Genomic DNA, 130,886 nt, shown 5'->3' on the forward strand with positions numbered 1-130,886 from the left:
GTATTACGTACTTAGCTCAATGCCGTCTTTTGTTGTTAATTTGTAAATGTTTCGTTTCGTTGGTATTGTAAACCAATGTGTGGTTTATAATCGTGAAGAAAAACCATCGGCAACCTTTATTGATAAATGTATTTATTTATAGTAAATCTTTCGTTGCAACATAATATTCAGTTTCCGAATCTTTTTTTGTAAAAAATCCACAAATTTATGGATAACTTCAGATTTTTTTATTAATCGAACATTTGATTAGTTATAAAAAAATACTATAAATTAAATGGTTGCCTCTAGATCTTTTGCAGCATCTGATCTTTTCGATGACTACATTTCGGACGGTATCTCGACTATAACTCGTCGGATGTTGGTTTTTAGCTGCTCCAACGTTTCAGGTTTGTCGGCGTAGACACGATTCTTAGCGTAGCCACACAAAAAAATCTACCAACGTTAAATCGCATGATTTTAGCGGCCAATTGACGTCACCAAAACGTGCAATAATGGGACCTGGGAAATTTTGTGTGGTAAGTTGCGCCGTCTTGTTGGAACCATATGCCTTCCACATTACTATCTTTGATTTCGTGGCAATAATACTTGTTTATCTTGCCTCTATAGCGCTCACGGTTGACTGTTACAGTCTGACCTTCATCGTTTTCAAAAAAATAAGGCCTAATGACGCCACCTGACTACAATGTGCACCAAACATTCACTTTTTGGGCACGTAATGCTCTTTTTTAAGACAATTTTTCTTATTAACATGCCTAGAAATGTGGAAATGTGCTCATCAAAAGCAAAATTCTCGCCTCTTTAATTTTTTTTACTACGTTACGAATTGTCTCCTTAGTAGAACAATTAGTTTGACCATAATCTTCCTGTTAATTTCGTTACAAAGTTCGTACAGAATTTTTATTTCTCTAGAACAATTGAACAACTTTAACGAGTTAAGCGGTGGTTAAGCGATTTATTTTGTAAATGTGTTGTTGAAAATCAACATTTGATACTTTAAACACGCGTGATTATTGACAGCTGTCTGATTTACGGTGGTGCCAACATAGGAAACTCGAATTGGATCTTAAATTATATTATATTATTACAGCTTAAGAGCAATATATGTTACTATGCATTTTTAGTATTCATCCGTAACATAATGAAAATCTAGGAAAACCTAATATGTGATGAGTGATCGGAATTAAAATTAAATAACACAATAATAATTAATTCTGATCTTCCAAGCACGGTAAAAATTTAAAAACACGTCTTTCAGAAATATGGTTATATAAATATAGTGTGAAAAAATAAACTTGAGAGTAAATAAACAATGATCACTACTTGCTTCACCTGTTATATATTGCTAACCATTATTTTGGAATAATTTAATATTAATAAACAAACATATAAATCCAGATTAAGCGTTTAGATTTGTCAAAAATCTAAAAATTAGGGCTGTAAAAGTAGCCAAACTCAAATTTAAAGAAAAATGGTATCCGATTTTTACGCATATTAATATATATTGGAATTTTCCGTGAGGAAAAAATCTTAATAGAATTAAACGCGCAGCGTAAAAATTTACGATATTTTACTTAAAAAACTGCAATTTTCCTGAAATAAAATACATTTAATTAACTGATCGCACATCGCTAAAATTTAGGATGTTTGATTAGTAATATATTTTTTTTTTAAATTTTCTTAATTAATTGCTCTGCGTTGTTAGGTCAATGTCGTTTATTCATCGCGAATATTTTTAAAATTATTTTTATAAATTTCTATTTATTATGAAAATTCAGATGTTTATTTGACCCCGCAACACAATACAGTTGAATATTTTACTCATAAATAGTCATTTTATTTAAATATTTTTAATTTAATCACTATTTCGGGTACTACGTTAATTTTCCAAGGCCATGAATATAAAATTTTATACAAATCTGTCAACTAGGTAAGATTTATTTATTTAATAATTTTAAATTATGACTTTCATAAGAAATTTTGGCGACCTAAATTTTTAAAATTAATAATTAAACGTTATAAAACGCGAGTGACGTATGTCAGAAAGTAATGTGCATCGTTCTATAAGAAATGTACTAGCTCATCATAGCTTTTACTAAATACATATTTGTGTTGTAGCGAGTGTTGGTACGAATCAGTGGAAAATCTGAATTGTGGACCTAACCTGTATAAGCTCAAATAACGGACATGATGGTAATTCGCGTGGAGATTTAATCCCACAAAGCTTCCTCGAACATATCATCGACGGATTGTCAACACTGTTCCTAAACAACTTCACGAAATGGTTCGTGTCATAGACGTTACGGTAATAGGACAAGGAATTATATCGTAAGTTATATATAATATTTTATATAGTACCTAGCTTTGAAGACATCGTATCAAAGTGATGCATGGAACGCGAATCGCCAATACATAATTTAGATCAAGGGTTCCCAACCAGTCGATCCTAATTACGATTGTGAATTTTGAAAATAATAATGATTTATATAATTAAAAAAATAATATTAAGAACCATTTAAACCAAACATAAATAATATAAAAATAAAAGAATATAACTCTTCTTTTATTAATATATTTTATTTAAAAAATAGAAAACAACATATATTTTCCGTTTTTCTATAAAGTTGTGGCGGCGTTCTGACAGTTCTCAGTGTTGCCACACCACCGCTCAACTTGTGAAGCGGGTGGTTTATAACAACTGGTAATATATTCATTCTTCCCCTCTCTCGCTTTGACTACGGTCTAACACCCCGCATCCCCGCCACCTCAACAACTACATGCGCTACAAAGTAAAGCGCTACTGCCGGAATCACATTATCTTCTGCACTTCTGTATTTTGTATACAACTGGTAAAACAGCAATGACACTATTTTGATTGTGTCGTATGTGAACCATTTTTTGACAAATTTAAATGTTTTGTGAAGATTTAAATCCGATTAGAACTATTATCGCTGTCATACATCAAATACAGTTAATCTTGTGCGTCATTTTGTATTCATTTGGAATTAGCATATCTGCAAAATTTGTTAGATTAGAAACGCAAAACGTGTTATGTCAAGTTCTTCTTTTATATTTTTTATATTAGAATTATTTGGCATTTGATCGATGACTGCTGCACTCAATCCTGTACAATCTTCTGCCCATAGCTGATGACTTCCGTGTTGCGTTGTAATCGCTTTATTATATTTTTATTTTATTAATTTATTTAGCAGATATAGCTAAGTATTAATACACTAAACAAATTTAATCAAAACATACATATAAAATATAATATGAACTTTAAAGTTTGAGAATCCTAGTGGATGTGACTTTGTAGCCAGTGAGTTTTATTAAATTATATTGCATTGCGACAGACGATAAATAGCGAAACGATTTTTTTCGAGCGGTGGTGGAGAAGCTGGCGCAGGGATGATGTCATGGGAGGTCCTTAGTAGATGGCGTGGCAGCGAGTTGTTTCCTCTCTGCTACGCTGATGCTCGTATGAAGTCCATCTCGGGATGTGAGCGCCCATGACATGTGTCTGCTTGAGTTTTCGAGTAGCTGCTTGTGACTGCCTTCTCCTCATCGGAGTCCAGGCTTAAATATTCAGGGCTGCAAAGCTTGCTGACTAATCACAATCAGCCAATATATGTACTAGTTTCTTAGAACAGGGAAATAGGTATACGCTTTTAAGAAGTGACATTTGCTTGATGGGCATTGTCCAAAGTCGTATACACCGGATATACAATATATATCCGGTGGTTTATTACGTCCGTGACCGTTTCGCAATTAAAAAATGTTCTTTCAACGATGGAGAATACTTACAGCAAGAAAAAAACTCGTGTTATTTATGTGATTTTCTGGTCGTAACGAGGGCTTTGTGTGTATGATCCCATCCTTTACGCTAATATCTTGTTTCCTTGTTGGATTATCATTTTGGTAACAGTAAATTAACGTAAGTTTTAAGAATAAACCCTTTCAAACGTGGGCATTTGTGTGGTCGCCACATAACTTAAACAGACTAATATATTTTTTTTTAGTATGTACTATACTTCTACAACTATTAAATCTATTTTTATTTAAGACTACTCTCATTGCCTTATTTTGTAATTTTTGCAACATCATAATATCTAATTTATTAAACATACCTAATATTGTTGCACAATAAATAAAATGGGGCAATATATTGCTATTTTTTGTGTTTATACTTATATTTTTCATTCTAGATACTATACCTATTTTTTTAATATGTAATTACAACGTTCCTTTAAATTAATTTTTTTATCTACAATTACTCCTAAATATATTATTGCTAAAATAGAGTAATCAATAGCTATTTTTATATTATTATCTAACATATTTTTTAAACTAATAAACATACATTTCTTTTATCTTTATTTAGTTAAAGTATATTATTTTTTAGCTATATTTATATTATACTTATTTATTGATTATTTAAATTATCTACAACTTATTTAACATTATCACCTATGGAATATATTGAAGTTTCGCAAACACGATGTATTTTACATTTTTAAATTATTAATTATATTATTAATATATAATATAAACAGCAATGGTCCCAATATTTACCCCTGTGGTACACCGTGAGATATTATTTTCTCTTTTGTATACGAACAATTTATTTTCACTTTTTGCTTTCTTTTTTTTTAAATAATTATTAAACCATCTTAAAACTATTTCACTTATACCGATATTCTCTAATTTCTTCAACATTATTATTGTCTATTGTTTTGAAAGCTCTCTTGAAATCCAAGAAAACTGCTCTAATGATTTTGTTTGTATCCTTGGCCAATCCAATCATTTGTATCTATTTGTAATGCAGACTCAGTGAATTTTTTTCTCTGAATCCCGATTGTTGTTCACATAGAATGTTTTGAGAAATAATGAATTCCTGTTTTTGTTTGATTACTATTTCTTCCATCACATTTTCTATACAAATCAACATTGCTCTCATTTCCTTCAACCATTTTACTATTTTTATATTAGGTACATATTATAATCGTCAATATATAATTCATATTCTTCAATATCATATGTGATATATGAAATTAATTTAGTTACTTGCTATATATTGTATTGTAGTTTGTGCATATTTTATGTAATTACAATGTTTCTTAAAATTTAATTTTATATCTACAATTACTCCTAAATATTTTATGTTATCAAATATTTATCTATAACTATTTTTACATTATTATCTAATATAAACATTTGTTAGCTATTCTTAATGCTTTAACTGCCATATTTCTACATTGTTAGTATATTTTACATTTTTCATTGTTTTTATTATTTAAAATGTTGTATATAATTTATCTCTTCTCTTTAAAGTGTTTTTACCATTATCATTAATTTACAATTTTGGGTTGAATCGATACTGGTCTAAAATTACATTGCCTTTTAATTTTACTGTCCACAATATTCTTAAAAAATATTGTTCCATGTTATCTAAATTTCAGTCACATTTTTGTCATTCTATTCTTAATTTATTTTTAATTAACTCATTATTTTTTACCATAACTACATTATGTTTTTATATATAAATATATAAAATAAAATGATCAGTATTTTAGAGTATTTTGAAAAATTTTAGTGGCTCTGATTCTCGCTGAATTTCCGGAATGATTGTGTTTTGTTATGATTTCATTAATCACATAAAATGACATAAAACTACCACATAAAAAAAGTCCCTATGGTAAGAAGGTCGCATAGTAAAATATCCACGCGGTAAAAGGGTCACGGTGAAACGGATACGGTAGAATGACCGTGAATCCACTGTAGATAGGGATAGTAGACTCAGAGATTAGATATATAAAATGGGATACATACGTTTTTACGTACGGATCATACGGATATGTAAATAAAGGTTAAGAAGTTTTTTGCAGAAAAAAATACAAAAAGTACATTTTTTGCATTACGTATGTACAAATGCATATATATATTAGAAGTGTTTACATTTTTAACACTCGCGTTTCTCAGTTTAGGCGTGGGAGCTAAACTCAGCTTTTAAATTTACGCAGTGGCGTAGCTATGGTGGGGCGCAGGGGGCGGGCCGCCCCGGGCGGCACTTGCTCGGGGGCGGCATTTTCGCGATGGGATCGTCTAGTGTGGTTCTTAGCCCTGAATGCACTAAATCATATAAATCCACGAATAACAAGATCCTAATAATAACCAATTTATTATTTTAAGAAATGCTGATTTTATGACCCTGCAAAAAATGTATGGGGGGGCGGCAATTTTAAGGATCGCCATTGGCGGCACATACACTAGCTACGCCACTGAATTTACGTATATATATATTTGTTTTACAGTTATATTTTTAACTGAGATATTTTTGTGATGTAAATAATCTACTGACTTTTAGTGTGAGATATAGAAATGATCAAAATGTCAATAGATTATTTTTATTTTACTTTTAAAAAAATAATAAAATAAAATTTGGTACAAAAAAATGTGTAACAACATTTACAAAATATTTACAACGTTTTTAAATGCTTCATAATATATGAAAAATTACATATACAAAGACTCGTTTACTCATATTTCTTTATATTTTTTCTGGATATTTGATTAGCCAAAAAAATATATTTTCAATGAATTGGAATTTTAATTATTTATCCATCTTTATATGGTATTTTGTCATGCAGAGCAAAATTAGAAAAAAAATTTAAATAAATTCAAAATGTTTTAAAAGTTTAGTATATATTGTTATTAACAATAAAACGCAGATAAGCTCTTGGTCGCTCAGTAGAAAACTTTCGCAAAAAAAATGTTATTTAAGAAAAGTTTGAAGTTAAATAGCGCGAATAACTAAACTATTGATTTTTTTATTTATTAAAAAATATGAAACCCATCCAATTTACAAAAAATCCAAAATGTGGTGCATTTTAGTCCTAGGTCTTCACATTAAGCATAATTAGTTTATTGCTTAATGCTGAACTGAACTTAACATTTTTCTGAATATTCTTAACCACATTCTGTCGCGCAGCGTGAAATCTAGTGATATTTTATTTTAAATTTCAGTTAGGGTGTAGTTAGACTATTCTGGTATATTATTCTATTCGTCCAAGCTTTCTCGAATGACCATTATAAAAAAATGTTACACTCAAGCGCATCATAAAATTACTGGCAATCAATGACGTATACGGTACCTACTCTCAGACACGAATCGCCGGCAAGTACTCGACAGGTCGAATCAATAACGACCACAACTTAGACCACTCAATGTTTCTGATGAATTGTACAATATTCATAGCACCTTTTAGTTTTTATTCTCATTAAAATAAAATGTACAAAAAATTCTAAGAATTCCTAAGAGTAATATACTATAAACAATTAAATATTCTATATAATATAAGAGTGAGAATTACAAAATTACTATTTAGTTTAGGACCCTTTATTTTTTGTCCGGATAATATTTCTCTGGTTGCAATAATTATTTACCATTGTATTAAAAGACAAATCAACGTAGAAAATGCAAATTTGTATATTCTACATAATAGTCAATATTTAAAAAAATATAGTTGACATTGTGAACATTTACCGTAATTTAAGTGTTTTCATATTTACAGTATATATACGTAGTTTATATTTAAAAAAATAAAGTTTTACTAATTATTTAAAGAATCATTTAATATCTATATTTTAGTAGAAGATCTTCTATGGCCATTTTTGATAGTAGCAAATAAAAAAAAATGAGCATGTAAACAAATCCTAATTGGTTATTGTCAATTTAAATAACGTGATATTATCATTAGACACACAAGTGTCGCTAATGAGAAAAATCACAAAGTTAACTACATAAATGATGAGACAATGATGTGAATTAACACCTCTAAACATGTTTAAATATTTGTTACTCTTTCGCACGTGCTTATTCATTCCAAGAAATTATTATATATGAATGAAAATTTGTATACAGGTAACTTATATAAGTGTTTATTTCGGGTATTACATAGCGGATTGTTTGATCATTATTGTATAAGTTTATGATTTAATTGCAATCATCTAATTTTATTGTGCCTCTAATGAGCTACTTGATTAAAATCGTCATTATTTTATAATATAATTTACTATTAAAATCCTTGACATGGTTAATTAAATTAACGACGATGACCATTTGCGCATTTCCATATTTCTGCGTTTTTTCGCGATGATTGACTTAGAGGTCAGTGAGATTTTTTGCGGCTAGCCGCTTGAAAATGACAAATTTCAATGTTCGTGTTTATATTGTAATCGATTTTGATGACACTTTGCCTAAAATACATCCAAAAACAATTTTTGACGTCATGTATGTAGTACGATTGACATCATCATTATTGCGCATTTTCCTCTTTCTTGATTATTTACAATAGGTACTCTAATATTATTCGTTATATTGTATTATAACATATATTGCGATAATAACAATTGTAAACACTTCCTAAAACAAGATACTTAAAGTGATGTCGACAAATATGGTTAAAATAGTTTTTTATTTTTTAATTATTGAAATATTGCGTTAATAGTTCAACCAGTGATTTATGAATAAATTGTAGATAGAAACCATTTTTATATTTGATCTATAACGCAAAATTCACGTAGCAAACAAACCTTGTATCGTTTAACCCAAATTATGTAATAGTACCAGTTCGATTTGTTATTAATATATTCGCACGCTAAACTCTAAATAATTATAATTATAAATAAAAAGATTTCGAAAGATTAGTTCGAATAGAAAAAATACAAAATTATTCTATTGCAATTCAGAATAAACATAACCTTGTATATTAGCTTGTAAATTATATTTTGAACGTTATTAATTTATTTTTATATTCCAATGAAATTTCGTTTGAAATAAAAGTAATCCTAATTTATACCCAATCTAATTTAAGTTCTAATAAATGTATCATATAAACAATCAGTATTGTCAAAGTTCATTGCTCTTATAAGACTCGTTTAATAATTTAAATTATGGTTTCATAATTTTAAAACTTGGCCAATTTGTTTAATTTAAACACTTCTTCATGTAGATGCATTTTTTTATTTTTTCCTCATAAGTTCCAGTGTTTACTTAATTAATGGAACAATCCTGTTTCAAATATAAATAATTTACACACGCTTGCCTAAATAGCATGTATTATAGAGATACTAAAAAACAGTTGTTTTTATAAATTGACAAATATAATTTGTAAAAAAATCGGTGCTGTGTTTTTGTTTTCAAATTGACAATAAAGCACTAGACTTGCTATTGATTAAGACTCAACATAAATAACCCTGTACTAAGTGCAAGTGAATCTTTATTGTTATATATAGACATCTACATACATATATTAGAAAAAAGTAGATAAATATATTATAAAAAGAGTATTCTTACTGATGATGTAGGTACCTAGGGGACCCGACAAATCCGCGCCGGACAATCCCGCGCTGACTAAGCCGCCCCGACATAGCCGCGCAAGCCAATCCCGCGCAATACAACCCCGACATTGCCACGCCGACATTGCCACGCAAATCAAAATTATAAAATTGAATAAAATGAAAGAAAATGATTTTTTTAACTCTAATTATTTTGTTTTGTGGACAGCTCTATCACTAGTGATCCGCTTTTTGAACAATTAGTCATAGATTGGATGATGCTGGACAGTTACAAAATATACCGAAATGAAAATAAATATCATTAAAAAAAGGTTAGGTTGTTTGGTTCTACAGTGAAAGTCGGCGCGAGCGGTAGCGAGACGCCTCCCTTTTCCTATATATATATTTGTAATTAATAATAAAAAAAAACCATGTTATAAAATGAATTTTGTTTTGACTTTGCGCGGCTATGACGGCGCGGCTTAGTCGGTGCGGGATTGTCCTGCACGGCTTTGTCGGGGTGCCAGGTACCTATGTCTAGTATTACTCTCTTTTAAATGTTTGCGATGAAGCAATAATTTATTAAATAATAATTATTATTAGTAGTAGCATATCTCGTTTTTTTAACCTTAATATTAAACACACTTTTAAAGCTCTTATTTGTGACATATTAAATAGATTGCAATCACTATATTTTGAGTTGTGAACCCTAACAAGCTTCGCTTATATTATTTATTGCTTTAACACTTTGTATTTAAATAATTTATGTTGTCAAAATATGTATTTAAATATCTTTAAATTCTAAATATAAAATTGTGTTTCAATACTAATTACTAAACATCAAAATTGATTGCTCTCATTTATAATCACAATTTAACTTTCCTATTTTTATTAAAAACACTATACATATTAACCTATTTAAGAACACTAATAATAAGTTAAATGCTGCATATTTAACCGCAGCTTTATATTTAAAAGAGCGGCATTTCTATCCGATTTTTTTTTTTATTTTAATTTTACGTTTTCGTAATATACTGTGAATGTTGAAAATTGAACGGAATATTTCTGCCTGAATTTTACAACCTTATTTCAGCATGATATAATACAAACAAAGAAAACCGATCTTTAATATTATATTAATTGCATATTATGAGTTAATACATAGAATTTATTTAGAATTAAAACATATATATGCATAACTGTCAGCTTTGCAGATAGTAAGTGACATACTAGGTGTTGGATTAGGACGTAATGTTTTTCTAACCGCCTTTTTTATAATAATTATTAGAAATGTGCGTGGGAAGCACGTATTACAAATACGTATTGACTTTAAGAAAGCACTTGTCGCACATACGCGTTAAAAGCGCAATAAATTAAATTCTATTAGCTGTTACGACTGACCAACAAGTGCTACGTACGGTTAGGTTTGAAGGGATTAGTTTCTTAAAATCCATCAACAGCCGTTTGAATTGTATATTAATTAAGCAGTGCTGCTAAATATCTGTCTGTTCAAATCCACTGGTTACGCCAGGACTAAAATAAAAAAAAATGATTCTGAAGCCAGGGCAAAAGAACCTCCTCCATCTCGGTCAAGCGTATATAAGCGCATATATAGCGCACATCATTTACTTATATTTGAAATATTTTTTTGTCAATAACTTCCATTAAGAATTCACCAGATATACAAGAGTTGATTAAAATATATAAAAAAGAAAAAATTAATGATATATCCTAATATACGGTAAAATATGCTAGCGATCTATTGTTGGCTATAAATTGCTTGGGCGATTAATTATTTATTATTTAGTTTAATAATTTATTTAGCTTTATAGATGTAAAGCAATTTGACGAGGCGGTAAATTGCTTACGATCAATTGTCGTCGGGGAATTGCTGGCGGTAAATTTACCGGATCCCCCGTGGCAATCGAATTAAAAAATGAGAAGCTTTAAGAAATAGAAACATTTTTATGTAAATTATTTTGACTATATATCTTAAATATTATAAATTTATTCTAGATACAAATATAAGATCTTGTGACCTTTTTTAAGGAAAAAATAATTTTCTAATTGTATTTTTTGTGGTTACTGCTTTACTTTAATAATTCCTGCTTTTAAATTTAAACAACAACTACTTTGATATAAAATTAAATATAAAGTTTCGAAATAATAGTTTTGATGCTCTTCCCCTTTTCATTTGATGAGATTTTTCTGCCTGGATTTCATCACTGCATTGCGACTTATTAAATTTCGATTTCATAATGGACATACCAATCTCTGCTATTGTAGGTTGCATTACACCAGACGATCAATCAACGTGTATGTAATGTTGTTTTTCTTTCTCTCGCGATAGAACAAGGTCTTATTCGATGCACAATAATATAATTTGATGCCGCTTTAGAAGAAGAAGAGTCGAAGCCGCGTATCTGTCGCAACGTCCATAATAATTTGGTGGCTATGTCCGAGGTCACACCTGTTGTTTACCCACTGGCTATCTTGTTGGCCAACGTTTTCGATTCGAACCACTCGATTGGCCACTGCGAGTGGCCGAAGCGTCAAGTTCACAAGTCTAGTGGGGCCAAATTCCTGGTCGTGCGTCTGATGATAAACCTGTTGGCTTATCTTTTCTTCTGTCGAACGCGACGATGACTCGATTGTCGTCACGGATCAGATCTTCGTCCTGGAAACTCATTTCTTTATGCTAATCGTGTTCAATGGTGACGTAAGCTGCATCATGACGTGCTTTGCAAAACTCCTTCTGAAAAATGACCCATGTCATTTATATTAGGTACATATATGAAAGTTATACGATGTATAAAACGAAAACAGCATAGAGCTTTTATAATGTCTTAGGAATATACAGGGCTTTTTTTAAACAAAAAAGGTGCCGGAATTCACTTATTGTCACAAATATCATTTCAACTAAATTTAAAGCAGCTTTTCCTATGCCACGAACCGCATAAAAAATTAAACAAAATTTATTTATTTTAAAATCTATTGATATGAATGTATTGGTCAAAGTGTATTCAAACCGAATTTTGGTCAATAGGAGGGCGCAAAACAAATAACCCTTCTCAGAAGTCAAAAATTCACGTCAATAGCATTAAAATCGTGTCGGCGCCGTCGCAGTAGGAATGTTCGAAAACGAGAGTTCCCACTGTGACGCTCTCCCATTGGTCAAAATTCGGTTTAGATGTGCTTCATTTGATTCTCACTCATTGAAAATCGAATTATTGTAAAAAATTCGTAAGTTAAATTGTAGCTTCTCATCTTTCCATATTTTACATCCATGCTTTCCATAGCTTCTTATCATACCAGTATTGTCATCTTTTTTGTCGTCGTTTCTGTTATTGTTCTGGTCTTTAAAGTAACCGAAAATTAAAAATCTTTACGACTTCCAATTAATTAAAAATCAAAATTTCCCTTTGCTTTTTGTTTGAAAGATTACGAAAGTTACGAAACATCTTGATTTTACGAGCTGAATAAAAAATTTTCATGCCATTTTCTTAGAAGAAAATAGCAATTTTTAAGCCTTTTAATATATTTTTTCACTGCGTGTAATATATGAGTGCATTTTTTCAATTTTTTTTGTTGTATCCTGTTTGAGAAGCAATTTAATTTTATGATACTAATAGAGACACTCCCTAAAAAAAAGCTTATGTCATCTTCGGTCGTGTAACAACCCCAAATTAAAAATTATCAGTGGCCAAAAATAAATTAATTTACGATATTAAAAAATTAAGTAACGCATCTACAGCGACTTAAAACATATGCTTAATAAAATTCGAACGTGTCTACTTTTATCCTTGGTAAATGCGCACCTGTTAGACGTTTCATCGAAGTTGATGACGAATATCTAAAAGCTTTGGTGAAAGCAGAACCTCAATTTATCATAACATTAGTTCTCTTTTCTCTCCAAAAGACACACCTTAATACCAAAATTAATTTTAAATTTAAATTAAAACTCAAAAAAAAGCATAAAAAATAATTAAGAGATTATTTTTTAATATATACTGAATTACATTTTTATGCATATATTTTCTCTCTCTTGATTTGTTTTAAGATCCAGACTCGTTTTTAAAGTTCTTTATGCACTTAACCCTTTAAATGTCAGCGACTTTTTAGTGAGTCACTTGTTATTTCTCTTTACGTGTCTGCATCTTATCATTTACTGATAATTGAAGCTAGTACAATAATCTTTAATAAATATTAAAAAATATTTTTTTAATATTTCGTAAGCATGCTTTAAAAAATTTGTTAAAAAAATAATCATCAAAACGCACCGGTGAGTTTCTGGCGTTTTAGTGGTTAAGAGTATTGAAGTGAAAATGTTAAAAAAATGATGTGACAAGACAAAAATTTATAAAAGTAATTAAAATATTTATTTCAGGGATTGTGCATGAAATTTTAATTAATCTGCTTTAAGCATATAGTAAATTATAAAAAGTAATATGTTTATAAAAAATAATATATAATACTCTAATATTATTTTCTCTTCTTATTAACGATATTTATCATGCTTTATAGGCAATGTGATAATATATCTGACAGCTATTTAGTTATCATAATAAGATGTCAGAACTACCCGTAATCATTGCCACGAAATTAATAGGCAGGACACATAAGCCAAAAAACATAAAATTACTCCTTTCAGACACTTTATTTTATCTTAAAAAATATGTAGAAACATATAAATATATTTATGTTTTCCTACATATTTTTATTAATTATTATGCATACATTGAGAATTTATTAACTAGCATAACTTTTATTTTAAACGATTTTAATTAATCAATATACTTAATTGTATAATGTAGATCATAAACAGGACCTTAAAAATCATATATACTAAATAAAAGTCATATTCCTTTCGCCTTCTATTAATCAGAACAAACCAATGACGACATTTGACAATTAAGATGTCGCCAGACTTGGATTATCACCAATTTTGAAATCCAAAAAGGTATTTGGCCCCAAACGGTACTGATTTGCATTTTCATATTAAAAAGTTTCACATTGTAGAATCGTTTGAGTCCAACAAGACTATCTTGTCAAATGTTTCAAATTTAAAGACACGTTGGCCGAGTAAGGTCACCGTCTCTGAATCGAGCTGAAGTTTGCCTTCGATCTGTATTTCACATTACATAACATTGAGCATTGGTATATTTGCGAATAAAGATTAAAAATGGCCTTCGTGAGACGCACGTAGTGCGGGATTATGCGTGTAATTTAATATGATGTAAAAATGAAACTTGCTTTAAAATTATAACAAATCCTTTTAAAAAAAATATTTTTTTTATTAAAAATCAATCTTTAAAAGAAGCGTAAATTTTCTTTACATAATATATTACATTCAGTCATACAAGTAAAATATTATTTTTTCAGAAATGAGGAAAACTAAGGCAAAGAAATACATTTGCAACAAACACTTTTCAATTCACTCCATATTTATGGAAAAATTAGGATAGATCAAATATAATATATTAAATTATCAGTTATATTTATTTAGTTATATATATAAGTTATTATTAACACTTAATATCTTATCAAAATCATATCTGTATTATAAAAGATTTGCATTAAAATGTTGTATATTTTATTCATAATATTACAAATTTTATTCAGTATGTTAATATGTTTTTTAAATTTATATGTATAAAAATTCTTATGCAAGATTATCCAACGAAGGACAATTGTATTTTTGCATATTATTGCTTTCCAGTTAAATAATTCTATTAAATTAAGAACCTTACTTTATATAGTATTTTAGTAAACATATATTTTATTTAGGATTTTTATTTTTTGCTAGACTCATATATGTCTTCAATTTATAATTAATTTAAATAATCTAAGTAATAGAGTATCATAAATTATTTCCCATATATATGATGTTGTGTTTTAGTATTAAATTCTTTTATCATATGTGATCAAAAAATATCAACTTATAAACAGTAGTAGGATTTTTTTTCAGATGTATAAAGAGTATATTTTTATATTTTACTTGATGTTATCACACTTATTAAAAGTTAAAAAAAGGATTTAAGTATTACAAGAGGCAATCTCTCAAATATTTATTTTTGTAGAGAAGGTTGGTGCGTTGCATTCATAACTCCTACTGCGTTGAAATAAATTGCAACTTATATGGAAATGCTAGCAAAAAGATGTAAAGGATATTGTCTAACTGATGATCTAAAGATTTTGGAAAAATGGATTGCAAGTCCATATTTTATTAAGTCAGATGATAGAGAGATCAATCCTGGCGTGTGTGCTTGGCTATTAGCTTTAGCAAGAAAATTCCAGGTTATAATAAAATAAAAAGCAAGTACTAAACTATATATGCTTTCTTTATTTATTTTCTTCTACAGTCTGTTTTTTATATATATACAATTAGTTTTATGACATATAAATATGGTTTGTTGTGAAAAGTTCCTTTCTCGTAATCAACTTTCATTGTTAGCTGCTATTAGTTGGCAAATCTCTTTTTAGCTTTTCTTGTGATTTTTTTTCTTTAGCAAGCTGATTAGAATTTTTTATATGACTTGCAAATTCTCAATGGAGCTAAGGTCTTGACGTATGACCTTACTGGGTGCATACCATGGGACATTAGTTACCATTCTAAGGCACTTGGTCTGGAATCTCTCTATTATATTTATGTTAAAGGTGCTTACGGCCTTTCACATTTTTATTCCGTACGTCCAAGTAAGCTTTATTATAAGTAGGGCATCAAAATACCAGTCCAAATTTATTACCCGGTTCTCGGATATTTTTTATTAAATTTTCCGAGTACTCGGTTCTGTTCCGGAAAATTTATTGTTTAAAACAAAACTATTATGGTTGATAAATTTATCAATTTTAAAATATTTGTAAAATAACAAATAAGTGTAATTTTATTAAAGTTGTATTTAAAAAATATTTATTTTAGTCATAGCATATAAATTTTATAGTCCACAGTCAAGATTAAATTGTTCGTGAGCGTGAGACAATTTTAATATATAAATTTGCTTATCGTAAAAACACATAAAAGGACTCACCCGTCCCAATATATTGTTGACAGTAAAAATGCGTTTCTACTATGAATCAAAGGATTAACAGGAACGTTATAAAGTGCCGACCATTGTTAAACTTGAAAGAATCATAAAATTTTGAATGAAAATTTATGAATCACCTAATTGTACGTGCAGAATTTTTTAAAAGAGTAAATATTATTTATTACTTCTTAAGTGATATTAAATAATAATTATATAATAAAATAATTTCTTCTGTGCTGTTGGTATCAAAATTGCATTGGATTAATTTAAAAAAATCTGTTCACATCACATGCTAGTGGTGCTAACCATCAACCGATGGATAACGAGCGAGAAAGACTATAAATTACTGACGGTAAATAATAACAATACACTTAAATGTCGTTTTTTTGTATACGACCGTCTTCTGAGTATGTCGTATGTTTTTTTGCAAAAAAATCGCATTTTAATTTTTTTGTTAAACGGCAAATGCTTGAGGATGTGTAAAATTTACATTGTGAAACAATACTTTCGGACTGTTAAATAAGGATTTTACATCCCTTTTCAATAAATAAATGTTATAATTGAGTTTAGCACCATTAAACGGGTATTTATTACATGCGAGGATCCAGCAATCCCGCACGTGACAAGTGCAGGAGTAACAAATTTATTGTTCTTAACAAAATATTAATCCCGATATTTTAAGGATTATTTTAAATAAGCACGATAAAATTCTTTAATCATTAAAACACACCTAAATACAGTAAATTAAAAAAGATAAATTTAAAATTTGCGCTAACAATAAACATATTGGTACATAAAGATGCAGCAGTCATCAATTAAATATATATATTATAACTATTTTAATTTAATAGTCAAACTTTTAGATCAGATTATTTTTATTAAATATTGTGGATTAACACCAATAAATAAAGCAACATATTAGTTAATTCTTAAATATATTATATGTATTTTCAGAATTTTATTTTTATTTTTATCGAATTATTATTATTAATTTAAGATTTATGTTCAAAACTACGTCTTTTCATTTGCTAAACAATGACTAATATTAAGGTAAAAATAAATAAAAAAAAACAATAAAATGATTTCATGACATTCTGTCGTGCATTAAATAATAAATGATGGTCGTGGAAAACTCAAGCAATTGGCAAATATTTGCACGGACTTTGCATTTTCTTTTTTTCCATTCTTCGGGTTTATCTATGCTTTTGTTTATACTGCAAACAAAGTATGTTTTAATCGTGTATTTTCCTAGTAAGGCTCAAAATTCCAAACTGCATACGCATAAAACAATAATTGTAATTAATAAAAAGTAAAATGGACCAAATTTAACTGCAAAAATTAGAACGAACCATTTTTAAGTTTATAGTTAACACACATTTAGAAAGCATTTTGCGAAAATATTTGACCCTTGTGTGTGATAAATAATTTTAACGAGACACAGCGCGTGTTAACGTTGATAATTACTACTTTTATATCATTTGAAACGTATTTTGAAAACTGATTCTGAAAATATCTAAAATTTGCATTTTTAAGAAATCAAACAACCATACATATAAATTACGTGCTTATTTTTTTTTTACAGCATTAAACATTTATGATTTCTTGTTTTTATCGCAAAACGCTTGAACATTAGTATTTTAATATAACAGAAACGTAGTGAAAATGTCTTAAGGTTAATGGATCACTTTAGTGCATTGACATTGGCAAAACAAGTCACGTAAATCAGAAAAATAACCAGTGACGTCATGTCGATTAAGAAACTTGAAGATTGATTTGGGTTTTTGTTTTTATATTATTTTTGTAGTATAGCAGAAATATAAACATTAAGGCATTTATTTTAGTTTTAAAAATATATTTCAATATTGTCAATAAAAAGTACAGTATTTATATAATATATTACTTGAAAAAATGTAAAAAAAGTAAAAGTCAATATATAATGGTAATAAAAAAAATTCACGATATGGATAAAACGCTTTAAAGTTACTCGTAAGTAAAATATTTAATATTTTATAAATGGTATTATATTTGGTTAAATATTTACAAATTGTTCATTGATATCAACAAACATATAATATAAAAGTGTATTAAGTCAGAAAATAATGAGATAATCTTGTATTGTATATATTAATTAATATTAAATACTCATAACTGCTAAAAAATACTATATAAGGATCAAAAATGTTTCACGTCTAAACAGTATGTTTTTAAGGCAGTAAGTAATCGTTTCTGATGATAAATACCGATTTTGTGGAATCGATATAAAAAATAAAATAATATATTATGTATAAAATACAGTTGATAGTACTCCTAACAAGTGTTCTTTATAAAATATATTAGATGACATCTTTTAGTAAAAATAAATAAAATACACCTGAATCTATTGCCAAAAGAGAAAAGCTAATTATTTTTATTGAAGTAGAATAATTCCCTTTTATTGAAAATAGGAAACCAGTTGCAATTTAAAATTATAACTATTATTTAAGACCGATTCGACCATTTCTCATAATTATTTTTAAATTTTGAAAACATCAGAAGAAAGGAATTATATTTTATTAAAATAAATACTTAGTGATTTCATATGTTTTTTGTCTACAAATTAGAAGAAAATTTTGTATTACGAGTATAAAATAAGTGTTTTAAAAATACGATAAAAATCAGGTAAATACAAAATTGCTATAATATTAAATAATCTAATTATCTTAAACCTAAATGTGTTATAAATTGTGTACATTTAACCGATTTTTTACACTATATATATATATAATAATATATGTATGTTATATTAATATGTTTGCTTTTATCATATCAAATAATATTACTCCCAATAAATAAAATCGATTGTATGTGTTTTAAAGTCTGTATTTATAAAATACAATAATATTTAAGCAATTTGCGTTTTATGTTATTATTATAATATTGTTTGTCACTAGCTTAATTTTTACCATTTTTATATAATCACGATTTATTTTATATAAATGCTTAAAATTAACGCTACTAATACTAGTAAAACAAAATGAACCATAATTTATAAAAGCGAAATTGGATTAATTAACTCAATTTCTGAATTAAGATTTAGATTATTTTAAACATTAAAATTTGCTATTTATTAATACAATTCCTAAAATAATATTAAACTTTTATAAGTATTACTTTTAAATAAATAAAAAATTATAGTTTAATTGAAAATTTTAATTATTTTCTTTGTCATTCATGATAATATATATTAGTTTTTAATTATTGCAAAATTTTCACCTGTATAAAAGTTATATTCACCTACTGTATTTTAAGAATAATGTGTAAATCAGGGTTCTTAAATATTTTAAATTGAATTAAATGATAAGAAGGTTCAGTTATTTATAACTCTTACTATTAGATCTATTGTTAGTAGTATTTAAATACTTCATTTTAATTATTTTCTATGTTATAGATTTAATATATTTAAGATATAGTATATCATTTATAGATTAGCTTTTAATGAATAACTAATAAGACTTACTGAATTTTAAGAATATTATTTTATATCGCCACGATCATAAATGTTTATAATTAAAATAAATGAGAATAGGTTTTAATTAAATTTGGTGAATATATTTATAACACTCACCATTAGATTGATTTTTTAGTATTATTTGAATACTTAATTTTAGTTATATTATTAGTTAAAAATACTCGAGAGATATTAAACCATTTTTATATTAGCTTTTAATAAATAAAAAAATGTTACATATGTTAAAAAATAAATTAAATAACAAACTAATATTATGATCATATTATTAAAACTAAATTAAATTTTATAATTTGATTACATTAGAACACGATGTAATTAAATTTGCTTAAGATATTTATAACATATCATTAAACACATTTTAGTATTATTTTAATACTGCATTTTGATTATATTATTAGTTAAAAATATTCAAGAGATATTAAACCATTAATTGATTAGCTTTTAATGAATAAAACATGTTTCAGATATTAAAAAAATAAATTAAATAACAAACTGAATATTAGCATTATAGTGTTATAACTGAATGTTTTAATTTTTTATAAATAGATTAAATCGGAACAAGATTTAATTAAATTTGTTTAAGATATTTATAACACTTATCATTAGACACATTTTAGTATTATTTAAATACTGCATTTAATTATATTATTAGTTAAAATACTCAAAATATTTAAAACCATTTGTAGATTAGCTTCTAATAAATAAAAAATGTTATATGTGTATTGAAAAAAAATTAAATAACAAATTAAATATTTGGATTATAGTGTTATAACTAAATGATCTTAAAAGTTCATAATTGAAATAAATAAAGATAGATTTTTATTAAATTTGCTAAATATAAAAATAACACTCACCATTAGATTGATTTTTAGTATTATTTAAATACAAAATTTAAATTATAATTATAATTAAACCATTAAACCATTTATAGATTAGCTTTAAATGTATAAAAAAATATGACATGTTAAAAAATACATTATTTTTATTATCAAACTAAATAGTAAGATTAAATAATATAACACTCACCATTAGATAAATTTTTAGTAGTATTTAAATACATATTTTATATTTTTCGTTAAGAATATTCAACATATATTAATCCATTTAAAGATTAGCTTCAAAAAAAATATTAAAAAATCAAACTGAATTTTAATAATATTGTGTTATATTTGTAAATGAATTACATGTGAATACGTTTCAATTAAATTTGCCAAAAATATTTATAATAGTTAACATCATATCGATCGTAATATTAATATAATAGTTCATTTTTAGCTTTAGAATTATTTAAGCAATAAAATTGTGACATATGTATAAAATCCTATATTTTAAAAATATTATGTTATAACCTAAGTATCTTAAATGTTTTTAATTTGATTAAATAAAAATAGGTTTTAATGAAATTTATTATAGATATTTATGCCAATTAGCTTAGTATTATTTAAATGCTTAATTTTGATTGTATTTTTGTAATAAATATTTAAGAGAGATATAAAATTTAAATGCAAAATGTAATAAATCTTAAATATTTATAAAACTACAATAGAATTCTATCTTTAACACACAATAGTATAAATCAACCGAATGTTTTGTACGTGTATACCCATAGAAAATATTATATAAAGTGATTATATGATTTAAATTGTATTAAATACTATTTATTTATAAGCGATAATAATCTAAAATGATATGAAAAATTATAAAATAAAAAAAAATACATAAAATATTTTTTTAATTGCTATTAAATCTATATCAAATAAAAAAGTAGTAACAAATTATACAATAAAATCATATTATTGACTCGTAATAATATTATATTATAAAGTTCTCTAATATTATAATATTCTATCAGAATCGAAGCCATGATTATCAATACTTCGATATGTTCGTAATATAACTACAAAGCGTCTTTACACGGTTGAAAAATATACCAACCCTCATTTCCCAAGTTGCTAAACCAGCAATTTTTGACTGACATCTAAAAGACAAAATCGACATAGTCATCCGTCGTAAAAATCCAGTTTTGTCATCGAATGATAAATACATGTCGAATGTCCGACCTCGGCCAGTCTTTGGTCAGCTCTTGGCAAGTCAGTGCGCGTACGAAACTAATCGTTTCGATTAGTGCACGCGGGTGAACTAACACTAGTACGTTTTTAAACTTACATAACACGTTATTTTATATATTTTACTAATTTTTACAATACAAACAAATAGATTAAAAATGATTAGAAAGCTTTACGATCCATATTTTACACCGTGAAAAAGCTCGTGGAAAGATTTAGTTAACTAATCTTTACTAATCCATATTATTTTTTTTATTTATTACGTATAATTATAAATCTTCACTTGTTTAATTTATTACTTATTGATTTATAAATGACAAAGTATTTATTTACAAATTAGTCGTTAAGTGTTTATAATATAAATATACCAAAAGCTCACTTAAGCCATTGTTTGCTTACAACAAATAAATATATTACCGGAAGACTCGCACTTCCTATTTATTAAGCTTGAGTTATCAAGGAGAAGTTTTTCAATTGTAATATTATACAAATGCAGATTGATTTATGATTATTAACTATTTATTTAACTGAAACTTAAATGTGATGCCAATACAAGATTATTCTGTTAAACATGACGCTGATACAATCAAATAACAATATTGCTGTCAAGTCACGTTTAATAAAATTCTTAGAGACGCGGAAAATCCAGCGGTAGATAGTGTGTAATTAATATTAATGAGCAGGAATAGATATTTTTATCAGGAAAACGATTATTGCAGGTTTGATCAAGAATTTCGAACGATAAATCAAACAACTGCGTCATAATAATTGATCTGGTCTACATCATGGAAAATTAATTACAAAACGATTATTTGTAAGGTCGGTGGTTAGATACGCGCATGTGTTATAAATTATATCGTAGTGTTTCTTAAATATTACAAAAAAAATGGTATATCAATGCACAGACCGAATATTTTAAAAATTGCAGCGTGTTACATGCATTGCTCAATAAAAAATGATTAGTCGTTCTAAATTCTATATATATTCCTGACTTTAACTGCGGCGTGTGCAACAAAATTGATTCAGTGATTCTCAATATTTTTATTCAGAATGTCATGCAACTCAATTATGGTCCTTTGATACATGACACTATTTAATTGCCATATGTAGTTTAGCAAGAAGGTTAGTAGCGTTATAAAAATAGAGTAAATTATGATAAAGTGTTTGCTATATATATATATATATATATAGACCTCGATACTTGGTCTATATTGTATATTTAAGCTATTTGTATAATTTAATACAATATAATTATTATTTTATATAAAATATATATAAATAAGCACATGTGAAAAGTATATTTAACTTTAATATTTTACTATTAATTTTCATCTTAAAACCAGATGATGTAATACTATTTTGTTGCTTTCTATATCTTAAATAATAAGTCAACATTATATAGGGCGTCCACAATTAACAGTATGTAATTATTAATTATTTAAAAAAAACATTCAAACCTCAAAGTGTAACAATAAAAAAAAATTGATTCTAGAAATCATCTCTAAAGACTTATAAAATAATTAATAATTTTCCATTGCGGTTACAGTATGCAAATAAAAATTGTAACGTCAACATAAAATGCGTAATTTTTCATACTTTGACTGTTTTATTTAATTTTATCCTTAATTATTTCATTATTTTTTAAGTTTGCCTTAATATACTTAATGCTTCATTTCAAGTATGTTACACTTTATGCTCAAAATAAATAAGTTTTAGATATTATATAGTCAAAATACATTTAATATATTACGCATCTTATTTTTTATAAGTGTGTATGTTCATATATATGTACTTAAGTACTTCATATATAACTAAGACTGCTTAAATCTATGTAGCAAAAAATATCTTATTTTTTAAAAGAACATAATTTAATAATGTTGTCTGTCTGTATATCAAAATTGTATTATATACTAATTTAATAATGTTACTATATGAAAGAAAAAAATATATTCGTACCTAAATTGATTTTTTGTTCCTTCTGATGTTTTTAAACCTTGACTCAGCTTTTTTGCTAATTAGCACAGTTAAACGCAGAGTTAAAAACGTACACTTAATTACAATATTTTTATAACATCTTAACAATGTTATAAACGCATTTTGAAATTTGATTTATATTGCACTGCAGTACAATATATATATTGATTTAGGCTCTTTTTTAATTTTTATTAAAAATAAATATATTTTTATGGTATATATCTTTATACAGTATATTCTAAACAATAAAATTTTGTAAATTTTTTTCCGAAAGAATATATTTTATAGTAGCATATTTTATCAAAATACTTTGTGTAAAGCAATGACCTTTACACAAAATTTTGCCACACGTAAATTTATATGCTGACTTACATATAATATATAAAATATTTTTTTCCATATATAAAAAACTATATATTATATAAAAAAAAATTGCTTTGAAGTATCGCATAATTTTACTTATTTTTAAGCAAAATTTTAATTCAAAAATAAATTAAATTTCTACTAAAGTTTGATTAAATAAATAGTATTACTAAAAACATTTGATATGAAAATCGAACTAAACTAAGAAAACTAAACCTTTTATTTAAAAAAAATATTGCTATAGTATAACTCATGTATCTTGTGTTTTATTTTAATTTTTATTAGATACATATAAATTTGGATCAAAAAAATAATAAGCACAGAGCGTTCAACATTAAACAAGCATTTATTGTAAAATTGACAGATTTTACCAAATTTAAATAGAGGTTGTTGGTTCGACCTTTAGTGATATTTTCGTTTCCTGAATAAAATTTGAATTATCGTATTCATATGTGAATTTTAATGACAGACCTTGGATAATAATAAAACTGTATATTTCTGATGATCTCACACGTGTGAATCTCTGAGGGATGTGAAATAAAAATATGTTCAATAAATAATTTTTCACACTTGCATCGAGCGGTTGATAGTTAGAAATCGCGATATGGAAGCAAGTCATGATGCCGTTTGCATAATCAATATTGTCAACAGTATTGAGGTCCAATTCGAGTTTCCATAAGGTCTGCGATCAGAGGCGCTCGGAGTGGCCCGCGAGCCGCACGCGTTCGACCGGAATCCGCAGTATCGGCATATCAGTTTTCAGTTTTGCACAGTGAACATAGTGTTTTCATTTAATTGTACTGCTGAATCATTTGTATTGGTAAATATTTATATTTTAATATAATTAAAGGGTATTATCATAAATAAAAGTGAATAAATCTTCAAAAACGCTCATTAGACATCGACGCGTGGTGAAGCGTCAAACCCGCAATGAAAACTTTTATGATGTGTTAATTGTTTTTACTTCCGATCGTTAAGATATGCAAATACCACATCACAAATTACAAAACGCACTGTTGCGATAATGACACACATTATTTCGCCATTGCCTTTTTATATAACGCATTGTATGAATCGTATCATTGACGATGATTAAAATTTCTTTCTGCGTATACATATATTTTTATTGTCTCATTATAAAGTGAGCGATTTTATAATAATTAACGACCTCGATTTGTTCGAACGAGTTATGCATATCGTAAATGCTGCATTCCGTCATTTTTTCTCGATGTCCGCAAGTGTATTTTATATCACAAAGGCTAATTTGCACTATGAAAATTAGATTTTTACGTGAACACAACTTAATGACAGAAAATAATTACAAAGTACGTTAGCTTTTACTTTTATGACCCTCTATAAATGTCATTAAATGTATAAGAGGCGTTTTATTATTATTCTATACATATATTTATAAATATAACATCGTTAAACAGCAGTTTGTGTAAGCTCGTAAAAAACTTTCAATTGCTAATTGATTTGTTTTAAAGCATTTTTTCGAGTTATTATGTTAAATCATTTATAATCTCAAACTGTAGTTAATATATGTATAAAAGAAAAAAATCACGTGAAACGCCAATATATTTAGTATATTTTTTTATGTATTAAACATAAAACACTTTTGCTTTTTTCTATTACTTAATTATATGTATTATTATTATAGTAGTGCGATTTACTTTGTTAGAGAAAAAGTTAGTTAATTAATGAATATAGTACAGCGTAGTGGTTGCTTTACGTTTTTTTTATATTATCTATATATTTTTGTATAACAATATTTTCAAGCAGTTTATATCATATCTATTTGGATGAAAGAACCTTTTATCGAAAATTTAAATGAAAGTTAGCATGTACCAACATTTTGGCCCAATTTTTATTTTAACATATTAAATAAACAAATATTAAATATATTTTAGTAATTATTATAAAAAAAACTAGGATTTTATTATATAAAATTAAAAACTGTATATTATATTGTACGTTAATGTAAAAATAATAATTTAATTTTTCATTGATAGTAAATTTATGTTTAATACAACAATATTATTCTTACGCAGTATAAACGTTTAAGTAAATATTTTAACAAATGTTTTTCAGATACATTAATAAAATTTTAGGATAAGATCAATTCTTTGCAAATTTAATATTATGAATAAATTATTTATCTTATGATAATAAACATAGAAAACTTTAAATTTTAATTAGTTATTAATTGTATTGTCCGTTGATTTTGTAACAGGAATTATTATTATAGTGTTTGTATATCGATTTTTATTTTTTTACATGATATTTAAACTATGCTTTATCATATTAACAACAAAGTTTCTATATGTCTTATGAATATATATTATATATTTTTTTGTGAGTTAATACAATTCTATTTGATCGATTTTAATAAAATGTTGCATAGGTACTCTTTCATACTATTTTAATCACTCATACTCAGTTATTGAATCATAAAAAAATATATCCCACACCTATTTTACTCTAAGATAATTTTGTGTGCATTTCTCTCTTTATAGTCTGCATAACCTAAATCACGTTTTTATTTGCTGTGAATCATTATCTCGGGTATAGAATTCAAGTAGTGTATAAATTATTTTTTACTGTTAGTCCAAACTAATGTTTACTATCTTCTAATAAAATATTTCTTCCCTTCCGCATATTTGTCGACCTTCATTGCTGTGATGATTAACAATGATTTCGTCAATAGATTTTATCTGACAGTTCCTAATCATAATCGACATCTCGTACGATTTTTCAATTTTAAACATGTAAATATTTACAAACAGCAGTTACAGCAAGCTGACGCCAAACTGTATGTTTGTCCAGCATATTTAAGCCGCGAAGGTAAAAGTCCAATGTTTGCCGAAATTTTGACCATCAATACACTTTTGAGGTTATTGCGTATTTGCACCTAGTTATTATTATTAATTTTTTCACAATTGCGAATATATTTTTAAATGCCATTTTATTTTTACAATACGAAAATTCTTCCGATGCTGTTGACATACATATAATACATACATGCACACGCGCGGGTTCCCATGCTTCAACAAACCGCCAATCTTTACTTCGAAAGTTCTTAAACGGTTAAATTTTTATTATACAAGCGTATTGCAAACATAGTAATCGCGAAATTACGTGAGAAAATTATTAAGGAAAAAAATACGGCCAAGCTTAGAAATTGCGGGTGAAGATTCGTGTGTAACGAATTAATACTTGGGCTTAGTACCTAATTGTACTTGACGATAAAACATTCTTGGAATTAAATTTCAAGGTTTCTTTGCGTTGCAGTTTTTTAGCTTTTAGACATTTTATTTATACGGTTTTTATTTTAATTAATTTCTGCTGGGCTTTTCCTCAATTTAGGAAATCATATTTTTCATAGTCACATAGTACATACATTTTATTTTATTAATTATAAATTAATATCAGAGTTTTATTATAAATAAATGTAACTGTGTATGTCAAATATTAAAAATGAAATTATAATGCATTCAAAATGGGTGTCTAATATTATTATTATTTAACAATAGACGTTGTTAACATAAATAGATCTAATACTCTTAAAAATGTCTATGTTTATTTTTGCATTTGTACAATGTATGAATATTATATTATGTATTTACGTTGTGTATTTAGGACAAATCACTTTAACATGCACCGTGCGAATTACTACGTTCTTAATTGTTATTACACATACAAAAGTGCACACAACATTACTTTTTTCAATAATAATAATCCTTTACTGCAACACAATGCAGCAGTGTGAAAAAATGCAAATACTTTTTGTCGATTAATACGATTTTTTCATGAGCTTGTATCATAGTAATTTGCGTCGAGATGGATTATTGCGTCAAACCAGCAATTATGTTTACGCAACTTGGTATAGTATAATTTGCATTTCTCGTTTGATTGATCTATATTGTATTTTTTCCACAGATCTAAATCGACTGCGCGACACGACGGCCGTTGCATACATAAAAACGTGTGAAAATATGATCGTACGACTTGCGTTATAGATTTGGAACATTTAGAAAAAAGACATTATTGTGTCGGTGAAATTATTGTGAAACTGCTGATCGACGCTTAAGGGTGAGTAATTTCAATATTATTTCAATAATAAACAACACCGAGAATAGAATTGCATTGCAAAAATGTTGCGTAAAGCACTGAAGATTGCACTTAACTATTGTGCAATGAACCTAATTTATTTTAAGTCAATATTATTTTAAAATCATATTGAATAATTTAATACTAATTAAAAATTTGTGGAGCAACCATTTTTTTTTCATATTCTATTAAATTATTTATTTAGTTTTTTTTACTGGTCTTTAATTGTATTTAAAGTTTTTAATGTTTAAGTATATTTCTCACGGTCTAATATATTTTTTTCTGATTGATTTATAACGGATATTTACATTAGTAAATATTTTACATTTAAATAAATAATTCTTAACTTTCTCTAATATTATTATTTAGGGGAAATCTTCATACGCATAAAAAAAATTTAGGTTACAGTTTTGAGTGTATATTCTAATAAAAGGGGTTATATATTATATTTTAATAAAAATTAAATCAATGAATTTGTCTCTAATTAAGTTCAGGGGTATCATTTTTTTTTGTAAACATATATTATTTTGTGTTATAAATTAATAAATGAATCTGTTATTATATAGGAGTAAATTATGTCAAAGCGTATATTTTTCATCGTTAAAAGTCTCTGCAATTTTTTATATAATATATTTCACGACCGTTTTATATTCGTCTTACAAATTCTTGCAATGCAGTTTGGCGTAAACAATTGATCAATTATCGTGTTTCATCATTAAGGTCGCCAATATTTTTTCAATACGAAAAAAATAAAGTGGAATTTCAGTAATATAGAATATTATCGAGAGGTATAATTTTAAGTATTTAATGTCATAAAATCGCGCTACTTGTGTCTTGAAATCGTTTTAAGCTTCTTCAAGTTTAACCTTGTGTCTTAAATCCGCGACCTACTCTCACACTATTAACCCATGTGGATTAATATATTATTAATAATTCATGATAAAAATCACACGGTCACAAATATTCTTATGTTACAAAACATTGTGGATATTATCATAAACGAACAGCTTTAGACTAAAAGTAAATCTTGTAGCGATCATCACAGTCATTAACTCTGATGCGAAATGCTAAAATTGACCGCGATTTTTTTATAACACGCTATTCTTTCACTCTCGATGGTCGTTACATAACTGTTACGCTAACCATATTAACGATTTTTGCTCAACGAAACAAGCTCGACCGTCGGTTTTGAACTTGAAATCTTTACAGGTCGCACTTGACCGACTCTCGACGACGGCTGTGCCCCAAATCAGCGCATTTTTGCACAACGATCGCGAAAATCCCACATGATACGATTTTTTATAATCAGATACTGGCCTCGAAATTGATTTTACGATCGGAAAGTGAAAAAGGTTAACCAGATCGACTTTTCACGTTAGTGTGATGCGTGAAAATTAACGAACGAAATGGTTTTCTTTCGACTGGGAACGCATCGAGTAACTAGTTTATTGTAACTGAATTTTATGTCCTGCGGGATAAAAATAAAGCATGATTATGTATAATGCATAATAAATTAAATATAAAGTAATATTTCGATAATTATATACAATTAATGTATGTGTTCAAAAGTCATCTCGATCTACAAAATGGTTACAAATCTTACATAGAAAACTTTATGCCAGTCGCCTTTCTTTAAACACCTGCTAAGTTGCTCGATATAATTATTGACGAGTATGTCTATAATCACTAGGCAGGCTTTAGTGGACCACTTCGTTCCACAATCACCAATCTCTTTTACTTCTTGAAGCGGTGACGAAGTCCCTTGATACTAAAATCCAGTTTGACGTCAACTTTCAAATATCTATCGATAAAGTATGATTTATCAATCTTGTGAACTTATCATTTGGGAGTACCACAGAGGTCCAATCTAAGTCCGTTACTGTTTCTCCAGTTTATCAAAGATGTATATATAGCAATTGATAACGACATAGTATTTGCACAAAATGCGGATGATATCAATAAAAAAAATTGAACAAGGAACATAAATAGAGCAATTAGTTATAGTCTTTGCGACAAATTTCATCGCAATAGTTACGAGAAATTAAAAAATGGAAATAATATGCTGTTATTTATATTAAATAATAACATTAAACTGTGATGCAGTATTTGACAACCCGCATGTCACATTGAACATCTAATCGATATCGTCATTTTCAACTCATGATTCGTATAGATACGACAAAATTGTAACAACAAACGGAATTAAAACTTTATAGCTCGTTTTACAGTAGTTTTTTGTTCTACCATAAATGAGTTAATCATTGGTTAGGTTAAAAATTTATATCATAAAAAAGGCAGATCTTTGGTTTAACTTTCATCCCATTAAGATAGAAACAACTTTTAAATTAGCTCTGTAATGTTTACAAGTGTTCGCAAATTATATTGCAATTTCATCTTGGTCAAGTTTGGCCTTTGTTCTCTTATTCTAAATTCCAGAAAGCTTGTATTATTTTAGTTGCATCCTTATATTTGTCAGCTATGCCAAACATTAACAACAGACATTAAAGTTGCCAACGTTATCAGAAGCAATATTCAGAATCTATGTATTTAAAAAATATTTTCTTAAGAGCTCTTTAAGATCATATTTTTTTATTAAAGCAGTAGATTTAATAACAATAATAACAGGAGTTTTATTCTTACCATTTATAATAATGGCTAAATATAATTATAAAGTTATTATCAGGGAATCAAAAAAGTTTGTTCAATTTTGTAGAAGCAGAATTTTTTTGAGAAAAAAATATTTAATTAAAAAATGATAACGTTCTGTATCTCTTTCCAAATAATTTAAAAGTTCCTGATTATACTTATCATATGATTATTTAATGTAAAAAAATGATAATCGGTTGGAGAAATGTCAGGAGATATGGAGAGTGAGATAATATTTCTTAACCTAAAAGTTTTTACTGCATTTTCTTGCAAGCATTAAAATTTCTTCTGAATAATTATCTAAATTATTTCTAAAGGATGCGTTTCAGTAGCATGTAGTAAATCTTAGCTATGATTGTTTGCCATATGTTAAAAATGTCGTATTGGACAATACCAACTGCAGTCCACTGTTTTTTTAGGGGCACATATTTTTAGTATTTTAATTTAATTCTCAGGACTCATTTTCCCAACTTCCATGAGTTTCCTAATTGATGCAAATGTAAAAATATTGTTTCATTGATTACTTTTGCTTTTTTTGAATAGCGTTAAGTAATTATTGATTAAGGATATTCTTGAAAGCGACGCATCTTTAGAAAAATAAACATTTATATACAGTTTTTATTTTAGCATATCTATAAAATTCTTATGGAAAATCTGGTTTTAATTTAATTTAAACATACTCAAACTACAACTGATTTGAGCGAAGTCGGAAAATCACAACATCTTAATTCAAATGTATCATTAATGAAAAAACTGTATTTTAGAACTTTATATTTGTGTAATATTAACATACTTCTAACGTTTTATTTTAACTGTTTTACTTATATAGAATATTTCAATACATATTCCAAACAAAATATATACCTCCATTTTTATATTTTGCTAATAATAATGCAAGTAAATAGCTGCGCAAAATCTATTTAGGATTAGGATTTTACTTTTATTGATAATAAATTCATACTTTGTACTGGTCTTATAAATTAAATAACAAAAATATTGCACAGTATTACCCCCAATAATACGGTAAATTGCTATTGGGGGTCTACTGTACTTATAAGCAATTATATGTAAAAGTAATAATACACAATTCTGTAAGGCCATATGAAAATTTGCCGCTCGTAAAAAAGATTTTTCTAAAATATGTTTAATATATTGTAGTTAGGTGTAATAAGCTTACAATCACTTCAAAAAATACCTTTTATAATGTGGCGTTAAAGTTTTGTGTACTGATATCTGAATGTTGTTTTACTATAAATCAGTATAAAGACGTCGTAATAAATAATAGAAACTGAACCAAAAATAGCTTCCCTATGATTATCAATTACTTTTCATTGAAGATTTAAATATTTTATCACTAAAAGTAGGTTACCATTGACAATAAAAAACCTTATTTTTTTACATACGCCTTTTTCATAACAAATCAAGTGCTTATTAATTTAAAAACTAGTTATCTATCTAGCAATATAACATGTATATCCTAATATTTAAGCTACAGTCTCTAGTAAAATATGAAGAAGATGAAAAATTAAATCACGACTATATTTATCCGATTCAACTCCAAGTAAATATTTGTTATGTTCAGAAAAAAATCAACGCTACTGTACGAGTATTAAATGCGCATATTTAATAAGGAAAACGCATCATATGATTTATATACATATACATATGTACATAAAAACACAATGCAGCTGATTTGTTTTGATTGACGCCAAAATTAGGCAATCAATGTCGTAAAAAATAGGCAAATTGTGTTTCACTCGCAATTACTCAGATATCAGCGCTAGTTTTTTCTGTAACTTTCGTTCTTTTGCGGTAGATTCGTTGTTCAATATTTTAGCAACACTCAATGATGTTTCCTAATCAACACAATAATTAAGTTTTGTGTGCACAATTCTATTCGAAAGTAGGTTAAGTTTAACCAAAGATCGGATTTAATCATTGTTTATCTTTCATCACGATTTACGATGATATATTTGCATATTTGCATCATAACTAGTTATTTTAATTTGTATACATTTCTTGGTTAAAAGTAGAGAATCTGTGGACCATGTTAATGTCACATGTAAAAGTTCATATATTAGTATTGTAGCTGTACCGATATATAAAAATATATGTTACACGATTACAATTTGGTAATATTAAAGATTTGTTTTAATTGTAAAATTATATATAATTAATTTTATCATGTACTTATTTCCTATAAAAAAATACAGGTATATAATCTTGCATTACAAATAATTTCCAAAGGTTATGAACTCCGATGGTTTTGAGCAATATTTCTGTTCTGTTTTCGAGGAATCTTTTTTGCTTTACGTAAAATCGCTTCCTTCTTGTATATGTTTGATCTTTAGTGCTCAGATCATAAATACAGCTTTGAGAAGGTAAAGTTTTTATGGCCTGATTTGATTCATACATTCTTGCAGTTTCTCTAAAACGTATTTTTGATCTGATCCTCAAAAATTCATCATTTCCAGACCTTTGGAAATGCATAAAAGTCACCCATATTCATTAAAAGATGACATTGCATAAATAACTATAGACTAATTGCAGTGTTGTCAGCTTCTGCTAGTTTGTTTTAAATAATTATCCATAGAAACTTCTTCAATCCCTTTTGGCACAGCTTTGATTTCGTCTCGATGTGTTTAATGTCAGCTAAGAGGAGCTGGTCTGATTCCTACCATTTAATTTTAATATTCAATGTTTTTTTTCGTACCATGTACAATTTTTTATTTTATTTTTTTGTGGATTGTAATATTACTATGTACTGTTTCTAACCATTATGACGCATTGGGATAACCTGTCTTAATTTAATTTAAATAAATAAAAATTATATAAATTTAAATTTATTTATATAATCTGTTTCCTGATTGCACATAATTTAAAACAATTTAAGCGCCGTTGAAATTATGACATTTTTGTTTAACTGCAATCGCTTTTATACGCAACGTTTTCAAGTCACAAAAACAAGATCTAACGGGCCGAATTTAAAGAAAAAATCAATACATAAATTATCACATTAACGTATCGGCTCGATTGAAACGAGATTTCGTTAAGATACAAAAAATACGGTACATTTATAGCGTGAAATTGTTCTGATTATCGACTTGTCGCCAATTTGTCCATTATCAAAAAACAAACGTCGGTAGGATATTATTATTATTTTTTTCCACGTTGATTTTCTTTTGAGATGCATTTCACAACTTCCGTACGTTTTCGTACACCTGCATTCCTCACTGGCACATGTGCAATGTATTAACGGAGTAACTTTGTTACGAAACTTTATACATGAGAAAAATCAATATTCGTAGAGTTCGACGTCGCTACTTCGCGGTTGTATCGTTAAATTAACTTTTATAGACCTCCAGTTGAATCAAGAGATGCTATCTTGTTAGATTCTTTATTCTTTCTGGCACAAATCAAAGATGTTACCCAGTTAATACGTGGTAATTTTCGCAAGTCTATATACAGTGTGAAGTGGTCTAAATTTTATCACGATTTTTGCAAAATAAATCATTGGCGAAACAATATTAATATGATTATCAAAATTCGGTTCTTAGACTTTTAATATACTTTATCCTTTTGCTTGGGAAAATCCTATTTATTGACTTGTTCTACTTGAGTGAGAATCATATTAAAAATAAAAAATCATTAAATGATTTTTTTTAATTTGTAATACATATTTATTTATATTATAGTCGCAAAACTTTGATTTACATATAATATTTAAATTATATTTTTTTAGCCCATAATTAATATTAACACAAACATAGACGAGTGCTACAAGTCGCTGACTATTGAGCTAAAAGTCCTGGGTTTGAATCCCAATATATACCCAATTTTTTTTCAATTTATTTTTTATTTCAATCGATCTTCGCAGATTATGTGTACCTAAATTTTTTAATCTCATGTATTAATAACGTGATGATTAATTAAAATCGTGCTAGGTGTACATTCTCTAATAATGATCTATTTCAGCTAGCATAAAATATCTTATTCTTACATATGCATTCATTTTTTTTATTAATAAGTCGTCTCAATCATTATCCGATGATATCTACAATAAAATTTAAATATATTATAGACGAAAATATAAATATAAAAACTTTTGTATTGAACACCTGAACGGTCTCGGTCAAGTTCGACAACCATTCGCTGCAATTATCGCTAAAAACGTTTTACATACTAGTTTTTCCTCCTGTACGAAATTTCATAGTTATGTACCCATATGTTGTTTATTTATAAAATAAGCTAATATGATCATTTATACCCGGATACAAATGAATTGTGACTTCTCGCATAATTTCAATAGCCGGACACATAATGAACGTATTTTAATTCATAAGCAAACACAAAGTATAAAGCTTTTCAAATAGTCTTATATGTTTACTAATCAACACAAAGCTATTTTTCCATTTATCTCACATCGATAACTGCATATTTTTTTGTATCCTAAACAATGCATATATAATGACTTGTTTGAGGATAATTAGTGATCTAAATGTCATTGATTCTTTTCGTCTTAAGTACGCAATGAATCAATATATCAACGAAGGTCTTGTTAACATATTTAATTGATCTTTAGAAAAAAGTTGCGGCAATTTCTACATGGTGTATTACTTTTATTTTAATAATTCAAAGTATGATAACGATGTCGTAATAAAACGGCAAGAAATCTTTGAAATATATATTTGCCGAATTAAATTTCACATCAGTGTTCGATATAAATATAAGTGTTGAACAAATATTGTTTTTTATGTGTATGAAATAATTGAGACATGTTTATGTTTGGCAACACAAAATGTTTGATTGACAAGTTTTATAAACATCTTTTTGTTTGCTCGTGCGTGTAATAATTAAATGAAATTTATATTCAAGGACTGTTATAAAATTAATAATGTATAACTAAAGAATTTCTTTGACTTATATATAAGTGAAAAAGAATTTATTTTTGTGAGCCTAAAATATTTAATATATTAACAGGATAGATCTGGGTTTAAATTCAATATGAAGCCTAGTAGTTTTTAATTTATATCATGTCTATAAGATCGGAATTAGATTAGGTTTTTCTAGATGTTCTTAATCTCTATATGTTTTTTTGCTTATATACACAAAGTTGAATACTCTTTCTGATTAATCTAAAGTATTTTAATTGTTTGATAGTAATTTTTCATATGTCAAAATATAACAAACTTCACACAAAAATAAATTACCATTTTTTAAAAAAGATCTGATGATATTAAAAATGTTCAAAGCATACATTCATGGTTATTAGCCTTTTTCCTACTATATAAATTACGTTATTCGCACTGCTGACATTGTACAAAGCCAGCGTTCCGGTTTCCGGCGTGGACAATTGCCAAGGGTTATTAAATTTTTCATGGCACGAAAAAAAGGAAACCAAAGAACCAAGAAAAGCGCCGTTACTATGTTTACATACAAACTTACAAATTAAAATTGAATTAACGTTAAAAGGCGACGCTCATCGCATTGTAAGAACCCCTTTTATTGTTTTATTTAATACATGTCAGCATAAAAAATTAGATGCAAATCAAAACACTATTTAAATAAAAAGTATATATCGTAAATTTTATCCTCACGTATCTTTTCAGTGATTTACGTTCATTATCTTTCACAACGAATTTTCAAATAAAATTATAATTGCGTATGTTACATCAGATACGCAATTATTTAATACGCGTATCAATTTTAAAACAATAAAAAAATAGATATAATTTGTATTTTTTTTTGCAATGATTCTTAAAATGTATTCATTACATTTTCTAGTTCAAAGCTAATAAAAGAAAATGAGACATTAATGTCAAGGCAAGTGACTTAGTACTAAGCGGTTCAATAACGCCGCAAATGTGCGAATTATAGAAAAGTCATAATTTTAAAGTAATATTCATTATATGGTCATCTGCGAAATGGACTTTGCTTAATGCGCATATTACGATATATGGTTTTTCTAGTCACTATCGATTTTTATGAACAACGGAAACATTGGTTATTGCTACGTAAATGGCTTTGTAATACATTTTTTTATGCAAAAGTTTAAATTTTTAGAGCATATTTTTAATATTAGTGTATTCAAAAAATGATACTGTAATTCCGACATTAACCCTAACCGAAAAAATCTTATGCCCAATATTTATATTTTACCCATTGTACGGCTGAGTTGTTTATTTGTTCATAGATTTGTCGTATTTGTACATGTGGTTATGAATTCCCATGATTTAAGGACTTATTTATTTTAAATAATTTTTTCCAAATAAAAAAAATCACAGATAGTAATTTTTCTTAAAAATTTCATGGCGATACAAATAAAATACCGGTAGTTATATCCAGTATAAATATAATTTTTTTTTTTTTTTAATATTAACTTTTTTTTATTATAAAACATTTGCTTTAAAATTTTATTTAACTGAGTTATGATTTTTTATTTTTTTTTGAAAAGCCGCTATTTTAAAACAAGATGGTGAATCAAGCTTTTTAGCGGTTTTAAAACTTTTCATAAAAAAAAATATTTTTATGAAAAGTTTTAAAGGCGATATATTTAAAATAATGGCAGTAATCGCATCACAACCAGTTTATCCCGTAGCAATGATGTTTATAAAAAAAATACCATTATGAATTTATGTATACAAAATATTTTTATTTTGTTTTATTTTCGAAAACATTTTTACCCTTTCTAAATTATTTTCTAAGATAATTATTCTTAAAGAGAAAAATATCTAAAATTACTAGCAATTGATATTTATTTACTTAAAAATAACTTATTTTCCGAAAGAAAAAATATCATAGAATATATTTTTTGAACAATATTGTTTATTGTTAACTTTTCGAGCAGAAAAGATGGTGATTTACCAAGTTTGTCTTTCTTCAATTTAAATTTAAAATTTAAAAAATCTTGTTTTTCTTTAAAAATATTGAATTGACATATTACTTTTTAGATTAATAACTAATATTAATTTATAAAAATTTTATACAATAAAATTTTAAATAATTGATAAATTTATACTTTAATTAGCAATTAAAATCTCACTATTTGTTTCTTACTTCCTGTAAACAACACACTCTGTAAAGCATTTATTAAATAAATGCTTTACAGAGTGCCTAGCACACCTTGAATATACGGTATATTCAAGTATATTTACTATCGGACGGTAAAATCTTAATCCTGAAAGGATTTCGCGCCGCTGTCTACTTTTTACAATATGCCGGAAGCCTAGCACACCCTGAATATACGGTATATTCAGGGTGTGCTAGGCTTCCGGCATATTGTAAAAAGTAGACAACGGCGCGAAATCCTTTCAGGATTAAGATTTTACCGTCCGATAGTAAATAAATTTTATTTACAGGATTAAGATTTTACCGCCCGATAGTAAATAAATTTTATTTACTATCGGACGGTAAAATCTTAATCCTGAAAGGATTTCGCGCCGCTGTCTACTTTTTACAATATGCCGGAAAACAAATCAAAATTTCAAAAATATGTGTCTTTTACTAAAGATAGATTTTAATATGTAGTACAAAATCGTTTGGAAACAAAAATCATATAGTGACCAAGCTCTGTAAGAAAAAAATATTTTAGTTAAAATATATTTACCTTATGTGAAATAAACTTACGCTGTTTTCAATAAGACAATAATTATTTATTTCATTTTAAGAAATATTTGCATCTAGCATGTAATTTATAAATAAAGTGTACATATAAAGTATAAATTTAGAGTAAAAAGAAAGTTTTATCAACTAAATAAAATATATTTGTGAAAATTATTATATATAAATATAATATTTAGCGTTCGAGTCTGAAAAAATTATTTTATTAAAATCAAACTGTTGTTTATCTTTTATGTTAAATAAAATCTTAGAAAATATAACTATATAATATAGAAACTAAATTTTTTTTTTCTGTTTTTCCATAAGCTTCTCTAATATTAATAGTAAATTTATTTCATCTGCAGTTATATGCATCTTATAATATTTGTTATTGATTCATTACTAGCTTTAGGATATTATCGATGTATATAAAGTTCGTACAATAAGATACTAGTAATTTAGTTAAACAATTTTGATTTACACTAAAGCATCTATTTTAAAAATTATTATTTTAAGACATTTTCTAAATGATCTTAACATATACTTGAATTAAAAATACTACATTTATATTTTTATGACAGACATACTTGACATATTTTGATAAAATAAGTAAATAAATGCGTGTCTTACTTAATTGTTTTATAGATTCGTAACACAAATGATTTATTATTTTCTTTAATTTATGTTTTAACATATTTTTATGTTCTTTAGTTTAATTTTTATATCTTTAGAAACATCCTGTATTATGGTTTTATGCGATTTATGCTATCGTATTTAATTATTTAATATAATGTGAACGAGGCTAAATTAAATAAGTATATTATTAAACATTTCTCGTTCAATGAAATCAATAATAATTATCTATGCAATTATGTATATGTTTATTATGTAATTATTAGTTTATAAGGTTATGCATTAATTTGTCTAAAGCTTACATTTTAAGTCGCAATAAGTGTTTTGACATAATACTTAACAGTTGGGAGTTACTCAGAGAAAGGTTTATATGTAGCAATTAATTTTAGAAAAATATTATGAATTGACGTTATGTAATATGTACCTTTTTTAAGATGACGCGATAAGAAAATGATAGGCATTGCATCACATTAATGACTGTATTGGTTAACATGAAGTAATTGACTGTATTAATTTGATTTATTGTTGAGTTTTTATGTATTGAAACTGTCTGTTACTATTATATTATATAACTGGACAATCAAGTGCGATTTTGATCAAATGCTTTTGTGCAAAATCGAAAGCTATGCTTGGCCACTGTTCAAAACAAACGATTTATACGAGACGTGTCGTTCAATGATAATTTATAACAGGGTTTGTCAACCATATATATTTATATTTATTACTAAATATTATTCATACAGAATATGAAATAATCATATTAATATATTTTAGTAGAAGTTAGGAAATTGTGCAATACTTTAAATTCACGGTCATAAATGTTGACCATTCCTGATTTATACTGTCACGTCGAAGTAATAACGCTCAGCACGTTCACAACAGTGAAAGTGCACCCTGTGCTTGCATACAAAACGCACATCTCGCTACCTAATCGATGGAAATGGAATAGAGATAGATGTGTTAACGTTTCGTATAGTAATATTACGCAAGGGTAAAATTCGACGCTGTAAATGCACAGAAGTTGACAGCTCTTTATTATCTGCGTTGCGAAAAATAAACTAAGCGCAAAAACGTGTATAGATTAATGAAAAACCATATATTTGTATCACCTGACTGAGAAGTCAACATATATAAATTAATAAGCACATCAGCTTCAAATTCGTGTGTAACGCTTGAAGTCGCTAGTAAAATAATACATAACATAAAATTGATGTTAGATGAAATCTTTAAGTTACTTTATTTAATACTTTATTTTTAAACGAGTACGATATTACTTTTATAATGTATTATAAATACGTTATATGTTATCTGAAAATATTGTTGTATTTTATAAAAACAGATAGATATTTTGCTTACATATTTAAATGTATAATATGCAGATATCTATAAATAAAACTACATATAATCTTAAACCATTAAATATAATATGATTATTTTACTCTTTAAGAAAATTTAATTAATTATTAATTACGCAAATAATTATGCTTAATCATATTAGTAACAACTACCACATAATTACTTTTCAACGTGTTTTTTAAACTTACTATTTTCACAATCATTTAATTAAATGCATATAAAAAGTCAATCATTAGTCATTGAAATAAATAACAAAAACCAATTACTATATTTATTATTATACTCTGGATCGCTTTACGTTAACGTATGTTATATTGCAAGGGTATATTTACAATAATAACATTTACAAATACATAACATACATATTATTTTTGCGTCAGAGTTCAAAGATATTTTCACAGCTTCCTGTAGTTTCAATATTCTCGTAAAAGGGCATCGACCGTCCTAAATATTACGTCATACGTTTGAATTAATGCCTAAACTAAAGCCTGATTCTGCTTAAAGCAATCTTTAATACCGGTTTTCCTAGATTAGGGCTTGCAATGAACCAACGAAGGTCCGAGAAACGAACAGAGACGCTACTACTAGGTAGGGAAAAAGTCGTTTAAATCGATCGTTTATGGGCAGCGCTTTGCATAACTGCGGTTTTAATTTGAGGTCACAAATCACAGTGATGAAGTATAACGATGTTAAGCTGATACCTGTGTCGTTCTTGTAATGTGTGCAACGATTTTTGGAATTGATAAAAAACATGAAGCAATAAATCGACCGAATATAAAATAGTTCCGTAACTTTGGCTTACAATGCTCACAAATAAACATTTAAAAAATATGCTACAGATATAAACCATAATTGTATTTATGTAGAAAAGAGTCGTTTAAATCGAATCGTTTATATGAAGTACATATTATTTTAATTGATATTTTCAAGCTGTTTAACTATTTGCATTTAAAATCGATTTTATTGTAATTAAAGTGGTTATAATTCCATGAATATATATATTGAATCAATACATTCATAATAACAAATTATCATTTGATAATCAAGTAGTATGAGGTAATTACGTAGTTTAATTAAAGAATCGTCATCATTACTGATAACTTTTAAATGCACTCATTCAAATTAAATATACATTAATTTGCGTTAACGAATTTAGGTCGTGTTTTTTACGGTTCATTTTATTATTCTCCAGTGAAGGTCAAAATTAATCACACAATTCTATAGTGAGTTTTTTATAGTTGCTTAAACCATAATTTGTACTCTATGTACGTGTATTTTTTTATTATATATTAATTTAAACACATGTTCAATTCTACAGTTAAAATAACCCATCACGTAGTAGGTACTTTATCACGAATTTGCATTTACGAAATAGATGAGGTCCGTTGTTGCATCTAAACCGGTCTTAAGGCTTCACTGGGTCAACATAATTTTGATATTTTTTCTACATCCAAACGAATGACCGATATGGAGAATTACAAAATAATACCTTGTAAAAGTTTCTATTATTTCCACTTATGTATTATACTAATATATTTAATTAATTTTATATTGTACTATCCACATTTAAGGGTTGAATTTGTACAATATTTAATATACTTATTTGCTATATCAATAAAAAAAATCCCTACACTTCTTAATTATATCAGAGATACAAGAAGCTTTGACAATTTTAATACAGCTAAAGTATTGAACTTATCGGGAAATTGCTCATTCTCAACATTAGCCTTTTTCAATATAAACAAAATTATGATGCCCTAAAGAGAACTGAAAAGTATTGAACCAAAAAAAGGGGGTTTTGGTCACTAATATTTTTTTTAATAATAATATAGCTATTAAGGTATTATTATTACTTATTAAATTACTTATTCTTAACAATAGCTTGTAAATTATATTTGTAACAAAATTATTTTATTTATGAAGAAACATTAAATATAACTAAGAAAGTATAATTTAATGTTTCTTGTTATAACTATTACAACCATTGTCTTTAATAATAATTTCTACTTAGCCCTTTGAGGAGTGAGTTAATTTTACGTATTTTTCCAAAATTATTTCTGTTGTTATTTATCTATTATTATTTTATATTGCATTTATAGAAAATTATAAAAAAATCAGTGATTTACAACGTTTACTTGCTTTGGTTTATCTTACCACTATTTGTATTAGTATGTATTAATAATTTATTATTAAAATATATATTTATTTTTAATATTATTCGTCAATTAAGAGACTTTCTAAATGCCTAAAAATATTTTTAGGCATGTTCATTTATTTCGTCCTCTATAATTTATTGGTATTTTTATTTATAAAAATTATTTACCCACATTATAAATGTAAATACATATATAATCTGGGGTACCGCAAAACAGTAAAAGTTTGATCGCCGTACATGTACGGCGATACCGCTCAAAATAATGTTTTAAAATATTTTTTAATGTATTACGGTTTTAAAGTAATAATTTATGGAATAAGTGCATATAAAAAATAATCTTTTATATTTGTATAAATATATTATATATAAAAAAATAAAAATATTTTATTTTATTAGCTGAAATTTATTTTTTAGAATACCGAAAATTTGTATATAATACAACAATAAAATTATTTTGCTTTTTAATTGAATATCTTAATCATTTAGGTATTAATTAAAAATATTTTATTCAAGAAATCTTGTGGAAAATTGAATAACAATTGTGTAATGAATATATAAATTACGATACGACAGTAGTAATTAAGTTGCAATACATTTTTAATTACACCAAAATTGATTAGAGATTCTTAGATATGATATGATATTAATAAATGTTTTCTTTTTATATTTTATTACAGTAAAAGTTATTAAAAAACTTTTTTGTCATAAAATTAATTACTGTATTAGTTAACTCATAATATATTTTATCTCTTTATCTTTTATATAATAAAATATATGCATAATATATTGCTAGGTAATGTAACTATCAATTTAAAATTTTAGTCAAATCATGTTTCCATGCAAATTAACTTAATCATAAATATTCAACTTTACTTTAAATTTGAGTTTTAGACATGTCTTCATATGATGTTAACATATGCTAGCAAAATAAAATAGAAAACAATCTTTAATCTAGCGCAAAAATAATTTCAATCGAATGAAAGTAATTCTATAATACATACCTAAAGTATATACAAGTTAACAATGACCAATATAAATACTTGCACTGTAACGATCGATCTAAGAACACAATCAAATATTAATTATGGTTTTAATGATTTTTCTTATCTAGCACGTATACAATACATGCAAAATTGAAGACGCGTCCCACTTTTACTATTTTTTCTCATTTTTTTTGCTTAACCGGAAAAGACCTGGACGCGCGGGATAACTGTGAACGATACGTGTTGTATACATCTATGATTATAAACTATTAATTCACACTGTACATACGTGTGTTAAAAAAAAATCAAATAACGGAATTGGCTCTCTTGACAACCGAAAAGTCATCATTGAAATGTCGTTGCGGTCGTTGTTAACGGAACTGTATCACGGTTCTATAGAATGAACCTTTGCTAACGCATTTGCAAAAGTAATGTATACGATTACAATTAAATCTGTAATTTGTAAGCCGATAATGTAGAAGATTTAGCCGACCTTCGTTTTGTTAAGGCATTGTCGGTGATTTTTTTTTATAACATAATGTGATCATTTATAAGCTGGTAATGTTACAAGCGAAAAACCTAAATATTACATATATTAAATAACTTATACAAAGAGAGCAATAGAAAATATAATACCTAATGACCTTGAACCAGTGAGATATTTTAATAATATATAACGTCTGTTCATAAGTTGCTCTGGCAACTTTTCATTAAACTAATATAATGGTAAATTATTAATTAGAAGTAATTCGTATCTCACTCGTAAAAAAATTGCCTAATATTATGTTAACATGAAACGCCTCTTAGAAAATTAGTGGGTTATACTACGACCTAATTTCTTCACTTTTTTTCTTTTGTGGGTGTAGTTCGCCTTCATTTTTATTATAGTATATGTTATAGTTTTAGTTAAAAAGGCGATTTTTTTTAACTAAAAGCAAAAATACACAATAGTTTTTTAATGACGTTTTCGATAATTAAACAACCCAATCTATTCACAACTAGACGTCAATCAATCGTAATATAAACATTCACATTTACAAAGGTGTTGAAATATTACCTTACTTTAAATGAAAGCATTGATAAAATGAAACACTCGCTTTAGTGTTATATTATACATTTTCTTTTATAAGTAGGGCGAATGGATACAGTTTTTATTCTATAATTAATTAAAAATATATATATAAATATAATAAACAACTAATTAAGACTCGTGTATTAATAGAGTACAAGTGTAACATTTTCCCATTGCTTTTTATTAAAACAATAATTTATAGTAGAATTATATTATTCTTGATTAAAGTTTTAGAAATTTTAGTTTTTAGTATCAGTTTATATATATATTTTTTTAAATATTTAATGCTATAATTATTGTTTGTATATTATAATGACCATCATGACGCATTGGGGAAACCTGTTAAGTCATAATGCTCAAATTTGTAATATTTTTGTGCAACCAAAGATAATCTTTTTATCTACTATAATTCTTAATGTTAATGTAATATAAAACTTTCCATTCTTACATAATTATTTTATTTTAACAAACAAACATCACAGTCGATGAAATCATTCTCTTTATTTAAGAGATGATGCTAGATGCAGTGCCTTTATTTTACTCAAAAGTCAAGATAGTAAATAAATAATAACCTATTATTTATTCACTTGTGTTATTAAATTAACATCATAGTTAGTAGCACTATTATGATGCTGACTTACAGATCTATAAAAATATGTAGTGGTTGTAAAAGACACATTTCACAGAATGCCATTCATTCCTACCGATTCGTTTTCCTGCTTCAAGCAGCTTCAATTCTCTATTAGCCTTGCCTTCACCATGACGATACTATTTAAAGCTGGTAGCCCTATTACGCTGCTGAGGATTTTATAAATACTGAAATTGTGTCCTGCAGACTATTATTTGATGGATAATATTTCTCTTTACCTATTACTATTTATTTATTAAATAATTAATAATAGATTTTATTTATTGAAAAAAACACAAATGGAACAATTTAAGTTTATTCATATTTTTTTTGAGCTAAGTTAAGAAAATAATTAGAATTTTTTTATCTCCTAAGCTTAACCTCCTTAAACCCAGTGCATATAAAAATGTACAATGTTTATTTGCTTGTTTTTGAACCCATTTTCGACTTTTTGTACATCACAGCATACATTAAATTATTTTAAAATACACCATATTTTTCAATATACAAAAAAATATTTTTAATGCTCCTTAAATGCAATAAATAAAAAAAATGACAAAAAAATATTGCTCATTTAATATTTATATGTACTAAATAAAAAATATTTTTTCTACGAAAAATAAAAATTCAGGTTTGAAGAGGTCAAGTGGATAGCCACAGCACAAACTATCTCTCAGTGTTTGTAGCCCTATTATGTTGGTAAAAAAATTAATTCAAATGAAAAATTGCATGCTTATCATATTTGTAAGGCATCGAATTTATTGAGTGCCTTTGGCTTCATATTAAAACAGACTTAATGTCATATAAATGCTTTTTTCATTGTCAAATAACACCTATAAATGCTTAGAAATCAAAATAATCTAACAAACAAACATAATTAAATTTGTAACTTAAAATATCATCGTTTTCACATTTAAGGATATTTACAATAATCACACACCCACTCACAAAAATAGTGGTTTAACTTGTATGGAAAAGTTTGACCGGTTGCCTTTACTTCATCGCCTGCTAAAGTGTTTGATATAAGTATTCATAAATATTTATCTATAATCACTGTCACCTGGTTTTAGTGGACCAGCAACGCGGTTTTCGTCCACGTCGTTCCACGGTCACTAACCTCTTACGCGTCTCTAAGGAGAAGTACTTTGATTCTAAGATTCAAATCGACCAGATATATACTATTAGGTTTGTCATGAACTCCTTTACAAATAAAATAACTTTGGTTTTGTTCTGGTCTCCTGCTCTTTATCATTTGTATCAATGACTTACCTGCGGAAATTGCGAACTAAGCATATAATATATATATTACATGCTGATGTCTTAAGAGTAAAAAATATCTGAAATTTAATCTAGCATTCCTGTTAAAAATTCTAGAAAATATATATGTATGTTTTTCCTATTTTTACCATTTCTATCGTCCTTAAACAACATTATGGATAAACATATAGACACTCCCGACAATAAAAGATACACTCATCGATGAAAAATGCAACTAGCAATTATCATGAGGTACTTATTCGCGTAACATCAGTTAACGATGCAGTACCAATTAGTCCCACTTATCGGCGAAGACATAGTCGCACGATTAGCGCGATTAGTCGCTTAACGCTACCATAGTATTTTATATATTATAGTATGTAATAGACTTACGAAAATAATCGCGATCTAAATTTGCGCTAGACGCCGACCTTTGTCGCCGAGGTGTGACGTCACACGCGTGACGTGTGTCGCACGCGATGTGTGACAGAGGTCGACAACCGTTTTTGACCCGGCAGCGAACGAGATTGTCATGTAAAAGAATGTATCTGGTTTTTATAAACATGCTGTGACTGTTATATAATTATATTGTAGCTACAGAATATTTTAAAACCACTATTTTGTAGGCCCCTTCACATTTAAGAATCACCCTTAAGATCGCTCTATCTGTTGAGTTATGATCTCAAATATTTTTTATGTAGTGCACACAAAATTTAGGGGGTTCTGATTTTTGTACAGCATCATCTGATTGACTATATTAATCGGAAACCCACTATCGGTGACTCAAGTGTAATTTAGAACAGTATCATCCAAGGCCTCTGAGCTTTTAAAAAATCTTTGGGTGTGTAAATTATTTTTATTGATGTTTTTAAATCTTATTTGTGAAAGGACACTTTAGAACTTTTTCTTTTTGAAGAAAGATGCATGGACCACGAACGTTCACTGCATGTTCATATACGTAGGTACGTAATCGTCTAGTATTTTATAGCCATTGTGTATTTTATTTTATCATGCACTTTCGTACTATCTTATATAAATTGCCTTGAACGTTTTTGATGGTCTTGGTCATTACTTTCACCGCCGCATCGTTTCCATAATCGCAGTAAACATAACCTCATTTTTTTCTCAAATCAAAATAAAAAAATAATTTATTGAGGCCGTGGTCTACCTTGACCAGCAAACAGCTTTGGCGAAAAGTCGGTTGCGTCATTGGCGAATTTGCTCTGTCAGCCGGCGACGCACCGGCATATTCTCCGACACGATTTCGAAATCAAACTCGATTGTTCCATTATTACAATTATTAGTATGATAACTGTTTTGCAATAAATATTTTCGCGTTGATGAACCGGAAAAAAAACAGTTCAAGACTACTGTCGCTGTGGGCAAACGTCACCGTGGGTGCTCTGTTATATTTTCGTGCGACGAAAAACGCAGGTGAGTGTTAATTTTACACACACGGGTTATTTCGCGTAAAGGTCGGTTAACAGTCACGTGACCAACCATGAATTGATAGCTCATCGAGTTTTAAGTACCTGTATCTAAGGAGTGATTCACAAAGTGGTGTTGCGATATCACTGTTGCTTAGTCTGGCTGGAGATTACCAACTCTAATTTGTTCTGTATCATATTTTATCTTGCTATCTAAACTTCTGTGGATTTATTACTATTTATTAGTATCAAAAATAATTTTCACGGTTTTTCTAACTCGGGCTCAATTTAATCATGAGATATTCTTATAAAACTTTTAACTCTAGCTATCATATTTATTGTTAAACCTTATAAACAAGCCATAAAATGATTTATTATCTTTACAAAATGATGAAGACCGATGCTGTTAACGTCCACTTGGACTGTTTATTACAGAAGCAATAGAACAGATGCTCTCGTAATAATTGATTTTCCACTATATTAATAGAGGTTTTAAAACATATATTAAAATTAAGGAGACATTGCGTCTTTCCGTTTAAAAATAATTAGGTAGCGTCTGTTGTTGCGCAAAGCTATGAGCGAGCGATATTCGAATAAGCTATTATTGTATTAAATTATAAAATTCGACTTTAAATACAGCTTATTTAATCATGACATTATTATTATTTTAATATATATTTACACATTTTTATTTTTATTTTTAGTCAATTTAAAATCATAATTAAAATGTTTTTTTTTATTATACGCATAACTGATTTATGTTTGTTTATTTTATTAATGGTATCTATAAATAATTTTCGTTGTCGCCGTCGCAGTGGGAACGCCCGTTACCGAGCGTTCCGACACAATTTTATTGCTTTTGACGTGAATTTTTGACGTCTGAGAAGTGATAATTGTTTTTGCGCCCTTCTATTGACCAAAATTCGATTTGAATATACTTTGACCAATACTCTAATATTAATTTTTATACGCTTTGTGGCATAGGAAAATCTGCTTTAAATTTATTTTAAAGTAATATCAAATCCTCGTTCTTTTTTGTTAAAAATATTTCAGCCATGGAAAAATTCCTCTAGTTTTATGTAGATGTTGGTTTAATCGACAACAAGGCTTTAAATAGGCACTGTAAATTATTTGCTCTCTTGCCTGTCGATTAAATATTTTAATTCTTTCTCCAATAATCCGTAAGAAGTTGGTTTTCTTACACTAAAATAAATTTCTTCCTCTAATTGTTGAGCCAATGATACATTTTTAATTTCTTTAATGGATTCTATGGATACAATTAAATCGCGAGAGTCCTTATAATTCATTGAACCAATAAATAACCTGCGAATAATTTCTTTCACCATTTTACATATTTCTGCTATTAAAGAATAACTAAAAAGTCATTCTTATTTTGATTGGAGAAAGATACTGTATTTTGCAAATATTTAATTAATGGAATCAATGTCTGGTTTCTTCGATTATTTAATTTCTTTCAAACTATTTTAATGTATTATAATTATTTTTATAACTACAGGATCAGTTATGCTATTAAATTATATTACCTATACAAACATAGTAACATACATAGTAGTAGTCGTTTATTTAAAATGTAATGCAATTAATAAAGCATACAAAATAAAATCTGACTACATATAATTTTAATTAAAATAATAATAAAATTAAATAATTATTTCTGAATATTAATTGTTCAACATATTTTCTACATATATCGATTTATAAAAACCAGGGCTGTGGAGTCGGAGTCGGAGTCGGAGTTGGAGTCGTGGAGTCGTGGTGTTTTGGCCGGAGTCGGAGTCGGAGTCGGAGTCGTGAAAAATGAGCGACTCCGAGAATTTTTTAAATTATGAAATTTATGAATTTTTAATTGCGTAATAATGAATGTGTATAGCGTATGAATATTAAACGTGTAGGAAAACACCAATAATACCTGATAAAATTAAACTTTTTTGAGTCGGAGTCGAAGTCGGAGTCGGAGTCGGAGTGGAGTCGTGTTGTTGGTAAATATCGGAATCGGAGTCGGAGTCGGAGTCGTGTTTTTTTTTAACGACTCCACAGCCCTGATAAAAACTATTTTTACTATATGTATAACCGGTTAATAAATAGTAGAGAGCGAGAAAAAAATCATAAGTTGAATGTCGTTCAACTTGAATTTTGCTATAAATTGATATGCATTATGCATTATTTAAAATACCTACGTGCCAACCTAAACGTTTTAAAATGTGTGGGATTTTAATTATTATTAAAATGCAACCGATAAACTGGATTTCTATTTGAAACACACGGTTAAAAAGGCGTTTAATAGTAACATTGAATCGCGGCGGTGTCATCAATAGGTCGTCTGTATGTTAAAAAAACGGATTACAGTACAAATCATGATTTTATGCAATGCTTTAAAAAGTAATAATGTCAAGGAGACTATGATTGCGTTAGGAATGGTATTTAAAAATATATTATTAAAGCGGCGACAATGTAGATGTATATTATACGAATATTTTACATATTATTATTATATACATTTTATTACAGTAAATATAAGTTTAAAATATTGCGATATTGATCCGTAGAGATTCGTAGTAATTTATACAAAATCCCGGAGCTCGAGTCGTTTTAAAAAATCTCAATATATAATATGACTTTTATACATTATGAATAATAATGTTAATTTTGATGAGATGAAAAATTAAGTAAGAATGCGTAAGAATGTGATCCGCGTAGAATAGCAAGGTTGAATTAAATAAAAATAAATTTCGCAACGATGTAATTGTTAGCTAAAAATCCGGTTTTGTTTTATTCTTTTAACAGTGTCGTTGCTATTTTAAAGTTGTTGAACTCCTTCAAACAAATCATATCGAACATAAGCATCTAAGGGTAAAAGAATCGATTTTTTTCGAAAACAAAGAACACTCACTAACACGCAATGTTGTGTGTTGAATGATATAAAAGTTTCGTTATCCGAGAAGTGTTGGGTAATGACCCTCGGGGGTTGCTGTTCCCGTCATGACCAAAAAAGTATTAACCCTTATATGAATAATAGGCACGAATCGCTTTGCATGAGAACAATGCGTAAATTTATGCTAACAAAATATCAAAGGTCGGTAGAAACTGAGAGCGATTTGTAATCCCTACGTGAGTTGACCTATGCACTCTCGTTCATATAAAAAAATAATCCACTCATGTCTTAATACGAATTTTATTGATTTTACATTGAGATCTTATCTGTCGGAGATCTGATAGCACACAAAATAAAATACAATAACGCTGAGGTCCAACGACATTTAATATGACCCAATAATATCAACATACTGTGAAGCAACGTTATGTAGAGTGCTCGATGAACACTACAATTTAGAAAGTGATTTTAAAAATATTTTTTATTAGACAGCTCTTGACATATTTAAAAGTGAAGATAAAATATAGTCGGGCTACTATTAAAAGCACCACTTAAATATATTATTTCATTATTATATCATACCAATTAAAAAATCAACGAAGAGTACACAAAAATTGCGTTGATTAACTTAAGATTTTTTATATTTATTAACCATTGAAAATATAATTTAGTTTGTGTAGAATAGATATTGTTGTATTTTATATAAATCACACAATAAATAGACATATGAAATAACGAAAATAATATTAATAAATTATATAAAACAATAAAATATAAATTGAGCATATAATAATATTAATATTATTATGTGCTCAATTTATATTTTTAATTAATTAGTTATTTTTGATAAAGGATATGTAAGGTTTATAATCAAAGTTATTTTTACAAGAGTAGGGGGGAGTAAAATATTTGCTATTATTGAATGTCATGTAAATCATTAAAAAAAAGTTTGTCGCTATGCAATTCGGTCCATTACAGTCTCTGAATCAGGCCTTTCGGGTTTCATTCGATTGCTGCAATGGGTTATAATTCTTATACACTTTCCTATGAATACCATAGTAAAGCCATAATTTATTCAAGAGCTACTGTACAACTCGTATGCATACGCTCACAAAACAGTGTGTATACGAATGCACACACCTTACATCCGTCGTACGTGCCAATTTATATCGTCAGATTAATTAGTGGTCATTTCTGTGTACCATGTCATGTCATCTGAAAATAGACGCGTAGGCCGAACAATCTTCTTCCACATCGGCTTATCGAAAATTGTCCACATCCACAACAAAGGTTCAACTACTTCACGAAGTTAATCATCTCAATTACTAAACTTGCGGTTAAAACCCATCGAAGAGGTAATCCCTAATGATGTTATCATGATAATTGTTTATGCAATAAGCGTAATATTATTACATAGTTTGAGTCGTTAGTGATAATGGAGCGATATCAGCTGTGTGTACACTTAGCCTTGTCCTCTCAGAGTGCCTCGTCTTCTTCGGAGACTGTGCAAAGTGTTAGGCTTGTAAATCAAAACGTAACGCTTGTGTCTAGATAGATGTTGTAATATTACGTTTTACATTGTTAAATTATAATTCTTGTGCAATATATACTAAAGTATTTTTATCTCTCAACTATAACTCAAATGTCGATGTTAAAGAATAGTAGTTATAAATATCATCTAAACATGAAATAATTTCGGTAGATTTTATTCTTTCTTTGAGACTAGATCACCAACCAATTTTTATTGTTATTATTTTGTACTATACCTGTTGTTCTTTATTTTTCTCGCGATACCATCAACACAGAAGGGTCAATGCAACGACAGGTGTTTCTCGTCTGTACAATACAATCATGTGTGCACACGCGCGTGCACTCACAATGCGTGAAAGTTAACGGCGACAAGTTGCAAAATGATTGCGAATTATACAATTCTAGAAATCTATATAATAATTATCACAAAGCGATCCCTATGGTAATCGACGCAGCTTTGCGTCACGCCGCTTTTCCGAAGTAAAACTCTCACACTGAGTGGAAAAAGGGCGAAATAATCGTATCATACATCTCGTTACGGATTAGCCACACGTTTGTTATAGATTTGCATACGAGCGTAGTTGTCAAAGCGTGGCGCGCGACGAATACGATCACACGACCGTGATATCTCAAATGTTGCCCGACTATAAAGAGACTCGGTTTTTCCTATTTTATGCCTTTGAATAATTTATTCGTGCCATTCTTAGTGTATCGTTTCAAAAGTGGAATATGCGTAACGTTAATTAGACGTCTAGGAGTATTGCTGAGCATATATGTTTTAACAATAATATGGTTGAATACTCTACCAGGAAGTCAAACTATTGGGATGGAATTAACTGATCATTTATTTTTATTTTTTAATTACGTAAATCCGCATGAGTAAGAATTAACTAGTTTTCAACTATTCATATTTTCTAATTTCTTTGTAATTATTCTTAGTTGATTTTGAAAAATCTTTAAAGGTTTTAAATGCAATATATATTAAAGAATTTGTACCAAACTTATTAGAAAATGAATCGGTAGATCTAGTGTCATACTTTTGTAGCTGTTTTCTGAATTTAATTTTTTTATCACATATAATATATATATAGAAAAATGTAGATGCCACAGTTGTATTATTGTCGGCTGTGATTTTGGTTGAACAGCTGGTATTGTCGTTCTATATTTTCGCGATGTTTATTGGACGATCCGCTTATGCTTGGCTCGTATGTATATACTCGTATCTGTTGCTGTGGCGTTCGTGGCGTCACTCTTCGTCTATCTTCTGCGTCTCTGCTTTTATGACCAAGTGTCACATATTTTATAATGCTGATTCGAGACAGCTGCATGTTTACGAAGCAATTGTATCGCTTCTTGGACACATCCACAAAATGTGTTTACGCCTTAAAATAAAACGCAGTTGATATTGCGAGGTACGGCAAAAATATTTGAATATTTTAAATTAAAAATGAATACTTCCCGAAGCACAAATAAATACTAATAAAGAAAGGCGAATAGAAATTATTACTGATAATATAAAGAAACAAATACTAGCACAAATGTTTAATTATGAAAGCACAGACGTTGCCAACTTGGCGTAGCTAATGGTATTTATTAGATTTTTTATGTAAGCCTCTCAAAAAAAGATGTACAAGTGAAGACATATTCTCAACAGTAAATCATTTCTTTGTTACAAGCAATATTATATGGAAAAACTGTGTAGGTGTTACTAGTGATGGATCAGATAATTGGAACGAAAAAAAGGATTCAAGGCAAAGGTAATTGAAATAGCACTACATGTAAAATACATACACTGTATTATCCATAGTCAAACTATTGCGGCAATAAAATAGGCAGTAGTCACAATAAAATCTATTCCATACAGATGTTCGTTGGTTATCCCGCAGAAAAGTATTTAAATGAGTAGTAGAATTAAAATATGAGTTTTTTTCTTCTGGATGAAAGCAAGAGCTCAAAGTTGGCCAGATTTTTTAGTAACAAAAAGTGTCTGTTCTATTCTACTTTTCTTTGTGAGAAGTAAAGGTAAATACTTTAGGGAACAATTTTATTGTTGTCTTAACTTATCTAGTCGGATCACTGTTCAGAGATATTTAGCGCTTTTGATAAGTATATATATACAAGCGCAGGGTTTGGACTCTTGAAAATGCGTCGGAGTATATACAGTCGACTTTAAACATTCTTAGACATCGCTCAGGTATATATGCAAATATAAAATACGTTGCTCATCTAGAAAATCTGTCCATTTAATGTATAATTTGGCTGCAAGGATGTTTTTCCTGAACAAAATACTATACTAAATTCATTGTCAATGCGTAAACTTTACAGATCAGAATAAAACTATAGCACATCTGTGTTCTGTGTAAAATCTGTAAAATAAAAAATAAAATCCTGACATATTTTTTAATCCACAAAAAAATTGTGGTTAAAAAAATTGTTGACTTATGTTACGCAAATAAAAAAAATGTTACCAAGCGTTCCACTGCGATGGCGCCGACACGATTTTATTGCTTTTGACGTGAATCTTTGACTTCTGAGAAGTGATAATTGTTTTTGCGCTCTCCTATTGACCAAAATTTGATTTGAATATACTTTGACAATATCAGAAGTCCATAATATTATCAGTAAGGATAGCATCATATTTTTAAAACAGTGTAATATCGAAGTGCAGATAAGCTATGAATCAATATGTGAGATGCGACGTTTTTTAATATTTCGATTTTATTAAGATTCATAATATTTCATAAAATTACATGCATTTTTCTGGTTAGCTTTTCTACTATCATTGAGTCTGCTGAAGTAGGGAAGTTTTAATGTTTGTCTTTGATTTACTAATGTTCAGCTTCAATCTGACGAGTTTTATCGCTGCTCGATCCGCAAAACAAATACCTTGTTAACGATTGATAACAAGCTCGGTCCTTTTTTAGATAAATGCGTATTAAATTGAATGCTATCCGTTTTAATATACACTCAGTTGAACTCAAGGACCCTGAGAAAATATTAGTCACTCTTTCAGACATCTCAAACAAAATTTTAAATATATAGGAATAAACAAACGTATGTGTATAACTTATTCTGACTATGTATAGAGTCGTTTATATTAAACATAAGAACCCTAATCTGATCTACTATATACGTAAACTAAAAAAATATTAATTCTCCCAGACGCGTACACAAGTTTATTTATACCATATTTTCCTACATAATCTTAGTATAGATTGTTCACCTGCAGAGTAGCAAATATGTAGTTAGACGATAGTCAACATTGTGACGTATGCATTAGATTATTTTACTTATTATATATTGCTATAATGTTTTACATTTACTATGTCCTAAATGTGAAATTATAATTTATTATATTGCTATTATCTATTTATATATGTATATCACGAGGCACTCTTAATTCCACATCGTCTTTACCAATAGAATTTCGCAATGAGTGAATGCATACATATCTGTTATTTATATGGTTAGAACCGATCCAGTTTTGATTCGCCACTCCATTGTCTACATTCCCGACACAGCAATAGTCACCTTCCTGCCGCAATCCAAGCACATATACCCACACAAAATACAAGTTACAAAATGGCATCAAAAACACGCAAAAATAAAAGCGCAGCGCGTCAGCTTTATCTCCGTCACACCTTGTCAAACCTATAAGATAAGAGATAAGATTTAATCTGACAATATCGCTATAATCGATTTGCTTGTACATAAAAAGAATAATAAAATTTAGCCTAGTATTTATTAGTTATTAGTGTGGTTCTCCGAATTTTTTACTGTATTGTTATTGTAATGGAATGTGCTTTTTTGCATAAAATCGCAGTCGATCGTGCAAATGTCGGCGACTGAGAGTCTGGTAATTATTACGCAATTTATTTCATAACCTGAGGGCAAATATTGAAATTGGGAAATTTGTGTAAAAAATCTAATATATAAAACCAGTATTTTTAAATAATCGTGGACTACATTATACAAATGATTTTTAACAAACAAGTTTGAGAATAATGCATATAGACACACGAAAGAGATGTTATATATTAGATTTATTTATATGTTGTTCTCATCCGGTATAATTATTTATACCTCTTATTCTATCTGTTATAAATATACCGAACAAAATCAAAAGGTTTCAATCGATACGTTCGGCTATTAATCAGGCAAATTTTAATTATAAATATTATATTTAGGTACACTTGGTTGTGTTTCTATTATAACCATGAGTTAAGATAGTTCTTAATATTCTCAAACACTTTGGATTTCATTTCTTTGTTAATTTTTCTTTCACAATTGAAAATATTATAGACCATCTTGAAAAGATGTAAAATCATATCTCACATTATGGTTACACTAAGCTAATGGAAATAGAATATTATTACAAAATTAAAAGGGAGGGGGGAATAGTAAAATCAAAACACCCAAATCGCGATCTCCCATACTTCCACCACCTAGTAACATGTGTTTAATTGGCTCTTAATACAATATTTTGAACGCCTCATATATTTCTTGATATTTTTAGATAAATTATGACTGAAGTGACAGTAAAAATAGCAAAATTCTCCAAATTCGAATAAGCGTTTGACCATAACACCTGCACCATTGACCATAAACCTGTTTTTTATTATCGTATTCTGTTTAAATATTCAAACGAGAAACGGCTAGTATCCGTTTATGTTTTATAAATATTAATTTTTGGCAAAATAATTTAAATCTGTCTCTTGCTAAATCGCCTTTTAATTGAGGCGGTTCATGGTCGCGTTTTGCATTGCTATTTTTTATTACCTATACGACATATTGGACTATGATGATGGTCGTTAAATATTCAAGCATATCATTATGTGATTTTCAGGTTATGATAATATTTTAAGAAAATTACACCACAGAAGACGAATGCGCATATATAATCAACCCCATTTTAAAATAAAATTTTAAAATATATATACTTCCGAAATGGATACCATTTTTTATTTTTTAAATCAAAATGGCGGTACCAATGTTACCGTTCGTAGACTCAGCGACACATTTGCACTAGTATGTGTTGAAAAAGTGGATCTAAACTTTTAATCTAGATAGGAATGATACAGAATAAACCATATATTTAAATATTGTTGCAGAAAAAATAATATTTCTAGATTGGATATTTTGTTCTATTAAACTATTAGTTTAATATATTTTATTACGATTATTCTACAATATTTATATGCATACATATACACTTATAATTATATAGTTAATTTAAAACAAAATAATACGTACTATTATCCTGGTATACACTTTCTTCGTGATTTATTATATATCCTCGATCGACAAAAACGTATCGGACACGATTTCCGTATAGATGCACCTTGCGATTTTCTTAGTGGGTCTCAATTACAATAATTAACCCACCAACGGTGCTGTATTAGAGGTCCCGAACTGGCAATTGAGAAGGTCGTGCTCCAATCACAGCAAAATAAATCGCCATATTGAGCTTACTGTCATCAGTATGAGCAATAAAATTAAGACTATTTATTATTTCCGCTCCATATTTCGTAACATGATAGAAAAAACTTCCTAATATTGATTAATTTTCTAGCCAAAAATTTCATAATATCTTAATGCACCAAATAGACATTTGGCGCCAATTTGTCTGTGTTATTTATTAAGGTCTACGAATTCACTTCGATTTGGTTTATCATTTTACAACTGAAAACTTCGCCTATTAAATAAATAATGAGTTTTTCGAACTGTAAAATTACTGATATATGATCAATACTAAGATTTTAATCTTTAATATCATTCTTTACGCTCATTTGTAAAGATTAAAAACTTTGTTACTCATCAAATTGCTTGTATATAATTAAAGTAATTATGTTATCTTTCAATGTATTTAAGTTATTTATCAGTTTTAATATCTAAGTTATTTTATTATTCTTATCTAAGTTATTTATCAGTTTACAGCCACATTTAAATAGTAATAAATGAATTTTTAGAATATATAATATTCCATCATACTACTAAAACCCAATTGACGTATCTTTATTTATTTATTTTTTTAAGCCATTGACCATTTAGTAGGTATAAAAATGGTATGCTATCTAATAACAACGTCAAAAAAAACGTTTTTCATCATATGTTTACGGAAATGATACAGCAATGTAATTTATATTGATATTCATTATTTTATTGGATTCTGGTAGATACTTCTGGTACTTGCTTATTACTATGTCCATTTGCTATTCAATCGCAAATCTAACCTAAGCGAAAATAAAAACAGTGTGATGGTTAACTTACTTAGGTTAGATTTTGGTTTGACAGCAAATGGACGTTTCGCAACTGTCGTGGCGCCGTGATAATAAACAAGTACCACAATTTATTCGAAATAATATAATTAATAAGTTAATTTTGTGGGTACTTTCTTAATATCAGAGGTCAAATTTATTCTAAAAAATATTCCTTTATTTATACGTTTTAAATATTTATATACAATTATAAATCACATTTTAAGTATATTCGTTGCAGAGAGATATTTATGGAGTGTTCACTGTTCTGACCAGCGCTCATTCGCTGCCACTCGTTCGCACCTAATCTATTTAAATATTAAAATGTATTTATGTAGCAAAACGTTGTTGCAGGAATTGTACGACTTCTGTTTCGGCACGAGGCAGTTCGAACACGTTAATTTTCAATGAAAATAGAATAAGAATACATATTTTTTAAATTTAAATATATGAAATTTAAAGATCTACTTTTTCCCTTCAGAATCCACCGCTCAATGCATCATTCTTCGTGGAAACAAAATCAATACATTTCATCAATTAATACTCGAAACCAGTATATTTTTTATTTTATTATATTGATTTTCAAAATATTAAGTTTCTTTGTAAATATATTTTTAAACTAGATATAAAAGAAATTTTATGACAGATTTAAAACCACTGATAAAATAATTTTAGCATATTAATTCAAAAGTTATCATATTTTCCGCGGTTTATATCGTTTCGCGCGTGCGCATAATTGCTACAGTGTATGTGTGCAAGCGCGGCGATGGCCGGTATAAAATCGACCAGTACCTAAAAATGTCTTATAATGAGTTATTTGATAAAGAATATCAATAAAATGCTGTTGTGTTATGCGATAGATTAGGATTATAAATTTGAATATATAATATATTTAAAAATGTGATGGCAACACTAATAACAAAATGGAATAATAATAGTTGTTTGGAGTGAATTTGGAGCAAAGGAGCGAAAAATCGATCTCAGCGCCCTCTTTATTGGTCGGGCGAGCGATGACGTCACTCGTCGCTCGTCGCTCGTTTTGAATTTGGGCGCGAAGGGTCTGCATGAATGAGCGACGGCCGTAGTTCGCGCTCGATCGTCGCCGACGAGCGGTGGGGGCTGCGAGCACGTGCACGTGTCAGTTCCGGGCGAGCGGTCGGGCTGGGTGCGCGCGCTCGAGACCGAACAGTTTCGGCTCGACGCCGCCGATTCTCCGATTTGCCGATTCGCCGATTCGCCGGTTCTCCCGTGACAAAGTGAGTGCTAGATTTGCGTCGCTAACATCTCATCCCCTCGAGCCTTATCTTCCTGTTCCTCTCCCTCACCCACCCCTTATCTCAACCCCTGTTTGAAATGGTAAAAAATTTGGCATAAACACTACATCGATGCGATTTTGTTGTACTCGAACTAACCGCGCGAGGTCGAGCGGCCGGCAGTTGCATAATATGTTTTGCCGGACGATTACGTTTCGTCTCGAATCGATCTTTAAATAGAGTCCATAACCTGTAAAACAATATCAATATCCATAATGGAGTATTTATTGGCATAGGCCAAATTTAAAATAATAATCAAATTATTCCGACCCACTCGAGCGCGCGAGGTGTCATATTATCGTTCGATTTGCATTTAATTCGACTTTTTTTGTTTCGATTTCGAATTGGGTCAATTATGTATTTAGACCATGTTTTGAATTTGAAACCGCTTAAGTGCCACTGAGAACTCAAATCGGAAGCTTTATCGTTTCCGAAGCCCGATAGGTATGTAGTGTCTTTCAATTTTTGACAAACGTATTCTTCTAATTTCAAATAACTTATTTTTACCATCTATGCATATATTTACATTTACATGATCATTTGTAAATATGCGTCATCTATAAAACTATGTGTTATTCAAAAGAAAAAATAGCTAATCATCAAGATATTCAGTGAGATTAGGAAAAGCTATGAAAATCTAATATGTGCTGTTCAGTCGAAAACTTGTTTGTACATTTATGTAAGGTAAATCTTTTGATTTTTCTTCGGAAAAGATTCGTTGCAGAGTTCACTGTTCTGACCAACGCTCGCTCGCTCGCACCTAATCCACTCAACAGTAAAGCGCAAACAATTCGTTTTATGAAACAATTATTTTACACATCAGGTTGTCCCATTAGTCTTCACGTTTTTTTTTCTTATATATACGCAAAAATGGATAACTTTTAATAAATTAACGATAATTTCACTTTTCTTTCGATGTTTGTTAATAGTAGTATATTTTTGTTGCGATATTTTAAGCCCTAAATCAACAATAGCTGTGGAGATAAAATAATCTCAATTATGCTTTATGAGGTTCAACTCGATCATAATGCGACAATAGCGGTTAAAAACCTCTGTAATGCAATGGGCAGGGATGCCATTAAATTTAGAGTGTATCAAATATAGTTCTAAAAATTTTGTTCTGAGAATTTTGACATTAAATATCTACGTAAGGGCGGGTAGTCCTCAGGGGTCGTTAGTGAATGAATAGGGGATGAATGGAGCAAGGTAATATAAATGTTTTCATAGTCTGGCATTGTTATAGTGTACACAATATCCTTACTATGGCTAATTCTGCTCAATTGTAGGCAGTACTTAGTGGAATCGATAGTTTGGTTTGTTGGCAGTAGATCGTAGTATATATATGATTCACTTTAATGTTGCATTTTTCATCGCCAGTGATGAATTGCCATGCAATGTCTCAAAACAGTATATGTCCAGAACCACTTATTTATGTTGAATCAGCTACATCGTCGATTCTAAATATCATTAAAAATAATTCAAAGTTTGTCATGCATTATTTTTTGTATTAAAAAAAATATAATTAGTTAGTAACTATAGTATTAATTGGCAATGTATTTTTTTTATTATTAGTTAGATAGATGTGGTGTTATTGCAAAAAAAATGATTTATTTTTGTAGAGCAGAGACTTATTTACATGTAATCTTATAGAAAACATCCAAAGGAATTGACAAACATTCGCTAGCAGAATCAGTTGCTAATTATAAGTGGAGTGATTTCTAACTGATTGATTTGGTTTTTAGAATTTTAGTAGGAATCATTTTATGAGCTTAAGATACTAATTTATTTACATTTATGGATGAAGTAATAAAAACATATTTATATAGTAAAATTTTCAATTTGGTTTAATGTAAATGATTTCAATCCAAATTACTACTAGTAAATTAAAGAATACGTAATGAGCATAACGAAAAATATTTTATATTAATTTTATAAAAAAATATTGAGAGCCTCTGAATTACTATGAAAACAATACTAATAAAGCCAAATTATATATAAAAGTACGTAAAATAAATTAACGAAATTTAATAATAGAAAAGTGTTAAAATAAATTTTTAAAACATACCGATACAAAAAGTAGTAAAATAAATCAACGCAATAAAACGTTGAGATTTTTTCTATAATTTATTATAATGCAATATAAAAATTACATATTATTAATAATATATAAATAACAACAGAAATAATTATGAAAAATTACGTAAAATTAATTAGTAATTTTCTAATATTATTTACAACTTCTTCCCATCTTGCTCTTAAATTTTCTCTGGCAATATAGTTGTTTCAGTTTTTAGCTAAAGAATAAATCAAGCTTCTTTTGAACGTCATCCTTTATATTAAACCGTTCATTTTTGTACACCAGGGAACAGATGATACTCTTCATTTGCCATGTTGTAGTTAAAAATAATGTCTTTTCTGTTAGGTTTGGCCGATCCGATTGTTAATAATACATTTTCTCGGAGATTGTATGGTTTATTAGTAGCAGTTTATATAAATAACTCCTTACATATCCCACTAAACGAACAGCATAATCTTTCTAAAATGGAGTCCTTCCTTACAGACTCTGTGGTTAGTTATTATTGTACAGAATTCGATTAAAGCTGTTGTTTTTTCAATCTACAGAGGTGAAAAATGCAAATATCTGATCTTCATTGATTTGATTTTATCAATATAAAAATATATTTAGACGTACAGAGTATAACTACGGTCGCATCCATTGCATGCGCCACTGCCGTTACCAGTACTTGAGCCCTACGAGTCCAACCCAATGGGCGGGCACTCAGCTTTTTGCGGCCGGACGAGCGGGACCCACCCCCCGTAGCACTACATATTTTATGGAGCTTCATTAGTATTTCTCCCAAGCGATTTAGTACAAAAGAAATATATGTTTTTGCTATTTAAAAATTAATAATTAATAAAATCATGTATATGCATTATTTGTACCTTTGTTTCGGGAGGCTTCGCATATGATTCTTTCCTGAGGCCCTGCACATATTTCCAACAAACTGAATCATGATTGGTAAATTATCCGAAATTCTGCTCTAACGGCTTTTATAAAATAAAATTGTGGTTGCAAAATACAGGATAGATAAAAGGGTAAAAGTAATGGTAAAATTAACATGCAATAAATGATCTCCCGTAGGTCCACCATTCAATAACATTTGGTGGACTTTCAATGCCCTCAAACACTAATTAGGATTACTAATTCATAAAATGAAAATTAAAAGCCCGGCTAATTTTCAATGCATTATATGTATTTTAACCATTTGATTGCCGAGCCTTTTGGGATTATTTTCTAAATATCGATTCATTGCATGATAAAAATAATATATGTTCCATACATTATTTTTTTCTTGAAACAAATAACATAAAATGGTTTCTATGCTTTCTTTATTGATATTGTTGAATCTGGCTATTTTATCCAAAGTAGCAAAAGATTAGATTTTGGCAAACAAAAGGTTAAAGTATAATTAAAAGTAATTTAATATTATTATTGTAGATGTGAGAGCAAAGATTATGGTTATAGAAATAGAATAATATATATGCTTCAAACCGAATTAGGGTTAACAGATCATAAAATGAAAAGTCTGACTTCCTGAAAAGTGAAAGACTTGTGTCATCCAAATAGAATCTAATATAAATCAGTTTAAAAAGTGCAGGAAGAATACGAATATGTTTAGTAACCCTAAATCGAATGATGTGTTCACTTATTATAACATATTTTAATTGTTTCAGAATCTTCCAAAATGTCGTTAATACTCCGCTACATCGATGACATCCACACCATCATGAACCAACACGGCGGTGAGTTTCAATCTTATTATATTAATATGACGGTGCTCTAAGGAATGAAAACTAATTTTATGATTAATGCCCTATAAATCAATCATTGACCCCTCAGTAAAGATGTTTACATTTAAACCATTATTCGGCAGTATTGTCGTTTAGCCGGTTTATTGACCTCTTGCGAAACTATTCGCATTGTTTAAAAAAAACGGTAACACTCACACTTTTTCTTTGATTTTCAGATCCACGCACAAATAACTGGCTTTTGATGAGTTCGCCGTTTCCTACTCTATTAATATGCCTTAGCTATGTATATTTAGTCAAGGTAAGCACTTGCAAATGATTGTATTGTTTATTGTCAATTCATATAATGATTCAGAATTGGTCAAAAGTTAAATGTATTCAGTTTAATTTTCCTAATACAACTTTTTAATAAACGGTTTTAATTATGCAAATTTTTGACCAATTTACAATCGGCATCGAATTATTTCAATTGTTGAATTAAACATTGTCCTTTTTCAGGTCCTCGGTCCCCGAATAATGGAGAATAGAAAGCCACTCCAACTAAAAAATACTTTAATAGTTTATAATTTATTTCAAGTATTGTTTAGCAGCTGGTTGTTCTACGAGGTAACTTAATTTTTGATTAATCTCTAACACAACATTCTAATGAAGATTTATTTTCTATAAATACTGATTAAGAAATAGATTCGTCGTAACACCGACAATTCGATTACAGCGCATATCTCATCGCAGATACAAACGCCAACACCACCAACAACATACTATATATTTTTTTATCTTATTCTAACATACCACATTAAGTTACACTTATATGCATATTATCCTAATTTTTATGTGTTTCACAAAATGGTCAAAATTTCTTTTATCCAAATTATAGTGTTTAATGGGAGGATGGTGGGGTGAATACAATTTCACTTGCCAGCCGGTTGATAATTCCCACTCGCCGACAGCCATGCGCGTAAGTCCAACGGCCGGATTTATTATAAATCTACTCGAAAGACGCGTCACTGGCCTCAACTCTCTCACTAATTTAATATATCTCATCTAGCTGAAAAGAACATAATAAAACGATAGTTTTCAACTGGACTAGTGGGTTCTGTGATAATTTTATAATACAACATCATCCGTATTTTTAATGCATATGTAAATACTTACACCACACCATCAGTAGTGAGTAAACAAGAATTGGTTAATTACATCTAAGCGCAGTACAATGTCAATAATCGAGATTCATATTATTTGTGTGTATAATGTCTGTTCACTGAGAAGAGATTTTTGTAGATGCGTACGTAAATATTGTCTTTGCCGTCTCAAACTGTGGAATAAATATCGCTGTTCTTCTGTCAAATTCAATAAGACGCTCAGTATATCATAAATATATTTTTTTACATCTATTTAATGAGCTTTTGTATATGTCTTTGCTCGCCTTTTGTTTCTGGTTTAATTTATGTTTGTGATGTTTTTTGTTGAACACATCTCACATTGAGAGACTGTCTTTGCAACTTAATCATGTCACTGCATTATCTATTTATTCCTATTTAGATATTCATCCATGAGATTAGGAAAATCTAGGAAAACAGTTTATCGATTGGAATTATAATAATATAAAATTTACTAATTCTGATCTTTCAGACTCACGTATTCAATGCCTCAACAAACAACTATTTTTATGGTTAAATATTCCGTAACAGCATAATAGGACTATAGTGTAATAATCCAGATAATTTCAGAAGTAGCTTCTTTGTCGTTCATTATCTTGTCAATTGAGTAAAATAAGCATGCTACAACTGACATCCACTTATTTTAAAAATTTATATTTTTGTGTGTTCGGAAAGTTGGCTATCGAATCTATACTATTTATATGATTCGCATAAGATATTGTCTCACATCTCTGACAAGTTAAATTATTATTATTATTAAAATAATTTTACATAACACTAATCAAAACATATATCTCTTCTCAGTAAATTCAGAATAAGTTTAGTTATAATTCACTTTTTGTTATTAACCGTTCAATGACAAGGTTTATATTAAATCTTTCAAGATACAAATACACATGATTCATACAACAGCATACTGATAACAAAAGTAGTAACAAATACATATATATTTTTTGAATACAAATGAAATATTTTAACTGTTGAACGAATATCGATCTACATCGTTAGAGTTTGATTGTTTCAGTTATGTATGTCAGGTTGGGTAACTGGCCGCTACAGCTTGAGGTGTCAGCCAGTAGACTACTCCAATCATCCGGACACTCTAAGGGTTAATTCATATTTCATTTTACGAAAGCAACGCATCTAATGTCTACTTTAATTTTTTTTCTATAAACAGTTTCAATCGTATTGTATATATATATATATTTATATTATATATACACATGTATTCGACTTTGAAACGTTGCTTTCGCTTATTGTGTATGTAGAATGCATTTTTGTATATATTTCACATATAGTTTTAAATGTTGTGAATAATACGATTAATAATTTAAAAATACTCAACTCTAAAATATCATTAATAAGTATTCGTTTTAAAATAATCTATTCTACTGTAAAATTCTCTATGTAAAGTTTCTGTTTATATTGTTTTATCTCTCTTGTGATTTGTGTTTGTGTCATTTTTTTTTTATAAATTTTGTGTTTATTACTATTTACGGTGAAGCTTTCTATCAATTTGAACTAAATTTTGTATCAAGATTTTATATTGTATATATTAAATTCGGAGTTCAATCGAGCATGTTATGGTTTGTAAAATATATTATATACAGCTTGATTTTTTAATCTGTTTTGCTACACTTTGATTTTAATTTGATACAGATTTTTTAAATAATTATAAAAAGCTTGATATAATTATCCTCAATCATCCGATCATCCTTAGCGCTTATCTTTCATGATCATACTCATTGGTGTCCATTATTTATAATCTAGTTACTTAACTCACTTATTAAATATATTTTTTTTTAACTAACTTATACTTAACTGAAATACTAACATAAAACAATGCAATTAACCCTTTCAAGGCTTGCGGTGCTATGTGCTTTTTAACCGAGAGAGTGATGCCCGCATTATTTATATTTTTTATATATACTTTTTTTTACTCATAAGTTAAGAATTTTGAAGATATTTATTATTATTATTATTTTTAATCTTAATTTGATCAATAAGAATAGACAATCTATTCTCACCATGGCTTTTCATCATTTTTTTATCAGAGAGGTATAAACGTCATATTTTCACAAAATTAAAACATATCAACTATCTTTTTGCAGTTTTGTAAAATCTCTTGTAAGAGAATACAATTAGAAGCATACGTTAATAAAAGCTTGTTAAATATTTCATTATCTTCAATATTATAGCATTTCGAACGAGCATGCCGAAAAATCCTTATATTTTTGTGCATACTTATTTTAAATATTGAGTAATAAAGAAGCAAACGAGATTTTTTTTTAAATATATTTATATAATAAAATATATATTGACGTCTTAAATATGATTTTAGATGGTACACGTATGTTGGTGGTATTACTTTTCGAAGTTCACAGAATTCATGGATACGGTAAATATTATTTTATATATTAAATTTAAATAAATAGAATCTTTTCTGATGAAATTACATTTTGTAGATATTCTTCGTGCTAAGAAAAAAGAACAACCACGTGTCTATGCTCCACGTCATCCATCACGGTTGTATGCCGATGTCGGTGTGGTTCGGTGTCAAGTTCACTCCGGGCGGCCATAGCACCTTCTTCGGACTCCTGAACACTTTTGTACACATCATCATGTACAGCTACTACCTCCTGGCTGCATTCGGACCCCGTTTCCAAAGATTTTTGTGGTGGAAAAAGTACCTCACTGGCCTACAGATGGTATGTTTTCATATTTGAATTAGGTTTTGCGATGTGTTATTAATTTTTTTTATTTATAATTACAGTTGCAATTCGTCGCAATCATGGTGCACGCCTTCCAATTGTTGTTCATCGACTGCAATTATCCAAGGGCGTTCGTTTGGTGGATAGGAATGCACGCCGTTATGTTCTTCTTCCTCTTTAAGGAGTTCTACAGGCAGGCGTATGACAAGTCCCGTAAGGTAAAGATGAACTAATTGAATTGTGACAATAAAATTAATCAGGTAATGCACATTTTAATGGCCATAATTGGATTAAAAATGTTTTGGCTAGAGCAGTATAATGATAGATAGGGACGTGTAAGATAAATGGGGATACACATAAATTACCGTGCATTCTTATTTTTTTAACGGCCACTATTTCTTTAACCTGATCATGAAAAATATTTATAATAAACAAATATAATACTCTTTATTTTGAAGACACATTTAGAAAAATTATGATTTTTATAAATTGTTAAAAAATACTAATACGATAAATGTATATATTTCGTCTGAATCGATATCCTTCCATCTTTTGGACCTTTCATTTCAGTACAGTAGAAATATTGCCGATTTGTCTTAGCAACGATTATAAATAAAATGAATTCATTGTCTGTGCATATTTTATATAAATCGATTTCTCGTGCATTATCTCCAATGTCAATCTTTATTCCAGAATTACTAGAATCGAACGAATAAATGTTAGAGGATAATATATCTTCTCTCCGTCAAAAACTAGAGGATCATCCAATTTGTCATCATAATGTTTGTCACTGCTTTTCAGTAAATACAACTAATTAACTTTCATCTTCGACTAAAAATAAAATAATTTCTTCAAGATATTGTCTTCAAAGCCACTAAACGAAACCAATTGTTCAACAGAAACAAAATCAGATCCTTTCCTTTAAGTATACAAATCTGAGCGAAACAGATTTTTGCTTGCTTGAAAACAATATAGAATATCTGTGTGTACGGTCGATTCTGCTTAATCGGGACACATTTTGTCCCAAATAAACGGCTGGCTCTAATAAGCGAAGCTTATGGTAAAATTATAAAATAATATAATTTTTTCAACTTTATTAAATTATTGAAAAAAATATGTATTAACACTAGATTTACGGGTATAAATATTTGTTTCATTAAAAATAGGTATAGTGACCAAATTTTCAGAAATAAGAAGTTTCCGAAAATAATTATAGTGCTGATATATTAGCATTGTTCAATTATAAAAAGTCGTAAAAAATCCAGAAAATATACTGTCTGATACAAATTAAATCAGAAACCCGTCAATTTGACAAGTTCCGTAAAGTATACATTGAATATGAAAAAATAAAATAACAAATAATCATCTAAAAATAGACATACATTTAAACTATAACAAAAATATTTCTGCAAGAATTCGTCAATAGTACCCTGTGACGTAATTTTACCTTTTTCTAAGGGGGGGGGTAAAAGTTTGCTAATCAGTGGTCGATTTTTATATTATTTTTATTTCATAAAATATATTCAAACCAAATTTTGGTCAATAGGAGGGTGCAAAAATAATTATCACTTCTCAGAAGTCAAAAATTCACATCAAAAGCAATAAAATTGCAACAGTGCCGACCTAATTATATTGCTTTTGATGTGGATTTTTGACTTCTGAGAATGGATAATTGTTTGGTCAAAATTCAGTTTAGATATGCTTCATTCAATTCTCACTTATTGTAAGTCGTAATATTGTTACAAATATTGCTACTGCAATAAAACGATTTTCTTGCTTTTGCCGTGAATTTTAAACAGGAACGTAATTTAGGGGGGAGGGGCAGATGGGAGGGGCGCATTTGCTTCTCTCCTTGAATTTGGCCAGAAAAATGAATGTCATTTAATGCCATATATTGTAAACTAAATTCGTGTGCTAAGAATATTTTGAGATATTCAAAACTTGTTCTGTGATCATTTACCGCTCCTTAGGACTTGCTGCTCCAACTTGCCTATACCCACAGGACGTCCCTGACTCAACATTTCCATTCATTTACTCATTTCTCAGACATTCGCAATTATATGTTGGGTTGAAAATATGTGCAGCATTATGCATATTTTTCTGTAACATTGAATTGTTTTGAAAAATTTATTATTTAACCGCATCATACCTCAAATATTTTTTAAAAGTTGTTAAAAAACTGATATTATTTTCTTCTCTTTTTTTAAATAAATAATAAATATACAACACAATTTTTTTTAAGAACATTTTCTTTCAAAAAACACGTTTTTTTAGGACAATTTTAATGACCGATATATAATATTATACATATGTACATATAAAATAATCGTTCCATAAAACGAATTGTTTGCGCATTACTGTTACTGAAAAACTTGGAGATTTTCGTTAAAAAAATACACAAAGAATTAATTTTATGGAACAAACTATTTATTTAAATGCACATATTTCTTAAAATAGTTATTTTTTTAATAAAAGTTTTCTGTTTTTTATAATATAATAATAATAAAATTGAACAATCGAAATAATGATTCATAATACATTATATTTTTGCGGATTGTTTTAAATTCTGAGAAATAAAACAAAATATGCATTAGAATTAAAATATATTACTAGAATAAATTACTCAACCCAAAGGAAAAACCATGAAATGTTTTTTGTCATATGAAAAATACGCACATATTTTTAACATATGTATAACGCCGGGATCCGTCCTTAAGCGATTAACTCATTGTATTCATTTAACAACGGAGGATGATTATAATCCTTTGTTCCTAAGATCTGATAAATCAGCTTTTGCTACTTTAACGAAAATTGCCAGACCTAACGTCATCATAGAAAAATATTCTAATATATATTTTAATGTGCTGTATGGTATTTGTTTTAGATGCTAATAACATTTTTATTGTTATTCATCGATATTTAGATAGTAATCCTAAAAGGTTCGGCAACCAAAGGGTTAATTCTTGGAAATTCTGCCCGGGCAACTAATTTAGGATTGCATTTCTAATATCTTTTACTTTAACTCTATCGGATTATTATTATCGATTTTAAACCACAAGTTTTTTTTTCTCTTTGAATTTAGATGAAATGAGCTTGTAATATTTATGAATTTTCAACTTCTTTCATAATAGCTTTTCAATAAGTAACATGAAATAAAAATCCTACTATTCAAATGCTATTTTTTTATTCTACTGACTATCTAATAAATTACACTTTTAATTTACCAACTGCCGAAATCCAATATATCGACTTCTGCTACGTTAGCGAGAATTGCCAAATTCAAAAGCATCATTGAAGAAAGAATTAGATATTCTTTAAGGTGCTGTAGCGTTGAAAAAAATACGAACATAGATTTTTTAATGCAATATGGTTATTCTAAAGACCACATAACCGCAGGGTTAAATCAGACATTGATTGGTAAATTCTCGAATATTTGAGATAATTTTATCAATAATGTTTTGATGTGAATGTCTTAAATGAGGAATACATTTTTCAATCAATTCCTCATCTAAAACTATGCACTTTTCCCATCGAAAAATAAACTTTATTAGACCCTCTTGTTTATCCACACATCTATCGCTCTTTTTACAACATTTAAGGAACTGAAAATGGTAACATATCTACTATCCATTACAATCACAATAGCAGCTTCTCAACAAGCTTGCCAAACACAAAGATGTTTTCAGCGATAGTTATGAGGAGCTAGAAAAAATCATGTGGGATTGTGCTCATCTATTTTAGATGGGCACCAGATCTATTTTTTTAACGTTTGTTATTGTTTGTATAATGGCCATCATGACGCATTGGGGAAACCTGTATAATCATAATGATTAGATTTGTAATAAAAAATGTATTTTTTCATTTGTAGGCCAAGGCACTGAAAGCTGCGAAAGCGAATGGAACCGTTCATGAAAACGGCAAACACTACTCAAACGGATACACCAACGGCTCGGCGAACGGTTCATCACTACCAAACGGATCAGCGCAAAGCTCGAAAGCAGCCGATTATTATCTGCCGGCTAACGATCTTCACGTGCGCAAATCTCACACAGTAGTCAACTGATGTACAATGTTCATGCTGCCTTGTATATATAGTTTATGCATTTTTATCTTACTAATTTCAAACACTTCTATTTTTATAGAAAGGGTTGTGAATAATGGTAATATGTGTCGATGATGAACTATTTAAAATATGATGATGAAACAAAAAATATAAATGAAATTTATCAAATATTGTTATATTTTAGTGTTATTATAATAAAAAAAAGAAAAAGGTGTACATATATATGTCTATAGTGCAAAAGACATTATGTTGATTATGATTATTTTATAGCTTTTGTATAGATTGTGAAGAGATTAAAACGGCAATCATTGCTTTCACAAATTTTATATATGATATTTATTGAGTATTCATAAATATGTTCACGTTGAAGAGTCGCTTGCCGCACATCGAATGTTGATCGATAACGCAATAAGAATCTTGACACATTCGAATTTCGATGTTGACTATTCGTTAGGAATCATTAAAACTTATCGGTTGTGCGCGTTATGTATGTTCTTCCGACAGCATGTGTCACGGAGACGTAAACGTATCTCATTTTGCACTACTACGTAACAAAATGTATGTATATATGTAAACTATGTGTTTTTTTATTGACTCGAATACTTTAATTTGTGTTTTCATTATTACAAAATTTATTTAAATTATTTTTATAGTGTCAATATTTTATTTATAGCGGTTTTATATTAAAAATATATACGAACAATTTTTTAACAATGAAAAAAAAATAGATATTGTAATATAATATTGTTTTTTTTGTTGTAAGATTTTTAAAATATTAATTTTGAAGTCAAATTAAGTATATCATCAGAGAGTCGTCTCGTGTGCTCAATTTTTTTTAACTTTAATGTAACATATTCGCATAGTCGGTGTTAGGTTATATAAAATATCGCAACATAAAAACGAACAACGCGCATGGTTACCATTCTTAATGTGTTTTTTTTTTTTTTTTCTCTAAGAGTTAGTCTCGATCATCATTCCGATACAATATGTGTCATTGTTGTGAAATATTTTTATATAGTGGTAAAACGAAAATTGTTACGACGAAGCTCTTTTTAACGTTTTCCAAGTATCGAACATCCACGATGTGATAACACTTAGGAATAGTGTAACTATTATTATATAATTTATATAGCAAAGATATATATTTTTTCAGGACAATATATGCCTTAACCGAATCTTTTTTTATGTAACGTAACATGGCGACAGTTTTTTTAGCATAATGTATTAATTCGACAATAAAACGTCGTTAACGAATTGTTCAATTTCAAAGTATTAAAAATATATATATATATATTGTAAACAAAGAATTTTTATAGAAATAAGTCAAATGATGTTTTTAATTATTTATATGAAATATACACATTTATATGCATATATGTATAATTATATAGAAATTGTGCAATCGTCAATATACAAAATGTTATCAACGTTCCCGCCCCTCGTCCCCATCCTGAATATTCCACGTTTTGTGGTTGTAAATTTTGTGTATGTAGAAATACATTGTAACTATTTATATTTATTGTTAAGGCATGTTTATTATTTTTTACTTCAATAAACGGGTTTGAAAGTATGTTGATTTTTAATATTTTATTACTAATATAGTACATAAAGGGTAATAAACCAAACAATTCTTAAATACTTATGAATCTGTGATATCAATAGCACTTGAGAATAATTTTGTATTTTATAAAATAAGGAAAGAATTGATATTTTTATCGAAGTTGAGTTATAACATTCACTAAACAGGGAGTAAATTACCCCAAATAGGGTAAAAATGAATTTTTGAGGGTAATGAGCATTCCTTCACTTAAAAATGTAAATTTTCTGAAATATTTTTTGAAGACTAAAATCAACAAAAGATCTACCCTTATTTTTTTGTAACTTCTAATAAATAAATTGTTCTGTTGGAACCAACAAGTTAACTATATGTTATTTTTACTAAAAAATAAATTCGCATAGCAACCAAGAATTTATTTTTGTACAAATGTTACAAATTAATTAAATTGTATGTAATTAATTATTTACACGTGTTTCTCATTAATAAATAATTGTCATTAATACATGTGAATCGTATTATAAATATTCAGTATAGATATGGAGCGATTAAAATAAATATAGATCATTAACCAGTTGTGACAACGACACACTGTTGTAATATTACTGAGCATCTACGCCTCACTTCCAACGGCGTATTTTTGGCTGCAGAGTCACAGCCCCTAAGGTTAGAAAACCTTAAAAAAATATATTTGACTGTAGCCTTCATTTATTATTTAACTAAACTAAAACTTAATTGCTACTTATGAACTTTAGACATATTAAAGAAGCAAAATATTTATTAGATAAGAATCAATGCAACATTTTAGAATATTCTTGTTCGAGTGTTTTGTGACTTCGAAAAGGCATTTGACAAAGCCCAATCAAAATAATAACTTAGAGGAGTCAATTAAAAAAATGTCTCCCTCAGTTGAATTAACAAAAAATAATCTGAACTGAGATTCTCACGCCAAAAGCGAAATAAAACTACACTAATCACAGATTATTTTACTATAAAATTTGGGATGTAAAATCTACCAGCTGAAAAGCATACAATATCGTAAAAAAAAATGAGATTGACTATATAAGGATTCGGATTTCTAGTACAAATCACTCATGCTGAGACTTGCTAACTGAGTTAAACTATGTATTGGATTGACTAATACGTAAAACTAGAACTTGTCGTATGAGACCTTTGAGCAGAGGACGTGTTGGTTCAATAATGTCAACAGACAATCCCTGCTACTTTCAACCGGGTTAACTGCTTTTCTTGATGTCGATGCAGACAGTTCGGCATCAGTTCAAAAGTATGTCACAAAACCGTTCGACCTTACCTCTACGACTTCTTCAATTTGACTGCAACTTAGATTTCTACTGAACGAAGCCATCACGAGAAAGAATAACCAGCTATAGTTGATTCCACAATTGGCAATTCATATATTTGACGGTTTATAGCAAGTAAATATAAATACAATCAGATTAAGGATAACAATATGCTCAAGTACACATCTGTAGTTTTTTAAAGGTTTGAAAAGCTGCAGCTGTGGAGTGCAGATTTTAATATAATAAACAGTGAAAAATCTGCACTAATTCTATTACTACAATTTCAAAATTAAATATACAATACTGTTCACAAGTCAAGTACCTATGATGTATTTGATTTGTATTACCTCACAATTATGGAAAATTTGTCATTAGCGTAATTTAATTTACATAAATCATTATCAAGATTACCATGAATGGAAAATGCAATGCTATAACTTTAATTAAGCACTCACTTGACCCATTGACCGCCACCGCTTCAAGGCCAACAATTACAAACGTAGAAAGAAAAAGTACCAATGTATAATTAAAATGATATTATTTTCAGTGCACAATTTGATTTTTTACAGCCACGCATCGAAATTACATAGTAATTCAATTATAATACATGCCCTCCTTACAACGCCGCACCTTCGTTAAATTTTATATCATTTCTAATATAACGCATACAATATAAATCTAAACAAAACCATTATTTACAACAACAGTAACCTTTTACAATATTTTTTTATACATACGTACCTATGTGTTACATAATATGGATTTTATTTACACATTTTTAATACAGGTAATGAAAAAAATTTGGTCTCTAGATTACGTTTTAAGAAATGTCATTGTGTTCGATTTTGCTTCGTTTTTCTTTTTTTCAACTCGGAGGTTTTGTACATAATTATGCAATGCGTACATACGGCCGGGTTGAGTACAACCATGTATATATATATATAATGACATCATAAAAAAAACAATTTGATTATCAAAACAAAAAAAAAACAACCTCAAAGGGGCAAGTGTATAAAAATATGTATATAATATCTAAGTAAAAAATTTAAGATAAAAAATCATACAGCAATAAGTACTCCAATCCAGAGGTATAAATAAAACATCTTAAGAACAATTTATATATCATACGTGTACGTATAAAATCGAATCAATATTTAAAGTCAACATTTAACTAGACATTTTTATTACAATAGTAATTGCACAAGGTGATCCTGAATCACTTATTATATTTAAAAACCAAACTAAATCAATCAACAATGACGCGAAAAAATAATATAAACATTTATGTATATTAATATAATATTATACTTTATCGATCGATACACGAAATTACAATTTAAAAACAATTATGACAGTTCACAGTGAAACTTCTTTGTCGACATACACGAAATCGGTTTGCGCCATCTCTTCTTTTTAGGTTCGGCGCTCTCAGGTTGAGCATGCGATCCGTTTGCATGTCTATATTCGACGACAGGTGACTCGCTCGCCTCTGAATATTCATACGCTCTCTTCTTTTCTGTAAATCAAAAAACATACATCTTATAATACCATTAAATTATTGCAAATATGATACAAATGAATTTTGTTAATATTGGAAATCATGCTAAGCTTTATATAGCAATACGATTTAAATCGAGATTTGATTTGATATTTTTAAGACAATTTAACACATTAGTTGCCGAGCCTTTTGGTATTACTATCTAAATATCGATGTATTATATAATAATAAATGTTATTTCCTTCTGAAACAAATACTATAAATCCCATTAGAGATGTATTTGATTATTTCTTATCAAATTAATGGCAAAGTAACGAAAGCCGATATAACGGATTTCGGCAATTAAAGTGTTAAACTGTAAAAGAGAGCAATAGGATGACTTAGGTAGGATGGTCTTCGTGAACGAAGATCTGAAAAGGTTGAATATATAACAAATGGAAACAGCCCGCGACCAAGGATATTGTGTACAAGTCCAAGTTATAGCATGGAAAATAACAAAAAAAATAAAAAAAGAATCCACTTAATCCACATCTGCAGACTAAACACGTCTTGATATGCTTACAAGACATTGAATATTTTGTTCATTGCAGTCAGTTAATTTACGAAAAGCTATTCCTTGGATTGCTCAGAATAAATATTAAATGGTTAGAATAAAAATAACGTATGGTCGGAACAAAAATTTAGGACGATCAGAATTAAAATAATGAATGGTCATAATTATATTATTCAGGATCAGAATAAATATCAAATGGTTAGAATAAAAATAGATATTGGTTCGTCTATATGGGCTGCAGCCCTCCCAGTATAAAATTAGTGTTTGTTTTAAATATTTTTATGTATGTATGTAACCTAGTCAACTTAACTATGTAAATTATTTTTGTCTACTACAATATCCTATATAGTACATATTTTAATTGTATTAGGGATATATTGTTTAATTTTTCAATTTTTATTGCTGCAGCCCCTTCACTACAAATTCTTACAAGCCGCCACTGATAAAAATATAGAACGATCATGTGAATTAAAAAAATATTATAACATTTATAAATACAAATGGGCAATAAATTATCTATTTTAGAAATTTCATCCTCACTTGCACCTAAACTGTTGGACAGATTAGGTACGAGAGCTTTGCTTGGAACAGTGAACACCCCATGAATAACTTTCAACGAATTTATTTAATTGTATGTAGGACGCGAAGATATTCAGAGCGACAAACCAAGTGGGAATAACGACAGAGCGGCGGCAGAGAGCATGCTTGGCTTGTTGTGTTGATATTTGACAATGTTGTCAGCCCAACTAAAAAAGTTGGCCCTAAAACATCTTGATAATGACCATGTATTATTATGTTGATAATCTGTCAATATAAAACTGACCTTGAGGTTAGATACAGATTATATAATATAAATACTGACTATTCTTTATAATACTGACTGAAAAAATGATTCTGACATCTGTTAAAATAATTCTGACCATCTGACATTTATTCTGACCGCTTATATTCTGACCCATGTAATATAAATTGTGACCACAACCACATTTAAAATTCTGTACTGAAAAATATGAGCTTCTTTTTAATCAGTTGAAAACACTGCTGTTTCCGCTAGGGTTCACATGACGGGGAAGTACTTAACCTCAGTTGCAATAACTAGGTGCTTTTAAGTTATTAAAATGACAATTCCTAATCACGTTAAGTGTGATGTTAATTTAGTGTTTACGAGAAAATGCTGCTGAAATTAGAGACTATTCGTTAAATATCAACGTCCAGAAGTCTCGTAAGAACTGTCATGAAAAAGAGATCAGATACAAGACTTCTATTACTTTGGAATAAAAATACTCGTTCCCTAGTAACTATGTTGAAAAATTAATCAGTGAGCATTTAAAGTCAATCTCAAAAAATGCTTATTATTTAATTTTCAGAACATCCTTTTTCACCTGTTTTGATTATCAATATTTTTTTATACTTCCTTTCATTAAATTATTATTTTATGCATATTCCGACTACTAACTTAAAGACATTAGTAGACAAATCAGCTATTTAACTTTTTTGCAAATCACAAAAAAATAAAACATACTTCAATAATTAAAATAATAGTTAATCAGTTAGTAGCAGAAAAATACATTAAAAAAGCAATATATAAAGTTATTGGGGAACAAAGTTTGTTATGAGCTGTGAGAAATTACATAAACAGCTCTCGAGTCGACCAAAGATCAAGAGTACATTCGTTTTTGTCAAGAAAAAAAAAAGTTCTCTTCAGACAATCTCGACTAGGAGACATTAGTAAAACCCATAAAAACCAAAAACGTTTTATAACAAACCTAATATCTAAAATTGCATAGCTATCATTCCGCTTGTAAATATTTCTGAAAAATCATTCATTAAAAATATCAAATAAAAATAAAATAATTTTCCCAGAAATATTCAGAAATACATACTAAAATATAATTTTAATAGATCCCATATGTTTTAATTCCATCTTCCGAAGTAGGGTATTTTAGCGATATCTTTCATATATGGATATATTACACGTGTAGCTTACAAACAAAATAATTTCTCACCGTTGAGATCATGTTCGGAATAATACTGCGGATCGTCCGTTCTACCGACATCGTAGTGATATTCTACTAAATACGGAAGAACAGTCATGTTATGATAATAGTCTCCTTGGAAGGGTGGAATAGGTACCCAAATTTCCCCTTGGTGAGGCGGCTTTCTTTGCATCCATCTAAAAATAGATCAAACTGTAAACACAGAAGACATACAATATACTTTGCAATGATTTGATTATAATTACGCTTGTCTCCGTATTTGAGGAATAGACAGTCTAACATCGGGATCTTTCTCTAGCATTCCTTTTAGAATATCCTCCAAAGCTTCTCCGAGACCTACTGGCATCGTATATTCCGCTCGACCGATCGCTTCGAATAATCTATAAATATTATCACCTTCGAAAGGATACAATCCTGTAGTAATATTATATCTAAAAAAATACATATAATTAGATCGATATAGATGAAAGATTAAGTAATTTGTATGGATTCCACACTAACAATGTGACTCCGCTGCTCCAAATGTCAACTTTGCAACCGGCGAAATCTTCAGCTCCGTTTGCAATTTCCGGTGGTTGGAATGCTGGCGAACCTTGACCCGTATGGCAAATATCACCGGCAGAAAACATGTCGAGTGCCTATTATATAGAAATAGATTAGAATTAAACGACGAAGTAACGTATACGGGTTAAATGATTGTATATTTATATCTATTTTTACAAACATCTTTCACGTCTTTGATAATAATGCTACGAATTACTTTGAAATCAAAGTTCTGTTTTTCCTAAATGAATACTGATGTGCCGACATATGACAACACAAATCAGGCATGCGACACAAAGGCAATATATAATACATATATAATTAAATATTATTTTATTTTCAACATATTTTTTGAGCTTGGGAATTACTAATTGGATAATACAAAAAAAAACTATTAGTATCACCTTAACTCTTTATCTGCTAGTGTTTTTAAAAATTCTTCTTTTTTTACATATTCATCAGTTCTTCCAATACAATATTATAATTAAATTCATTCAAAAACTGTTTCATGCAACAGCGATATTTGTTAGCATTTATTTTATATAATGACGAACAACGATATATTGTTGTTTCGCATCCAAAGGGTTAAGATCTACAAATTTGAATAGATTTTTTTAGAACTATAACATCTTTCTTAAATACTTAATCGACGCATAAGGGTAAAAATAATAATTAGATTTCAGTTGTATTATTGTAATTCAATGATAGATATGAAATAATCAGCATTTTCAAGGAGCGATAAAGATTAATATATTCTACACCGGAGATACACTCGACGCAATGAAATGGCTCAAGGTCCCTAAGTAATCGTCAATGTCAATTGTTGTGATCTGCAAGAAACGTCGATAATTATATATTATTTGGATCGCTTTTTTCTCACCTCTGCGACGCCAAAATCGGATATTTTAAGCGTGTGATCCAAAGTTAAAAGTAGATTGCCAGGTTTAATGTCCTTGTGAACTACACCTTGACCGTGTAAATATTCTAATCCGTCCATGAGCTGGACGAAATACGAGTGAGCTTGGTGTTGAGGAAACTTTTTCTTGGGCGTCGAATCCAACATGTCCTGCATTAAACAAATAACAATATTATTATACACGCATACGGACAAGTGAAATATAATATTAATTAAAACACGTTATTGTTACGATTGTTTTATTTCGTCGATTTTCAAGGATTTGCAGGTATCGGATAATTAACGAGCATATTTTTTAGAAATAAAAATCAATCGTTTCATATGCATAGTGTTTATTAATCAAAGTCATATTTACAATTGGACGTTCTTGAAACAGATTCGACAACGACGGCTATGTTGAAATTGAGTGGTAAATTATTGGTTATGTTAATATATGTAAATGTGATGTACATGTAAAAGTAAAATATCATACAAATAATTAAAACAATTGATATGAAAAAATCTCAGTATGACCTACTTTAGACAGTTTTGGATGTTGATCCAATCAATTTTGATTTATTGTAGTATTATAAATTATAGACCGTCACAGTGAAAATCATCATAAGTACGTCGGTCACTTTACAATTGGGACCTTTCATTATTCCGATAAAAATATTAATAAAACTGATTTTAATAATACCTTCTTAGCATTAAAATGTCCCATTGTTATGTAAAAATAGGTGTTACAATAATAATTGCTGTGATCATTGACATGACTTATTCTCAAAGTGTTTTGATAGCTGAATTAACAGTTTATAAATTATCTTTTTGTTTTATATTAATTGAATAATATTATTGGAAAAACTTAATTCGATTTTTTAATTTTTTAATTTAGTTAATATAAAAGCTTGCAAGAGATTTATTTCTTTAATTTAAATTTCTATTGTAGCTACATATAAAATTTTAAAGAATTCCATGGATAATTTTTTTTAATTTACAGCAAAATAATAAAGATTCAGTCTGAATAGGCTTTTCAACGAAAAGATGATGAAATAGATTTGTCGATTCTAGAAAAGTTAATATGCCAGCTGTAGCATGTTCATTTTAATAAATTGGTAAGGTACTGGACAAAGAAGAAGCTATTAAATATAATTCGTAATTACAATCATAAGTATAGTGGTAAATTAAAAGTCATATATAAGTATCCAAATACCCATAGGCTCGTATTTTTTGGGTCAGAATATAAGTGGCCAGAAGAAATATTAGATGATCAGAATTTATATTAAATAGTAAGAATTATTAATTCATTAATCAATATTTATAAAGAATAGCCAGTGAGTGTATGAATACCGGGACTCTCAACTTTCGTTTTGATTTATATATTGAAACCATTGTGTAGCTGTGTGCTACACAATGTTTAAATGAAATAAATAAATTCATTACGCTGCACATTTTTATTGTTATTTGGGTTAATTTTAAAACGGTGAAATAAATGGGTTACTTAAGACCAAATTCCAATTTTCATGCACATTTTCGACCGTTTCGGGAAGGAATAATTCAACTACTGAATAATAATAATAATAATAAAATAATAATAATTTAAAATTAGGTTCACAACATTGCTTAATAATAATAAAACACAACATTTTATATTATTTGATTTATTTGCAACTTGCCTAAATAATATTAATAAATAGTAGTTGTACACATCCTGTTAGAAATATAACACTAAAAAATATTTCATCTTATCTGACTGACTGTGTTGTAGTGCATTTTCGACATTTTATTATCCGCTTTCTTAAAATCATTAATATAAAAAATAAATAGTAAATTCAAGTTTTAGTGATGAGAACTTTTTTCACAAAACGTCACACTATATAAGTGTCAATGATTACATAATGTTATTTGAAAATATTATTAATTTAAAGGCCTTTGTCTATTTTTGTTAGAAAATCTTTTCAAGCAAAGTAACATTATATTTTAATAACAAGTTTTGGGAATAAGTAAGTGGAATTTCCATATCCATACATGTAATCACATTTGACGATGTAAACCTATTGCGTAGTCTTTGGTTTAAATTTTGTATATATTAGTTGTTAGGTTAAGTCCAATGTCGGTGGTTTGTTTGATTTTTTTATAATAGGTTAATTGAAATGTGATTAATTAGAAAACTGTTATGGTACTTTTTAATTATTTTATTTTGAAAAAAATGAAAATAGAATATAGAATAGAGAATAAGGAAATGGAAAATGAATACCTGCAAGACGCCGACGCAATACTCCATAATCAGGTACATCTTCTGCTTCTCGTCGTTGATGATGACGTCGACCATCTCAATCACGTTCTTGTGCTTGAGTATCTTCAAGAGGCGTATCTCGCGGTCGACGTTCTGCTCCCCGTTGGGAATCCGCCGGAGCTTCTTCTTCTTGAGGATCTTGACGGCGCGCCGGCAGAGCGTCTCCGAGTCGAGCATCTCCTTCACCTTGCCATAGGAGCCCTCGCCCAGCATGTCGCCCATCACGTACTTGCCTATCATCTTGCAGCGCTTCTTTTCCGCCTGGTAGATCACCTCGGCGCTGTCCACCCGCTGGAAGAAGAGGTTGGTGGTATCCAAGTTCACGTCCAACCGGTCGATCTGCTCGTCGTCCAGCCACCTGACGGAGCTGGCGTCCGCATCGGCGCAGGCGCAATCCGGGCTGCCGCCGTCGGCGCCTCCGCCCTCGCCCCCGCCCTCGCTGTCGTCGCCGCCCTCCGACGGCTCGCGGCTGTCGGCGGGCGGCGAGCTCTCCGCGTCCTCCGCCGCCCGCCACACGCGCGGGTCCATCGCCCCGCGACTTCGCCCCCCGTCCCGCGCCCCCACCCCCGCGCTCACGCCGCACCGCTGACCATAACAACGACTGTTACGACCACCTAAGACGCCATCTTGGATTTGCTCGTAACACAATATTCTTTCTTACTTTATTCATATTCACCTATTTTTATATTATTTACCCGACTTCCATAAAGATCTGTGACAGGAAAGGTTAAAAAATATGACAAAAGTCTAATGTATTTATTTTATTATTTATCCAGCAAAATCTCTCAGTTTATCCTATATGTCATTGCGTTTTTTTAAGGTGCTGGTTAAACGTCAAATACTTTTACTAAATTATATATTCTCCATCGTTTTCTACAATTTTATATTTTCCATATGTTAATCATTATTTTATATCTGATTCGAAAATTTTTTTTTTAAAGCAATAATTTCTTTCATGTTGTTTTTTATATCCGTTCTTATAAACTATTTTTTTCCACCTAAAAATATGATTGCCTAACTTCATACTTAATTACACTAACGAAACGCTAATGCGTTGTTTATATATTTTAATACACTGGCGACGGGATGGTGACGGGTGGCAATTAGACACAGATTGAGCCGCTGCAGTAATGTTTTATTGATGATATGAGTTGTTTACGTAGTTATTTGTAAATATACGGGACCCGAACACGAGACGTGCGCGAACGGGCCGAGGGCTGTCAGGCGAAATTAAAACCGTCACGCCAGTGCTACTTAAGTGCCGCCAGCTTTTGGCCATAGCAAATCTAGGCTCCCACAACACTATAAATAAAATGTTGCTAAATCCATTCATTCGTTTATTATTATTGTAATGCATAAATAATTAGTTTTATGAAACAAGGTATTTATAATTTGATCATTTAAATTATTCTCATTTTTAATCGCCGAACATTAAGAAAACGTAACTTCTTCAAAATGTATTATTCTACTGTAAGCCATTAAAATATAATGGATCAACACTGAAAGACAGCGGCGAAAACAATTGTATGGTAACTACTATAGAAAAAATAATATAACAGCAGCTAATCAAAGTGTGCATAGAAGAGTGACGAGGTGCAGAAACCAGGAATGTCATGTTAGCTTTTTTCAGGAGGTGGCAAAAGTTAGCCAGTCAACGGTCGTTTTTTAATATTTTGATTTCATCCAAATTTATCGTATTTAATTAATTGCCAAGCATATTTGGCCACAGTCAAGAGGGGGAAATGCCCCCACCTGGCCCTTTAAATGACGTCCCTGAAAGAAATGCTACACATTTATTTAAGTTTTTCGATTTGTCCCTCAAGCCTTTTTTTAGATTAAAACATATTAGTAATAAACAAAACAACAAAATTTAAAAGTATCCAAAATTACGATAATACATATTATATCAAAATATCATGAAACCGGCTTTGTATACCATAAATAAAAATGAAAAATCATACTAGATCGTCAAGAAAACAGACATGCATCAAAACTTTAAGTGCAATAGAGAGAGAGAGAGAGAGAGAGAGAGAGAGAGAGTATATTCAAGCTTTCTTCTACGAACAAACTGAGAACTCCCTCTTTTGCAAACTTATTAGTTTTAAATGTAAATTTGTTATTTTTCTTTTTCGGTTTTACGTTTCTATTTTTATTTTTTACAGAGACAGTTTTATAATATTTTACTATATTTCGTCTTACTGTGCTTCTTGATTATGTTTTTAATACTTTAAATCACTATCCTCAAAATACTACTTTTAAAATCAGTTGCACATTTTCATAATTTACAAATATAATCTCTCAGTGACGCTAAAATTATCGAAAAAATTAGCCCCCACCCCTTATACTTTTTTTTTTAAATATTATTTTTAAATTTTATATTATATTTGCATTTAGCATGAGTTTTAGATTTTTTCCCCAGTTGTTTTGTAGAAAATTGAAAAATTACAAATTGTTCAACAATAATAGTAGGTATGCATCTCAGTTAATAATCTATTACCACTAGAAACGATACTATGATAATTGAAACAGTTCTAAAGACCTCTCGAAAGAATGCGACTCTACTGGAAGACAAAGTCGTTCAGACGCTGCTCTTGCAGAGCTGAGTCAGCGGAGTATGAAACTCTTACCCAAAATAAAATTACCTATTGGCAATGAGACACAGAAGATTTATTGTGGTTTAAATGAGCATGTGTGGTATAAAAATTACATATAAGGCGGCTGGTCGGCGAGCATTTTCCGACAGAAAATCTCCTTCTGTTGTATCACAAAACATGTAAGTCCTCTCTCCGCCGTCGCTTCATCACATTTATGGCAGTGTAACTTGAGGGTTTTAACTGAATCGCACACCCCACAATAATAATTTTATTTATTATTTAAGATAACTAAAAATTATCGATTTATAGCCATGTAGCGAGAAATTTCATGATTTTTTCAAAAACATTCAAGGTCAGTTTTAAAAAAATATATTTATTAAACAATATTATATTAATAAATATTTTTTTAACAAAAACATAATATAAACATTAATCTTTAACATTATAGTAGAAAATACATAAATTATAATTATGAAAATCAAAAATACAATAATGCAAAATATACTTCAAACTCAATAAAATACTAAACACAAATTGAAACAACATCTTGAATTGGAATTCTCAAAATTCTGAAATTAATTTCCTTTAAGTTTAGACTTCGATATATATACCTTTGTAGTTTATTGGATAAAATCCATAATTTTCCTTCTCGAATCTGTAAAATAAAATAATAAATATGTAGGTGTGGTTGCACTAATTAATTAAAGTATTCTTATTACATACCTTTATATCTGATGGAAACTGAAGTTTTAACAAATCACTAACAAACAAATTTGCCGTTTCGGGTGTCATGTGTTTCTTTGAATTCCAACATCCCAAGCCGTTGCGTTGAATTTGTGTATAGATCAGAATATTAGAGCTCTCATCGTATACGCTAGCGGTCGCCTGAGATTTTGGTCCTCTTTCACCAAGTAGCTTTATAACAAAATTAAGAATAAATTGTGATGTATTGCAATTGTAAGTTTACGTGAATACCTTGAAGTCATAGAAATTATTGGGATTGGTAGCCCATGTTTCATTTTGAAGCACTTTATTAGACACTTCAAATTCTTTCGTACTCGACGTTGCATGAAAGTATACTGTTCTTGTTCTAGAATTATTTAATTTATTTAATAATATATGTATCTACATATGTAGTATAAAAACTACCAACCCATCTTCATGAATATCCGAAAGGGCTAATCCTACGATTCCATCGGTCCATTGAAAAACTGTTCCAGCAATATTATATTGCCCGGCTAATGGGTCAAAATTGAAGTAATGGTGACTAATATGCCAGTAGTCATCATCTTTCATTGAATATACAATTAATTTGCTTTTTTCTATATCAGTGATATAAGCAAAAGTGTTTTCGCAGTATTTAGGATTTACATCAACAGCCTACAATTGAAAATATGATTATTTATATGTAAGTGAAGATATTTTGATTAATTATAATTACTATATGTCCAAAGAACGATCTTCTGCAATAAGTGCCAATTTTAAACGTAGATCTACGGAGCAAAACATCATTATGAATGTCGTATATCAACAGCGACGGCTTACTGATTTCTTTCTGTGAGCCTATAATGAGACTTATTGCTATTAAATATTGAATTGTGCTTGTAGATGATTGTAATTCAAGATTACTATACCCATAGTGTCAACATTTCCAACGTCTAAAGCCCAAAGTCTATCGCAATTATCAATCCAAATCCTAAACACAGACGCTATGGTATAATTTTCACTCAATGGACTATCAGTTGCTTCGTCTTTGAAATCAAAGTTTTGACCGATATCATTTTCAGACGGTAACGTATTCACTTCCCAAGACGGATACGGTATCAGACTTGGATATTTGCCGTCGTTTAGAGTTATATAATTGAGTGTAGATGGAACGCCTGTCTTGAACCTTGGCACACTTATGAATATTTTATCGTTCCATGGGGCAAATCCCATTGGCAAATTGTTCTCAGGGACGTACGCTCCTGATTTGAGTGCTTCTTCCTTAAGTTCATTGTCTAGCCAATCGTAATCCAAATGTTTCCACGCATACAATTCGTTCGGCTGTGCGCTCAGAGAACATTTTGTCAATGATAATAAACATAAAAGAGTAGTCGTCGATATTGCTGAAATTGATAATAGTATTATGGTGAGAAAATCATTGCATATACCAAGTATAATTAAAATCTGTTCCATGAATTACATATATCAATGAAGATTAAGCAGGATGTTTCCAATTTAGAGCGTTCAAGTGAACAATGAATTTATTAAGGAGCGTGAAGCAGCCATGCGAAATCGTTTGCATAACACTTATATAGTATAGTATATTCAAAACTACACGAGTTATATGTTTAACATTTAGATATTAGACGTATTATAGAAATTATAATTTTAATTAAGTAATACTGTACCGCTACTACTGTTACTGACGTACTGTACCGCTACTACTGTTACTGACGTACTAAATATAATATAGAACTATATGGAAATATAGAATATAGAAATATAAATTGATATAATATTAGCTTGGTATTTCATAAATATACAATATATTCTATGCATAATACATTTTATACATAATACATTTTATATATATTTATATATATATATAGACAATTTGAATGTATGCATACATTGAGAAGATTTCATAGTATTATTTTAAACAGGGAAATATTTTAAGAGAACAAATTGTTTGTTCATTACAATAATATGTTAATGTTTAAAAAAAATAATAAATTGAGCAGCATTGTATTTGTAGTGTACAATAAAACGAATAATTAGTGAATTAAAATATTAAAAAATCAACATTTGTTAGTAAAATTTTCACTGTTCAATAGTCAATAATTTAAATATTTATTGAAAATAGTTTTTAATATTCATCTTAATGCACAAATAATTTGTTTTGTCGTACTACAAATAAAATGTTGATCAATTTAATATTTTTAATTGAATATAGATGTATTCATTTAATGCTCATTTTTTATTATTGTAATGCGCAAACAATTCATTTTATGGAGCGAAGTATTTATTTAAATGCGCACTTAAAATAAGTTAAAAAAGGACTAGTAAGCTATACCACACTTCAAAAATATATAAAGTAATTTATTCTTTCATTTTGTACTTTTGAAAACTTGTTCAAGTCAAAAAGTATCTTGAACGGTACAAGAACTTGAGAAGAAAATGAGTAAGCATACTTAAAATGCAATCCTAAATGAAATATTTAGGTTATTAGCACTGAATTAACAGAATTTTGAAATTCTTCAGTACAAAAATAATCAAAATAGCAGAATGTTTTCAACTTATTAGTAGATTTTTAAACAGCCTGTTTTTATAAAATTTAACAATATTATCACTCTGTTTTTTTAACACCGTATTATTATTTAATCTGAATTATGTGTAAATAAATATATTTATTTTGAATATGTATAGAAAACTTTTAGGTAGTTTACAATGATTTTTCAAGATGTCGGATACTAGTTATAATATATTAGAACCGTTTAATTAGTATAATAATTTATATTGATTAATAAGTGTAGTTTTATATAGAAGTCTTTGATGTAATGTTTAATCGGATATATTTTTGCTATATCTATTATAAATGTGTGCGACAAAGGGAGTGAGGTGATGCGTAATATAATTTGTTTAGTAGCTTAATATATATGCATTGTATAAAATATACCTTTCCATGCCATTGTTGCCCAACGACTGAGGTCCTTTGCGATCAAAGTTCCACTTAATATGATCCTTTAAGTGTCACGTTGGCGAATTATATAATCAAAATTGGTCAGTGGCATCTTTAGTGGCAAATACTGAATAAATCTTTGTAAAAATAAATTATATGATAAAGTAAGACAAACTCTCATACAGGTATTATTTTTTATTGCATTTTATTACAAAATTGTGCATCAACACTTAAATCACAATGGAATATTTTTATTTTTATAAAACATTAAGCACACACTGTACCCTTGATTGCTTCCTTTGTATCAATGCTTAAGATTCTAAAGTTTACGATCTTAGGATCTAATCCTCTGTATACAAATCTTGGCAATTTGTCTGATAGCACCCATAAAACTCCATCGTTCACCTGAAATCATAAATACATAATATATAGAATCCAAAAACATGGCATTTGGTTTAAAGGTTTATTTTCTGTAACTTCTTTCAAAGCTACTGTAAAATAAGTTAAAAAAAGACTAGTAAGTTTCATCACACTTCAAAAATACATAAAGTAACTGATTCTTTCATTTTGTACACTTGAAAACTTATTCAAGTCAATTTTTTTCTTGAATTGCCTTGCTGTACAAGAACTTGAGAAGAAACTGAGTAGATACAATATTTAAAATACAATCCTGAAGTTAATGACAAAATTTATATATTAAACTAATACTGTTGTGTTATAATATTATACCTTTATATCATTTGGAAACTCAAGAGTTTCAGCGTCGTTCAAAACCAATGCTGTAGTTTCCGGCGACATCGGTTTTGCAGAGTTCCAACATCCAATTCCATCTCGGTTAACCTTTAATGTAGCAATATAATTATTCATTATTATTCCTTTACAATAATTTTGTATTTTTTGCCACAAAGATAGATTGTCTCAATTTGGATGTTGAATTATAAGTATTTTTGCAATAACTTCTATTCAACAAAATTAATAGTATTTTGTACAATATGGTCATTTAAATAAATGCTTGTATTGATTTATTGTATTTTTGTGACTCGTAGTAAACTAAACAAGAAAAAATATTGAATTCATTTAAAGATGAGTTTTGAACTCTTTTTTTGTACAGTTCTGAAGTTAATATTAAAAATTTACAACTACAAGTGACGCAGTTTTGCCAAAACGATAAAATAATCTGATTTATATGTAAAAATATGCATTGATTATTAATCGAGCATTACTTTTTTCACAAAATCACACCATAGTATGAATAAATAAAAAATCTAAACAGGCAATAATAAAGCAAATAATAGCCTTGAAATCATCGCATAATTTTATTTTTGTAGATTTACTTCAGAGATATAATTTGTACAACTATCTATAAAGACTTCGCCGTGAAAAAATATAAAGTCTGTGGCGACCATTTATAATGCTAAACAACTTCTAGGAATGAGATAAAAAAGCGCTTTCCAGAAAAAAGATAGGGGTCTTGCTGATTCTATCAAAAAATAATTACAGCATTGTAAAATAGCAAAAAATATATTAAAATCGATAGTTTTACTTTTTCTACCCTAACAAACACTGAAATATATGGAACGCTTATGAAGTTAGTGGCGAGTGAAATACATATTTTATTAATGGTTTTAAAATTTGCTACTTTTTTTTCATATTTTTTTACTATAGAGATCCGAATTAGTGATTATTATATAATTATAATTCCAATCGATCACCACAGATTTTCCTAAAATTTCCTACTCTCAGGAGTGATTAATAATTAAAATAAAATCGTATATAGCGACATCTATTGATTGTAAGCTGTAATCATACTTTATAACTAATAAAATAAATGTCACTGATTTAAAGACTATGATTTCAGCTGGTGCCTCACAATTTACTTAGTAGTTGTTGATTGTGTGTAACCCTTAGTAACGCATTGGGCTAACACCTGACATATTGCAAAGGCTGATTTATAATTAATAAATATATAAATATATTTTGTACAGTGCTATATTATTAGGTCGATATCAAAAAATGATATTTGCTTCAAATTAAAAATAATAAGTGCTTGCAATATATATGTTGTTAACGTCAATGCTGCACAATGTGCAACTATGTGAGTATATTACATTATAACTTTATAAATAGGGGTTCTGAAATTTTAGATTCAGGGCTTAGACCCAAACATATAATAACATATTGTCTGATTTTAAAAATACAGCCATATTATTTTCAAGCAACTTTAAATGGCCTGTTTTTTTATGAAATATAACAATATCTACGATTTATCTTATCTTTGTGGCAAATATCTTGTATTACAATGTATTTATAAAAGTATTAATGTATATAGTATAAAGTAATTACTTGAGTATAGAATAGTACTCCAGTTGATTCATCGTAAAAGTTAGCCGAAGCTTGCGTGTTAGGTCCTCTTTCGCCGACTAACTTGAAGTCGTGGAAGTTGTGCGGACTCGTAGCCCACGTTTCATTTTGCAACAATTTATTAGAGACTTCAAACTCTTTTGTGCTGGAGAATGCGTGGAAGAACACCTTTCTGGAACTGTTTTAAAATATTAATGTTATATTCGTATAATATTATATATTATTAATATTTACTCATCAGCATTCGGTTTAGACAAAGCAATTCCGAATAAACCGTCAGTCCACTGGAAATCGATACCGGCGACTCTGTATTGTCCGGCCAATGGATCAAAGTGGAAGTAATGATGTTTCACTCTCCAAGATTCGTTATCTTTGAAACTGTATACAATCATACCGTAAGCACCCAAATCAGGTACGTAGGCGTAGGCGTTATCACAATTGTTGGGGTTTACATCTACAACCTATTAAAACATATTTTAGCTCATTATTGTTTTAAGTCATTCCATATAATGGTCGGCAACAAAATATCATTTTTCAGACTATTATATGATTACATTATGTTTATACTTACAACGTTAGCCATGAAAGAGCTATCTTTCAAATCTGATCCTTTGAAAAAGTAGCGTCTGATCAATGTATCGGTATTCAAGTCAAATATTACCAATGACGGTGTAGCAATTATTTTAGGTGAGCCTAAAAAATATATATATTGTTATATCAACTAAAAAATAAATGGTAAGTAATATATTCCATGGTTGTTCTACGAATGTATTACTATAACATATTCACTGCTTAATTACATTCTTAGATTATCCGTAGTATAATATCTAATGCCAGTGAATAAGTGTGATGTTTAGATTTTCTTTTTTTTAGTTATTTTTTAACTATATTTGTAGAAATGTTTAACGAATGAATGAAACCATGACTGTAACAAATTATTAAATCTATTAACTTTTACATTTTCTTTAATAAAAATCATTTTGAAGTTGTAAAAAAGTTATATAAAAAACTGAAAAATAATACAACCAATTAAAAGCCAGTGTTTGGTTAGACCATTTCTTGTTTTTATGACACCACTGGTTGTTATCTGATATTTTTTATATTGGTTTTATCAAAATAAGTATATTTAAGCTAGTTTCATTCTCATACATATCCTATGAAGATATGTCCAAAAATTTCAATATTGATGCTAAACATCACAAGTGGTCGTCCAAATCATTTCACTTTATTTATAATAAAATTACCCAAAATATCAGCATAGCCACTATCCATAACCCAAAGCCTATCACACTTATCGACTGATACTCTAAAGACTGAAACAACTGTGGCATTGTCTTTTAATTTGTATTCAGCTTTCGTGGGTTTTGCGTCATGGTTTATTACTCCAGCTTCCGATTTATGCTCAGTGCTTTCCTTTTCTGCCGGGATATAGTTGAGATCCCAAGATGGATACGGAATTAAAGGTGAGGATTTATCGGATCCCAGTTTGACGTAGTTAAGAGACGATGCGACTCCGGCCTTCCATCTCGGCACGGTAACAAAGAGCTTATCTTTCCAAACGGCCAGTCCGAGTGGTAAGTTATTCTCTGGAATGAACGACTCCGTCTTCAAGGCGTTCTCCTTGAATTCGTTGCTGGGCCATGCGAAGTCTAGTTGCTTCCATGAAAACACTTCTTTAGCTGTGCTGCCGTAGGCGTAGTGTATGAGCGACAGAGCGCACAAAAAAACGACGTGTGACATGATCTGCAAAAAAAGAATAAAGTTGGTAGATCTGTTTACATTTTATGTTCAATCACACGTAGAGTAATTCAATGCCAAAACCGGTTATTTTTTTATAATTATATTTCGCGGTACCATGCCATGGTCATTTTTTGTAGCACTTTTTGATGAAGTAAACAGTTTTTTCATTAATGATTTATTGTTTCATTGTTATAATTTCTTTTCATATAGATTGAATCTATTATAGAATTATATTGTTAGATAATAATGTGTAATATGTGAATGGTATGAGAACACAAATACAATAGAATTTTATGTAATCTAGAAAATATGATACCGCATATATTTGATTAGATCACTTCTCAATACAACTAAACAGTGTGCTTATTTTCAATAAAATTATTATATTTGTAAGTAAGGTTGTCGAGTAAATCTTAAAAGCTGGACTTACTATAAGATAAGCCAAAAATAGCAAAGTTCAAGATATAAACTGGTTTGAATTATAATTTTCATGCATTCTTGTGGCATTATAATAATAAAAAAAATGTTTCGTCAATTATTAAATTTATAGAAATAGTGCAGAATATCAGACCAACATTTGAAACCAGCGAAGATAATGTTTGTGAATAATTAATATTTTAACACCAGAAAGGAAGACTACTACCGTGTAAATGTCAACAACCAGCTATTTATTATGCATAATAATAATTAAGGTATTTCTTATAGAGCGTTTGCCAAACACTGTGGTAGATTCAAGGACGTCATTTAAGATTTTTCCAGGGAAGAGGGGGGGGGGTAAAAGTTGGTATTATATTAAATGACATGCATTTTTCTGGTAATATTCAAGAAGGTCCCTGTTTAGAATCCACGGCAAAAGCAATAAAATAGTGCCGCATGCATGTCGTTTAATTAAATACTATTTCATTAAGATTTATAGTATTTAATTAAACGACATGTATTTTTCTGGGGAACGTCAGGGGAGGGGCGAATGTTATTTATAGGTGAAAACTAATCAATTATAAAATCTTCCCAAAAGTAATAAATGTTATATAATAAATGATATTTTATCAAATAGACATATATTTAATAGTTAGATAAGTTAGATTCTAACTCAAACAATCTTTGCTAATGCTATTTTTTTTATAAAATACAATAATGCTTTTAAAATTGAAATATGGTAATGAAAAATATATCACATATAAGTTACTTATACTTTTTTTATTTATCTCTTTACATATTATTTAATGATATAGCTAAGATGATACATAATAATGGTATGGTTTGGAAAAAAAAACATATTTAGTTTTATCAATGGAAATACACTATAAAAATATTTAGTTTAATGCACTATTTGTATACATTACAAGCAAAGTGTGAATTTTGAAAATGCATACATTACCTAGTCAATGCATTGGCAAATCTGCCAGTAAAAAGCATTCGTTCAATACAATTGGATAGAGGACTCCAAAGGGTTAATATTATAAAAATAAATCCAGGGTTTGAAACATTAAATGTTAATGTATTGAAACTATGGACCGTTTAATTAAATTACTCAATAAAATCTGACCATATTAATAAGTTTTCGAATGATCTTTCTTAAGGCTTTAAATTAAAAAAAAATATATTGATTTTGATTGATAAGTTATTTTTAACTTATTTTTTGGTATTGTTCTAAATTTATTTGTGTGATGAGTTCATTGACTGTACTTGATAGTCGCTGGATGCAATTAATCCTACGATCACAAAATGTGAAAGTTCAGAATACAATAGTGTGTTATGTATGCATGCGGCATAAAGTACCATATACACACCTACCATTATGAGTCGTTATACCGACCTAATCATAAAACAGAGGAAATTCTTGCTCAACTTTCGTCAGGAATTATTGGACAAATGCCATTATCCAATACCAGTCTTTAATTTTTTTGATCGTACACGGTATGATTTCGGAATCGATTCATTCATATTTTTTCTTGCGAGTTTCATAAAAATATGCATAAAAGGTAGCACGAGTAAAATCCTTCGAAATTACACGAGTCTTAATTTGTAAATGGAGTATTTTTTTCAGAAACAACTTCTTATGTTCCAAATCCTTGACTTGCGACATTTATATGTGAAGTAAAAAAGATGCATGAATTTATATGAGTTGAAAACATTGTATTTTAAATGTATTATTAATAATGTAGTTAAATTAATAATAAATTTAAAATACAATAATATTTTTTTTAGAGTTTTAGAGCTAATATTTAAAAAATCGAAAGCTTAATGATGTAAAGTTAATACGTCAATACTCAAACTATTTTATAATGATACATTGTAAATTACATTACAAAAAATTTATACTAAAAAAATATAGTATAAGTGGTAATATAAACATTTTTTTTTAGTTCAGATAAAAATAATTACTGACAATATTTTTAATAAATTATTAAAAAACATTGAAATATTATTTTATTTTATATAATAAATATTTTTAACTAATAACAAGAAAAAAATATCAGTTAAAGTTTGTGATGATATAATTCATATGATTTATATTCTATTATTAGAGTTTAAGGAAGTTAGTCAAAAGCATTTATTAAAAAATATTTTTAAATTAATATGCTAACAAAAATAATATTGAATTAATGTTTCAGTTAAAGTTAGACAAATTAATATATAAAGATTATATATAATAATTATATATATTATATATTCATGTACAATTAAAAAATATATATAGTAATTGTGAATTTCAGAATAATTTATTTATTAAAGCAATGTGCTTAGCTAATATTAAATTTAAATATTCAAATATAATATATTATTAACGAATGTAATGCTTGTTACAAATTTCACAATAACAACTATATATAAATGCAAAAAAATAAACTTGTTTCTGTTACCTTTAATCTGTTTTATGGGTAGATGGTTGAAGGTCTGCGGCCAGTTAAACACTGCAACGCTTACCGATCAAACGCCGCGCTTTATATAAACGTTTACTCTTTCTTGTCTTCAGAAGATAACTCAAAGTAGTATGGTAACACGATCCAATCACTAACTGCTTCAGGTCATCGCTTTTGAGGTCTTAAATCGTTAAATTGCGCCACTGAAATATGACAGGAATTACTTTCGACCTTTAACTCATTATTGTTTTAAAGTTTTGATAATTAAAAGTGTTTTATTATTTTTTTTAAATTGTGCAAATGTTAGTACAAATACAGGCATTGTAAAAGTAAAATTGTTTCCTTTTTTTTACGTAAAAAATCCATCTCATAATTATAAATGTAAAATTCTATTTTTTATTTGTGGAAAAAAATAGATGAGTTTATTAACAATCTGGAATACTGAATTCAAAAGCATCGATAGTAAATATGTAAATATAAACAAGAAACATCACGACGTCTAATATAATGTTACCATGCAATCGTGAACACAATCGTTCGTGGGAAAATGTATGTATTATATGTCTCAATTGATTATATAGCAATACAACAGCTTTCGATAAATCTTAATAAAGCACAATAATTTATTGATTTTATTCTTAAATTATTTAAACTGGCTTGATCACTATTTTTTTATAACATCATTCCGTTCGATTCTTGCAGCAGAATCTAATCTTATGTATATTAAATATTTTGTTAATTAAAATTATTTTATAAACAATTTAAAACTATTAATAATAATGGATTACTTCTGTTTAAGTTCTGTACAACACTCTGTTAATTATTTGTTCTGTGAATTGTCAATAATTAAAAAATTAAAATGATATTATTATAAGTGGAAAAAATTGAACCATAATTCAATGTTAGTAAATAATATAAATATATACATATTTATATATCTAATATTTTAAATAATATCCGAGGAAGCTACGAACTACCGTATCGTACGCTGATGAATTATTAAAGTGACACGCGCTCCGCATAACGAAACCGAGCACCATCGGCAATGTGCTTAAAATTGTATTATTTTTGCTTAAAACATTTCCGCCTAAGCTCTAAGCGAATTCCGCCGGTCAGGGGGGTCTGTAAAATGTGAGAACGGGACACTTGGCGATTCTTAAAAGTAGTCAATCATCGATCGTCTACCTCCACAGTGACTCCAAGTCTTTATAAAAAGAGAGTGAACCCGAATTTGTACAAATACTCTTCAACATTTAGGTCATCAGCATATACATAATAAATAATCCGAGTTTTTGGATCTAGACTGAATCTCTGTAGTACTCTAGGATGAGTGAAATACTCATCGGAGTGATGATTGTCATAGCAATATAATGTTTTATGTATGATACACTGTTTTTAAGAAAATTTAACACTCGGACTCTTAAGTGCTAATTACATTATCTATACAGTAGCTAAATGGAAAAAAATCATTATGACATTCTTAAAGTCAATGACCTAAGAACAACTTTTTCTTCAATATGTTGGAAAAACAAATATAACAATATCAATATCATTTTTTTAAGGAGATAAAGTATTGTATATAATACATTTTTTTATATGAAGTATATTATATATAGGAGGGGTAAGCCACATTTATTTATAAATATTTATAATTTGTTAAAAACTCATAAGCGTTATATTTATTAAACTCTACTTAAATATTTTGGACGCAAAATGCGAAAAATTTAGGCTTACATGTTCTGTAAAACTATGTACTACATTACTAATAAGATTATATCAATTTTTATTTAAATCTTTTACTCATGAGTCACCGAAGCAGACGCAGTCCAAGGCATTTTAATTGAAGTCTTAGAAATTAATTTTAATTTACATATAGCACACAAAAAAAGCACTGATAAAAACAGATAAAAACGCCACACGGTTTACGGAACATAGTATTAGGGGGTACAGACCCTTAGCGACTCGCCATTTAAGGACTGTTGGTCAGTGTATATGACGCATAATCCTTGATAATCCTTTAACCATTTGAGTAGTAAGTGTTTTATACACATTTGTTAGTTTGTCAGTATACATCTGGGAGTGAGTTAATTTTATGTGTTTTTCTATAATTATTTCTGTTGTTATTTATTTATTATTATTTTACATTGCATTTATAGTAAATTATAGAAAATATTTAGATGTATTTTACTACTTATTTGTATTAGTATGTTTTAATTGTTTATTTTAAATTAATGTCGCTCGGTACCCCACAGGGTCAATTCAGTTAAAATAAATATAAATGTACAAAAATGCACAATTTTATCGCAATGCCAAATAAAAAAGCTATAGAGCACATTTTATTTAGTGCCAAATTTTTTTTTGAGCAAACTTTTTTTATTTAGTTAGCAACATGCGTGATGTGGTAACAACGCTGTCTTTGTAATATGTGCTTAAAATGCCATATCAAATTTAAATCTTCTAAAAAACTAAAACGACTGCTAAAATGTCGTTATTTGTAATAAAAAATAATGTCGTGAATTAATAGCAGGAAGTAGTGGAGTTTGTAACGTATTAAAAATATAGGGCTATCCATTGTCACTGATGAACCCATTGAAAAAAAAAATTTTTACGATCAATTGAGATGGATGTTAAAAAAGAGGGCAGCGCAAGTATCACAATTTGATGTTGGATTTTAAAATTTCGTTTATTATTAATTATATTGAGGTCGATAGTGATTTACTTTACTTTTTTAGTATAATAAAAATAATAATTTATATTCACAGGAAAATCGTTTTAAAACTTTATAGTAAATTATTTATTTGTATTTAGAGCAATAATTAAATAATATACAGGTAATACATCATAATGATAACAATTATTTTCATCACAAGTTGAACGTTTGACATTTATGCCATGGTCGTAAAAATGCTTGATGATTACTTTATTTTTATTTTTAATCAACAACTCGAATGATGTGAGATAACAGCCATTATATTATACAAAAAACTCAGTTAATTGTAATGTTTCCGCCAGTTTGGAATACATAAAAGAAAAAAATGGCGGAAGAATCAAGATGGAAATTAGTTTGAAAAAATGAAAGTGAATTGTTGTCCTTGCTGAGTGCAACTCGCAGATAAATAATGGCAAAGCACGACAATTTGACTAGTTTCACAACAAACTATCTATACGCCATCTTGGGAGATCGGTTTAATATTGGTAATTAATCTCGTACAAAATCAGTATGTTTGAACATTTATTATTCATTAAAAACCCATTAATAAACAAATTTTATTTATTTACATTTTACAAAAGATCCGTCGAATTAAGTGGAAAATCTATTTTTTCCTTTCGTGTAAATAATAGTTATGTTTTAATAATTTTATAAAAATATCTCTATGATTGTTAATATGATTCATATTGCAAGTCTATTTTTATTGTGTCGCAAATATTTTTTTTAATTTGATTTTTATTGTACAAATGTTTAATAATATACGAATCTATATTGAGAGTAGATGTGGTACTTATGCCATCGGTAGTAGTTACCTAAGTAAGTAATTATACTTCAATAGCAACTATAACCTAGTCGGGCATTCGCTTCACTGTTAGACCTCCTACCTGGGCTGCCCTGAGTTACAGCTGTGCTCGGGGTAACCGTTACAAAAATATGAATTGTTCTATTTACGGAGATGGATGTGGAATATAGAGATGGGGAAGCGGTGGGGGAGTTAGCGGTCAGTCGCGATCCGCGTACCTAAGAATCTTAAACATTGCATCCGCTCTAATGCCTGCACTACACTCTCTGGAAGTTGTCCGAACTGAAGTTACAACTGAAGTTACTACTTCAAGTAAGCGACCACACTGTCGCAAATTTCATATGCCGTCCGGACGGCGGCTTCTGTTACGTACAACCGGCATATTTACGCGCGATCGAAAAATGTGCCAAATATTTGCAATTTTTAAATTGTCATATTATTAAAATTACGCTACTGATAATTATAAAAGTTTGTGTGGGCAATCACCAACACAATATCAGTGAAAACTTTTCGGTCGTTAATATCAATTTACGCAAAATCTTTGTCGGCTTTTGCAAAATGCCATAAGGCATAAAAATTATACTTCAGAATACAAACACCACATCTGTGAATATTCTAGAATTTATCACCATCGATTCTAAATAAGAATTCGTTATGGTGTGACATTTATATAAACCGATCTAGGAAAATACATATTTTTGAACAAAATCAAGTAGCACTAATTATTTTTTAAATATTTAATTTTATATGAAAAAAAATATAATAATGATATCTGCTAGAAGAATATACTATCAAAAATATAATTAATCCCTTTTGGTGCCCTAAAATATTTTAAGGTGTCAGTTACAGTCTGTTGAAGTCCCCGATAAGCATTTGGTATTATAAATTGACCACGTGACCACGATGCAGCGCTCGACATACGTGTTGACCATAGGACGCCTACGCGCATACTGAAATTAAACTGAGTTACTCGTTCTATCTCAGTTTGCGAAACACCATATCATTATCTCTCTCACTCTCGTCACTTAACACGCGGGGAGTATCTCACCGCTCGCGCTCGAAAGAGCAGCTCCGACTTCGGATCCTTTATCTTCGGTCCGTTTGCCGACAATGTTCGGAAACGCTCGAAGCTAGCCAAGTCGACTGAATTACCCCCACTTTACCTCCCGTTCTCGGTAACCTCGGACAACTTCTGAGAGATTTTAGAGCGGGCAGAACCAAACTCGACCGAAGTAATCCACTATATTCTCCGTCCTTGGCCAACCTTAGCCAACTTCCAGAGAATGTAGTGCAGGCATAACAGCTCCATTGCATAAGTTCCACAGATAAACTTCTTTATTCTTTCCATAAATAAAAATCACGTCATCAATTCAACTTGAGAAAAACTAGATGAACCACTATCAAGTTTTACTGATATATTTTAAAAAGCTAATAAACTTAATTAGGATCGCTTTATCTAATATTCTATAATATTATAATATTTTACTTCAAAAGCTGAAAACATTAAAAGTAAAAATTTGCAATCTATAAGACGTGGAAAAAAAACAATAAAAAAAATATTTAACTCAGATAAATGACATAATAAATATGGAGATTGATGGAAGTATATATAAAGATCATCATATGATAGCAGAAAAAATGAATACATACTACATTAAAAGTATAGAAAAAAATTTGTATTCAATACCTCAGTTTAATAAATTATTACAATACAATAATGAAACATTAAATGTAAGATTGGAAGAATTCACAACATAATTTGTGAACTAAAAAAGTAACCAGTACTGATGAATTATACCTAAATATAATTAAAGAAAAATGTGGAATAAATATATGCAATAATGATATTTTGTATCAGACCATTGCCTTTATCTAGATTTAATGAAACTTATTTACACCTATAAATATGAATCCTGACTAGCTTAAGCTAAGGCAGGTGCATTTTATTAATATCTTTTTGCAAACGTGTTATTGAAAGAACATAATTTTCCACACGCATACTGTTTAATGATAATCGTCCTGTAGATATAATATATATTGGATAGAAGTATAGATACAGCAGTTTATAAGTTTAGATACACATTATATATAGATGGAGATGTAATCAATATAAATATATATACTCATGCATGTATTACAATATTTAACAACCACACCATGGCAAACCTGAATATCAATCAAATATATTAATTTAGCTAATCAATCGTAAATTGTGATAATGGTAATTAACTAATAATTATTAATTTAGCTAATCAATCGTAAATTGTGATAATGGTAATTAACTAATAATTATTAATTTAGCTAATCAATCGTAAATTGTGATAATGGTAATTAACCAGCAACCAATGAAATGTAAATATATATGTTTATAAAAATGTATTATTTAATTATGTAATAAACAAAAATAAAAAAATCACTATATTGTACCAACTGTATGTATATAAGTAGATCTTGATCCTTTCAAGGTTAACAAGTTTTAAAAAATGGACGATTCATTTTATGGTTATTTTGAAGGTAATCATCTTACACGTGCTCTACAAAAAAAAACATATGGTTGGATGGATAGCACTTATGCAAAATATTATGAATCTGCATTCTCATATCAGCAATTATTTAAATAAGTAATCTCTAAATAAAATCATGCATTTGCAGTCAAGCAATGACCAGCCATTAAGACGGTAATGTTTACTCAATTGTATACATTGATGATTTTATAATGTCTAGTTTCACAATTATAATTAACTAATGGCATATTTCATCTGAATTTAATTTCATGTGAGTTTTTGTGGTTGTGCATTTGTTTGCACTAACCCACTTTTCAAAGGTTAGTTACGCAATGGTATACTTTTAGTCTCGGTAAGCCAAACATCCTTTTTTGCTGGCACACAATGAAAAAATACATAATAACATGTATTATAATGTTATTTTCGACTGTGCTTTGATAGATTTGGGATATGCTTATAAAAAGTTTTGTTATGCTACTGCAATGAATAGGTCAATTAGATGTGCTAAATCATGTTTTGAATGACGAATATGACTCATATGCACATAGTAACTTGTTTCTAGAATTATTTAGTAATTGAATAAAGTGTGACTATTGAAAAAATGAAAAATCTTATATAATTTTTAATTAGTGATGGCAAATGAACCTGGTCGGTTAAGGTCATAGATTTAGGTCAGTGACTTTCTATCTGATATATATTTTAACCTCTTCCATTATGGTTCAACTCATAAATTGTCTCCTAATACAAAAAATATTATTGGTTTTAGATAAAACAATAAAGGAAAGATTAAGTATATAGTAATCATATTTACTAAACATATATAAAATAATGAGACTTGTTTACAATTAATAAAAATTATAAATAATATCGTAAATTATTCAATGCTGTGTCCAATGTAGGAAAAGACATCTATGAAAATAAATTGATTTTATTTACGCACAACGTTATGGAAAATTATATAAAAGTGGTTCGTTTCTTAGCTCAAAAATTAATATTTATTATTTTATTTATTTTTTATAATACATATATTTTATAAATATGCTAATCATTACTAATAAATAAAATAAAATATTTTTAGAAAAAATAATTTTATTAAAAAATGTAATAAAAAATATTTCCATGAATTTCCATGGTTATTATGACGTACATGACATATGTTATTTATATTAGCGTGCCTTATCTTCCTAAATGGCTAACAATTTTACTAGTTCATATATTCCCTAAATGTTCATTGTTTATGAAAAAAGAAAATACTTGTCAGATGTGGGGTTCGAACCCACGCTCCCTTTCGGGAACCAGAGCTTAAATCTGGCGCCTTAGACCACTCGGCCAATCTGACTATACAGCAGAGAGATAAAATTGACCATGACACTAATGATTTAAAATGTTAGATAGAATTAGAGCATTTATTTTTTTTTATGGTATGTAAATTATATTATATAGAAAAAATATAATATATTTCCCATGAGCAATTAAAAAATTGAAATTTGTTTCAATTATATGAACAAATCAAAGAAACTTTTCATATATTATAGAACAAAACCGATTTAGAATTCAGTTTAATCTATACATTGTGTCGTAGAAAAACTCGTCATAAATAAAATTGAATTAATAATAAAATTAATGCTAATAAGTCTAATATATGTTGCATGTTGATCGGTAGATAGGAACAGGGACGTCATTTTAGCTTTTTTCCTGAAGGGGGGGGGAAGGATAAAATATGGCCAGAGTGTGGTATTTTTTTAATATTTAATTATGATTCATAATATTTCATTAAATGACATTTTTCTGTCAAAATTCAAGGAGGGGGGGGGGCAAATACCCAAAAATCTGTTCCTGTGCACAACGGTTAGTTGTAAATTTCACAAGCATACTGAAGGTATCTTTATGTTTACTAACTATTAACTATCTTTATTTACTAACTATTAATAACAGCAATATTATGGAGAATATAAATGTTCTTTTATCACAAAAGTTTTTAGAGATTCGTTGCATCGCGTTGAGTAAACTGTTGGCGACTATTAGGACATCTCTGACGCGTTCGCAAAGTATTTTTACTCCGTCTATAACGATTCATTTTCGGATCTCAATTGCAACGGAGGCAATCAGTCGTGCGTATTAGACAGATCAATTAGCTAATTTACAGAGAAACGTACTTCATTCTTGCTTTATAATAAAGTGTTATCAATGATAAATCTCCTTGCTCTACTTCAAAAAACCTGTCAGTAGACTTTGGCACGTTTTTTTACTGGTCACTGACATATTAATAATTTATTGAAATTCTGACGTTGCGATTACATTTACACAACATATTTAAAATATTTTATACAAACAAGAATAAAACCGTCAACAATTAGTACTAATTTACCCTGTTGTAACGCATTGGGCTCACGACTGTTAGGTAACAGTGGTGAAGCACGTCTCCGACTTAAATCTAATGCCAGTACCACTTCCTAAAAACAATAACTTGCGTTTAATGCCAATATCTTTAAAGGCACTGATTCATATCCCCCAGAGAAAACATCCTCCTACTAGTAATTAACCCTTTCGCCGCTGATGGCTTCTATAGAAATCATCAAGAAAATCGCAAGTGCCTATTGTGCACCTAAAGGTGCCATAAAGCTTGAGTCTAATAATATGGTTATTTAGTATAATGTAAGGCTATAAATCATTTACATTTATTAAACCATAATATTTTTAAAAATATGGCAAAGGCTAGTGACATTTACAAAGATTTAAAATTGCAAACCTTCACTGTGCTATGATATCGATTAGCCACCCATAGAGTTACCATTTTGAATTAAAATATAATTTTTGATAATTTACGTGGATTTTTGTCTTCTGGGAAGTGATAATTGTTTTTTGCGCCCTTCTATTGGGCAAAATTCGGTTTAGATATGCTTTATTTAATTCTTACTTATTGTGTGTCGTAATATTGTTATATATTTTTTAATATGAATGTTGCCACTGCGACGGCACGATTTTCTTGCTTTTGTCGTGAATTATAAAGAGAGACGTCATTTAGGGGGGAGGGACAGGTAGGGGCATTTGCTTCTTTTCTTGAATTTGGCCAGAAAAATGCATGTCATTTAATGCAGTATATGGTAAAATACATTTTCAATACTTGTTCTGTGATCATTTGCCGCTCCTCAGGACTTGCCGCTTCTAGGCAACTGTCTACTTGCCTATACCTATGGGACGTCTCTGGACAGAATAGCCAATAGTTCTTCCACTCATTAAACGTCGCCGTCGCAGTTATCAAGCGTTCCCGATGCGGCGCCGATACGATTTTATTGCTTTAGACGTGATTTTTTGACTTCTGAGAAAGGATAATTATTTTTTGCGCTCTACTTTTAGTCGAAATTCGGTTTATATGTGCCTTATTCGATTCTCATTCGTAACATTGTTATAAAAAGTCTTGACAATCTAGCGTTTTCACTGCGATGGCAGGATTTTATTGCTTTTGACCTGGACTGGAAATTCACTATATGGCAACACTAAACAGCAAAGAAAACACGACTAATTATCAAGTTTATATTGTGAATAAATATTTTTAATGATTTCACATAAAATATGATTTCAGAAAATATGTCGCCATGGTGATTTATTTTTATATTTTTTTGTAACATAGAAAGGGTTAACCCGTACCTATTATTTTTATTTAAGAAATTATTTCACGATGCTAAAAAATACATATTTTTTTCTATTTTTGTCATGAGGCCCGGAATCATTGTTTTCCCAGGGCCCAGGTTTGCTCTCGACTGCCTTGATTCTAAGAGAAAAAACTATGCAAGGGGCACAAATTTGCATTTTTGCCTCAGATGATAAAATGTCTAGTCCCGGCTCTGATTTTACATAACAGTGGTATTTTATACAGCTGAAGATTTGTCTGTATAAATTGTCACCATCTGATTTGGCAACGCTATCATGTGGCACATCCACTCACATGTCGACAGTTGTAAAACCGTTATAGCATACATTTTTATTTGTAAAGATACAAACTGTCACTTTGTTCAGATAATCTGCCAGAATATTCTAATATCAAAGTGCGTCGGCGGCGTAACGAATCAACATTTTTTTTAATTTCAAATTATAAAAAAATTATTTATCACGCTTTTAACGCGTATTTACAAGGCAACCTTTCGGATATAGTTTCTCATTGCGGTTAATATTTTTTGTTTAGAATTTCTCATAAACTGTAATGGTTGTTTTTACAGTCTAGAAAAAAGAAGCGCGAATGTATATTCATTGTTGTTACTCTTGGACCCAGTTTAGACGCATTACATATGACAATGGACCGAATGGGATGGAAGTTGGAACTGTTCAGGCAATTCTTCTACCGCTACAGTATAATTTTGATAAACTACTATCATGCGTTTTAGTTTTATTCGCAATTTATAATAAAAAAACAGTTGTCAAGGCGCTAAAAATTATTGCTCCCACAAGAAAAACAACTCGCGCCGGGCCTTCGATTATTAGGAATGTTATTTTCAAGGCGCTTTTGTTTTAGATTATTTAGATAGGTCATAATCTGATATATTTCTTTATCTATTAATGATGCTAATCTTACACTGTCGATTGATATCAACACTGGCATTTATATGTACTGTCATTAGCTGAAAGCAATTGCAGTATTATTGAATTCAATATTTGTATCACTTTTCATTTCCCATTAAGCTCAATTAACTTTCTGATACTGTTGCTCCATTTTGCTCTTATTTTGTGTGTGTTAATTTTCAGCAGACATTTCTTCACCACTGTAATATTAAAAAGTCGAATATCAACATACATTAATATGTATTAAAAATAATTTTTATTATGTAAAAAAGACTAGAATGACACTTTTTATATTTTAGATTAAAATATATTTTTTCACAGCACCAGAATGACGTCTGAAGTGAGTTTTTCTAGAAAAATAAATATACATATGTAAAATAGCATAGGAAATAAATATAAATATATATAATCATATTTACTTTTTATATCATAACACTTGACATGTGTTGTTTTATTATATGGGTCCAAGTGAATGACCGTATCGTAAGTACAACTCCTTGATCCCTTGGGACACATGTGTCCTTCGCAAATGGGTGGTTGTAAACCTGTGGCTTCTGGTATTGTTAAATTTCGGACTATATCCCTTTCCTCGATTATATCACCTGTTAATTATTAATCCCATATATACAGATATCTAGTATAGCAATATATTGTTTAAGATTGAGTTTAACCTTCATCGTCTCTGCATATTAAATGGGTTGTTTCAGTCGGAGGTTTTTTATTCACCGATGGAGTAGTGATTGTGGTACAATTGTATGCTCCTTGTTTGCATTGATACCCTCCACATTCAACAGTTGGAAGTGGCACCGAAGGCGGTTCTTCTGGTGTGTCGTAAGTCTTTGTTAAGACGTTCCTTTCTGGTGTTTAAATTGATAAATGAATTACATGTCTAATGTATTTTAAAATCATTGTATACTTACGATAAGGATTAAAACAATTGACTGTCGTGATTTTTCTCCTCGGTTTATTTGCATAAACGTACTTCAACGAACATGTCACAGCTTCTGGAGGACAGTCGACTTCTCCGCAGATCAATTCTTCAGAAAAATCAATATAAAACGCCAGCATAAGGCAAGCACTGATCAAGCATTTCATCATTTCTGAAAACAACGTCAAAATTTTGTGTTAACTCATAGCAAACACCGGCGAGTTCTGTTTGCGTTGAAATTGACCATGAACGATCACTTTCGCAATAGAATGAATGAATGAAAATGCTCCGAGAGTTAATTTTACGTGTACGCTCTTTATTTATTCTAATGCTTAATGTTATGATACTTAAAAATTATCAATGGACTTTTAGCGGTGTGAATTGATTGAGCAACTGGTCTTTGTATTCATTATAAATTTATATATTAAATTATATAATGTTTCACCAGAACGTGTTTTTAGATGTTAAAAACTATAATTTAACATAAGTTCTGTAAATAAATTGCTTAAATTAAGATCTTATAGAATTAATTAAACTATTAAAAAGGTTAAAATATACAAAACAAAATAATAAACTTGATGATAAAATATATACAAATGGCACAAAAACCACAGTATATGTTGAAACTTAGCCTTAAATAGCAAAAAATAGGTTAAATAATAGTTATTTAAACTTAGGCAATATAGATCATAGATATTGATTTTAAAAGTAGAAAAATATATAAAAATATATATAAATTTATAAAGCAAAAAAAGAAAATTATTAAATTATTAAATAGCTTGCAAAAAATATTTTTTGCCAAAATATTAATTTTATTCACATTTTTACTATTTATTGAAGTTAATAATACTTATTACTAATTTTTTAATAATAAAACAAAACACATATAAATAATTAAATTACTTTAAAACATATCTTTGGTGCTATATTACATCAATTTAAATTATTGCTTTTAAAGAAAAAAAAATATTATCAAATTGCTACAAAAAAACTATGCTTTTTATTTTTTTAACCTAATCCTCATTTTCTTTGCTTTTATATTTTTTAATATAATAAATAATACGTTTTAAAATACTACTAAATTTATTTTATAGCAGAATTTTTAATATTTTTAATACACTTGTTGAATATTTTTCTTAAACAAATTATTTTTTAAAACTCGTTACTAAATTATTTACAATTTTTTGTTAATTATCAGCTTTATTTATCAGTAAGCCAAGTATTTTATATTTTTTTTAGAAAGAGATACAGAAGCGTGAATAGAAATAACAGGTGACTCGCTAAAATGTCACTGGCGTTAAAAGGGTTAAAAGCATTATTTTTTGATTATTTTGCAGTACTAATTTATTTATATTTTGCTTATTTAAATAATAAATAATACTCACTAAATTATATAAATTGTTTTATAATAAATATACATTTAAATAGAGTTTTTGGTTCTAGACTGTAATTATTGATTGTTAAATATAAAAAGTAAAATTTTCAATAGTAAATTTTTTTTTAACAAATTATGTTATTATATTTAAATATTTATTATTTATTATCATATATTATACATATTTAATTTAAAGCATAAATGTTATTAATAGTTTTTTTTCAGTGGAAAAATTAAAAAAAATATTTAAAGATTGCTACAAAAAATCCAATTACTTTAATTCAAAATGTTCTTGAACTTTAAAAATATAGATATTCTATTCCTGTAATTAGACTTATTAAAAAGATATAGATTATTTGATCAGAATGACGGTGTGAATTATGATTACACGTAAAACATTTTTTTGCCACAAAGATTCAGGAACTTTATTATTAATTCTACTTCAATGTTCTTATTTATTTACTGACATTGGTTGTTTTACATTATTAAAGATTTTATTTACATATTAACTAAGCTTTTAAGCATTCCTGACAAATATACAACAATAAAAATATATGTTACCGTAAAAATATTTATTAGTAAGTTTTGTAAAACATTACAAAACTACTTTTTATATTTATTTTTTATACATAAAATATCATAAAATTATAATCAAGAGTAGAAAGCATAACTTAAAATTTATTAAACTTAATAAAATGTATCATATATTATGAAATATGATTGAATTATCATCAACTATCATAAAAATGCATTTAAAAATATTTTATCAAAGTATAATTGTGAAAAATCAACGTAGAAAAATAATATGAATCCATTTCATAGCAAAAATATTGTTTTAAAGTGTTCACTTATTAATGTATATAGCACATTATTTTAATATAAAGCACAGCTATTACCTCAAAAATATTTTTTGTAGCACGTGAGATGATTCCACCGCAGAGTTCCGATCACTTCTGAGGTCACTCACATACCTTTCAGGTGCTTATATCAAAGTTTACTTATAACTTCAGTGGAGGTCAACCGCCCATAATGTCAAGGTGATCTTCGATTTATTAACATTATTCAAATGAAACCAATTATTGTCAAGATGACCCCATTAAAGAAACGATAATATTGCATTTTCCAAAAAAGGATAAAATATATAAATTTTGCATTAAATTAAGATAATTTAACCACTTTAACGAAATGCCATTAATGCGAGGAGAAAATATATTTTATAGAATGATTTTAAAGCATTCGTTTAGTTTGTTAGTTCTTATTAATTAAAGTAGCACAATATGTTTATTTTATATTAATTATTGAGAAAAAATATTTTTTTCAATGAAAGATATTGTTTAAAAACGAGTGTTTTGATTTTATAGACGCACTTATAAATAATCTAATTTATCAAAATTTTTTATTTTTTTAACGTAGAATTTACATTCTTCTTAGTTCAGCTTATTTAAAATAGATTTTATTTATTTTATTTTTATATTGATCAACAAATATGAAAACAATCAATCGAACGTCTCAACGCTTGCAACACATGAAATTCTCTTGTTACTAACAATTTACAAAAGCAAAATATAATATACATTGCCTAAAGATATCAGTAGTAGTGAAGCTGTCCATGTGCAGCGTGCAGTTTTACGTGTTACTGAATTGCAACTGTCCCTCTGGATCGGCCGGTAAGATATAATATACTCGCCGACCGACCAGTTGATTATTTTCATAAAATAACGATCAAATTTTGAATGCTAAATGCTAAATTCAGAATGAATGTGGAACGTTTTTTAAGAGCTATACATCTGATGTTTTTTGATCTATGGTGACACATCTAAGTCAGTAATTATGTTTGCTTTTGTTCAGTAATTTTGTTAAATTATCAGTAGTTATATGTTAAAGATTCAGTTTTAATTATTAAATGATCTGTGTTCATTTACAATATATATTGAAAACAAATTTATTTTGATCAAGTGATTTATTTAATTATTAAAAATACATAACAGCTTATCAAATATAATATTTACAAAAATTATTTTAGAATGCCATACATACAGTATAATTTAAACGCACATTTGTGTATAGATGTATATGGCAGCACTAAAATATGATATAAATTAGAATTAATATAATATTGATATCACAAAATGTGTATGTATATATTAAAATTATTATATGATTAAATTATATTTACATCTTAACACAAATTAACATAATCGATGAATAAAGATGATTTTATACAAATTAATTGAATAAGATTGACATAATTATTGTATAACGTCACAGAGAAATTTAAGCCATGTCAAATTTATTTAATTTTCAGTACAACATATCTTTTGATAAATGGAAACAATTGTGAATTTGTCTTATTTTGACAAAAGCAAAATATAAAACAGCCTACATTTTTCATGTTATCAAACGCTAGCCTATTTTTATTGGTCTAGAGTTTTATCATAATGGATTTAATTAATAGACGTCATCATTATTTCATAGTTATTAATGATAAATATATTGTTTATGAATATCGTTGTTGATCTACACGTTTTCCTCTCCCCGGACGATTACGACGACGGTGATGATGGCTCCTGTTGTAGTTCTTGTGATTGTTATGATTATGGTTGTAATTTTTGTGATTGTGTTTGTGGTCATATTCATGTTCATGTTCGTAGCTGTTATTGTGTTCGTAGCCGTTATTGTGATCGTGGTTTTCGTCTTCGTGTGCGTGATGATAGACGTTCTTAATTATCGGTATTTTCACGGGGACTGGATGGGGAACCGGAACTGGCACCTGAAAAAAACATAAATTAAAAAAAGTACCAAAAAAATGATCAGATCATTTGTTAGTATAATAACTATAGTTTTCTACAATTTTGTGGTATTATAATAGGCATAAATCATACTTATGTTGGCATTATGTATCTTACAAACAACATTCCATTTATTTGTCGTCATTTTACTAAGAACATATGTAACTTAGAGATATTATGTATGTAAATATAAATAAAAAACAATAATAACGAGTCATGGAACATTCTTAAATAGGTATCGCACTAAAATTCAATATAATATGACTTTACAGATAGATACTGGTGTTTAATATCCAGGACAAAACTGTATTTGCCATTATAAATTCAGGACTAATTATTAATTTAATAAAACTGTTGTATCATGTTAAAAAATAAATCTAAAAATATATGTAGTTTGATATTATAAATTTTTATCCCAAATTCTTTTACATTTTATTGTTTTAGTGCCTAATTTGTCTGTTGTTCGACTATCAATATAATTATTTTTGTCCAAAATATATAAAGTTTTGCATTCTAACATCATATATAGATTTTCTGAAAATCAGATTTTTTCGTTAATATCTCTCTATGCATTCATGCATTAAAAAAAGTCATATTTTTTTTCGTCTTTCATCTAAATTATTTGTTATAAATAATGCCATGAATAAAAATTTAATTGTTTCAGTAAGTATATTAATAAATGTTATTAAAGATTCAAACATAGGTTTTTTGTTAACGATTTCATTTGTGACGCCTAGTTATATAAATTAAATAAACACCTAAATCCGTTTTAAGCCTGGCTTAATTTTTTTCACGAATGACTTTATTTATGTGAAAATAATCATACACAATTTTTTTAAAACACAACAATATTATTCTCATGTATTAAATTAGACTGTTTTTATTAAATACAAAAAATATTCAAGCAAATCAGATATTAACAATTAGTAAGTGAATTATGTATTATAAATAAATTATATTATAGAATACTTTTTATTAATTTATAATTCATATGTACCCTTCCTTGATTTTTTTGTTCATGAATATGGAAAACAAATTTTATCATAAATCATAAGTACGATTTTTTTGTACAAATATAGAAATCTTTGTGTCAAATATTATATTATTTTATTTATGAAAACATATATTCGTGACAATTTAAGATGAAAAAAAAAAATTCTTGTTATTAAATCGAAAAAATTAGAGATTATAAAGTCTGTGTATTTATTTAAAAATAATACGTTTTTAATTTAGCATAGAATTTCACGGTATGCCTTAGTTTAACTAACTGTAGAATAATATTTTACTGCATTATTTCAGATCAACGAAATAAATGTTTAGATTATTATTAATATTTATAATTACACTTATATCATTTATGATATTGACATATATTTAAGAATGATTACTCTTGTGTTATATAAAATATCATAACACAGCTTAAACAACCGTGAATCATCGACACTCATTTCACATATAAAAACGATTAGCTAATTCTATGAGCTTTTCCGCTCGAGAGTGAAAACAGACACCGATTAAAATCCAATCTGAAAACTCGCCTTAGTTGTTTTTTTGCTTTCTCCTTACATTATAATGTCTACAGCGACAATGTGCTCGGATCATAGACTTGTGGAGAATTTTCACTTTTCAAAACAAACCGATAAGTTATAAGAGAACGTGTGTCCAGACACGATATGTCGTGCTGGTATATGTGCTGGAGTGTAAAAATGCGAAACGAGCTTCGGCAAAGAACGTGTTTTATGTATGCGTTTATTTTTTATTTCACAATTCTTAAAAATATAACTTTAAGACAAATAGAAATTCTTGAGAACTGCATTTTTTTCTAAAGTCGTTGACTTATAGTTTAATACTCTTCCTGTCCATGAACTTGTAATACTTGTAATGGAAACTTTGTCCATGAGAAACTGTAAATTTACATCATCACCGGTATATAAACGAACACCATATTAAGTGGAATATAAAATACAAGAAACGACTATATAAAAATTAATTATGCATTGAAATATTGTTGCTATTATAAAATTTCATATTTTTTCTTCAAGGCAATTAATAAAATTTACGATACTTAAAAAAGCATGCCATTGACTTTTTGTGTCTCTAAATTTTCACGGCCAATATTTTTTACAGTTTTTAATGTTATTTTCACTAACGCTTCGATAGGCATTGATGCTATTAAATAAAAAAATGTAAGATACTACTCAATAACAATGTTCTTACATTATATATAGTTTGAGACTAATATATAAATGAAGTATTTTTCCTTTTAAATCAGTGTTCCTACTGGTAACTTGCTTATCTGATTGCATAATATTTTATAATATAAACATATGAGCATAATAGTTTTTTAACCCTAATTAATATAGTTAAAGACAGCAAAAAATCGATTTTTAAGACACTTTGTGATTAAGACACATTTATAAAAACATTTTTATTATTACATACTTGATAAATTAATTCATGTTATAGAAGACAACGACGAGAAAAGCGGTTTTATAACAAGCTATAAAATATGTTCATAATAAAAAAAGTTTCATCTATAATTGTGTATAATGCCAAGTTAACATACTTTATTTAATCTTTACTGTATAAATTAAACATAGAAAATTTTTAAAGGGAACATAATGTTGTGGTCGCCACAAATAATATAACATGTTAATTGTTTCAAAAATTATAGTTGCCCAATGATATCAAAAAATTCAATATCAAATAAAATACATAGAAAAAATATATGCAAGAAAAAAACAACAATAAAAATCAACCAAAAAATTAGATAGCTTATTTTTGTGGCAAAATTCTTGTTATATCTACACTTTTCCAAAACTATATTTTATAACATAAACATATTTTTTTTATAACATCCTGTCTTTATTTTAAATCCAAATTTCTAGTAAGGTGATAATTTTTTATTTAGCTACTATTACCTAAATTAGTTCTCAAATATCTCAGTCAGCAGTAAAAAAATAAACAAACTTTATTTCTTTAAATTTAATTAATTTAACTTATATAAATTATTATTCATATTTTTTTTAACTATATTTTATAATTTAATTTAATTAACTAATAGCTCAACTAACCTTTTTCTCCACCGGAACCGGAATGTGCTTCTCAATTGGATATGGTACATTCTTGATCACTGGATAAGGTATAACTTTCTCTATGGGCACCTTTATTTCTTTGACTATAGGCACAGCGACTGGTTTTGCTATGGGAACCTGCACAGGATAAGGTTGAGGCACCGGAACCAAGATGGGATGTGACATCTAATAGAAAACAAAGAATATCACTGCAATTATGCATAACATAAACATATTTTAATATAAATAATATATAAAAACAATGCATATTAACCTAGTTATTTCACGCGATCGACATATATGAGAGAAATTTTTATGACCATCTATTTTTTGCCAAATGAAAAATATTTCCATACAATATATCGTTATTGAGCAATTAAAAAATCATAATTACCGGCATGGATTGTGAATAATAATGGTTCTCTTGCTGATTATCATAATTGACGTTCTTGTAGGATCCCGATTGACTTTCATAACTATTGCTGTCGTAATAAGGTGAATAGTTATAGGAAGAAGCGTATCCTTTACCGTAATCCTTATTATTGTTAGTAGATTCATAACTCGGTTGTGTGTAATAAGGTCCTCCCTTTAATTTAGTATTCGAGTTATAGTCATAAAAAGACTGTACAAAGTCTGGAGTTTCATCTTTGTTCATGTTGATGTAATCATTCAAAGCAGACGGTGAAATTGGATTGCCTTTTGTATCAAATTCAGATACATAATCAGTGTTTTTTACCGTATATCGCCCTGAAGGGTATGATGATACCTTAAATTTATTCGATTCAGGAGTATGCTTAGTATCAAATGTATAACTGCTAGCATAATTTTTATAAGGCGAAACAGTCGTTACATCATCATCTTTGTATTTATTATAATCGTAATAAGTAGTAGCAGGTTTCGTTGGTTTAGAATACCATCCATCATTATGTTTATACTCTTCAAAGTTATCTGTCATATGATCATAATTCTTCAAATTACCCCAACTTGAACTCAGTGTAGGATAGACTTTAGTTGAATCTTTTTTATCGTAGCTCACAATCGTTTTATAAGAATCTTCTTGCTCTTGACTCTCTGGATAGTATACATTATGTCCTTTATTCTTATTTTGCATAACTACATCATTAACTAGCTTTGCATAGTCGTTGTTCTCTTTCAGATAATAATCATTTATGTCTTTCTGATTGAAGATTTTACCAACGTTGCCTATGTAAGGATGTTTAAAATACGGTTCGAAATTAGATTCACCAGATTCTTTAGGCGCATTCCTTACATAGCTAGCTTCTTCTTCTTCAAAATCATATCTCGGTGTAGTATATCTCGGTTTTTGTTTCCTCCTCCTGGTTTTTGAGCGTCTGGGTTTTGCATTTTCTTCAAAATGATTGCCAAATCTCGATCTCAGATCTATGTGGATAGCTCTAGGACTCCTCTCGCTCAGCATCGCCGTTTCGGTTTCGATATAAGTATCATTTTCTCCGAAGACCAAATGTATGGAGGCAAGCGCCAAGATCAAAGCTGCGGCCTTCATGGCTGAAGGTTGCGACTTTTCTGTGTGGAGCACGAATCGACACTGGCATTGAGTAGAAAGTGATATGGAAGCTTAAGCACGATGATCGATGGTAGGGAAGATCAGATGACGCGGAGAAAATGGATAACACATATCACTTCATCCGAATCGCGCCCCTCCATCTTTTGCGAGTTTGTATTGTAGAGATAGTTTATGCACTTGGGTATCGCGTGCTAGTAATAAATCTAGTGCTTATATTAATTACATGATGTTGATTTGTTGTTGACAGGAAGTAATTTAATTGAAAAATTTGCAAAATGTGAATTCATATGCCATATAAATATTTGTAATGACTTGAAGTTGTAAAAAAAATTCTAATTTATTTATCCATGAAAATCTTCTTTCATATTTATTTTTAATTGTATTATGTTTCATATCATCAAAAGTAATATGAATAGACTTAATTACATGGCTTTGTAGGTCAAAATCAGACCTCGTCTCGAATTTCATTCTCTTGAAAGAGGTCATGAACTATAATATAATTATATATTTAATTATTTATCGATATTATAATAAATATTAGTATTTTTTATTACATATTAATTGCTAGTATAGAAGTATTTTATTATTACTGATGAACTTTTATTAAAAAAAATATTGAACTAAGTATATTTAATAGTATTTAAAATATAACAAAAATACTTTGATGTTTTAACGTTCATCATTAAAGTTTTTTTACAATTTTGCTATGATATATTTTATAAAAAAATATTAACTAATAAAAAAAACATTTCTAAAAAATCCTATTATATTTATACATTAAAATTTAAAAATCTATGTTTTACTTCAAACATAATTCCTAAACAATTTACTGAAAATGGCTCGACGTTGCTGAAAAACTTTTGCAAATGTCTTTGGAGTTTAAAGGGTTAATAAAGCGCATTTTACAAAACCGTGTATTTTAGATTAAGCCAAACACATTTCAGTATCCCAAAACATCATACAGGATAAATGTTTTTTTAACAGAGCTTTCGGCTTATAAAATCATAAAATAATAAAAAAAAAGTATTTCGCAAATAGACAGTGAGAAAATAAGTCATTTTAAAAAAGTTCAGTTTTATGACTAGTTGTAAAATATCACTATAAACTATGTTTTATAACCAAGAAGTATTATTAAATAATATATATTAAAAACCTAATTTATAGTCTACTGAATAAGGAAAAAATTTGTTTTAAATCTGGCTATAAAATACAACTATAAAAATAATCAAAAAAATCTATATAGAAAATAATTTAAAGAAGATGCTTGTAAACTAGTCATAGTTTTTGATGACTATAAAATATCTTCATAAAAAACATGAAAATTAAGTATTTACTAAAACTCATTTGCATTTATATGGTTCACTTTATATTAAATATATAAAAATAATGACTGTGTGATATTTTATTACTTATTTAGGTATAATTATAATAGTAACACTCATTCTTATCCGTGTCTATCGAAAGCGCCCTAATTTCTATTTTTATTGAAAATAAAACAATACCATGAAAAGGCAGACTACTCAGAAAACATCATAATTAGCAAGCAACAATCGATTTACCGTATTCAGTGGGATTGGATTACAAAAATAATAGCATCGATTAAAGTCTACATTATAAGAAAGAACTCAGCATCGATTATAGAAAGTGAAATATGAGATTTTCATACAAATCTAGATTTTTTAAACAATAGATTGACGCGTCGATGTGAAATTATCATCGATAGAATATGTGTATTATTTTTTCTCTCCACACAGTTTACATGGTAGTAGACGGTAAAAAAATCAAAGTAAATTGCTATACTTTCATATAAACAAATCGATTTCGTTTATTGTGTAATAAAATTTCGACCGAAGAGCCTTGTTATTTAATTTGGATAATGAGACGAATCAAAGAGAAAACGCGTATGTTTGTTGAATAATATTATTGTGAATATGGGCAACAAAAAATTATATCAGAATATAAGGAAATTGCGTATTTTTTTCAATTTTCCATATAAATTTCTAATTGATGTTTATTATCGTTATTAGTTATATAACAAGTTTTTGTTGGTAAAGTGGTTAGTTAATTATGCACTTGACATTTAATTTTCGAGAGCATGACGAAAAATTACAATACGAATCAAATGTTTACGTCTTGGAGAAAAAATAATTGCTTATTGAATATGTAATGGTTTGCTATATAATATAGAAATATTTTATGTATTTTGTCCCAAACGCATTAAGAATAAATTATTAGGAAAAGTAACTTATATTTTTATTTAATATTATTTATAAAAGAAAAAAAGTATTATTAAAATTTTGCAAATTTAAATTACAAAAATTGTCAAACTTTAAAATTAAATTAAAATAATTATACCATAAAATTTAATATATCGATGATTTTTTTATGTGAAAGTAGAGACAAACAGACAAAATTTTAATTGGCTTTAGAGAATTGTGCTATATTTTTATATTTGCGCCTAATTAATTACATTGTTTATACACTTGTTTTGAGCTATTTCACAAAGATAAGAGTGCACTTTTACCGTTGAGAAGAAGGCTGAATAAATAGCAGACAGTTTGCAAAACTGATGCATTCTTAATTCTATTGTATAATTTAAAAAATAAATTAAACATTACAAATTATATATTTTTGCAAAACACCTTTTTATAACAACTCATTAACTAAATATTATTCAGCGACTTTACAATCGCAAAATTCCTAAAAATGACTCCATTTATCAATAAAAAGAACTCGTTTCTTCATTATCTATCATTTTCAAAAGTCTAGAAGTAATCAAACGCAAAAGTTATTCGTAAACTTTGTACAGATTCTACGGTTTTTTGTAATTATCGGTATATAAATTTACTGCCTGCCACGAATAAAATACTACAAAACATACTTCACGAACACTTTAATAATAATAAGAAAATCTTAACCTATAAGCAATTTTCATTTATATGTTCTCATTCTGCTACACACCAAATAGTTGCGAAACGCCCTCAGGGGCTTTGACGGCATTCCTGGACATTGCCAAAGCTTTTGATACTTGAAAAAATTAATATACTCGTTTTTTAATAATAAAATACCACGTTAAGTTCCAGACACGTATGTTCATTATGATTTAATTTTAAGACCCTTGCTATTTGTGATACTATTTACAATAATATAAATAATATCATAGCTATTTTTGCTAACAAAACAGCTTATAAGAAAATCAGCATTGAGCTCTTAAAATGGTTCTATAAATAACCTAATAATATATTTATAATAAGTGTCTTAATAATATATTTTTATAGAAGAAAAGTTTCCTGAGTCAACAAATAAACTAAAATTAAAATAGTAAATATTATAACATAAAACAGCAAATCGTATCAAAGTATATAGCCCGGACTCTGATGAGGAGAGGCAGACAGTCGGGGGGTGAGACAGTCACCCAGTCAGGAGTCACTAGCAGCCACCCGAAGAGACCAGCAGACGCGCCCCTACTGACAGACGCAAAGAAACGACCCGGAACTCCCGAACGACTCTCGCCGCAAGATGAACTACCTCCTGACACTCGCTGCAGGCAGCCTGAGGATCATCCACGGGCATCATCACCGCTTGGAGGAAACGTTTCGCACTCATGTAAATATTGCAATAAAAAGTCTTACTAGATTCACATTGAGCCTCATTAGCCACAAGGTCAATCACCTCTAGGGTCATAACCCCTAAATCTGCTAACAATAGTTTAAAATTATTAATATTGATGCCACTATATACTTTTATTTCAGTCTGGTGTTTAACTATTTATAGGTATTGTGTTTACCCGGTTGTTACGGTAACGCCTGTTGTATTAAAACAGATTTACCATAAATATATTTTTTTAAACATTTAAGGTTATGCCATATATTACCTTAATAAAAATATCGATTCTATTTTTAATGAAATATGCCCTTTTTAATTTAGATAAATATTTAAATGCCTTTAGTTTCCATTTCGGAATTAACAAGTCGAAAGACAAGTGTTATTAGTAGGGGACTAAATACCTAAACGACCTGAGTTAAAATCTCATATATTAAACCCAGTGTCTTACAATTTATATAATGTCTAAAAAAAGATCTGAATTAATAATTATATTTATTTGTTATTCTGATCGACGATCACTGTTAGGTTTTCCTAGATGTTCTTAATCTTACGGTCAAATGATTTATAATGCCTGCACTACACTCTCTGGAAGTTGGCCAAGGTTGGCCAAGGACGGAGGATATAGCGGGTTACTTCTAATGCCTGCACTACACTCTCGGAAGTTGTCCGAAGTTAAAGTGGGGGTAATTCAGTCGACTTGGCCAGCTTCAAGCGCTTCCGAACATTGTCGGCAAATGGACCGAAGTCGGAGCTGCTCTTTCGAGCGCGAGCGGTGAGATACTTCTCCTTTCGCTCTCTCGCGTGTTAAGTGACGAGAGTGAAAGTGATAATGATATGGTTTTTCGCAAACTGAGATAGAACGAGTAACTCGGTTCAATTTCAGTATGCGCGTAGGTGTCCTATGGTCAACACGCATGACGAGCGCTGCATCGTGGTCACGTGGTCAAGTTATAATACCACATGCTTATCGAGGACTTGAACAGACTCTTACTGACATCTTTAAATATTTTAGGGCACCAAAAGGGATTAATTCTATTTTTGATAGTATATCGTTATTATATTTTTTTCATATAAAACTAAATAATTTAAAAATTATTAGTGGTACTTGATTTTGTTAAAAAAAATTGTTTCGAATATCCTAATGTATTTTTCTAGATCTGTTTATATAAATGTCACACCATAACGAATTCTTATTTAGAATCGATGGCGACAAATTCTAGGATAGTCACAGATGTGGTGTTCGTATTCTGAAGTATCATTTTTATACCTTATGGCATTTTGCAAAAGCCGACAAAGATTTTGCGAAAATTGAATATTTACGACCGAAAAGTTTTCACTGATATTGTATTGGGGAGTGCCCACACAAACTTTTATAATTATCAGTAGCGTAATTTTAATAATATGACAATTTAAAAATTGCGATTATTTGGCACATTTTTCGATCGCGCGCAAATATGCCAGCTGTACGTGACAGCAGCCGCCGTGCGGACATCGTTCACGGCCGCCGTCCGGATGGCATATGAAATTTGTGTAGAGCGTGAGAGTGTAGTGCAAGCATTAGAATATTACTAGAAAAAAAATTAAAGTCATGGTTTATTTTATTATACGATATAATTTCAAGTCATTTCAAATATTATTCTATAAGAAGTAGATCTTAGTACATTATTGCTTTGCAATTTAATTTGCCGTCTTCCAAAAAAATTCTAGAAAAAATAGGTCTTAGTTACATTAAAAAAAATATTAGTAATGAGTGGCGCGTATAAAAGTAGCCTAAATGAGACGTTTACGGTTAGCCTAAATTTGTGGCAGTGTGGCCGCTTTTTCAGTTGAACTTCGGTTTGGACAACTTCCAGAGAGTGTAGGCAAGCATAAGAAAAATCGAGCTAGGTCATTTATAGTGATATCTATTAATTAAAAGTTGTGATATTAGTTTATAATTAATAAAATAGATATCACTGATTTACAGATTTCAGTCTGGTATCTGACTAATTAATAGTTGTTGTATAAACATAATTCCGTTGTAATGCAAAATATATGTCACTGATTAACAGACTTTTATAATGTAGTTATTGATTATGTTTATACTGCTCTGTCATGTTACAAACTTAATAACAATTGAAGTAATGTCATTCATTCCCTTCGTAAAAAAATCTTTAGCTATTTCTGATGATATATGCTCTTTTTGCCTTTCATTGGAATTTTAGAATAAACTCAAGTTTTATTGTAAAAAAATAAAAATCTAGATAAATTTACAAATTTATCAGATTGCCTTTACTACTTTTGTTCAATTATATTTATATTATATTAAAAATATTTATTAATTTTTAATGAACAAATAGGACAAAGAGTATATTAAAACATTAAAAATATATGGTGGTCAAAGTGTTTTATTTGATAACATATTATTACATTTTTCACAATATTTTCAATATCGTTCATCTTTTTTAATATAATAAAGACCACAATTAAATACACATATTTCGTTTCAAAGCTTCAAGGTACAAAATCAACATTTACAAATATCCGACACAAAATTCGAACAAAGCTCCCGTAATAATAATATATATAAATTGTTCATAAGAAACCGATAATTATCACCGACATAAACTAGCCGTTCATGACAAATAAGCATTGAGACATATACAAACAAATTGTTACTTTAAAAAAATAGCACAAGTACACAATCACTATAATCATACAATAAGTAAATATAATATTATACGATAATAATGACGAATCTAGAACCATACCGATATCAACAATACTTTAAATTATGATGAGGAATATAGTTTTGAAGAACGTTATTTGAATTTGCGGTTAGAATAAATATTTATTGCTTTTATCATTACCTTATAACATAATAATCTAGATATTTTTAACGAAGTTTTTTTGTTGTTTTTATTTTGAAGTTAAGTTTTATAAATTAAGCTCTGATCGAATACATGAGTAAATATTTTATAATGTATATAAATATTAAAAGGGATTAGGAAAAATATCTTCTTGAACTATCTAAGACACATCGGTTTTTTTACATAAAGCACTTAAATCAGAAGCGAAACACGTCAGGTAAATTTATAAAGGCGTTCAGTATAAAAGTGCATGGCGCTTATTTATGGATAACGTTGAATATTGTCATGATGTTGAACTCAAACGGTGTAGAAAACAATAAGCCATAGGCACTTCATGGAGAATGAAAGTAATTTGGATGATATTATAATAAAATATAAGATGAACAACTAATTACATGTTACAACCCTGAATAACATTCGTCTCTATCCTTATAATAAATAGTATATATTAAAAAAATCAATACTGGTGATGCTGATGTCTTGTATGTATCATAGTGTGCACGTCTAACAACAAGAACTATAAAAATAGAAGTTTCTATTATTGTATCTAAGGAAATATCTACATTTTACGATTAACATTTTTGGAAAAATATATGTATACGTTTTTATCCTAAACTATATATGTATATATATATATATATATATATTATCCATAAGTGAAGTGAGCAATCCATAAAAGGGTTAATTCTATTCATTTTTGTGGTATATTATAAACAAATAGGTTTACATGTATAAAAAATTAAACGAATATTGGAACACAGCTACATTATTTTATCATATATAATATAATATTAAACATCGTAACTATTAAACTTATACAATATAGCAATGGCACGTTAAATTAATATATTTCATAATTATAATATATGCATATGATACAATGATATTAAAAATTAGCGATATGATACAATGTCAATCAAATAGCAAATAGTAAGAAGTATGATAACATATTAAGTTGTTTTGATCCATTTGTATATTTATATATATATAAATAGATAATAAATCATTTTAGATACAAATTAATATTAAAAGAACAACATTTTGATCTAACTACGACTTGCCCGCAAAATAATCGTAATATATTTATAACAAATAATCGTTTAAAATAATTTCACAAAATATGCTTCGTTATCAAATAAATAAAATGCTGCAAAACGTTTGACTTAAAAATAGCCCATATATGCGCTGTACAAGGAACAATTTACACAATACAATAATCAGACTTTCATTACTGTATCAGACTACAACACATCGAGACTGTAGCTCTACCCATACAAACAATATAGGCTAGTTTTAGAAGCACTTTGCGTGTTAACATCAACGACAATAGGTATAAACCATTATAATTTTCCATCATAGAGATAAAATGATACGTCCGATGAGTGATTTGGTTATGAATGGTAAACAAATTAGGATGAATCTTCACTTTGCGTGTTTCAAACGTGCTCTAGCTTCAATGTATTGAGGGTTGCATGCGGCTTCTTCCATTTTATCGTGTCCGTTCTTTGACATAGACTCTTCGAGTCGTTTTGCTCTCTCAGCGATTGCTCTTTCTAATTCTAAAATACAAAATCATAACTATTAATATACACATTTACTTTAAAATAAAACAGATTATATAGATCAAAGTATTACCAGGCGTTTCTTTGTTGTCTTTCACTTGATTTATAATCTGCTTCTCCTTGTGCTTCGACAGAGCCTTTTCCAATTCACTCTTTTGGTTCAGTACATTTTTACCACTGAAATATTAAATTGAACTATTATATCACTCAGTTAAATTGGCTTAATTATGTACTATTACATTTATATGTTGCTTTCACAATATTGCATTTAATCATATGATTGCATACTTTCTCATTGCAATTCGATTAAATTACATGTCATAAAAAAATTGCTTACATTTAGTCTCAATATTTAACAATAATAAAAAATAATGAATTTAATCTCATTATACAATAATATTATTTCTTTATATATAAAAAATCAGCTGTTAATACATAAAAGTAGTTTAAATTAAACGAAAGTTTACTATATTTATTGTCCATGAAAAATATTATTTACTAAGCTATAAATGAAAATACAATACATTTTATTTTAATATTTATAAGCAAAAAAAAATATTATTAATAATAAATAAATTTAGCCAAGTTTAGAACCATTTATAAAATAATTATAATTTCACTCGCATCTAGCTTCTGTGATTATTCTAAATAATAATAAATTATTTAATTTTACTGATTTATAATAAATAGCTGTATATATTACATGATTTTTAGATAATATTATCCGATATATAAATTTTAAAAACATCACAAAAAGTTAAAATATTTAAATTTCTTATAGGCACCGAATTTAAAACCCTCGTATTAAAAAACAGTGTAAACAAAGTAAATTCAAATCAAAATTCAGTTTCAACTTACTTTGACCTACACTTTTATGTCAGAAGTCTGTAGTAATATCGGTAAGGATAGCTATCATATTATTTAAATATTGTGATATTAGAGTGCAAACACTATGGAGCAATATGATAGATGCGACGTTTGTCTGTACTTCTTCTTCCACTTATTTTCCATTGAGAGATAAATTGGCTAAGTATGTATTTGGACTTGAATATTCTGGAACTATAATAGTTTTAGAACTTTCATTAGGTTAGGCTTGGGTTTGAACAAATGGACGTTTCGCAACTGTAAAATTGAGTAGAACAGCATATAATTTCACTAGCATCTATCAGTTAAATTATATTTTTACTAGTAGAAATATATATGTAGTGTTGAAAATATATTTGGAATTAATTTATTACCATTTAATTTTACTAGCACCTCAAAAATAAATTATATTTTCACTGGTAAAAATATATTCCGATATGATTTCAATGAATTGACATATTTAACAAAATATTTTCAGGATAGATTTGAGATTTAGATTTTCTTTGAAGGATAACTCGAGAATTTCTGGTTTAGAATCAGAGACGTCATTTCAACTTTTTCCAGGGAGGAAGGTGATTGAGGAGAATTAAGTTTCATAGAGATTTCATAGCAGCATATAATTTCACTAGCGCATACCAGTTCAATTATATTTTCGTTTGTAGTATCTACTAGTGAAAATATAACTTTACTAAAAAATATACGTTCATTGTAACATTTATACATCGCATGTAAATAGATAATGATAATTATGTAAATGTATACACGAGACGAGACCCAAAAGTAACGAGACTCAGGCTGTGGCGGGAAGGGGCGTTAGGCAATCAAGTGGTGGGGTGTTGTAGAGGGGACCAGTATGAGTCATTATGCGACGTTTAGTCGCCGTGAGAGTACTCGTTCATGCGTAGCATTTTTTTACCAAAACAATTTTTTTCCATGTGGCGAAAACTGCGTCTGTTGTTTTTTGTTGGAGAAAACGGCTGCAATACTCTTTTAATGCTTCAAACAGCCTACAAGAATGAGTCTGGTTTTCGCGATTTAAAAGGAGCGAAATGAAGATTGAAGAGCAACCTCGTTCCAGCGCCCCTTAATTTCAAGATATGTCTGGAATGTCATGGAACTCAATTCAGAGGATTTTTTTGATAATTTGCACATGAGAAGAGTTACAGCCACATTTGTTTCTCGTCTCCTCGCTGAAGATCAAAGGAAGCGTTGTTTCCAGGTCTGTCATGAGTTGAAAAATCAGCTGGAAGAGGACCCAGACGATCCTGAAACCAAGCAACAATCAAGCCAGTGGAAGACGGCTCACTCTCCTCGTCCAAAAAAAGCACGTCAGGTGAAGTCAAACATCAAGACAATGCTCATTTGTTCTTTTGATACCAGAAGTGAGGCACGTAGAGTATGTTCCTCCAAGCCAAACAGTTGACCAACACTACGTGGAAGTATTGAAATGTTGAGAGAGAACATCAGGAAGAAAAGGGCGAATCTTTGGCGCACAGGGGATTAGTTCTTCCATCATGACAATGCATCGGCTCGCACCGTGTTGTCTGTGAGGCAGTTTTTGACCAAAAATGGAATGACATTGATTATTCATTTGCTTTACTCAGCTGACCTGGCCTTTATGACTTATTTTTGTTCCCTAAACCTAAAAGGGACATGAATTTTTTTTCCATTGTTCAAAACAGCTCTGGAACTCACATTATGTGAGTTCCAGAGCTGTTTTGAACAATGGAAAAAATGTTTGGACAAGTGCATGGTGGTCAATGAAGAGTACTTTGAAGGTGATCAAACTTTGGCGTAAAAATATTGTAAAATAAAAAAAGTCTCGTTATTTTTGGGTCTTTCCTCGTACTTCATATGGAAAAGTTGAAATCGTATAATTTTACTAACACCTACTAGATAAATTATTTTCACTGTTAAAATTATATACATAGTGGTGAAAATCTGTTCCGATATGATTTCACTGAAATGACATGTATTAAAAATATTTTCGCGATAGATTTGAGACTATTTTTTACCATTTTATTTAAGGGATAATCCGATAATTTTAGGTTTAAAATCAGGGACGTTAATTTACCTGTTATGTAAAATAAATGTAGCTATTCCATTAGGATTCATAGTATTTAATTAAAATACATGCATTTTTCTGGGAAAATTCAATGAAGGCAAATTCCCCCACCTACCCCTTCCTAATGACGTCCCTGACCAAGCTGCTTAGAAAATAGAAAAAAGAGACACACTACGATCTTTTCTTTTTTTATTTCATCTTTTCGACAACTGTGGAATGGTAAACGACTAAGAAAGTGGGTTCAGATGTTTCTGTTACATCACTTTTATTTTAAGAGTTTACGGTGAATAACATATCTATACTTCTACAACTTTTCTACAGTTTGTGCTGTGAAAAAGTTTAAGAAAATTAATACTTTCGTACTCCTACGAAATTCTACATGGCCCCAAGGGTCGTATTTTGAAGCAGATTATTTCTGAGACGTATCTTGTAAACAGTTTTCAAGAGTATACTAACATCTTTTGATTGAACATCAGCTCCCTGTGCAAATCTTGGCGCGGAGTACTCTCCAGGCAAGGGTTGATGAGTCTCTTCGGTGCGATGAGACCACTTCCATCACCAGCTCCGCCAGCAGCCGTCAGGGTCCCTCCACCGTTTCCCTCGTTCAGCACCATCACTCTACCGGGATTTGGAACTGAAAAATAAACATTATAAAATTAGCACATGCTAATTAAACGCTAGCATAATTACGTTTAAGGTTCGATCGTCAAACGGGGGTGCATGCAGTGCTCAAAACCCGGCCAACCGGCAGCAGGCGAATCTGAAAATTGGATTGACCTACAAACCGGTAGGTATTAGAACCATGCATATACATATGTCAAAGGGCGAACGAATGGCTCTTGATTGAAACGACAGGGAATTGATCTAAAAATAGTTTAATATAATCAAGTCGCAAGCTTTATGAGTGCTGAAGATGTATTATGTTATGAAGAATAGGTAGACTTTTTGTACCATTGAAGTATGATATAAATATGTAGATCAAACGAGGCAAGAGCGGTTTGTCATGCAAATGGGTATTGCAGTCTCTGTGAATGTATAGAAATATATTACAACGTGTCCATAAATCAATTCAAATGAGAACCCACATAAATAAATTATGGCGTTCGTATTTGGACAAATAGAGGTTTCGAAGAGTACATGCAAATATTTAGGGGATTTGCAAATTTATGGTATTACGGATGTATTTTAAGTGCTTTGTCATGTATCGTTGAAAACTACTAAAATTATTTATTATGTAAAAGTAAAGACCTATTATTATGAATAATTTAATATTTCAATACGCAGTTTTTTACGATTTATATTAACATATTTTATTGTAAATATGCAAATACTAGAATATTATAAAATATAAAATTACATTGTGATTAAATATAATTTAAATATAATCGAAATTTACATGAATAGGTTGGAAATGAATATAAAAAACACACGAATCAATGTTGAAAATTTATATTTTTAAGAACAGTGATTTAATTGTATATAGATAATAAATATTTATATAATAACATACTGTCGGTTTTTATAAACTGCAACATTATTATTATTATTTTTATGCATCACAATAGAGGTTAAGAATTTGGTATAATTATTATATAATGACTTACTACTTATTATTATTTAACTATTAAGATTCATTGGTCAAATATTACGAGTCAAAAATAATTTCTAGTTCACGCAATCATTGAGATGACTGAACTGATTATTATGTATTTTTAAGAATAGGTAAGTATTTAATTGTATATTGATAATAAATCTTATTATAATAACATAGTCAGTATTTATATAAACCACAAAATTACAATTATTATTATTATGTATCGTAAACTATTTTATTAAAATATAACAATACAACAGTTGTTTACCATTTGGTTTAATTTATATGACTTACTACTTATTATTTAATTATTATTATAATATTCAGTCGTCAGTTAAAAATTAGCAGTCTAAAAATAACTTCTAGTTCATACAGATCAATGTACATAGAAGACTTAAAACTGATTATTATATACATATATTTTTTAATTGTACAATATATCGATAAAAAAATAAATAATAATAATATACTGTCGGTTTTAATAAACTGCAACATTATTATTATGTATCATAAGATATTTTAATGAAATTTAACAATACGATAGTTGTTTAGCTTTTGGTTTAATTTATATTATTTAATTATTATTATAATATTGTTTTTGTTGTTAAGCGCAGTATTTAATAATCAATCAATTTTCAAACTATTTAGTCATTAGTAAAATATTAGCAGTCAAAAAAATACTTTTAGTTCACGCATATAAATTTAAAGACTGTATTAATTATTATAGACATATTTTTAATAATAGTAATTTATTTTTAATTGTACAAAACACAGTACACTGTCGGTTATTATAAACTACAACATTAATATTATGCATCATAATCTATTTTAATGAAATTAAACAATAAAATAGTACTTAAGCTTTTGGTTTAATTTATATGACTTACTATTTAATTATTATTGCAATATCAGAAACAACATTTTTTTCCTTAGATAATATTCAAATAGCATAGTTTTCTTAATAAAAAATCAGGTTTATTAATTCATTCTTTAATGATTAATAATTATTTCTAAATAGTAAGAATCATTTTAATTTTATTAGCACTTAAATATCATACAATTTTTAAAATATTTGCTCTATTCAAATATTTTTTTATTACACTATTTCATAGTAACGTAACATTAAAAAAACACAAATCAAGTATTAAAATATATTTTATATTGAACTATATTTATATAGCATATTGATCCTTATATAGCAAAAAGTCTGACCAAACTTATTTCATATCGAATGTACTATGCACATACATAGTATTATTCATATGGAACACAACCTAAATGTCTATTTCTAATATCCGACACCGAAGAGAAAACTTTTCAAAGCTCTAAGAAAATCTATCATTAAATACAAAAGTTCACAACTTAATACCAGATCAAGATTTCAAAAAAAACACTTTCATGTCAGATCCTTATATAAAATATTTTTTGAGATCCTAAGGCTTTGATTATACTATTTTATATAATATTTTCAAAGCATCCCTTATGCAAATATGTAACACAGGAAAACTTATATTAAAATATTTTTAAAATTTCACCAACATACCGTTTTCAAACAGGTACATTTTCTCCAATATCGAAGGTGAAGGATGACACGTCGGTCTTTGTATATTTTCTCCAATCATAATAAGTAAATATTTAATAAATTATTTTTTTAATATTGTTTACAATATTAATCGGTCTTAGAAACACTCATATTTAATTATAAAATTGATCGTCATTATTTATAATAATTCGTAAAATTATCCGGGAAACGTCCGATTCAGACGGTGACTCGGGGTTAACTGTGTACTTTGTTTCAGACTCTGAAACACACTGTTTACACGGTGGTGCTGTTACCAAGTAAGTACGAACAAACACTATAATTCTCCTATGATATAAGTCGTAAAAATGTGTTTTAAAACACTGATGAAAAACGAAAAAATGTGTAAACAAAAAAAAAATTATCGCGCGTGCTACATATAATTATAACTATTAGATAAGATAAACATAACTATGTATATTTTGGTAAGTTTAATTATAAATATAAGGAAGATTTTTTACGCATCCAAAATTAAAAATATCTGTATACATAATTTTAGAAGAAAATAAATATATATGAATCTATGAGACACGTGGCTAGAATTAAACCAACATTATAATAAAATATATAGCCTAATTTTAACATAGTATAATAAAAAAAATAAGTTATCGTCGGTTAAGTACAACAAGACAGTGCATATATTTGTTTTAAATACAGCTGTATATAATACAAAAATGCTACGGTCAATGTCATTATATTATTTACTAGTTTCGTAAGTTTGTAAAATGACCAATTCAACTCATAATATA

At 28.5% G+C, this 130,886-nt stretch overlaps 7 protein-coding genes and 1 non-coding gene across 20 annotated transcripts in view; 1 reads left to right on the forward strand and 7 right to left on the reverse strand.

Moving 5' to 3' along the window:
* The first annotated feature begins 21,921 nt into the window (after positions 1-21,921).
* LOC148231114 (very long chain fatty acid elongase AAEL008004) lies at positions 21,922-73,442 on the forward strand. 6 transcript variants are annotated; one of them, XM_088194048.1, is made up of 10 exons: positions 21,922-22,014; positions 28,209-28,361; positions 63,864-63,932; positions 64,157-64,239; positions 64,437-64,544; positions 64,816-64,896; positions 67,440-67,496; positions 67,564-67,806; positions 67,872-68,027; positions 71,678-73,442. In XM_088194048.1, the coding sequence occupies exons 3-10, from the start codon at positions 63,875-63,877 to the stop codon at positions 71,870-71,872; spliced, it is 981 nt and encodes a 326-aa protein (XP_088050174.1). In that variant the 5' UTR covers positions 21,922-22,014; positions 28,209-28,361; positions 63,864-63,874; the 3' UTR covers positions 71,873-73,442. The 6 variants fall into 6 exon arrangements, with proteins under 6 accessions (XP_088050174.1, XP_088050171.1, XP_088050175.1 ...); XM_088194045.1 differs by lacking the exon at positions 64,816-64,896 and adding an exon at positions 66,123-66,206; XM_088194049.1 differs by lacking the exon at positions 21,922-22,014 and adding an exon at positions 24,960-25,089.
* A 1,807-nt stretch (positions 73,443-75,249) lies between these two features.
* On the reverse strand, positions 75,250-83,052 carry Lkb1 (Lkb1/serine/threonine kinase 11). 3 transcript variants are annotated; one of them, XR_015810976.1, is made up of 7 exons: positions 82,472-83,052; positions 80,200-80,385; positions 79,278-79,414; positions 79,022-79,207; positions 78,663-78,952; positions 78,546-78,590; positions 75,250-76,244 (listed from the first exon to the last, which is right to left on the reverse strand). XR_015810976.1 is itself a non-coding variant. In XM_088194496.1 (7 exons), the coding sequence occupies exons 1-6, from the start codon at positions 83,036-83,038 to the stop codon at positions 78,553-78,555; spliced, it is 1,281 nt and encodes a 426-aa protein (XP_088050622.1). In that variant the 5' UTR covers positions 83,039-83,052; the 3' UTR covers positions 75,250-76,244; positions 78,546-78,552. The 3 variants fall into 3 exon arrangements, 2 of the variants coding, with proteins under 2 accessions (XP_088050622.1, XP_088050621.1); XM_088194496.1 differs by having other exon boundaries at positions 78,786-78,952; XM_088194495.1 differs by lacking the exon at positions 78,546-78,590 and having other exon boundaries at positions 78,786-78,952.
* Positions 83,053-85,457: 2,405 nt separating this feature from the next.
* On the reverse strand, positions 85,458-88,903 carry LOC148231116 (L-dopachrome tautomerase yellow-f2-like). Its single transcript, XM_088194411.1, has 7 exons — positions 88,766-88,903; positions 86,739-87,212; positions 86,546-86,667; positions 86,258-86,484; positions 86,080-86,194; positions 85,828-86,019; positions 85,458-85,759 (listed from the first exon to the last, which is right to left on the reverse strand). Exons 1-7 carry the CDS (start codon positions 88,776-88,778, stop codon positions 85,628-85,630), a joined length of 1,275 nt encoding a protein of 424 aa, XP_088050537.1. The 5' UTR covers positions 88,779-88,903; the 3' UTR covers positions 85,458-85,627.
* Positions 88,904-88,948: 45 nt separating this feature from the next.
* Positions 88,949-95,795, reverse strand: LOC148231117 (L-dopachrome tautomerase yellow-f2-like). Its single transcript, XM_088194410.1, has 7 exons — positions 95,734-95,795; positions 92,374-92,872; positions 91,701-91,822; positions 91,364-91,590; positions 91,112-91,307; positions 89,498-89,608; positions 88,949-89,173 (listed from the first exon to the last, which is right to left on the reverse strand). The coding sequence occupies exons 2-7, from the start codon at positions 92,867-92,869 to the stop codon at positions 89,036-89,038; spliced, it is 1,290 nt and encodes a 429-aa protein (XP_088050536.1). The 5' UTR covers positions 92,870-92,872; positions 95,734-95,795; the 3' UTR covers positions 88,949-89,035.
* Positions 95,796-103,004: 7,209 nt separating this feature from the next.
* On the reverse strand, positions 103,005-103,088 carry TRNAL-UAA (transfer RNA leucine (anticodon UAA)). The gene has a single exon. It is a non-coding gene; the product is annotated as a tRNA-Leu (tRNA).
* A 3,020-nt stretch (positions 103,089-106,108) lies between these two features.
* LOC148231119 (uncharacterized) lies at positions 106,109-109,581 on the reverse strand. 2 transcript variants are annotated; one of them, XM_088194416.1, is made up of 6 exons: positions 109,506-109,574; positions 107,227-107,406; positions 106,978-107,163; positions 106,726-106,908; positions 106,592-106,656; positions 106,109-106,506 (listed from the first exon to the last, which is right to left on the reverse strand). In XM_088194416.1, exons 2-5 carry the CDS (start codon positions 107,402-107,404, stop codon positions 106,622-106,624), a joined length of 582 nt encoding a protein of 193 aa, XP_088050542.1. In that variant the 5' UTR covers positions 107,405-107,406; positions 109,506-109,574; the 3' UTR covers positions 106,109-106,506; positions 106,592-106,621. The 2 variants fall into 2 exon arrangements, with proteins under 2 accessions (XP_088050542.1, XP_088050540.1); XM_088194414.1 differs by lacking the exon at positions 106,109-106,506 and having other exon boundaries at positions 106,546-106,656; positions 109,506-109,581.
* Positions 109,582-110,550: 969 nt separating this feature from the next.
* On the reverse strand, positions 110,551-119,471 carry LOC148231120 (uncharacterized). 2 transcript variants are annotated; one of them, XM_088194052.1, is made up of 4 exons: positions 119,434-119,471; positions 114,867-116,221; positions 114,473-114,658; positions 110,551-111,379 (listed from the first exon to the last, which is right to left on the reverse strand). In XM_088194052.1, the coding sequence occupies exons 2-4, from the start codon at positions 115,995-115,997 to the stop codon at positions 111,107-111,109; spliced, it is 1,590 nt and encodes a 529-aa protein (XP_088050178.1). In that variant the 5' UTR covers positions 115,998-116,221; positions 119,434-119,471; the 3' UTR covers positions 110,551-111,106. The 2 variants fall into 2 exon arrangements, with proteins under 2 accessions (XP_088050178.1, XP_088050177.1); XM_088194051.1 differs by having other exon boundaries at positions 114,867-119,468.
* A 2,522-nt stretch (positions 119,472-121,993) lies between these two features.
* Positions 121,994-130,886, reverse strand: part of LOC148231121 (protein FAM107B) — a 70,487-nt gene continuing 61,594 nt past the window's right edge. For 3 of the 4 annotated variants that reach the window (XM_088195014.1, XM_088195013.1, XM_088195015.1), the window contains exons 3-5: positions 127,421-127,598; positions 124,109-124,212; positions 121,994-124,032 (exon numbers count right to left, since the gene is read on the reverse strand). In XM_088195014.1, the coding sequence (XP_088051140.1) occupies positions 123,896-124,032; positions 124,109-124,212; positions 127,421-127,578 (399 nt within the window). In that variant the 5' untranslated portion in view covers positions 127,579-127,598 and the 3' untranslated portion in view covers positions 121,994-123,895. Of the gene's footprint in view, positions 124,033-124,108; positions 124,213-127,420; positions 127,599-130,101; positions 130,349-130,886 lie in introns of those variants that run through there. The other variant, XM_088195012.1, reaches the window with a different exon arrangement.

Source organism: Plectrocnemia conspersa, unplaced genomic scaffold, assembly GCF_051122295.1.
Source record: "Plectrocnemia conspersa isolate PC_06_02 unplaced genomic scaffold, ASM5112229v1 ptg000010l, whole genome shotgun sequence".
Classification (NCBI taxonomy): domain Eukaryota; kingdom Metazoa; phylum Arthropoda; class Insecta; order Trichoptera; family Polycentropodidae; genus Plectrocnemia; species Plectrocnemia conspersa.

Bases quoted from the DNA above. Each gene is read 5' to 3' on its own strand.
- LOC148231114 (XM_088194045.1), top strand. From the start codon at position 63,875: ATGTCGTTAATACTCCGCTACATCGATGACATCCACACCATCATGAAC. The intron at 64,545-66,122 runs GTAACTTAATTT...TGATTGTTTCAG, and splicing joins GCAGCTGGTTGTTCTACGAG to TTATGTATGTCAGGTTGGGT. The intron at 67,497-67,563 runs GTAAATATTATT...TACATTTTGTAG, and splicing joins TCACAGAATTCATGGATACG to ATATTCTTCGTGCTAAGAAA.
- Lkb1 (XM_088194495.1), bottom strand. From the start codon at position 83,038: ATGGACCCGCGCGTGTGGCGGGCGGCGGAGGACGCGGAGAGCTCGCCG. The intron at 79,208-79,277 runs GTTAGTGTGGAA...GTATTTTTTTAG, and splicing joins TGGAGCAGCGGAGTCACATT to ATATAATATTACTACAGGAT. The intron at 78,953-79,021 runs GTAATTATAATC...ATCTATTTTTAG, and splicing joins CCTCAAATACGGAGACAAGC to ATGGATGCAAAGAAAGCCGC.
- LOC148231116 (XM_088194411.1), bottom strand. The intron at 86,195-86,257 runs GTTGGTAGTTTT...AAATAATTCTAG, and splicing joins TCGGATATTCATGAAGATGG to AACAAGAACAGTATACTTTC. The intron at 86,020-86,079 runs GTATTCACGTAA...TTTGTTATAAAG, and splicing joins ATAATTTCTATGACTTCAAG to CTACTTGGTGAAAGAGGACC.
- LOC148231117 (XM_088194410.1), bottom strand. From the start codon at position 92,869: ATGTCACACGTCGTTTTTTTGTGCGCTCTGTCGCTCATACACTACGCC. The intron at 91,308-91,363 runs GTAAATATTAAT...ATTTTAAAACAG, and splicing joins TCTAAACCGAATGCTGATGA to TTCCAGAAAGGTGTTCTTCC. The intron at 89,174-89,497 runs GTATAATATTAT...TTATGATTTCAG, and splicing joins AGTTTCCAAATGATATAAAG to GTGAACGATGGAGTTTTATG.
- LOC148231119 (XM_088194416.1), bottom strand. From the start codon at position 107,404: ATGATGAAATGCTTGATCAGTGCTTGCCTTATGCTGGCGTTTTATATT. The intron at 106,909-106,977 runs GTTAAACTCAAT...AATAATTAACAG, and splicing joins AATATGCAGAGACGATGAAG to GTGATATAATCGAGGAAAGG. The intron at 106,657-106,725 runs GTAAATATGATT...TTATTTTTCTAG, and splicing joins CAAGTGTTATGATATAAAAA to AAAAACTCACTTCAGACGTC.
- LOC148231120 (XM_088194052.1), bottom strand. From the start codon at position 115,997: ATGAAGGCCGCAGCTTTGATCTTGGCGCTTGCCTCCATACATTTGGTC. The intron at 114,659-114,866 runs GTAATTATGATT...GTTTTCTATTAG, and splicing joins ATTATTCACAATCCATGCCG to ATGTCACATCCCATCTTGGT. The intron at 111,380-114,472 runs GTTAGTTGAGCT...TGTTTTTTTCAG, and splicing joins CGGTTCCGGTGGAGAAAAAG to GTGCCAGTTCCGGTTCCCCA.